The sequence below is a fragment of the Polypterus senegalus genome, chromosome 2 (genome assembly GCF_016835505.1).
Source record: "Polypterus senegalus isolate Bchr_013 chromosome 2, ASM1683550v1, whole genome shotgun sequence".
Classification (NCBI taxonomy): Eukaryota; Metazoa; Chordata; class Cladistia; order Polypteriformes; family Polypteridae; genus Polypterus; species Polypterus senegalus.
In genome coordinates, this window is record NC_053155.1 from 196,266,891 (window position 1) to 196,411,069 (window position 144,179).

The following is a 144,179-nucleotide window of genomic DNA, read 5'->3' on the forward strand; positions in this document are numbered from 1 at the left end:
CTGTAACAATATAATGGCCCAGGGAATAGCCATAGTATTCCAAATACCATAACTGCTTTAGTGTTGTAACTCTCACTGCACCTTTTTTTTCCTTCTTTCAGCTGCTCTCGTTAAGGGTTGCCATAACAGATCATCTTTTTCCATATTACTCTCACTGCACCACTCGGAGTATTTACAGTGGTGTGAAAAACTATTTGCCCCCTTCCTGCTTTCTTATTCTTTTGCATGTTTGTCACACAAAATGTTTCTGATCATCAAACACATTTAACCATTAGTCAAATATAACACAAGTAAACACAAAATGCAGTTTTAAATGATGGTTTTATTATTTAGGGTAAAAAAATCCAAACCTACATGGCCCGGTGTGAAAAAGTAATTGCCCCTGAACCTAATAACTGGTTGGGCCACCCTTAGCAGCAATAACTGCAATCAAGCGTTTGCGATAACTTGCAATGAGTCTTTTACAGCGCTCTGGAGGAATTTTGGCCCACTCATCTTTGCAGAATTGTTGTAATTCAGCTTTATTTGAGGTTTTCTAGCATGAACCGCCTTTTTAAGGTCATGCCATAGCATCTCAATTGGATTCAGGTCAGGACTTTGACTAGGCCACTCCAAAGTCTTCATTTTGTTTTCTTCAGCCATTCAGAGGTGGATTTGCTGGTGTGTTTTGGGTCATTGTCCTGTTGCAGCACCCAAGATCGCTTCAGCTTGAGTTGACGAACAGATGGCGGACATTCTCCTTCAGGATTTTTGGTAGACAGTAGAATTCATGGTTCCATCTATCACAGCAAGCCTTCCAGGTCCTGAAGAAGCAAAACAACCCCAGACCATCACACTACCACCACCATATTTTACTGTTGGTATGATGTTCTTTTCTGAAATGCTGTGTTCCTTTTACGCCAGATGTAGCGGACATTTGCCTTCCAAACAGTTCAACTTTTGTCTCATCAGTCCACAAGGTATTTTCCCAAAAGTCTTGGCAATCAATCATTGAGATGTTTCTTAGCAAAATTGAGATGAGCCCTAATGTTCTTTTTGCTTAACAGTGGTTTCGTCTTGAAATCTGCCATGCAGGCCGTTTTGCCCAGTCTCTTTCTTATGGTGGAGTCGTGAACACTGACCTTAATTGAGGCAAGTGAGGCCTGCAGTTCTTTAGACGTTGTCCTGGGGTCTTTGTGACCTCTCGGATGAGTCGTCTCTGCGCTCTTGGGGTAATTTTGGTCAGCCGGCCACTCCTGGGAAGGTTCACCACTGTTCCATGTTTTTGCCATTTGTGGATAATGGCTCTCACTGTGGTTCGCTGGAGTCCCAAAGCTTTAGAAATGGCTTTATAACCTTTACCAGACTGATAGATCTCAATTACTTCTGTTCTCATTTGTTCCTGAATTTCTTTGGATCTTGGCATGATGTCTAGCTTTTGAGGTGCTTTTGGTCTACTTCTCTGTGTCAGGCAGCTCCTATTTAAGTGATTTCTTGATTGAAATAGGTGTGGCAGTAATCAGGCCTGGGGTGGCTACGGAAGTTGAACTCAGGTGTGATACACCACAGTTAGGTTATTTTTTAACAAGGGGCAATTACTTTTTCACACAGGGCCATGTAGGTTTGGATTTTTTTTCTCCCTAAATAATAAAAACCATCATTTATAAACTGCATTTTGTGTTTACTTGTGTTATATTTGACTAATGGTTAAATGTGTTTGATGATCAGAAACATTTTGTGTGACAAACATGCAAAAGAATAAGAAATCAGGAAGGGCAAATAGTTTTCACACCACTGTATATCACTGTATCTGAGTGGAGAATCACAGCAGCAGCTGATCGGAAAGAGAATTATCGGTATGCAGTACCAAGCACACGCTGTCTCAGCCACGGCAAAACGTTTCAAAGCCTTTCCTGTATGGACCTCGCGGTTCAGAAACAATTTCATCCCAAGAACTATAACCGCACTCAATCAATTGCTCCTTGTAGAACTGTTTGTACTTATAAGTACAATTACCCCACTGTAAACTTGTATTAGAGTTATATTGCACAACCTGCGCCACTTTATAAAGCACGTATTTACATCTGATGATGATATCATTTTTAAAATGAAATGCAGCAAAATATGTTGATTATATTATACAGATACAACTTTAACTTCATTTAAATAATCTGTATTGTTAATATTTAAACATGTGAGGACACTGTGCCGCAGCGCTAGCAAGTTCATGTATTGTTCCTGCCTCGCGCTGTATATTTGCTGAGGATGGTGCCACACTGAAATGACAGACAGATAGAATAATTAAACACATACTATGAAGATATTTCAATGTTCCTTAAAAGTTTTGAAAAATCCTCGTTGTAAGCTTACAGATGGCTTAACGTCTATTACAGAGCTGATTATGTAGCGATTGGGTATTTGGAGAAAGAAAAGTAAGGACAGGAATTGGAGGATAGTACGTTTGAAAGAGACAGTACTGCTACAGTAATTTCATTGAAGGTCGCGCACAATCACGTGCCGTGTTCCCCTGTTTAATAACATGCTTTAACTCCTATCATCATGAAAAAGATATCACGTATACATCTCAGTATTTTAATTGTTCAGAGAGCTGTAATGTTACGAATGTAATGGATTCTGTGTCCTGTCGGAAGAAGAGAAAGGCTGTTTAAGAAGCACGTAGTGATTCACACACATAGAGCACACTGAAGATCAAATACAAAACAAAGCATTTAATGTGCTACTTTAGTTATGATGGGATATGAGAAACTAGTAAATTAAATGATTTTAAGATGAAGTTTATGTTCTACTTTAATGACAAAATAAACTACGCGATTAAAGAGAATATTTCAAGATTGAAGTTAACATTTCATGCTTTTTTCCTACTCTGTGCAATTTTTCTCACTGTACCCTAATAAGCTTCCATATGACACTCAGACAGTGGGCTACGTCTCGCCCTTTTCACGGCGACTTTGATATGTGACAACTAATTTTTATGTCGAGCACTGTGCGACTTTGTGAACTTGAGCTTGTTTCTCCAACACGCTAAGTCACTTGATCAACTTCCTTTTGTTGATTATACCACTGTATAAACCAACAAATAGTACATTTTTCTTTGCCTCCACTTGGTATTCGCTGAAATTCTTATATTTTCCCTCTTGCTTTTGCCATTGCCATTTCACAGAACGGTGAGCTTAAGGTCTATTTATATTGATTTGCATATTCAAAGAAGAGTAATACTGGGAGGAGACGGGGCGGGACAGAAGGCACTTGCACGTGCGTTAGTTTTCACGCTGATCGGGATTTATGGAGCGGAAGAACGTGGAAGTTGGAGTACGCACAGATTCCTGCATCTGGAATTTTCTGTGTGTAAGCACATTTCGGCTTTTGTGCTTACATCATGTTATAGTGCGAATTCTACGCACACCGTTATACATGAGGCCCCTGGTACTGACACCAAGATTTTTGTCTCCGGGTTTATGGCCTGGAAATATTTAAAGCTGCTTTGTGACAATACTAATTGTAAAATGCACAAAATAATTCAAATTTGCTTGCTTGATTAAAACAGTTATTTAGTATTGTGAGTGATTACTGTAGATACAGAATTTAAACTTGCTAAAGCCATCCACCTTTTTTGTCAATTTTATAGAAACACATAACTATTCAATTGGGAGAGTCAGTACCACTGCTGACTCAAAGCAACAGATGTTGCACCTTGTTCCATTGTCCTTTTTGTAGTAGTAATGTTTTTAAGCCCTCCAAACTGGAAAAATTAAAAAAAAAAACATTTGAAGAGTCATTTCAAGAAGGCAGTTCTCCATGAAGGTAAGTTCATTTAAGAGTTTATTTTTAATGTATGTGCAGTACTGGTACAAATACTTTTAACTCGGTATTCTACATTATAACAATTTAGACTGTTACACATTTTAGGTTTCGCCATCCACAGATGTGATTTAGACTGCAGGCCATCACAGCATTATCACTGCCCCTACTGCCAGACTACAGTATTTATGAGAAGTGACTTTGAAAATCACTGGCTTGTTTGTAAACACAAACAGAATGCTTTTTCAACCACCAAATAACCACTATAAATAAATTGCAATAAGCAGAGTGTGCACTGTACTGTATGCAAATAGATTAAATATTAATTGGAAACAATTCTTTTGTGTGCTCCATAGTATGCTCTGCATCTTGTCTTGGATGCGCCATTTGACTTCACAGCTGTAAGCTTTCACTTATGTCTCTGATTATTTTTTAATATCTGTTACTGGTTTTAATGTTCTTTGTTTTTTCCCTCTGCATGGCAGTGTGATTTACCCTTGATCAGGAGGTGGTGGTGGTGCTTTATTCTATTGGAGAATTTTGCTGTTGGAAGGTATCTCTTTCTTTCTCTCTCTCTCACTCACTCTCTCTCTCTGTGTGGCTAATGTGTGAATATTTCTTACAGGACAAAGGCGTTCACTAAAGGGGCACTGGAGAGTGCCCAAAGCAGTGAGGAGGTATATATGTAATATCTAATATTATTTAAATAGGCATGTAGAAATACATGTTTTGCTTAATTCTCTTTGTGGTCTTTATCTAAAGGAATCACTAATAAAAAAGGACCTCCACACTGCAGTAAAATGGTTGCGCCAACATAGATAGTTGTTCAGAGGTGCCGTGTCTGAGCCCCATTTTCTGGAGATGGAGGAGAAGGACCAAAGCCAAGCTCTCCAGGACATCATCGATGCAGTCGAAACTGAAGATTTAATTTTGACAAAAGAACCCTTTTTATTTATTTTTCAGTTTAGGAATGATATGGAACTTTTCACTCAGGAATGTCAGGATAAAATGAAACTTAAAGTAAACTGCATATATAATTAATCAGTATAATTATTGTCTGTTGCTACTTTGATTGTTATTTGTATTTTATTGTGCATTAATGTTCTGTTGATTTCAGTTTATAATATTTTGATTTTTCTGTTTTCCTTTGATGGTGGGTAGTTTTTGAAAATAAACAATTTAACTGCAAGTCTTTTTTTGGGTCTGCTGCTCATTTTGAAATATTGGTATTAGTTCTTCTTACTTATGTTAGTATTTTTAAAGCCCACTTAGTGCTATCTAAAGGCTCTTTTAAAATCATTTTTAAAAATATTTCATCACAGAAAAAACACGAAAATTAGTAAAAATGTCTCCTTTTGGAAATAATGTAGTGATTTTTTGAGGGTTTCCTTGGAGGACAGAACATTATTTTGGTACAGCAGTGAAAGATTTCAGGTCTTGGACATTATGAAGATGCTGCTGTTCAATAATGTAATATTGTGCTTTTATAAGTCACTACACATTACTGAAGTACACTCAATGATAGTTTTAGATAGCCTCACACTTCAGTCCTTCACAAATACAGTAGTTTACAAACATCGCATTTTAATTTCTCTTTGAGAAGCATGAAATATAATTGTGGTGAATCTCAACTTATGATTACATTTTTGCTACATACATTTTTTTTTAAAATCAGATGCTCACTTTATTTTAACAAGCAATGTAAATAACCTGTTTACTCTTTATCCTTAGATCACATTCTGTGTGTTTATTAAGCAGAACTGAATATTTTTATTTTCTACACAATACTGTAATAACTGTACAGTTCACACAGTGAGACACACAAACACACTCACTATGCATACACAGTACAGGTACCATCATTGGTTCCCCTGTGGATTGGACTGTTGAATCAATACAATGGCTGTATATGCTGGTGTCTTTGGCACATGTCGTCCCAGTAGCATGTGAGGTGTCACCAGTGGTTTACCCTGCTCCTCTCCTTCTCCCTGTTCCAGTCTCGGCTCAAAGTTCTCCAGATGACAAAAGTATTTTTTATGAGATGTTCAATATGTTGAAAAAATTGAGAATATGCATCCAGCATAATATTTTGTCTAAATTCTCCACTCCTCTTTTTGTAGCATTAGTGTCCATTATTATTTCTGGCCATGGAATCTCCTATCTCTGTGCAGATTACATTGTGCACCAAGGATGTGTCATTTGTTTAGACAAACGCTAAGGTCTTCACTGGCCTGTTCTGTGTGGCCAGCAGTTGAGATGGGAGCTCTGGCTTCTTTTTCCTTATTGTGCTAAGCATTGTTACCTTCCTCTTTAGGAGCTTCTGTCCCAGTTTGTGTAAAAGTAAACGTTATTGTATATGGCGTTGTGGCCATGCAGCTTATGTCATGTCCAGGGTAACCCTCACACCTTAATTTCTCACAGGATTTCCTCCATCTGACTTCCATTTGTTAATAAAATGGCGTCCTCTGCTCTTCTGTACCTCTGTGCTTCCCCTTGTGCAAGTTATTCATAGCTTTGGACTGGCTTGTCTTTTTGCACCAAACCAAAATATTGAGTTATTGACTGTATTTCTCATACCAGACCTGATGGGGCCAATTATTTGGTCACCAAACACACAGACAGAATTCAATTAGCATGGACTTCTCCTCTAATGCAACATAAAAGCCTTGTGCTTTAATTTTAAGTCCAGTGCCAGCTGCTTGTCTCAGTTAGCAGACTGGATTCCCTCATTTTAATTATAAAAATGGCCTGCAGTGACCTATCAGGATGAGCTCTTTATCTTGATGTGACAATAAGTAAACTACCCTTCTGTCAGACCTACCTATTTTGTTTCCTGTAAAATACAAAATGTAAGGGTCTTGTTAACAAGTTTTTCTAATTTCAGAGGTCTTCAGAGACCTATTGTGGCTGCGGATTTTCATTTATAACCAATTTCTCAACAAATTACTTCTAACTCTATCTGCAAACTTATAAATTATTAATTGTGTTGACATAAGTCCACTTAAATGAACAATTACTGAGTTGTTAAAGTAGAATTTAAAATTTTAGTTTAGTCTAAGTTCACTTCACTTAAGTTCCAATTCATAATTATTTCATGTTTCTCAATCATTTCAAAATAAATTGCCAAGCCATATATTTTGAATTTGCACCTGTGTGGTTGTTATAAAGTAGGTGCTTCAATATAGTATTTAGATGAAGAGAACAAAATAGATGTATACATACATTTCAGCTTATAAAACATTTTGTTGATTTTTCCACATAAGTTAAATATGAATAATGAGAAACTTCTAACTTGGCATAATGGAAGCAGGAACAACTTCTTACCATAGTAAAAACAGATCTCTAATTAATGGTAAACAACAGTGGCCCCGTGGTGCATTGGTAGTGCTGCTGCTTCGCAGTAAGGAGACCTGGGTTTGCTTCCCGGGTCCTCCCTGCGTGGAGTTTGCATGTTCACCCCGTGTCAGCGTGGGTTTCCTCCCACAGTCCAAAGACATGCAGGTTAGGTGCATTAACGATCCTAAATTGTCCCTAGTGTGTGTGTGTGTGCCCTGCAGTGGGCTGGTGCCCTGCCCGGGATTTGTTCTTGCCTTGCGCCCTCTGTTGGCTGGGATTGGCTCCAGCAGACCCCCGTCACCCTGTGTTAGGATATAGCAAGTTGGATAATGGATGGATGGATGGACAACCATAAAAGAAGAAAGTATTACCGCTTTGTGAGCTTCAGTTTGAGCCCTTGGACTATACACCCCTTCATAGAATTAGGAACTTTGACAATGGAAAGATTTCTTAGCTATCAGTCAAGCTAGCTCTTGTCATGCTGAAATTATTTCTTTATTAGGAAAGTCAACCAGTGCAAATGCATACCATTACCATTGCAAATCGACCACTGAAATATCAAACAAAATGATCCCTTGGGAATATTCATAAACTGTCAAAAAATACTGTAATTTTTCATCAAAATGTTACAATAACGTATTGTACCATGAATTTACAATACAGTACATAAAAGTTGTATTACAACATCACCTTGCATTTAGGAGATTTCAAGTAAATTACTGTAAATGGATTGTGAGATCAAACATTGCATTACGATGATCATCTTGCTGTGCTGAACATAGTTTTACAAGCATTGTTATGAGCTATCTACTCTATAATAAAACACAAAGATCTGAGTTTTTGTCCGGTCCCTCAGAGCAATCTGATTGGTTTTTGTTGATCTTTGTTGATGCGATCAATAATGGAAGTGCAAGTCTGAAATACACAAGACAATTAAAGCCACAGGAAGACTGCTGAGAGTCCCTTTCAAAGATGGGAAGTATAAAAGCAGACAGGATGTAAGCAAGAATGCCTCGAAATGACAGAGTCTGCGAAGCAGGCATGATGGGAACGTGATCGGGAGAATGAGCGCCCTGCCAACACACAAGGATTACAACAGGGTGGTGAAGGTATACAAGGTTCATAGATACTATTGTGTTTATTAAGAAGATTCTGTATGTGTATGGTTACATTAACTACTTAAAGATGTATTTCTTAGCCAAAACAGATAGATAGATAGATAGATAGATAGATAGATAGATAGATAGATAGATAGATACTTTATGTAGTATACTAGCTAGTTAATGTAGGTAAAATGAAACTTAGTACCTGAAATACAAATTCATGGAGGTATTTTTAATTTTTGGGACAGGTATTTATTAGCTCAAACAAAAAAATTAAATTTATATGTATACAGTGACATTTTTGTTTGTGGGGTTGTTTAGTGTACTTTAGTAGGACAAGGGATGTTCTACGGATGAACCATGTGAAATTAGACCATTTGGTGATACTTTTTTACCTTTTATATACAGTATTTGAATAAGAATTTACAACTGTAACTACAGTAAGTTACATTCCTTTAACATATAACCAACCAGTAATAATTATCAAAATTTAGATTTTTTAAAAACTTTTAAAATACTACTTTTCAGATAAAGCCAACTGCATAGGTCCACATTGGATATCTCAGCTGACAAATCAGACCCACAAAGAAATAGTTCAAGTGAGCCAGCATCCTCTTCTCTAGCTGTTTTGTCAACAGCATGCTCATAGTCACACACTTTTAAAATATCTTAGGAGAAAATGAAAGCTGATTTGAAAACTGTCATTGCCAGCAACACAAGTGATAGAAGACAGGTGGTTAGGGAGCTGGTTGATGCCATTCAAGGCTACAAAATCTCATTGTTGCTCAAAGTATTGTGAAGCAGAGTTTTGCAGATATTTTAGACAATGATAATGTCATAGGGAGTTGGGCTGCCGTCACAGATTTAATGCAGACTTGAACAATCAAAACAATAGCCTTGGACAATTCAGAAGACAGTACTTACAATCATGAGGTACATTAGCTGGTCGAACCCCTAGAGGACATCTGATCAGTATGGATGTGTAAGGTGGCAGCCAGAGATCTTACCATTCGAGGAAACAGAACAGAGCTTGGAAGATAAGCATCAGCAAATGGTTCAGCTTTATTTCGAAAAGGGAGTGTCAGGAGCAGACTGCAAGCGATTAAACAAGGAAATGGAGATCACACACTATCTACAGCAACAAATTCAGTTCCTCCTGCCTCCACATCAGACCTAAAGAAAAAATGGCCATATCTTTTCTTGTAGAAGTGGCTTTATTTTCACCTTGAAATACTGACAGACATTCCAATTCTTACAAGAATGAAACTGCTGAGGTAAAGGCAAAGTCAAGTCTTAAGTTCTCCCAGGAGAAACCAACAAATAATAATGTGGTGAAGAGTTCCTTCGAAATAGGGAGATATGAAGAAGACAGTATTGCATACTGCATTGTCCTAGTGCTGATGGCTCCCTTCAAAGAGAAGTGTTCATGTACCATTCTTATTCAACATTTATTACACGTATATTTTGTGTAGACATTAGAACCATGCAACATTACACTATGATTTGATCTTTCCATTATCCCAAGCGGTGTGTATGACACACTATTTAAGCACAGAACAGATGATTAGTAATCTATAAAACTAATAATGAGGAGTGTTTGGATTTAGTACTAGTTGAATCATGTACTGCATTTTGTTTTAACATTGCTGGATCCACCAAGGCCCACTGTTCAAGGTATATCTTTCATTTTAACTAAATGGAGAGACAGATGTTCATTAACTGTTGCATGTCCTAAAAAGCACATATACTAATAGTTTCTTGAACAAAATGTTGAATTAATTTAAATTAATTGGTGAATGGAAATTAATAAAAGCTAATTTGCTCTACTGTAAGTGAAACACCAATGACCCCGGTGAGCTGGATAGTGTCCATTGAGGTTCCAGGTTGTTGTACTGGCTTCTTCTGCAACTTCAACCTGCAGTACCAGTCTGAAGGTGCTCACACCTTGGAATTCACATAAACATAATTTCATTCTATTAATAAAAGGAATTAAAATTTAAAAATAAAAATGTTTTTCACTAAATATGTATGAAATGGTAAGCATGTGGTGAAATGTGTGATTTGGGAGGAATACTGCTCATCCACAGAAGACCTGTATTATTTAGTACATTGGTATTAACTAGCTGAAGTTTATTCAACCTTAGGGCTAGGGACTGCATAAAACAGTTTCATTTTCTTCCTACTTAAGCATGTATGATTCAGTTGATATGATATGAGTCAGATTTCATAGAATATGAAAACGTGAAACAACAGCTGGCCTCCGAGACTGGAAATATCATTTTTTGAAAGTAGGAGATGTTAATTTCATTTTTATCAGAATGCATAGATGTGAAATACATCTTTAAAAGCAAAACTGTGTTTTAAAACCTAATCAATCCACTGCATTTCTGACATGACATTATTACCTCAGACGGACTATGCAGTAATCCTTTTTATATTAAGAACTGATCAAAACACATGTATTGTATAACAGTTTAAACAGTTGCTGTCTACAGTATATTCTATGCACCTGCCGAGTTTATGCAATATGGCCTCTGTTTTGAAGTGCACAAATCTTTAGCACAGTTCTATCAATCAACATTCATGCACAAACTTTGTAAAAATGAGTGAAATTTTGAGTGACTGGTCCGTGTTGTGGACGGCAAAGCTACATATGTAATATGTCATGTTTGTGACATTTTGAGTAGTCATTACAAGTGAAACATTTTTAATTTCTCTGTTTTATTATTTAGTTGTTGTCATGCATGCACATCTAAAGGACACCTTCAGAGCTCAGCCAAGGTATGTATTACCCCACTGGGACAGAGAGAGAGAGCCTCCGCTAACAGTATTATCCTTTTTCTCTTTCTCAGCTGCAAGATAACGTCTGTTGAGGGCAATTAACTCCAACCTGATCAGCAGCTATAAAATCCTGAACACTTCCAGAGAAGGCATCTCATTTGGACCCAGACAAAGTTAAATGACAGAGCTCTGAGATACATACCTGCTCTACAGAGCCACTGTCTTGAACAGCTGTGAAGACTATTTTATGTTCAATTTTGCACCATCAATGTGAACTGAACTTCTTTTGGCTACTTGCTGATATATTGTTATTAATTTCTTGCAGAATGACAAACAATATAGGTTTGGGGTTAAAATGTCAAGAGAAATACTGACAAACAGTATACAGTGACTTTTTTTTTACCTTTTACTTTGTATGAATATGTTTGTATTATTAAGCTGTATTTGCCATTGTTTTCTATATAGAACACTGAATAACAAAAAAATATATGTAAACTGTACTGCTCTAAATTTTGTAAAAAAATGCAAATAAAATACAGAGGAAGAAAATATACAAGATTTTATCATTTGCAGAAAGTAGAATTGATTTTACATTAATTTAATGGCAACTCAAATTGCCTGCATGATATGGTAAAATGAGATCATCTAAAGCTGCTACTGTAAAGATTATCACAGAAATGTTGGGAGCATGCTCTGATACAGCACATTGTCGCACCCACCACATGACGAATAACCTGAATTTGGACCGAAGTTCCAAACCACACTAGAACCGTGTGAGACTTTTTTTACGGTGGCTGGAGTTCCAATCCTGCCACAAACTCCCACAATTTCCCTGTAAGTTGAAGGACCCACTTGCAAGGCTGGATGCAGATTAACATCATACCCAGGATGAAACAAATGCAGGTTAAGAGCCTTGCTCAAGGGCACAACAGAGTAGAGTCACTTTTGGAGTTTATGGGCTTCGAACCAGCAAGATATGGTGGATTTACAATCATCACTGTAATGACAGCAGTGTAAACTAACAGTACAGTACTGTATTTTTACAACATTGATTGTAGTTGTTAGGTTTTGTAAAATCAGTCAGTCATTTTCTAACCTACCTATTCCTGAAGAGGGTGGCAGGGGGAGCCAGAGCCTAACCCAGTTGAAAGGGCATGAGGCAGGAACAAACCCTGGACTGGGCGCCAGTCCTTAAGAGTGTGAACACACACTAACACACCCCAACCACACACTAGGGACCAATTTTATATCACCAGTCTACCTAACCAGCATGTCTTTGGACTATGGGAGGAAACCGGAGCACCTGAGTGAAACCTATTCAGGCACAGAAAGAACAGGAACTGTACAATTACAGCATTTAATGTAAGTACAGTTTTACAGGTGTATTTCATATTTTTACAGCAGCTTATTAGCAATTTAATTGTCAGTAATTTACAGTAAAATGTACAGGTTATTTTTTAAAGTGAGAAGGTTAAGGTTGAAGCTATGACACATTTAAAGTGCATTATGTTTTGTTAAAACATGCATAATGTGGTTTAAGTAAACAATTTTAAATTACCGTATATACTCGAGTATAAGCCGACCCAAATATAAGCCGAGGTACCTAATTTTACCTAGAAAAACTGGAAAAACTTATTGACTTGAGTATAAGCCTAGGGTGGGAAATGCAGCGACTACTTTCAATAATCAAAATAAATACCAATAAAATAATAATAATTGAGGCATCAGCTCATTAATTGAGCACACAGCCCGGAAAGCGTCTCACAGAGGCTGTACAGCACCACACAGAGCCAGCAGCAGTGCTTCTAACGCCCACAGACTAAACCAGGTACAGTGGAACTTTGAAGTAATTTCCCCCATAGGATTGTATGTAAATACAATTAATCTGTTCCAGACTGTACGGACTGTGTGTAAATATAAATTTTTTAAGATTTTTAAGCACAAATATAGTTAATCATACCATAGAATGTGCAGCATAATAATAAACTAAATGTAAAAACATTGAATAACACTGAGAAAACCTTGAACAACAGAGAAAACTAACACTGTAAGAGTTTGCGCTATAGCGCTACGAACTCGCTAAAAAGACTTTTTTTAATGAGTTTTAAGCACAGGGAAAAAAATGAACATTTGAAAAATCCATAATTTAATAAACCACCAAGAAATGTAACATTGCAACAATATACGCTACGAATCGATCGCTGTAAACAGAAGTGAAGTGGAGGTTAAAATCCTATAGAAAAAAGTCTTCATTAAATACAATGAGGTTTAAACAATGCCAGAATCTGTTGTCACACACATGCACATGGGAGGCAGCTAAAGGGCTTGAGTAAGGACAGTTCCGAGACATACCAGGATGTGACAGAGTGCACTGACTCTTTTTCCCCCTTGCCTGCAGACCATTCACGTGAGATTCCACCTGGTCCTCTTGACATCACTTCCGGGACCGAGCCCCTGTGATGTCACATCTGGGCTCACACCAATGGCAGAAGACCTACATGAGCCCGACCCCTTTGACTTCACTTCCTGTCTTCCCCTTTAAAAGCCTCCACCTTTTCCCTATTCCCTGAGTTCTGTTTTGGACTTGGTTTTGTGCACATCAGTGCTGTATTTATTGAAAAACCCCGGTGCATTCTTGAACTGCCTTCTCGGCCTTATGCGGCCAGCCCTCTTTCTCTCGCTCACTCTCTCTCTCGCATGTGTGTGTGTGTCTCATGTATGTGTGTGTGTCTCTCTCTCTCTCTCGTGTGTGTCTGTGTGTGTCGCTTTCTCTCTCGCCTCTCTCTCTCGCTCACTTGCTGCACAGGGAATACACAGGGACAGACTGAACACGTGCGGAAATCATTGCCACGCACAAACCGAAAGGGAAACTGGCTTGTTTGTATACCGAGTGTGTGGTCGTGAACAGATGCAAAAGTCTGGCGAACTTTTTGGTTGTAACCCGATTTGTATGTGTTCAGAAACGTTCGTGAACCGAGGTTCCACTGTACTGTACACTCCAGCTTTCTATCGGGTTGGCGGGGGCAGCGGGACCTGACTCGAATATAAGCCAAGGGTGACGTTTTTCATCACATTTTGGGAGCTGAAAAACTCGACTTCTATTCGAGTATATATGGTAAAAGCAATACAAATTGACCTTACATGCATCCAACAGTTTTTTAGTCTAACCTTAAGGTTACCAGTTTTCAAAGAAATATACATATTGTTCAATCAATAACCATTAGTATGCAAGTGAGTTGAAAAAAGCAGACCTCCTTAAATTGAGAAGAAACTTTAAATGTAATATAGAGTTATAGATGCGACCTTCAAGAAGGTTTCTGTAAGCCAAAATGTTACAAGGCTTCTGGGCATTACTCCAAGGACAAAACATGAACAGGTAAGCTTTCATAAAGATGGCATTCTTTGTTTAGAGTTTTGTTTAATTAATGCCCTGTTCTTTTGCAGCAAATGATTTATTTAAAATACATCTTATTCTAACAAGTAAGAACAGCTAGTCACAACTGTCAGGAAATTAGAAAGCCTGCCAACTGGTTATAATTTGCAAATAAAAATTCTACATTTTCATTGTTGTGAAATGATAAAACATCTGTACTGAGAATGCCTTAGCAGAGTCCCTGCTCTCTGTGTATGCATGTGAATCAAATAACAAGTGTGTTCTGAATTCACCTAAGTAAAAGTAAAAAAAAAAAGTTTATAAATCTAATCCATTATGCCTACCTTATCCTGAATGCAGGAACACACAAGTTGTACTTGTATTTCTGCTGCATGATGGCATCCTAGACATTTGATTTGAGATGGAACTGATTTACTTTGACTTTCAGAGCTGACTCAAGTTGGGCAAATGAATAAATGCATGAATCCCATTGTAATGGAAGAGATATGTTCAGTTTGAAGAACATATTTGCTGAGGCCTGTTCATTTGCCAGAACCCTCTGTAGTATTGCCTCTATGAAACTTGCCCACGTCTGCTTCGGTGTTTCTCCTACATTGTAAAGAAATAACACGTGTTAAGTTAATATTATTGAATGCTGGTGTATACATAAATGTGCCCTGCAATGGCCCACTCAATCCAGGGGTGGTTTCCACTTTATACCTAGCAGTGCCAGCACAGGACTTGGTCCCCCATGACCTTGAATAAGGATATTTTACATTTGTTCTGGAATTATCTTTCCATTGTTCTTCAGCCACCCCAGTATTTTTCTATTGCACAGTTTCAATGCTGAATGAGTTTTTGTAAAGCAGAGCAAGTAGAAATGCAAGGGGCACTCTTGGTGGAGGTGATGACTTAACTGTGCTGTAGTAAGACATACTCTACTGACTATAGATGTGGTATTACGAAGGGATTAAATGAAATTCTATAAACTCATATAATTGCACTTACCTGCTGATTATTTATGAGTTTATACACATTTCATTTTTGTAGACCATCAGTGATAATTTCATAGCAATCACAAATTGATCAAAGCTACAGAGTGGTGCACTGGGGTCAAATTTATTAAACTATAAGTCTCGAAATGTGCGTACACGCAAATGTTTGGATCTGTAAAAGAAAATTTGATGAGACAATTTGCATATATTTACGGCAATTCTGACCCATTCGCACACCACTTTTCAGGCAAACTGAGAAATGATGACACCCTTGATCAAGTAGGAAAACACAGCCACTTGACAATTCACATGTATAATAATTCATATCACTGAGCCACTATTATAATGTGCCTCGATGTGACACACTTGTTAAACATTTCAAAGGATATATATGAAGTATTAACTCAGTTTTATTTCCCTTTCAAGATGGCCAATGCTGTGTGTTTGCACTGAAGAATCTTTTTGTTTTTTGTCAGTTTATATAGGCTACCTATTGTCACTTCTAAGGATTAGAAACCAAAGAGCAGTAAAAACTAAAGTGTGATTTACTTCACAATAAAGCTATAAATATTGCACCATACAGCCTATTTATATAACCTAATGGTTTGAAACATCATGACTTGTTTGGCACTGCTTGAAGACTATGCAAATGGTCAATGAGCTTTTAGGGACCGGTTAGATTTTGATGATGACTGCCTTATGATCTAATTTAGACTTTCAAGAGTCATTCTCTTGGAGCCACGTGCTGAATTGGCCGCAGCATTAGAAAGACAGACTGCCTAAAATTAAGCTCTACCTGCTCATCTAGAGGTTTTAACCATGGTTGGATTTCTGGCAACAGGCACCTATCAGAGGGAATTATCTGATTTTCTTGACTTAGTCATGGCAATTGACAGCACGCGTGTTGCAATAACATCACCTAGCGAGAATGATGAAGCTTTGATTAAATGTAAGCAGACTACTTGCTGATGATGTAGCATGTGATGGCTAGCTCCTTGGTAAAGTAACTGGTTCAGTCTGCAGGTTTGCACATGGCCTATACTTTTCATTGTAACAGCAATCATGTCATTACATGGGCAAGGTGATAGTGGCTACCTATTCAAATGCTGTCATCTTACGCATTTTCCTGACCCTCAAAACACAAAGGAGAGGTGCTACAATGCCATGAAGAGAGTACCATAGAACTGCTCAAATGCAATTGGTGCTGACTGGATGCAGCAGGTGGGAGGCTTATGGTTAATTCAGGGTGGAACTGGGTGGGGTTTGAGGTGCATTCACGTACACATATTTGCAAGGCAATTAGGATTTATAAAGGTAAACTGAGAGAATCGAGTGTTGACCACGTTTTATATTTTTTTTTTTGGCATACCCTTTTTCCTGGTTTTTGGCATACATGTTTTTCACACTCAAATCCAAGCAAAGTTTTATAAATGAGACCCCTGAAGTTCCACTTTGTCATTTGTGATGGCAGCTCAATCCAGCTGGGATGTCCAAAGATCAAAGGGTTTGGGGGAAGGCAGCTAATTTGGGACACTGGCTCTCCCAGGACACTAGATGGCTGCTTCCCTGCAGCTTAGCAGTGTCCCGGATTCCTGCAGGGCACTATGAGCATCTGGAGTTCAGCTTCACAGGCCTGTTGGGTACCGTGGGTGCCACCAGGAGACACTGCAGGAAGACCAGGGAATTTTTACTTTCCATATAGCCCGAAACTACGCCCAAGTCACGGGGACGGAAGCCCTGAAGTACTTCCGGGCTGAAGAAAACTGAAGCCCTCCATTTGACCTGGAAGTCTCGGCAAATTGTGTGAAAGGAAGAACATAAGCACTTCTGGGTCAAGGACTATATAAAACACTGTTGGGAGCCCAACAAGCGAGCCAGAGTTGGGAGGTAGTTGACAGAGCTTGCTAGGAGGTGTGGAGGATAGAATTGTGTTATTTATTGTGTGTTTATAATTGCCTGTTTACTGTGGCTGTGGTGCTAGAGAGCACGGTTCCAAGAAGAAAAAGAATTAGAGCCTTTTTGTGCTTTTACCTGATGTCCTGGACATTTGTCTGTTGGGTTAGAGGAGTGACAGCGGCATATAGTGTCACACATTATTTGCCAATTTGTAGATGCATGTTAAAGTTGAGGATCTCACTCACAAGTACGTACTAGAAATAAATACAAGAAATTATATAGATTTCTTGGATGGTAGATGAGTGTATTTACTATAGAAAAAAATGCAAATAGATTTCATGCTCAAAATGTCAGTGCTGCATAAAGAAACAATTTACAGGAAGCACTCTCTAAAGAGAATTTAGTGGTTTACATTCATAAGGCATTCATTTCGTCTGGAATATATGTAGAAGAAACTTAAAAGACAAATAAAAACGGTTGAATATAAATATATAACTGTTAATATGCTTAGAATTGCATCATGCACATATGAACAAAGGTTTGATCACTGTGCTAAAAAAGCCTGACAGGAAGTTGTGGGAGCAATGAAACCAAGTGCACTGTAGGACCAAAGGGCTTGTCCTACTCTGATAGGCTTAGGGAATTAAACCTCTTTAGTCTTGAGCAGAGGAGACTATGTGGGGACATAATCCAAAGGCAGTGATAAAGCTGATCTATTGAATAAACAGCCAATCAAATACTCAAGAATTCTGCTGGAAATTAAAAGGAAGTGAAATACTGAAGCAAATTAACATCTCTTCACACAAAGACTGAGTCATGTACTTGAAACAGAAACCTTGACAATTTTTAAAAAGCTTCTTGATGAGATATTTGGACAACTTAGCTGTTAGCAGTCCAAATGAGACTGATGGGATGAATAGTCTGTGTTTGTCAAACTTTAGAACATTACATTATTATAGTTTTGACAAGAACAGGCCATTCTTGCCCAAAAACCTACTCAATCCTATTCACATGATTTCTCAAAAAACATTTCTGTTCTACACATTACAGTATGTTCCTGATTATCTTCCAAACAGGGGTCTCTTTGAACAGTATCCAACGAAGACAAGGGCCACTTTTTTCAAAATATTTACTGAAAGCTTATGACTTAATTATTATTGGAAATAATACCTTACCAGCATAAAATTAACTATTCTGCATTAACAGAAGAGATTGTTTGGTATGTAAAGTACCAAATATTTGTATGGCTACGAAAGTGTCTTTCTGGTAGATTGTCAATACTCTGACGATTCTGTTGTCAGCACTACATTACAAGAGTGCCTTTCATTGTCCATAAGAAGAGACAAAGTTAGAGCATCTTGATGATAAGTGACCACAATCAGGAAAGAGACCTTCATGATGCCATGTCCTCCTCACTTCAAACAGTAAATGAAGGTAGCAAAGGAGAGAATTAATACAAAACTGAGTGCCACTATGAGCAATGTTGCACATATCCTCTCTGACACACTAGCACTGATAACTTTCAGCCAACAAATTATTCAGTAGAAGTGTGCCAAGAAACACTACTTGGGCTCCTTTATATCAACAACAATATGCCTGTATAATGCCTCACTGGGACAGCCAAGTCAGAAGTCTTCTTCTCTTTCTTTTTATATTTTTCTTACATTTTAGTCATTCTGGGGTGTGTTCAGACTATAGTGTGTGCATAAATGTATTTATTCATGTATTTATTTATTTAAAGAGCTTCTGTAAAAAGTAAAATTTCCCTCTGGAGACAAATAAAGTTCAATTAATTTATCTATCTATTGTGACAGATCTTGAAGAAAAATTTGGGGCACTAACCGTGTCATTCAATTCAATAAAGCTCAAACCAAAAACAAACACTTTATGGCTTCAGGAATCTTGCCCCATGGCTTACAAAACAAACAAAAAGGGCTTGGTTTTAGCCTACGTTCAAGTCTGTTTGCTCAGGAGTTCCATTAGGCATATCACTCTTGTCAAAGATACACCTTCTTCTCTAGGGTTCTAATGCTTGTGGAACTGAAAGGGGTGGGGCTAAGTGCCCTCACTGGGTGGTTTCTTGGTACTGTGGAGAGAGGAGAAGTCAATGTTAGTGGCAGCACCCCCTCTCTTCCCTGCAGGTTATTACATACCTCGATCAAGTCTGTGAAGAGATCCTCTAACGGCCTGCGTGACACTAACAAAAACAGGGATTTGAAACCATGAAATGCACAGTTGGATTCTCTTCCCATTATCAACTAATACACCATGTTTTTTACATGTGCACTATAGTATGAATTGTGAATGAAATATGCTTTTTTATTTTATTTGTTTTGAACAGAGGTTCTGGTTTTCCATTTTGGGTAAAATGAGGCAGCTGGATGTTCTTCTGGATTTCAAAATGTGGTGTGTCCTTTCTTTGGGGTTGCAGGGACTTAAGAAGATAAATAAAAACACTTGGGCCAGTGCTACAGCATATAGCCCTGTCCTAGAAATTGTATATTAGCCCAAGGCTACTTCAACTGCAGTAACAGAGTGGTGAATCATAATGATTAAATACTATTCAAATAACAATCAATAAAAAATGTGTTTGTTTAAATACGAGCCATTGTAAAATATACATTTTAGATTACCAGTTCGCATCAAGAAGGTTACAAAAACATACAGTATAGTGTACCTAGTTTTAGATGCATTACGAAAAGCTGCATCTTTAAGAATCCAACATATCTATAAATGTGCAAACAATGCCTTCTACATGTAAATCTCACAAATATAGAACATACTGTTATTTTGAAACACAAGGTAAGATTCACTCAAACATAATTTCAGGATATGTGAAATAAAAACTGCCTGAATATTTAAAAAGAAGCAAGTTACAGGATTTGCTTCAGACAATTACCATAAGTCATGTCCACTTTTATCTTTCTGCTTTAACTTTTAAAATTTTTCATGCTGCTTAATTTCATTTAGAAAAAATTGAATTGAAAATCTCTGCATGCATCCAGCATGCAGCATCAATTCTGAGAACTAAAAAAAAGGTATCGATGTAGACTTTAGCCAAAATGCACACACATTTTAATGTGTTTGATGAAACAGGGCTTTATGCTCCAGACTATAATTTATCTGTTAACTCTACATTCTTGAAAACATTCTATTAGGTGGTAATATTAATTACTGTTTGTTTGTATTGTTTTCCAAAAATATCTAAATAAACAACTTTCACAAAATGTTGTTCTAGGTTAACCATTTTATGTTTAGCATTTTTTCACCGTAATCAACTAGTAATCCATCCATCTAACCACTTCTCATTCTACTCTTGCATATCAAGGACTATTAACAATCAAAGCCTATTCGAACAACATCTACCACTAATCACGAACATCAGCTTATTAAATGTCAGCCTAACGAAGCATACACACCACACCATAAATCATTACTTATATGTATCACTTAGACTTTAATCAAACCATTACTTATGGATGATGTTATACCTCTTGATGTGTTAGCCTAAGTTGAAGAGGTGGTGGGAGAGGAAATTCAATCCTGCTGTGTTAGTTATCAATACAGAGCACTTTTTCTTCAAATTTCCTTTAGAAAATGAATTAAAAAGTAAGTAGAAGATTTGTTCAATACTGATCAATTCATCACTCATTATTTTATGTAGTGCTTCTCATACTAAAATTATAAGGCACCATTTTATATTCCAAACACAATTTATAGTAGATACAATAATTCTAGGAGTATATGGATACAGTGTTATTTAATAAATGGTGATTATTTTGTTGCTGAGATTTATGATTTTTTTCACATATGTATAAACTGCTTTTTCTGTGCTTCAATGGTAAATAGTTATTATTTTATATTTTTACAAAATGTATTTACATTTCTGCAAATTAAACTACATTGTAATGATAAATTAATATAAAATGATATATGGGTGGGCACGGTGACGCAGTGGTAGTGTTGTTGCCTCACAGTAAGGAGACCCGGGTCCTCCCTGCATGGACTTTGCATGTTTTCCCCGTTCTCTCCGGTTTCCTCCCACAGTCCAAAAACATGCAGGTTTGGTCCATTGGTGATCCTAAATTATCCTGTGTGTGCCCTGCCTGGAATTTGTTCCTGCCTTGCGCCCTGTGTTGGCTGGGATTGGCTCCCGTGGCCCTGTGTTAGGATATAGCAGGTTGGATAATGGATGGATGGAAAATGATACATCGAGAAACTCATTGGTATTTTCACAGCAAGAATTGTCATATGGTAGCATTACAGTAAGGAGATCGTGGGTTCGCATCCCAGGTCCTCACAGTGTGGTAGCACTTTGAGTAGTGAGAAAAGTGTTATTTAATGCAATTAATTAATATTATTATTATTATTATTATTATTTGAATTTTATTGCTGCTGTTATTGTAATGTGTCACCTAAAACTTGTCAAGAGAATAATGTTAAAGCAATAACCACTGCTGTCAGAAAGAGGGAATAAGCAATTAGAAATGACAGTTGAGCTTGAACAATAAATAATAAACCAAAACAGGACACTCTCCCTATTTGTTAAACGCAGTCGACTGAAGTGAGACCAAGACTTGATCATATCTGTTAGTGCCATGCTAATCTTTTTATTTGCTTTGGTTTCCATTTACCGGTTTGCCTTTGATGCTTGTTTTGTTGCTTCATTCTGAATTCGAAAATTGCTCTTATTTTTAAGTAAATAATCCTTAACTTATATGGGCAGAAATAAAACTGATAATAGCTAATACCTCCAAATATATCAGAGAGGAGGAAACAAGAACCACATACAAATCTTTGTACATTCAGATATACATATCATTATTTAAAACAATTTAAAAGCAAAGACACTTAAAATTCTAAAAGCAGCAGTAGGAATGCAGAAAAAAAGACACATTTTTGGCAACAGAAGAGACTTACAAGGCTTTTTTTTTATAGACATCCACTTCCAGGAGAAAAAATGCTATTATGTTTCTAACAAAATAATCCATTAGGGTTAACAGAAAGAGATTTAACGAATGAAAATGATGAGACCTAAGCACCTTTAAAACCAAGCCTGCCATATTTGGATTCCTGCATTATCTGCATTTCCTCAAAAAAAACTGTGGTGTGCAACTTACCACCTAAAACAGTAAGTTACTTTTTATTAACAAACAAGGAACAGCAGCCTCTGATTTAACAATTGCAACACTTCTGTTTTTTAACCCAACATTCTATTTATGCTTTAATTCCTTGGTCTCTAGAGGCAAAGTGTGTTACTGAGGCACACTTAATTAATGGCTAAACAGTACATATCCCATGTCAAAAAGTGAAACAAACGGACTTCAGGTCAATTTTGACTGCTGCTTAGAAGGAAGTATGCATAATTTATATCTCATGCAATTTTTCTTGCATGCAAAGGACATGACTTTCTTAAACTAATTAATCTAAATCAAATCAAATTGTATTTATCACAGACAAAAATCCAGTTCAGGTTCTCATTCTATCTCATCAGCACCTGGCAAAAAAAGAGAAGCAACCCTGGATACAGGACTCTCCTTTTCCCTTGTCATGTATGTGATTGTATCAGTACTTTTATGGGGACAAGGGGAAAGATTTGACAAATGCACAGTTGTACACATAACTGTGTGTTTACTTCTGAGTCTGAAAACTGGTGATGCAGAGCAACAACCAAATCCCTGGTCATTCACTGCCTCCCACGTCTAATTTTCTACCTCCTTACATTAAGACACACCAATGTGCTGTCATTGCTTACCAGACTATCTAGAGAAAAGCCAAGCAAAATGACACCTTTTATTGGCTAACTAAAAAGATTACAATATGCAAGCTTTCGAGGCAACGCAGGCCCCTTCTTCAGGCAAGATGCAAGGTGTTTTCTAAATATATGAAGATAGTCTTCTGCTAGGGCTACCTGAAGACTTTTAGGATCTAATTCTATGTAGATGTTTGACATTGTATGCCAAGAGAAATGTGTTTGTTCCCTGTCTTGCGAAGCGTAGAAAAATGCATTGCATTAAAATAGGTTTTCATTTATTGTCTGTAAATCTGAGAGCATGTTCCCATTTATTTATGTAGCCCTCCCACCATTTAACTGGCACGTTACCTATTACCTAGGATGAAATTTCACTGCTATGATCCACATTAAACACCTCCCAATAAATTTTAATAACCAATGGGTCCAATGAAAACAATTAGTTTATTATTTATAATTGTTACACTATTTCAAAGTAATGATTTATAAACACTCACTCCTTTTTATTAATTATTTGAATGCAACCACCATGTAAGCACTTCACACAATCATGGATAGAAAACAACAAACAAACAAACAAACAAACAAACAAACAAAAAAAACATAAAACACATTTATTTAAACACACCGCTTATGGGATATTATCACAGTTCAACTTAAATTTGAGTTTCAGCACAAGTAAGGTTTACACATAGAAATCAACAATAAATATATAGGTATATATAAAAAAAAAAAACGGTGCGCTTAGTTGGAGCTCATATGCAGTACATAACTTCATGTTGTACTCACGGTGTCCTTCCAGAACTTTTCCCCAAACTTCTCATTTTCCTCCTTGGTTAAACACAGGAATCTCACAGCTCCGTCTGGGATGACGCCAGCAGCTTCGTCTTGATGTGGGATTTATTTGCGTTCCCTGATTAGTTGTTGCCTCCTGTGATATTTCTGACACTGCTTATTTGCATTTTCTCCTTCTGGGATAAATCATGTCAGACGTATTGCATGCCAGCTGTGCCCTCTGTGGAATGCGGCTGTGGCGGTCCTCCAAAAAGTCCTTATCACCGAACTCTGTATCACTTAAAAAAAAGGGAAAGCGCGCAACTGTGCAGCCATGTTTTTTTCACTTCAACAGGTGAGGTGTCAACCTCTTGGTGCGCGAGTTCCCTTCCCGCTCTCCCTTAGCATCAAATAAACACATTTACTATTATACCCAACTAGGAGGGTGCTACACTCTCCCCCCACCAAAAAAAATCGTTGTGTCCTCATAACGAAGGGAAATACATTAGTCACATTGGATAACACTTGAAACCAAATACAGTATACTATAAGCAACATTATAGAAAATTTCACAAGTTAAACAAACTGAAAACTATTTTGCAGTTAGCCCTACTAAATGATGAAACTATCATCTGTATTTAGGTGCACCTATCCCAAATGTCCAGAATCATCATGCAATGATCGTAGAACAATCTGGTGAAATTTCTGTGGCAAAAGCAATTGTTTACACTTTGGTTTGTTGGGCGACTGTGTAGCGGTACATCACTCCATCTTCCATCTTCAACCTTCCCCATTCCTTCAAAAGTAAAGAGATATATTTGTGTTTTCTCTTGTTCACCATGTGAATATCTCCCTTTCTAAATGCGTTCCACAGCTCACCCAACCAAGGGTCTTCCTGCTGTGAGGCTTAGGACAGGTTCAGTTGGGGTAGTGATGCAGTGCTTAATGTAGCTAGGTTGTAGTATGCTGCAGGTACTGCCTTAACGGAGCAGTTAAAACAGTTAACAACTCTGTTGAATGAAGGACAGTTAAGCTTATTAACCTCCAACAGCTGACACATGCCTCTCACTCCATTAGAAGAAATGCTTATCCAGTCCTCATCCTCTACTGGGGTTTCATGGGCACACCGAGACAAAGCATCCGTATCTGTGTTTTGCTTGCCAGGTCGGTATTTGAGGCTGAAATCATAGGCTGATAGAGCTGCCAACCATCGATGTCCTGCAGCATCCAATTTGACAGATGTCAGTATGTAAGTAAGAGGATTGTTGTCAGTTTGTACCTTTAAACTTGGCCCCGAACAGATAGTCATGGAGCTTTCTACCACAGCCCATTTTAATGCCAAAAATTCTAATTTGTGTACTGGGTAATTCCTCTCAGTGGGTGTTAGGCTTCTACTAATGAAAGCCACTGGCCGCAAACCCTGCCCCTGGTCTTGATATAGGACTCCTCCTAATCCCTCATAGCTTGCATCAATGTGCAACACATAAGGTAGTTGAGGATCCGCAAAAGCCAATACAGGTGCCTGAGTAAGTTGAGCTTTTAGAATGTCAAAAGCTACTTCACATCTCTCATCCCATCTATCTCCAAATGGCTCAGTAGGCTTAAAATAGACCCTTCCTGGCTCTTTCTCCTTATGTTTTTCTGCTGCCTTCTTAGGCAAGCAGCCTTGCAGTAATTGGTTCAGTGGGTAAGAAACTTGGGAAAAGTCTTTGACAAACCTCCTGTAGTAACCACAAAAACCCAGGAAGGAGCGCAGTTCTGATATAGTCTGGGGTCTGGGCCATGAAATCACTGCTTCTGTCTTGGAGGGATCAGTTGAGATTCCATTTTGAGAGACAATGTGTCCAATATAGCTGACAGATGTTTGGCAGAACTTGCATTTATCAAGTGATAATTTTAGTCCTTCACTTTTCAGGCGATCCAAAACCTTAAGGAGGCACTGTTCGTGTTCTTCCAATGTTCGCCCAAACACAATGAGGTCATCCAGATACACCAAAACCTCCAATAAATTCATGTCCCCAACTGTTCTCTCCATAACTTGTTGAAAAGAGGCTGGAGCTCCTGTTATACCCTGAGGCATCCTTTCAAACTAGAAGAACCCAACTGGGCAAATGAAAGCTGTCTTTTCTTTGTCTTTTTCACAGAAAGGAATTTGATAGTATCCGCTTCTAAGATCCACTAAACCACTTGTTTCCACTAAGGCAGGCAAGAGCGTCTTCAATTCTAGGGACAGTGTATTGATCTGGAATTGTACGTCGATTTAGGGTTCTGTAGTTTACACACATCCGTTTTTGTCCATTCTTTTTATGCACTACTACTATGGGTGATGCGTAAGGGCTCCTGGACTCAGTAATAATACCAGCATCCTTCAGTTTTCCCAAATGCTGTCTTACATCTTCAATGTCAGCAGGGGCAAGCCGGCGAGACCTCTCCCGGAAAGGTTTATCTTCAGTTAGCCTGATTTCGTGTTGAGAACTCTTAGCACAGCCCATATCAAATTCATGACAGGAGAAAACATCTTTCCTCTCCAGCAGCTTTTGAGCTAGTCTTTTCTTCCAATCTCCGGGCAGAGAAGAATCACTAAAATCAAAGGAGTCCAAGGTCAACTGATTCTCAGCAGTCATCTCGCCAGGGGAGGAAATATGTGGCACAACCTCTACTGGGAAGATGTGAGCAATTGGCATACCCCGCTTCAAAGTAACAGCCTGATCGGACATATTCCGAACAGTGACTGTGATCCTTCTTGAGTGTTCAACTGGAGTGTTCTGCACTTCTGGCCTCACCAATAATGCCTCAGGAAACCGTGGCTCTTCAGGATGATCCACTAGCAAAGTTTTATTAGAAAATTTTCCTAAATATTTTGGAATCCCCCTAACTCTTGCCGTCTCACCAGGAGACAATATGACAGGCTTTGGGTGTGAAAACCACACTGTACCTTGGCTTAAATCATCAGTCTGGTCAGCTGTTATCCTCATGACCCTTTCAAATGCATCTTTCATGACAGGATGAACCACTAAAGTGTTCAGGAAATCTTTCCCAACCTTTTGCTTGCATGCCTCAATCAGTTTTTTCACCACAGATGTATTTGTTCCTAGTAGAATGGATGCTTCACCCTTCATTACTGGATCCGGACACACCAGCACCAGTGCATCAATGGCCTCAGTTACTCCAGTTACAGATCCTGGAAACTCGAGCCTCAAAGACAAACAACCGTCATAAGGGTATTGCTGAGAACTTAAACCCCATATCTCCAAATTTCCAATTTCCATTAAAGGTAGATGCTTAAGGTACCACTCATAAAAGGATCGATAGAGAAGATTAACTTGAGACCCACTATCAAGTAAAGCTTTAGCATAAATGCCCTCTATCTGTATAGAAAGGATAGCGCTAGGCCCAACAAGCCCTTATGGGAGCACAGCTGTCTTTTGGCGCTTTTCCACTGCATAGTACGGCACGACATGGTTCAGTTCATCTCACTTTTGGGGGGTTTTCCACTGGGAACAGTACCTGGCACCTGGTCCTTTTTTTACTACCACCTCAGGCGAGGTTCCAAGCACGCCAAACCGTTACCAAAACGTGACGTGTAAACTCTGCTGGTCACTGATTGGCCGGAGAAAATCGTCATTACTGCGTCACTGAACTTGTGACACGAGACACAACAGACCCGCTAGATTTTTAGCACAGCCAGCGAAGGTTCGGACGCACCATTTTGTTTTAACCAAAAATGGCTGTTTCGTGGTTTATTGAGGAAGTACAGATGTTCCTCTCGTTGGTAGCCGAGGAGCGGATCCAGCGAGAGCTGGATGGGGCGACGCGGAATGAAAAAGTTTTTCAGGAGGTCGTCGCAACTATAACGGCATGTGAATAATCCCTCCCACTCTAAAGCGGTACTAAACTGCAGTCGAAACGCAAACCGAGCCGAACTGAGCCGAACCAAGGTGAGCTGTACTGAACCATGCTGTGCCGTACTATGCAGTGGAAAAGCGCCTTTTTTGTTTAGTTCATTGCACTGGGTGGAATGTGTCTTTTGAGGAGCTTCAGCCCATCCCTCTACTGAGCCCCGGGCTAGTTTCCCGTCACCCTTCTCATTTTAATGAGTCGTTGATTCACTTTTCTCAAGTTATCCTCATTTGCACAGTCCCGTTTAAAGTGGCCATCCTCTCCACATTTATAGCAGAAAATGTTTTTCTCCACTGTCTGCTTTGCTTAGAGAACTTCTCCCTGTAGTGGCAGCTAAGCTATGCATTTTAGGAGTGTCTGATGTCACTGGAGCAACAGCAGCAGACAGGAGACGAGCCATTTTACTTCTCAGTCCCCTAAATTCCTTCTTTAGCAGCTCAACCTCAGAGTCAGCTAAATCTGTTTTGTCAGAGGCCACGGAGGACACAGTTACACTGGCCTGAACATTACTTCTATTATGAATCATGTTCTCTTCTTCTCTTACTTCTTTTAGTTCAGTGAAAGGAGGTGGTTCACAAAACTTGTGCGTCATTCTCAGCCTAAGTGCCACCATGTCATCTGGAAGAGCTCAATACGAAGGCGATTCAATTCAGAAGACTTCAGTCCCCCTTTTCACAGAACACTGTGTAGTAGCTTATCTAGCTTGATTATATACACAGAGAGCTTTTCCCCTTTTTCTTGGAAGGTATTTCTGAACTTCACCATCAGATGCATTCTCTGTAGGACCAAATGCTGTATCTAGAGCCTTCAGGTAGTCACAAGAAGTAGCTGAAGAATTTTCAACCTTCACAAACCTCACAATATCTGCTGCGGGCCCTCTAAGGCATTCCACTAGTCTCTGTTTCTTCACATTGTCAGAACACTGCCATTCTTCGAGAATATGTGTAGTGTGTTCAGCCCATACCTCATAGTCTTCATCCCCATTTAGTGTAGGAGTCAGTCCAGAAAATGTGTGCAGTTTCCTGTAATTCTGTGTTTCTACTGGTGAGGCAGTTTGGCATTTCTGAACTAGTGAATTAATTGCGCCAACTAACTCAGTGTTAAGTGTGAGAGCTGGGGAAGCTACATTCTGTATGTCAGCTAAAGATTTTCCCTCTTGTTTCAAGAAAGACATAAGCTTAGTATGGAACTCTTCACCTTTACTACTGCCAGATGAAGGGGATGTAGCACTAAGTACTTGAGTGGACCATGGGCCTATTTCATCAGGAATTCCAATAAAAACTGGAAAAGAAATTTCAGAAACCCTTTTAGAAGTCTCTACTAAGACAAATTGCTCCCTACCTGTTTTATCACTGCATCGACCATACACTTTTGTCTTGCCATTTCCCTTAACTGTGTCTAGCACCCTATATATAACTGTGTCTGTAATGTCCAGTGGCATATTGCTTAAAACAACAGCATTCTCAAGTGCAACATTCTTCTCTTTACACCAAGCAATAATCTCATATACATCCATATTGTACAAACTTCATCAATAAACAAACAAACAAGTTTGGAAATGGAAAAAGATATATACAAAACTGCACAGTCGAGCACAAGTAACTTCAAAAAGGCAGAAAACACATAATGCTATACAGGAACAGTATTTATCACATCACATTCATATTTTAATCCCGGACGAGCCCCCACAAATCCCCTTCCCACCATTTAACTAGCACGTTACCTATGACCTAGGATGGATTTTACTGGTGGGATCCACATTAAACTCCTCCCAATAACTTTTAGTAACCAATGGGTCCAATGAAAACAATTATTATTTATAATTGTTACACTATTTCAAAGTAATGATTTATAAACACTCACTCCTTTTTATTAATTATTTGAATGCAACCACCATGTAGGCACTTCACACAATCATGGATAGAAAACAATAAACAAACAAAACATAAAACACATTTATTTAAACACACCGCTTATGGGATATTATCACAGTTCAACTTAAATTTGAGTTTCAGCACAAGTAAGGTTCACACATAGAAATCAACAATAAATATATAGGTATATATAAAAAAATCGTTGGCGCGCTTAGTTGGAGCTCATATGCAGTACATAACTTCACGTGTACTCACGGTGTCCTTCCAGAACTTTTCCCCACACTTCTCATTTTCATCCTTGGTTAAACACAGGAATCTCACAGCTCCGTCTGGGATGACGCCAGCAGCTTCGTCTTGATGTGGGATTTATTTGCGTTCCCTGATTAGTTGTTGCCTCCTGTGATATTTCTGACACTGCTTATTTGCATTTTCTCCTTCTGGGATAAATCATGTCAGACGTATTGCATCCCAGCTGTGCCCTCTGTGGAATGCGGCTGTGGCGGTCCTCCAAAAAGTCCTTATCACCGAACTCTGTATCGCTTAAAAAAAAGGGAAAGCGCGCGACTGTGCAGTTTTTTCTCTTCAACAGGTGAGGTGTCAACCTCTTGGCGCGCGAGTTCCCTTCCCGCTCTCCCGCGGCGCCGAAAGACACGCGCGCTCTTAGCATCAAATAAACACATTTACTATTATACCCAACTATGAGGGTGCTACATTTAAATGTGCTGCTATGGAGGCTTTGGTATTGTTTTGAAATAAGTCTTTTATCAGTGTAATTTTTCAGGTCCATCTCTTGGACGGAGGGTTGGAAATTGTGTTATACTGAATCTGGCATGCATGTAATTAAAAAGTGTTTTGTGAAAGATTGTAATGAGAACAGAGTTGTTCAAAATTTGCAAATATATAGTGATTTTGGATGACAAAACTAAAGAAACATTTAATAAGAATGATGTCCCAATAAAAGCTATATACAGTTTTACACAGACACCACATATTAAACTGCCTTTCACAGAGGCTAATTGCTCAGTGATGCCTTTCAGGCTCTTCTGTTTATTTTATTCCCAGGAATCTGATTTCTCATAAAATGTGACTAAATCTTCTCTTATTTTTAATGTGCTGTAAATAATGAGAGAGCTATCTATAGCATACAAAATGAATTTTGACAAACAGTTGAGTGAACCGTACACATTTTACTGGGTATGTGCCAGCACTTTAATTATATTTTTTTAACTAAGAAAGCAAATAAATATATTACAAATTCCTCCAGCTGAAATGCAAAATTTTGATTGATATGTTGATGTCTCTATTTAAAGAAAATTACAGTTGATAACAGAGGTGTAATTAAAGAAATATACACAATCTACTGAACCGTTGCTCTATACATGCTACTGGTGATTATTTTTATCTATATAGCTACAGTACTTAGCAGAAGCTTGACATAAGAAAGTTACAAAATGCATTTCTTTGTATTTCCAGACTTTCCATATGGATCACACTAACTGGCATTTAAAGTATTATTTATATAAAAAATATTTTTAATAAGAGATGCACTACATGGTACAGCGTGTCAGGAGTCCTAGTGTGTTTCAGTGCAGGGGAAGGGTTTTTTTTCAAATAGTGTGGCCCAGAAACATGAAGCTGGGTATCTGCAGGAAAGATGTGTAGTCCCGGAGCGCTAATGGTGGAGTAGATTAATTAATTATGCATGTGTGTGTGACTGATTTGTGCAGCCATCCCTCATTTGCAGTTTCGTGAGTCATTGAACACAGGACCTACAATTGCAAGGTTATATAAAGGGTCTGAATAGATCCAAAAAAAGAAAAATGATGAAGAAGAGAAACTGAGAAAAAGAAAGAAAGAAAGAATAGGATCAGATGGTAAGGCCAGTGCACAGCACTGGAGGTGAGCAATCTGTGAAGCCCTTCGGTGGAGTGAACGGTGTTCCTGGGGAGGATCGAACTTTGCTGAATGATCTGAGCAAGAGATATAATGTTGTCCAAAAGCCTCATGAGCCCCTCAGGACCAAATAAGTACCATATTTTTCACTCCATAAGATGCACTTTTTTCCCCAAAAGTGGGCAGAAATGTCTGTGCGTCTTATGGAGCAAATATTGCATCATAGACCATGATGTGTATTACCTGACCTGTCAGCGGTAGTGACAGCAGTTAGAAGAGGAAGTGGTAGGCCCATGAGAAACCCCTGGGAACACTTAAATGTCCCACTTTACTGCTGAATCTCAGGGCGTCTGGTCAGTTGCCATCCACCTTTGCCCTGGGAAATTGCTGAAACACTCCCAGCTACAACCGCTGACTTGGATGGGCGATCTTTCCAAAGAAAATCAAATCACGAACCTTTTAACACAAAATCACGATCCACAATTTGAATTGCAATCTGTCTTTTCAATGTGACATACACTTAAGGGAATATCATCAAACTCATCAAGACCTAAGTAACACTTTATTTTAAATATCAGACACATTTGAAATCAATTGTTCTCTTGTTCACTTGATAAGCAGAGTTAATGAACACACCACAAAGCTGGCGAGTGAGTGAGGAAGGCCCCTCCCCTTGGCTCGGATTCGCACAAATAAATCGGTACTGCAAGCGAACTATGATACATTGCGAAATGAGAGAACTCGCAAAATCAACCAGAATGTTGAAGCAAGTTATAGAAAAAAAAACAGATCTAAATCCGTTAAGTAGTTCTCTCGTGAACATGCAGCGGACAGACATACAGACTTTGGATTTTATATATTACTAGACAGTAACGGCGCACTGCACGAATACACTTTACTTAAGCATTCCTAGTTTTCCTACTCTTTCTCTGTATGTTTAGCATTTGTTTGCTCAGAGGTTGATTTGCTTGCTGAGTGACCTGCTTCTTCTCTTCATTCATCGCCATATTTTCGCGTTAAAACTGATTAAGTCAGTGTTTGTGTTGCAATTACTTAGTACGTTTTCCTGAATTTTTCACTTAAGCTGGTGCGTAAGTCTTCAATCTGCCTCAAGAATGATTTAAGATTTGTTAATGACAGTGATGATGGTTCTTAATACCGCTGTTGACTTTACATGGTTGAAATATTATTCTGCTATATTTTATTAAATATATTAGTACACCATTTGGTTCAGAATATTTTTTTTTCTTGTTTTCCTCCTCTAAACCTAGGTGTGTCTTATGGTCAGGTGCATCTTATGGAGCGAAAAATACGGTATTTGTTTGCTTACTTTGTAGACATTAGTGAGAAGCCTGAAGAAGGGGCCTGAGTTGCCTCGAAAGCTTGCATATTGTAATCTTTATAGTTAGCCAATAAAAGTTTTCATTTTGCTTGACATCTTATTGCATTCATAATGTCTAACACGGTACAACACTCTAGTTTGTAGACATTATAAAGGATAGAATGAAAAAACTAAAGTTATACAAAAAGTCATAGTAATAGTTACCATGTAGGTCTCGACTATGGGTAAAATATGTCAAGGGTATCTGTCAACAAATAGGAAATAACCGGAGACTTGTGCTGCCCGGCAATAAAGCTAAAAGCATTCGTTACCCCATCTGCTTCTCTGATCTTGGTGTACCCTTTTCCATACACAGTAAACTCACTTACCACACCAAAAATCTCAAAGTCTCAATGGTGAGGGTAATAATTTGTTATGGTTATTTTTTGAGTCCAGGGTATTTTATCTCAGTGTAGTCTGTATATTCTTCCTGTCTATATGGACAATTTCTCTTTTTTTCTCAATCATATCCCAAAGATGTGCTGATTCTGACCTGGGCCCTCTCTGAGTGCAGATGTTTGTGTAAATGCATTTTGCAATGGACTAGTGCCTTGTGCAGGGCTGGTTCCTGCTTTGTGTTTGGTGAAGCCAGGAAAGGGTCAACAGCACCATGTCTCTATACGGTATATGATTTGACTTGAGTATGCTATGTTATAAATTAATTTGGGTATGTAGGTGAGTGTGCCCTGTGATTAACTAGTGCCGAAAGCAAGACTGGTTCCTTAACTGGACATAGTGCTGCTAGGATAAACTCTCCTGTGTTGTTTCTCTGTCATTATTACAGAAAACTGTCTTTTCTTTCTAAGTGAATTAAAAATTAATACTGCACTTTCAACTACCCATTTTTTTCTATTATGGATGTTCCCTTATGAGTTTTTGCCAATAATGACTTGAAACCTTAATGTAGGTAAAATGTCATCTTAAGGCTGTCTAACAGACAGCAAAGCAAACAAAGATTGATTTCCAGATTACTTTTTGGTTACTAGCATGGACTTGTTTGTAACTTTTTCCAAAAAGTTACCCTTAACTGTTCTCTCTGTGCTCTTGTACAATAACAGATTTTCAAAGTAATTCTTCAGTTTTGTGCCATACAATCCTAGAGGTAGTCTAGACGGTCTTCCTTGAACTTTTTCTCTTTGTAATATGTAGAGCCTAACTATCCATACTAATCCACATGTTATCCCTTACATACAGTTTGCATTGCCACGGTGAAAAAAAAAATATGGACACAGCGAAGAAAAAAAAAAGCCTAAATGTCGAGATTAAAGTCGACATGCTGACTTTATTCTCGACATTTCCCCTTTATTCTCGCCATTTATGTCGAGATTAAAGTCGACATGTTGAGTTTATTAGCTAAGTTTCCATCCAGTTTTTTGCGACGTTTTGTTATCGACAAGCAGAATATACGTAAAAAAAATGTGCGAAATTTGCTGTCTCCAGCCTGTTTCCATCCAACTGGCTTTTTATCGATAAAATGGTGTGCGTGATGACGTCATCCCCTCCAAAACGAACTGTCGCATAAGTTTTGTTGTATCGCGAAAAAAAATCTGCCCTTGAGCCGTTTCCATACATAATTTTGTGTATGTCGCAAATTATCTACCTTTTGTTTTCCACGTTACACCCCCTCCACTAAACAAAGAAATTGAGAGATTATTCAGACAGGTCATAAACTCTAATTAGAAATCTTGGACTTCCAAATCTTTCTCATAAGACAGACTACTTCACACTCCTCTCTGCAATTTGATTAAGTATAAATATACACAATTATGATCACATAATATTATAGTTTTGAGGAGAATAGGCCACACATTCCAACAAACTCACCATTGCTATCCAACTAATTTCTTAAAATTAACATCAAGTTGAATTTTAACAGTCACCAAAATACTAGTATCTACCACACTACTTGGTAACTTTTTCCAAATGTCTATGATTCTCTTTGTGAATAAAATTATACTTCATTTGCCCTGTGCTGGGCGGAGTGGTAGCTCTGGAGCTAGGGATCTATACTGGCAATAGAAAGGTTGCCGGTTTGAAACCTATAAACGCCAAAAGTGACTCTATTTCTTTGGACCCTTGAGCAAGGCCTTTAACCTGCAATTGTTCAATCCTGGGTGTGACATTAACACTAGAATTACTAGAGCATACGAAAAAACACGTAGATCCATCCCACCTTAAATCGCTTTGCAGCTCTCTATCAGTGTCTTTTGTCCTGTAAATGTGTCGATAAGCAGCAAGCAGTCTACTATCATATCCCCCCACCACCACGCAGTTTTCTCAGCTCAGGTCTGTTTCCCTGCATGTCAGTTGTATAGAGTGAGAAGTCAAGCAAAATAACACCTTTTATAAATACTATATATTATTTGGAAGATATGCATTTCATGTGTGTTCTGTGTCTGCAACAATCTGTGTAAACACATCATTAAAACAGAAACGTTTTTCATGTTTTAGTAATAATTGACAAAATGTAGACATGAAATGTATGATGTGTGAAGCCTGAATTCCAAATATCAAATACTGTAAACACTTTCACAAAAGGTACAAATATAACAGAACAAGTGCACTTCTATTCAAGAATATAACTGCAGAAAAAGAACCCGCATTAGGGTGCGACATTGACAGGCATTTGCTACAACTGCTTTGGTGGCACAACAGTATCAACTGTTGACTGGTAATCAAGTCTTCACGAGTTTGATTCTGTTTTGAGAAGTGATCTGCTCTTATTCTTACTATCTTAGAATAAATACATACATTTGATTTCAGTCTGTAACAGCCGGTGTAAATTTATGATACTTGTTTTTTTTTTATTCAGTTTTATTCTCCCAGTCACGTTGACGATTACCCCCCCCCCACCCCCATCTGACACTGCTGCTTACACATAAAGATGCGCTATAACAGAGGTGAACTCAGATGATAACGACGGTTCTACATCGGAGAAAGAATGCACGTCGCCGCATGGATTTTGCCATTGCTGTACTTTGTTTATGTACACAGAAGCTCTGCAGTTCACTTGTAACTTTACGCTGAAGGAAGTAAGTAAATAAATAAAGTTAAATAAGTAAATAACATTAGATATGGCTCTTACAGTTAGGTCCATAAATATTTGGACAGAGACAACTTTTTTCTAATTTTGGTTCTGTTCATTACCACAATGAATTTTAAATGAAACAACAGATGCAGTTGTAGTGCAGACTTTCAGCTTTAATTCAGTGGGTTGAAGAAAAAGATTACATAAAAATGTGAGGCAACTAAAGCATTTTTTAACACAATCCCTTCATTTCAGGGGCTCAAAAGTAATTGGACAAATTAAATAACTGGAAATAAAATGTTCATTACTAATACTTGGTTGAAAACCCTTTGCTGGCAATGACAGCCTGAAGACTTGAACTCATGGGCATCACCAGATGCTGGTTTTCCTCCTTTTTAATGTTCTGCCAGGCCTTTACTGCAGCGGCTTTCAGTTGCTGTTTGTTTGTGGGCCTTTCTGTCCGACGTTTAGTCTTCAACAAGTGAAATGCATGCTCAATTGGGTTAACATCAGGTGACTAACTTGGCCATTCAAGAATTTTCCACTTCTTTGCTTTAATAAACTCCTGGGTTGCTTTGGCTGTATGTTTTGGGTCATTGGCCATCTGTATCATGAAACGCCGCCCAATCAATTTAACTGCATTTAGCTGGATTTGAGCAGACAGTATGTCTCTGAACACCTCAGAATTCATTCTTCAGAATTCTTGCTTCTGTCTTGTGTCACCTCATCAATAAACACTAGTGTCCCAGTGCCACTGGCAGCCATGCATGCCCAAGCCATCACACTGCCTCCACCGTGTTTTACAGATGATGTGGTATGCTTTGGATAATGAGCTGTTCCACGCCTTCTCCATACTTTTTTCTTGCCATTGTTCTGGTAGAGGTTGATCTTGGTTTCATCTGTCCAAAGAATGTTTTTCCAGAACTGTGCTGGCTTTTTTAGCTTTTTTTTTTTTTTTTGGCTCGTTGGTGCCATAATAAACATGAATCTCCTTTATGGATGAAAAGAAGAAAAATCTTAGTTGTCATAAATTAGGGAGCTGTGTGTTGTCTGAGATTTGGGTCCAAATGAGAAGCTGACATTCAGGGGCATCTCCCTTTAATAGCGGTCCATCCATCAAGGGTGTCTGTGTGAGGAAGAAAAATGAGACAAGCAGCAGTGCCCCCTCTCACCCTATCAGGGTATTGCAGACCTTGGATGAGACCTTGAGGTGTACCACGGATGCACATGTGTGACATTAGTTATAAATTAAAACAATTGTCAGACTTATTTCTAAATTATAATTATAATTAAATACTAACATTTTCACAGAAATTTGCAAATTTGATGGAAGTAGTTTTGAAAATTATTCTTCAGATTTCAAGATTATTTCACTGTATTTTATAATTTTACCAAAGGTAAGCCTTTTTCTTTATATACACTGGGTTATCATTTTTAAAAATACTGGGAGATGTGCAGAGAAGCACAATAAATTAATTATTTTTTCTGTGCTAAAAGGCTAAGAGAATTAATCCTTTTTAGCTTTGAACAAAGAGGACTATGAAGTGACTTATTCAGGTCTTATAATATTTTCAAAGGGAACAAATATTACAAATGTAACAAGATTATTTAGTTACATATTAATGCACATACTGAAGAAAAAATTAGGGTATTAAGGGGAAGTGCATGAAAATTTGAAATATTTCTTCATATAAGGGGTCACTTGAATTAAAATGCATTTTTGAGACAACTTAATTATTAGCTCACCAAAGAAGCTAAGTGAAATGAATGGTCTTTTACCATTTTTCCAAATTTCAAATGCACTTATGTACAGTACATGTACAACTTTTACTGGAATGCTTTAGAATAAAAAAAACATAAAAATGGATTATAAATAATCCATTCATTCATATATTTTCAAAGGAAGGGGGTTATAGCAGTTAAATCAAGAAGCCTGCATTAATGATGCTTTAAGTAGCTATGCAGATTTTAGGTAGGGTCTGCTATGTGTCAGTAATGAAAAATTAGAGAAACAAATGAATAAGATGAGCTAAGAGATTGTAAATACACACATTATATTCTGAAATTAGAGAAATGACCTTCAAAAAACAGCTTAAAAAATCAACTATACAGAAGCTTAATAGGTTTTTAATACCTATTAATTTAATAAATCAAATACACAAAAAATTATTGTATATTTATACAATAAAATTGAAGGCTATTTTATTTACACAGCTACAGTATGTGTGTATTACATTAACGTGAAAATTTTAATATATGGTACATACTTATATTTGAAAATCAAGCATACAACCTCTTCTTCTGCACCCATAAGATATTACTGTAACTATTTTTTCCAGTTGGAGAGCTTACTAAAATAATAAACAAATAAAAAACAATCCATTAGTTCAGTAAACTCAAGTATGTAAGCTTTAAAACAGAAAATACGAACAACCAAAATACATTAGCATATTAATGTAGTTCAGAAGAAGGGTGATGCAGAAAGATGACTGAGACTGTGGAAGGACTGTGTAATTTCTTTTAAATAAAAATCATAAGCTAAAGCAAAACACTCTGCACTGAATTGGCTGTGGACTGTGACTAAACACCTCCTGAATGTGTTTTATTATTTCAGATATCGTTTACTAACATATACCTAACTAATCTACATCATTATTCACTAATAAAAGTATCATGTTCATTTTATATATATATATATATATATATATATATATATATATATATATATATATATATATATATATACATACATAAATATATATCACTCCATCGCGGATTTTAAATGTAAGCATATCTAAATATATATCTTCGCTAGATTTTTCGCTGGTTCGCGGATTTCTGCGGACAATGGGTCTTTTAATTTATGGTACATGCTTCCTCAGTTTGTCTGCCCAGTTGATTTCATACAAGGGAAGCTATTGGCGGATGGCTTAGAAGCTACCCAATCGGAGCATGTATTTCATATTAAATAAAACTCCTCAATGATATAAGATATGCTTCCTGTGCTGTGATTGATTATTTTGCTTTTCTCTGTCTCTCTCACTCTCTCACTCTCTCTGCCTGATGGAGGGGGTGTGAGCAGAGGGGCTGTTTGCATGGAGGCTGTTTGCCTAGAGGATACGGACGCTCCTCTAAAAAATGGCGCTTTATCGCGTTGCTTTGGCATACTTAAAAGCCCAAGAGCACGTATTGATTTTTTGATTGTTTGCTTTTCTCTCGCTCTGATTCTTTGAAGAGGAAGATATGTTTGCATTCTTTTAATTGTGAGAAAGAACTGTCATCTCGGTCTTGTCATGGAGCACGGTTTAAACTTTTGACTAAAGGGTGTTATTTCATGTCTAGAGGGCTCTAATAATGTTAAAAGTGTGGGGGAGTTTATAAGGGCTTAAAATATATAAAAACAACATTACAATCATATTGTTTCTACTTCACGGATTTTCATCTATTGCGGGGGGTTCTGGAACGCAACCCCCGCAATCAAGGAGGGATTACTGTACTGTATATATATATAAATACAGTACATACCGAGGTGGCCAAAAAATTTGTTAACAGCTGTTATCTCTGGACTTTACCAAAGTTGAATCAAATTATAACAAACAATGTGTAGTATGGCATTATCTCAGAAGATGTCATTACTCGCATGAATGAAACCAGCTACAGTACACTGGCCATGCTTCGAGAAGAAATTAAAACAACTTGTGCATCAGAGTTGTTCAAGCAGTAGTTTGCTGTAATCAGAAGTGTCTGGATGCTCATGGTAACCATTTTGACCACCTGTTGTAAATGTAGAAGTCAAAAGTGACTTAAATTCATTCCTTGATATCTGTATGAATTTAAAATCACAACTTTAATACAGGTTTTTCTTTTGTTGAAGTGTGTATACCTTTTTTTTGCCCCATTTGTATGTATATATAATATATATATGTATATAAATATAAAGTATATATGTTCTGTCTATACACAGGTTTCTCACAACAAGAAACTTTCAGAAAGAACTTGAAGGAATTTGCAGACAGATCAGGAGTATCTCAATCCATTCTCAGCCAAAACATGTCTCCATATCTCATTAGTTTTCCCTTATGATGAAAGAGCTCAAGGCCTGATTAAGAAGGGATCAATCATAATCAGTGCAATAGATTGCACCCATGGAACAATACAAAAGCAGTTTTAGTAAAGGGAAACAGTTTAAGTGAGTGAATAACTCTGATCTATATAAATAAAAATCATAATCTGTTTGTTTTCCAATCACGCAAAAATGACAAATGATTTTCCCAAAATTCTGCCATTGGCTATATAGTAAATTGCGGAGAGGAACTGTAATGGGTGGGAGGACCCAAAAACCAGTGTGTGACATGGGGACTACAGTTTCTATCTGGCAGCAGGAGAGCATTGGGGCTGTTGGAATGAAACCGTTATCAGTGTGCACAGTTTTTAAATCAACCAAAGCGGGATGTCATCTAAAACTGCAGATTATTTTCTTCTAACTTATTTGAATAACAATTTTATTGCCTTGCTGGATCACTATTTTGTCTAACAGGACATCATTTTGTCTCATCATGGGATGTAGACCCTAGACCCTTTTCTAAGAAACATACGGGCCCAAGAAGGGGGTGCTGTGTTGCCAAACTGTTAAGGAGTAGCATTACTTTCATTTTAGTCTGTCCCCCCCCGCCAAACTTTTAAAACTCCAGAACACCCATTCTAGTGAATTTTGCGCATTGTGAAACCATATCTGAAAGGAAACATAGCTGTTTCTCTCACCACTTCTTATGATTTTGCGATGTATTATTATACAGTATATAATGAATAGAGCAAGATTTGGGCTGCTGGTTGAGGGCAGTTTTGGTTTTCTCTGTGTTGGTCAAACATTTCACTGTATTGTGTACACATGACAATAACCCTGATATAAACTGAAAACACTACATTTTTAACAAAGTAAAATATAAAATTTTTGAAAAAGCCAATGCTATAAATACACCTACTGTACATGCTGTTACTAATTGTGATGGAAACAAGTCACAATGAAACACAATTTTACTTAGCACATGCCAAGTCGCTGTTCAGAATATGTTGAAAGAGAACAACTGAAGAAGGCAATAGTAGTTTTTACTGTTTCTTGATGGTAGACTTTTATCCAAGTCTGTTTTTTTATGAGGCACATATCATTTTAGGATTTGATGCCAATGCAGCATCATGATTTGTATCAATTTAAACTGAATGAATGAACTTTGAAACTTTTTTGAAACACTACTGAATACAACCACTTGTGCTGTCTCCTTTAATAATAGAGAGACGTTTATTAACTCCATTAACCACAAGCCCAAGCCACTGTAGTTGCTTTTTATAGTCAATGGATTGAATTATTAAACAAACCAAGTTATTAATGTGGGATTACATAGCATATTCAAAAACCACACTAAATCAGGTAATACAAAGAGTAGCATTGATGGTTTCCACCCAGCAAGGAGTTATGGCAATTATGGGATCCCATCATATACAAAAAGAACAAATTCTAACCTCATGACAGCAGAGTAATTGATATTTACTGTTTTAGAGAGGTAGTGTAGATGTTGGATATTTCTGCCAGCAACTTCAAAAGGATCATCTTTTAAAAAATACATAAATATTATCTTTACCCATTATATTAACATTAGTCTATTATGCAAATATATCCAGGCAATGGGTATACTTGAGTTACCAAGAGGAATTGTTCCTGGAAGCCATGTAGTTACCCTGGAATACAGCTACTTTGAATTTAGCACCTGAAGAGCAAATGTCTTAGAAGGTAGAAAGTCTATGTAACTGCAGATGTGTTTTTGTTATACTTTGCTTTCAGGCAAAGCAAAGTCACTAGTATTGTGACATTGACAGTGACTTTACAGTATATATTAAAACAGACCACAGACCCTCTCAAAGTTTTGTTTCTCCAGGGCTAGTGTTAACTGAGGTTTTTGGTGTCTTGTCCTTCATTGTCATCTAGTAACCAGGGGCCTCATGTATAAATGGTGCGCACACACAGAAATATTGCGTAAAAACATTTTCATGTTCAAATCGCGATGTATAAAACCTACACTTGGCGTAAAGCCACACACTTTTCTACAGTACCTCATACCTTGTTGTACGCAAGTTCTCCGGTCGATTTTGCAGACTGGCGGCACCCAGCATTAAAGCAGTGCTACTGTTCCTGTGTGGTTACTCATTATTTTCCTGACGCGGCTTTATAAGTACTGTACACTAAAACTAACCGCATATTGTTTATTAGTGTAATGCATCTGATTGTAATTAAATTGTAACAATATAATGGTCCAGGGAATAGCCAAAGTATTCCAAATACCATAACTGCTTTAGCGTTGTTACTCTCACTGCACCTTCTTCTTCTTCTTCTTTCAGCTCCTCCCGTTAGGGTTGCCACAGCGGATCATCTTTTTCCATATTACTCTCACTGCACCACTCAGAGTATTTATATCACTGTATCTGAGTGTGAATCACAGCAGCAGCTCATTGGAAAGAGAATTATCAGGATACAGAATCAAGCACATGCTGCCTCAGCCACAGCAAAACGTTTCAAAGCCTTTCCTGTACGAACCTCGCGGTTCAGAAACAGTTTCATCCCAAGAACTATAAACGCACTCAATCAATTGCTCCTTGTAGAACTGTTTGTACTTATGAGTACAATTACCTCACTGTAAACTTGCACTACAGTTATAATATTGCACAACCTGCGCCACTTTATAAAAGGCGTATTTACATATGATGACGATATCATTTTTAAGATGAAACGCAGCAAAATATGTTTATTATATTATACAGGTAAAACTTTAACTTCATTTCAATAATCCATATTCTTCACTGGGACTGGCGTGAAGGATAGAATAATTAAACATGTACTACGAAGATAGTTCAATGTTCCTACGTTTTGAAGAATCGGCGCTCTAAGCTTACAGATGGCTTAACATCTATTACAGAGCTGATTGTGTGGCGATCGGTTACTTGGAGAAAGAAAAGCAAGGACTGCAGGGCGGCCACGCCAATATATATTGAATATAAAACAGAAAGAGAAAATAACGACACAGCTAAAAACACAGCAGCAAATTTCGACAAAAGTTAAACGCTTGTGTCATGAGCACAAGGCAGCTATGCAGTGTCCGCAACGGACATAGCCATCCACTATGCATAAGATACCATATTGACATTGGCGGGCGAAGGGGCCACCGATTCTTTCTCTGCCTAGAGCCGCCCATGAGTACTGCTGCAATAAATAATTTCATCGAAGGTCGCACACAATCACTGCACCGTGAAACCCATGTTTAATAACGTGCTTTAACTCGTATCATCATGAAAATGATATCACGTATACATCTTAGTATTTTAGTTATTCAGAGAGCTGTAATACAACGAATGAAATGGATTCTGTGTCCAGTCGGCGGAAGAGAGCCGGTTTAAGAAGCAAGTAGTGATTCACATACATAGAGCACATAGAAGATCACATACAAAACAAAGCATTTAACGTGCTACTTTAATTACGATGTGATTTGAGAAACTGGTTAATTAAATGATTTTAAGATGACGTTTATGATGTTCTACTTTAATGACAAAATAAACTACATGATTAAAGTGGAAATTTTGAGATTGAAGTTGACATTTCGTGCTTTTTTCCCAATGTGTACCTATTTTTTTTTGTCTGTACCCTAATAAGCTTTCATATGACACTCACCACATTAGACAGTGGGCTACGACTCGACTTTCACGGTGACTTTGATATGTGACTTCTTTTTTATTTTGGCATTGTGTGACTTTGTGAACTTGAGCTTTCAAGTTTCTCCAACACGCTATGTCACTCGATCAACTTCCTTTTGTTAATTATACCACGGTTTATTTGAACAAATAGTATGTTTTTCCTTTGCCTCCACTTGGTATTCGCTGAAATTCTTATATTTCCCCCCTTGATTTTCCCATTGTCTTTTCACAGAAGGCTGAGCTAAAGGGCGATTTATATTGATTTGCATATTCAAAGAGGCGTAATTCTGGGAGGAGTTGGGGCAGAACAGAAGGTGCGTGCACGTGCATTAGTTTTCACGCTGACCGAGATTTATGTAACGGAAGAATGTGGAAGCTGGAGTACACACAGATTCCTGCATCTGGATTTTTCTGTGCGTAAGCACATTTTGGCTTTTGTGCTTACGCCATGTTATAGTGAGAATTCTACGCACGGCATTATACATGAGGCCCCAGGCGAGATGTAACCAGGCAGGCAGGACTCTAAAAAGCTAGGGAAGGTCGGGGTACCACCCTGATAGCCCCATTTAATAATAACTGAAAAGACAGCTGTAAATGGTGTAAACAAAATTGTATTATATTGTAAATTACTCAGGTAGTGGTTCAAAGTCCTCTTGGAAAGTCAGTTTAACATCTGATGCCACCTTCTGGGAGAGAGTCGGCCTTATATTCTGGAGACAGAAAGGGGCGGAATTTCCTTTTTGGTGGGTGGAGCAATTGGTCCCTCTTGGGCGCTTTTTCTTGAACATGAAGGAGGAAGATGAAGATAGGATGTTAATGCCCTTTCTCATTATGGTGTGGTATTGTTTACCTCATCAGAACCAGGAAGATGATTCCCAGATGCACATGTGTGAAACTAGTCTTATTTCATGATTTTACCTTAATCATATTAAAATGTCTCTGTTTAATGTGTGTTCATCGCTGTGTTTGTGTATGTGAATGATGTATGGTTTAATTTTTTTTCTTTTGTTATTGCTTTATATCTGGAAATTCACACAATCATTCAGAGCCTGTTCTCTGCATGAATAAAATTAATTTGTTTATTCACAAACTTCTATAGATTCATGGGTTAAATACATTCAGCTAACCTCTTTGTGACAAGGAGGTAAAGTATGTCAATCCTAAATAAGGTATGTTTGCATTGTAATAATAATAATTCAAAAGGCCAACAGACTGTACCAAGACCTTTTCTAGAAACAATTTCCTTTTCAAATTTTCTGATGCTGTGATGAAAGGGAAAGTATTTTGTCATCTGTACTGAATTTGTTCAGCTAACCTCAGTTTACTATGATTGTCCTGAGACACTTTAGAGTTTTTGCAGCATGACAAACAAACTGTTAATGTAAAATAATTGACTATATGTTCATGTAAGCTTTATCACTACAGTTATTTCATTGTTTGTTTCCTACTTCTATTTCATACATTAAATTAATTCACATATTCAGGAATGCTCAATATAATAAACAGCCCATCACTTAAAACAAAATCCATATTTCACAGCAGATATTAAATAACATGATTTATCCAGTGGATTTTATTTACAGAATTTATTGGTTTTCTGTCAACATAAAAAATATCCAAGCAGCTTTGTGAATGTTGTTATTGTTATGGTTATTGACAGTCGTCTTTCCTTTAAATGAAGCCGAGGTAATCACATCTGACTCTGCAGCAATCAACCCATTGGTAAATGTTTACAGAAGTTGTGTCCAAGACTGATTGTTCCAAGGTATCCATTGTGATGCTGTTGGCGGTTTTGCAATCATGTATCGATCTATCTCTTGATTCTTAAAGGAAACACAGTGGGCTGCAGATCAAAAAATAGCTGTACTGGAGATACTCAATCATCTCAACTTTATACTCTTGAGCATTGTGGTGTGTTTTATAATATAAAAGTTATCAGGTACTGTACACTGTACTGCAGAGGAACAGCACAGCATACTAAAGAGTTTACAAGATTTAAGAGTATGTATTGTCATTTTATCCATATACAGTAGTACAGCTTACAATGAAATGAAACAACATTCCTCCAGTACAACACAGGACAACGAAGAATCCATGACACATAACATAAAGACACATAATAATAATGATAACAGCAATGTTACGTTAAAAAACATGGTTGAGATTTACAAATTATACAGTTTTGTGACTAATGAATCAGATATTGATTGACCTGTTTATATTTGTCTGCTAACGGAAGGGGTGGGGCTTCCAATTATTGACGGCGTCTTCTGGCAATGTCTGTATACTGCGGAGAAAACCAGAGACATAGTTAGCGGCAGCGCCCCCTTCTGCCCGGCAGTGGTAATGTTGGTATTATCCGAGCCCTTTAGGAGATTATTACAAAAAGAGGTTATTACAAGAATTTAAGCTATAATGCATTACACTACATTGTTACAGGGAAAATAGTTTGCAGGAACATGTTGCTTAGTGTTACATTACCTCCACCTCTGTCTATGCCCAGGAGTAATCACTGAAATATTTTTGAAAGTGAGTGAGTGCAATCTTAAAAATATCAGTGCTGTACAGGTCTCTAAAATCTTGTTGACAAAATGTATAAAAATGGTGAAATTATTGCTCAAAAACATGAGGGAAGAATACACAAAAGAAAAACAAAGTAAAAGAACTGGTTATTCAGTGGAAGGCCTGCCAGCTCTAGTCATGAAGAACTACCTTTCTCACCTTCAGTCACTCTCTTGTTCTCTCCACCCAACTCTAGACTCAGGTATCACTCTTCCATGAGCTGTATTCACACTCTGTTTCACTGTCACAGCCAAACTCTGGAACCTATTCTGGTGTCAGGGGCAGCTCAATGTTGCTCAAAGGGCAGCAGATGAGAACTTCCTCTTGTAGCTTCTGATCTTCCTGAATCCTCCTGTCCTTTGTATCCTGTAAAGGGCTGGGTTAGTAGAGAAGCCTCCAAACCCATTTTTTACCAAGACTATAATGGCCTTCTGCTATTAGGACAACTCCTATGAGAGATGGAATAATCATAGATATTAAATTGTTAAAGAAATAGCAGTGGACATTATACACTGGTATATTATACCGTATTAATCCCCAAGGGGAAACTGTCAAATGTGAGCAACAGTTAAACACCAGAAATAGAGGAATTCAAAAGGGCTAGAAAACAGGCAAGGATTAAATGAAAAGTAACAAACAATACCATGTCAAAAGATTTGTTGCAAAAATGTACTTTATTTCCCCCAAACCAACAGTAATGTTCTTCCTTTAGCAACAGTTAAATGTACATATTGCAAGCTGTCGTATGCTGCCTTGTTATATGGGCAGAAGCATAGCAACTGTAAACCAAATAGCTGACCCCGTGAATGTACCACGTAAGACTTTTAACAAGCAATCATTGGTTGCATCTGCTGAATCACCTGCCCCATAGCAAACATTTCGACTGAGACTGGAACTCTATCTTTCTTTCTTTCATTGTCTCTTTTCAGGACTAGTACCCCTACTTGTTGACCTTTTAGCTGTTCCAATACATAGCCAGTCCTTAAGTTAGCATCTCTTTGCTTCTCTGTTTCTCTTCCTCTCTCTCTCTCTAACTCTGGAATGTCAGATGACCTTTTCTGCCCCGGAGGTTCCTTTGCTCTAGCAATATCTTGCCAGCTGGAAACTCCTTCATGTATGCAAGTGAGTTTTATCAAGCTATTTTTAGTTATTATAATAAATTCATCTCTTTTTCTGTATTGGTTATAAAAAATATTTTTAATGATTTACTGCATTATGAAATGTTCAGATACAAAATAGGTATCATGCTTGTCAGGATATCAATTGAACTATGAGAACATTTGGGTAATACTTGCTGCTGTAAGCCTACCATGAGAACCATGTGGGATTTTTCCATTTTTGGACATATATAGTAAATGTCCCCTCTTAGTGTCTAATAGACATCATGAGGTTCATCCCATTCTAACAATACTCTTGTATTATTCATGGTGGCTTCAAAATCCGTACTAACCCTACTTTCTCTTCTGTTCTTTTTCTGGTTTTCTGTGGTGGTGATCTGCGCCACCACCAACCGATCAAAGCACTGTGCTGTCCCTACATTGATGTATTAAAGGCCAGAAGTCCACATTATTGTCATCATCAAGCTCTTCCATGAGGACCCTGAATACCATAAATTCTGATTGAGGTAATTTATGTTAGCGAGGAAGCTGGGCGGTCTCGTGGCCTGGAACCCCTGCAGATTTTTTTTTTCTGTCCTCCCTGGCCATCAGACCTTATTTTTAGTCTATTTTAATTAGTGTTCCCTTATTTTAGTTCTTATTTATTTTGTCTTTTTTTCTCTTTCTTCATCATGTAAAGCACTTTGAGCCACATCATTTGTATGAAAATATGCTATATAAATAAATGTTGTTGTTGTTTTGCACCAGAGAAGATGCTATGGAAAGGATACTTCTCAGTAGTGCTCTCAGTTTTGACACAGACTTCTCAACATCACTTTGATTATCAAAGAGATCTGTCAGGACATCACTGGTAGCAAATCTACTACTGACTTTAAACACCAACAGCAGTGCCACTATGTGCAAATCTTTTAACATGCTGGCCACTGTTTTTAACAGCATAAAATATGAGAACACCTTTAGGAAACATTAGTGATGTCACATATTACCCAAAAAAAACAAGCGACAAATCTATGTTTGGGCCTTAAGGCATGGCCTTTTTGACATATAAAAAAGCAAAGAAAGATCCAAAAGGATAAAAAGTACAAATAAAAAGTTTTTTGGGTAAATTTTTCAAATTTTGTAATAATTATATACAGAGTGTCATGTCACAGTGGCTTAAAGTGACACTTTTCTTTACAAAGTACTCACAGGATTTTTCAGCATACAATATCAATATGCTTATTCTTTGTTTACCTGTATATCTGATCAAATAAAAATCATTTGATGTCAAGATGTAAAAGGAAGGCTATGTAGTTTTTTTGAATGGCATAATATTGCAGAGATAGTTTGTTGTCCTAAATATATAATATTGTTGTAGCAAAAACATTCATGCACTTAAAAGAGTTGTTTTGTCCTCAGAAAAAAATATTCCTTGCTACAACCTTGCAAAAACTTTCTATAACTTCTTTTTATTTACCAACTGTGACATGCGTTTTGGGGTCAGCTGAAGGGCTCGGATGGTTGTAATTCTCTTCTGGACCAGGGGTTGGCGCTGTTGCCTAATACATTTTCTTCTTCTCCCTCTGCAGGATGGAAGATTGACACCTGTTCCACCTCTGACGTCACTTCCATCGTAGGCTCTCCTCGACTCGCCTCTTCATGCCTGGATTCAATATAAATCCCCTCCTACACCACATCTTGACCAGTGTGGCCAGGTCTACAGTTTTCTCGCCCAATTGGGCTATTTTTGATTGGTGTCTGCAGGAAAAAAATGGGTTCCTGCTGGTTGTGGTTTTTTTTGAGCTTCTTTTTAAAAATCATTGCAGTATTTTGGGCTATTTTTTTAATGTAAAAAATACTATCGCTATGATTGTGTGGTTCAATTTGCACAATAATTGTGGGAAAGGAATACCACTTACTACAAAGCTCCACCTCAGTCTTTGAAGTTGGGGGTGGCAGACTTGGGTCCTTAACCTAATTAGGCACGTCATGGATATCTAAACCTCCTGTGAGATGAGTCGATGTGACGGCAAGAGGTGTAGTGTTTCAGCCTGTTTGTAAGTGCACAGGTTAAAGTTAGTGAACTCGAAAGAAAGGAATTTTAAAGTAATAAAACTCTTTAAGGGCACAACTAACTGTGAAAGTAGAAAAACAATTGTGAATACAACAGAAGATATTTGTGAAAATGCTGTTAAACAAATGGGCCAAGTATACAGTTACATGATTGGATTAGAGGCGTGCCAGGCGATAATACAAAAGCAGCATGTAGGTACAGTAATGTGATTTTCAAGCTCACCATAGCAACCTCATAGCCCACAGCAAGACAGGGAAAGATATTAAAAATCCTGCACCATGTTCCTGTGCAAGAATCCTTTTTGAATCAAGACTAAAAAAACTGTAAGTTAATAATTCTGTAAAGATGTGTGAATTGAAGCTAGCAGCTCATAGTGCTTGCCATTCAAGTGTTACTACAATTGACCACCTAGGAAGTACAGGTGATGTGTTTCAGAAAGACATTAACCTGCACAGAACAAAACGTACAGATCTAATTAAATCAATTCTATGGCCTGCAGTTCAGAAGGAGCAGCTTGAAGACATTGGAAAAATGACATATATTTTAATTGTTGATGAAAGTACAGATATTATCACAGACAAACAGCTCTGTATTATTATAAAATACTTTAGCAAAAATCTTGATCACATTGTCACAACATTTGCTAGTATTGTTAAACTACCTGCTGGAGATGCTCATAACATTGCTACTTATTAGTTCAGTTTTTGGCAGAGAAAAAACAAGCTGAATGTAAAATATTGCAAGGCAATGTACATGATATCACAGACACACCCATGGTTTTCACACAGTACTTTAAGCAGCAATAAATGTAGGGGAAACTCCTCTCAAGATTTTACAGCTTTATGATACATGATGGATTGCAATAAGCCAGTGTGTTGTTATGAGTTTTCTCCCAGTATGAAGAGCTAAAGTTACATTTTTGTATTTCAAAGGATGCTGAAATAAGCCATGCCACTAAACTACAGTACCAAATGTATTCAGACCCTGTCAAAAATAGATCTGATTCTTCTACAGTCAATTGTCAATGAGGTCTACAGGATAATCAAGCTCTTTCCTTGTGAAAATCCTAATATAGGAAAATTGCTTGCTGACTTAAAGTCCTTTTACCAAAGTGGGATCTAGCATGTAACAAAACCACATGAATTTTCATTGTGATCAAATTTATTGTGCTACAACAGAAGTAGCAATAATTGTTTGCCATTTTCAGCCATTGATCTTGGGATTAAGTTTCAGTTAGTATTAGCAGAATTTAAATTGACTCTAAACTGGCAGAGGAGATCCTGTGATTATTTGCTTGAGTTAATAAAAGAAGTAAAGCAAAGATTGCCCTTAAACATCCAGCAAATTGAGTCACTCTCTATCACCAGCAATTGTACTTAATTCTAAAAAGCCTCGGTTGTCAAGTTTATCATTTTTGTCAATGTTCACTGGAGATCTAGGAAAACTAAAACAGCAGTGGTGATTACAGAAGACACCCAAGTTGAGGAATTCTGGGGTGAAGTTGCTAAACATAATGATGCAGCTGGTGATAAGGACTTTGCAGAACTTGGCAGTTGTATCCTATCACTTTTAACCCTGCCATTCAGTAATGCAGTTGTGGAAAGTTCATTTTTAGAAATGTCCCTTATCAAAAACAAAGTAAGAAAAAGAATGAAGGAGCAATTACTTGAAAATATACTAAGGGTGAGGGCATACTGTAAATGCAATGCAATGGAATATGTAGCCATACATTCCTGTCATCAAAGGCAATGCTGTCATTGTTCACAGCAGATATATATATATGTCAGAAATGATAAACAGGATGATTTAGATGATTTATTTTCATCATACAATTCTGTAATAAAGAGCATTCTGTTTAACTAAATTGATTTTTGGTTAATATTCCTCTGTTTTTGCATTTAAAATTCCTCTGGTCTTCCATTTAAAATAAAAGTTTAGTGCAACATGTGAAAATTCAACATGGGTGATTTTATTTTTTCTTATTTAAAAACACTACTTTAAAGGACTTTCTGAACTCTTTACTTTCTTGAAAACTCTGTATTTTCAAGAAAGTATGTTACTAACTAACGTCCGTTCGCTTGTAACCAAGATGGATGAGCTGAGAACCAGAGTAACCACCCAGTGAGAGATAAGGGATTGTTGTGCTCTTATGTTCATGGAAACCTGGCCCTCGGACTGTACACTGGACTCGGCACTGCAGCTGCACACGTATTCCTTACCATACATCAAACTCGGTGGGGAAAAACAGAGGATGAGGATTTTTCTTGTACATTAACAGCAGATGGTGTGTGGATGTACAGGAAGTCAAAAAATTCTTTTTCGCCGACATTGAACTGTTAATGGCACAATGCAGACCTTTTTACCTACCAAGGGAGTTCAGCGCTGTTTATCTGCTGTCTGTTCACATTCCACTGCGGGCGGTTTGCGTAATTGCACTGGGGGCACTGTATGATGTCATCACCAGACATGAGTCGCTGCACCCTGATGCTGTTTTCATTGTGGTCGGAGATTTTAATCACTGCAACCTGAGGAACATCCTAACCAAATCTCACCAGTATGTATCATCTCCAACAAGGGAGTATAACATTCTTGACCAAATTTACAGCAACGTGAAGGATTCCTGCAGAGCAGTGCCACACCCCCATTTCGGTCAGTCAGACCATCTGTCAGTGTTCCTGTATCCAGCCTACAGACAACTCTTCAAGAGAGCTCCACCAGGAAATAAAACAATCAGGATATGGAATGAAGATATTGAGCAAACTCTTTAGGACTGCTTTGAGAGTACTAACTGGGGTGTTTTTAGAACTGCCTCTCTGAGGGGAGACTCCACAGTTGACTTGGAGGAGTATGCTGCTGCTGTAACTGGGTATATCAGCACATGTACTGACATCATCGTTCCCACAAAACGCTGTAGGCTCTATCCTAATAATAAGCCATGGATTAATGGGGAGGTGCGGTCTATGCTGTGTGCCCACTCTGCTGCATTTGTCTCTGGTGATTGAGATAACTATGAAAGGACCAGATACGACTTGCGTATATCTATCAAACAAGCCAAGAGACAGTACAGACTGAAGCTGGAGGATTATTACATCACCTCGGATTCCTGGCACATGTGGCAAGGATTGCAGCATATTACTGACTATAAACAGAGGACACTGCGGGCTACAGCAAGCCAGGCCACACTGCCAGATGAGCTTAACAAGTTCTATGCTTGTTTCGAGGAGCTCAACACCCATTGCCATGGGGGACTGCGAGTCACTGGAGGCACGTATGATGCACTGTTGTCAGTAATGCCAGCGGAGGTGTGTCAGGTCCTGAGTCGACTCAATCCATGTAAGGCAGCAGGCCTTGACTTCATCCCGCAGTGTACACTCAGGGAATGCTCATCGGAGTTGACCGGGGTTCTCACGGACATATTCAATCTGTCCCTTGCACAGGCATTCGTGTCCTCCTGCTTCAAGACCACTACCATCGTGCCCCTTCCAAAGAAATCCCTGGTGAGCTGTCTAAATGACTATCATCCCATTGCACTCACCCCTATTGTGATGAAATGCTTTTAGAAACTAGTCATGGCACACATTCAGAAGTCAATTACAGAAACCCTCAACCCCCTACAGCATACTTACCACTGAAATTGGTCCACTGATAATGCAGTCACTGCTGCCATCCACACAATCCTCACACACCTGCAGAAAAGGGACACATATGTAAGAATTCAGTTTATTAACTATAGCTTAGTGTTCAATACAGTTGTCCCATGGAAACAGTGCACTAAACTTGTCTCCCTTGGACTGACTTTGTCCCTTGGTAGCTGAGTGTTGAATTTCCTTACAGACAGACCCCAGTCAGTCAGAGTGGGAAACCAAACATCAGGCATAAGAACAATCAGCACCGGCTTTCCCCAAGGCTGTATGCTGAGTCTGCTGCTCTACACCCTGTTTACCTATGACTGTGTGGCCTCTCAGAACAACACCAGCATCATTAATTTTGCTGATGACACTACAGTCACAGGGTTGATTTCTGGGGGTATGGAGGTAGAATATAGGACAGAGGTGGCAGGACCCGTGGCCTGGTGTCAGGAAAATAACCTCTCCTTGAATACAGATAAAACCAAGGATATGATTATCAACCCAAGGAAGAGGAAGCTGCAGCACACTCCCATTTACATTTGTGAGGCTGAGGAGGAGAGAGTAATAATCTTCAAATTCCTTGGAACCCACATCAGCTAGGACCTAACTTGGTCTTACAATACCCAGCAACTCATTAACCAAGCACACAAAAGACTGCCTACCAAAATTCTCACCAATTTCTACAGGGGTACAATAGAGAGTGTTATCACCTGTTCTATTATTGTATGGCACAATAACTGCTCCTTCCAGGAAAATAAGGCACTCCAGCGTGTAATTAAAACTGCCCATCTCTGGAGTAACCTTCTCCTCCCTACAGGACATCTACACTAGTAGAGTCATCAGGAGAGCACGCAACATAATTAAAGACAATACTCATCCTCAACACACGCTTTTCAAGATGCTTCCCTCAGGGAGGCACTACAGGAATGTGAAATCATGCACCACAAGACTGACACATAGCTTTTTTCCACAAGCAATCAAACTCCTCAACAATGCTAAAAGTTAAAGTCAATCCAAATCACAACTCAAAGCCTCATAAATGGTACTGACTGCTGTGGTATGTTATCAGGCACTGTGCACCTTATTCTGTATTCTTATAATTGTAATTGCTATTTGTTTTTATACTTATTTTGTCTTTCTGTCTTTCTATATGAAGGTGAGCAAGCAATATAAGAATTTCATTACATGGTTTTAACATGTGTTTTTACTGTGTATATGACAATAAATTTCTTGTATATTGTTAATTTTTCTTTACTCACTTGAACATTTTGACAAACAACATAATTATTTTTGTGTAATAATCTCCTTGAAGAGTAAAACTATCAGCGTGTTTAAAATATTTTAAATCTTAAGGATTTTAGTATACAATATTTTTAGCTGACTTTTGTATGAAAACTGTAACTGTAACAAAGATAAGTAGTATCCAGTATTTTGTTTTATGTGTACCGCACTCAGATCCGGCACGATTATAATACACACTGCCCTCCTTGAGAGGCAGCAAAGGAAAAAGAAAATAAATAATTCAGAGCGCGAGTAACCAACACTACTTTCCTATTACACCACTTTAAGTATAAAATGATTATTATAAGACAATACAAATGCTCACTGTAACAAAAAAAAAAACCCTTATATACATAATATCACACTGCAGTGCTACAAACCCCCAAATCACGGCACTAAACATTTGACAACATACATTACTAATGGAGATTTGAGCAAGGGAAACAAAACAAAAAAAACAATGGATTTTATAGTCCTTTAAAGTTTATCTGTACGTAATAGTTGAGCTCAGTTTGAAGTGGGGAATGAGGTGCCAACCATACCTCCTATTCCGGGAAACATACAGTTTAACCGTTCCCTGTGCAGGTCCATCAGGTCCTCTCCCGAATACCTTTTGCTTGAAAGTAAAAATAATTTATCTGGAAATGAACCCGGGTTCACCTGACGATATTCATGAAGGGTCAATCCTTTCCCTCATGCCCCTTTCTGTGCTGGCATCTTCCTTTCTCTTAGCTCTGTTCTTTTCTTTTTTCCTGCCACGCTCCTCTGCGTACAGTCTGTTGGTCCTCCAAGCCAGGTGCTCCCCTCCTCCTGTACAAAGGGGCAGCCTTACAAATTGAGGCATTCCACTAGAAACAGGAATGGGATAAGGCATAAACTTACAGGGACACACACATATTCCAGACGACCGTTACATATGTAAGGAGAATTGTATTGTAAACCTCTTTGAATGAGAAATCTTGTTTTTGGAAATGGTCTGGTCATAAACAATGTTGAATTTTAATTCCATATACTTATAAAATTATGTGACATTCCTGTCCATTTTAATTGGGCCACTTTTGGGCTATTTTTAGACAAATTTTAAGCTATAATTCCAAGGAAAATCTGGCAACACTGATCTTGACAACCTGATCTTGGATTCCCGTCTGGAAAGAGGTTTAAATATTGTTAAATTGTTTTTTGCCCCAACCGTTTATGCTTTGTCTTTGTATTTCTTATATAACCTAGAGTTTAATATACAATTTATTAGTATATGGTTTATATAGAGACAGATAGATAGAATTTTATTGGTCCCCAGGGGAAATTTTGGCTTTTTAGAGAAGCACTTTAAATAAATAAATACATAAATAGGTAGATGAGTGATGTAAGAAAGTTAAGGTCATACCCTCAACTAGAAGTGGTTGCCTGATCATGAGAGACTTTTCTTGGTTTACCTATACCATGTTTGTTTATTGTTTTCAGTTATTTGTTAAGGTAAATGAGATATAAAATACTGGAATTCAATAGCCTTTTATCTCCAGTCATCTGACCGTGACTCCTGAACTCGAATTTCTGTTAGTAAAACCCTGCAAATTTATGCATTTCCAGACGTCCTCTTCTGCAAGTGAGGTAAGGCCGTCTTAACAGCATCATAGGCCGCTGGGTAAAGTTGTGTGCTGGAGCCCTTGTTTTCATAGCAAAACAGAAACATACTGTACATAGGCATCAGTAACATCATGTAACAATCAGATGCCTTAAACTAATAAACAATATCCGGTTAATTTCAGTGTATATGATAAGGCCGCTTCAGGAATGTGGATCTGAAAAAGAAAGGGAAACCACACTGGAAGAAAAGCACTGCTTTGATGCTAGGTGCCACCTGTTTGCAAAACCGAGCGCAGAACTTGCGTACGCCAAGGATTTAGCTGGTATGAAAATGTGTGTGGCTTTACACCAAGTTTATATTTTATACATCGCGATTTGAACATGGAAACAAGAGAACAGAACATTTTTGCGCGTGTGCACTGTTTATAAATGAGGCTCCAGGACTTCATGAAGCTTGGCCTCGCCTTATGTGGAGAGGAAAAAAATCGGGGGTGGGGAAAGCAAACTATTTCTAATCTATCCTTTTTACCCCTAAAATTGTAAGTACCAACACAATAATACAGGGCAGAGTGGTGGCTCTTAGGCTAAGGATCTGCGCTGGTATCCCAAAGGTTTCCAGTTCGAATCCCTGTCACTGCCAAAAGGAATCCTACTCTGCTGGGCCCTTGAGCAAGGCACTTAACCTTCAATTGCTCCAGGGGCATTGTACATTGGCTGACCCTGTGCTCTGATCCCAAGGGGTATGCGAAAACTAACAAATTCCTAATATGAGAAATTATATAACACAAAATAAAGAACAAAAAAAAAAAAATAGGCTTCATAGCCATAACTCCTGGTTAAAGCTATATTATGTAATAATATACTACATTAATTTAAGACTACAAAATGTGAACAAAAGTTCTGAAGCAATGTCTCTTTACAAAACAGTGAACTTTGTGAACTGGAATGTCAAAGGCCTCAATCACAAATTAAAGAGAAAGAAAGTATTCTCTCACATAAAAGCTCTATATGCCAAGGTAGTGTTTTTACAGGAGACTCATGTATTAAGCAAGGATCAGTTTTGGTTGCAAAGAGATTGCACTGGCGAAATATCCCACTCTAGGTATACAAAAAAAAAACTATAGGTTTGGGAATCTTAATACATAGAACAATTTCATTTGTTGTATCAGATGTAGCATCTGATTCTGAAGGGCGACATGTGAGCGTTATGTGTAATTTTATGTAATTGTAAAGTGATTTTGATAAATATCTACACACCCAATGTGAATGATAGAGACTTAATCCAAAAAATATTTGCATCCTTTCCTAATGTGAAGACTCATAAAATTATAATGGCTGGAGACTTCAACTGTGTTTTAAATCCAGACCTTTATCAGGAGTGATAACATCTAACATTGCAAAAACAATTACACGGTTTGTAACTGATCATAACATCTCATATATGGAGATTTCTAAATCCAAACATAAGATCATATTCCAAAGATAGGCTCTGCAATCAGAACTCAACCTCATGACAACAAAAGAAACAGAATAACTAATTTTTAAATAGTGAAATCATTATTATGAACACGGAGAGAAGGCTAACACCATAATACAGCTTGAAACCACTCTGTTTGTTATCTGTTTAAATAAATATGTGTCTTTGTGTGTACTCCTTATGTAATTGGAAAATTGTGAAGTTTGTAATTGCATTTACTTGTGAACTTGTCACAGCACAGTGAGCCTGCACTCAGTGAAGAACACTATACAAACTAGACTTAACTGATAAACTAAACTGATTTGCTGCAGTATTGGCAGAGACCATCCAAAACAGCAAGTTGTAGTTTAATATCGATGTTTAAGATTAATTCTTCAAGTGAAAAAACAAACTTTCTGATTATTTTAATCCTGCATCTTATTCCTCAAGCTCCTACACAAGCTCTTTGTTTTGCAAAGAATTAAAGTAGATTTCACATGGACATACACTCAGAAGTAGCCCTCAGAAACATGAGTCGTTTCAACATTGTGCAATCAGAAAACCCACAGCCAAACAAGTGAAGAGCTGATACGTTGTATGTGGTTGTGTTACATAAAGAGCAAAAGTGATGGCTAAGTGAATTAACATACTGGGTAGTTAAAGGGCAATAAATTCTTATTAGGGCATTTTTGCACAGTGACCCAGATGGAAAATAGTGGGAAAAGGCAGTATAATGTAAAAAAAAAAAAATGTAAATATAATGGTGCTATATAGCTATGTTTCACCAAACTGCATGTAATCTATTCTCAGAAAATGTTTTGTTATTCATAAACATATGAATATCATAACACACTTTTTGTTTGTTCATAATTAATATTAGTTTATTTGATTAGTATAAAATAAACACCTTTGTGGATCATTTGTGCATTCTTTTGGATTATATTTTAATTGCAAAGTCATTTTTCTATAGTATACATAACACATTAGCTCATAATAACACGGAGTAGCTCTCATGTTAACTATTTTTGATTATACTGTCCACTCCAGTGGAAGCTCCACAAATCATTCTTTCGCAAAGTGTCTCTCTCAGCCAAACAGTGTGCATCCCTGCCACCAGCTCCCACTCAAACGGTGTTTTCAGCACAGGTTGCAACATTTTATTGTGTGAAACTGTAGAAATCAAACAGCGTAGTAATTTCAGCTAAAAGCTGGAAAATGTAAAAGCAGACAGATGGAAACTAAAGAAACAGAGTTCAGAAATCCTGAACCCCAGCCTTTGTTTTCAGGTAAGAGACAAAATTTGATTTGCCATTATGTTTGAACCCAATTATTTCATTTTAGAGTCATGTGGTGCCTATATATGATAATGAAATCTATTTTTATATTCTGTCTTTATAGAAGTTGTATGTATTAACTATTTTAGTAAAATACTTTAAGACAAAGAGCAAGATACTGTATGAAGCACCATGTAATTTTGATTGATGTAACATTTGTGGTTTTCTGTAGTTTTTTCATTATAACACATTAATATTTTTCATTTCAAAAGAAAGGCATAGTATGATCTTCATCAGAACAGTAGCCAAACTGTAAATGATGAACTGAGTCTGGTGAGAGTAGGGATATTGTGTGAAAAAAATGCTGACAGATAATTTTGACAGAAGAAGCTACACTCTTGCTATGATTTATGATCTATTAACTTCAACAAAGAAATGTATATTTAAACACCTATACAATTTTGGAGGCAAAGGTCATAGTACAGGATTTATAGCTTTAAACTTCGTTCTTGGCATTTCTATAGTAAATGCATTTTTCCATTTACCAGTGTATGATTGTAGCCTTCAACCTTAACCCATACACTTGTTTGACAGCAGACACAAGACCATATTAATAAATCAGAAGTCTACACAAACAAGAAATGAAATGTGCTTTAGAGAAGGATTTGTGAACTGCAGTGTGCTTAGTCATTATGCAACATAATAATATTATTATATGTTGTAGTAGTAAAAAGGATGCAGAATTTCACTTAAAGGATGGCAATAACTCTCTGAATGTCTATTTTTCATAAACCTGAAAACCTATAATATGATAAATGGGAATATTGCTGCACTTTTAATTAGTATAAGTGTACTATACTGGATGAAGCTTTTCATTAATGTCATTTATACACAGTAATTTCAGAGAAGTGACAGATGACAGGCTTGGTTTTATGAAAGATGGATGCAAATTGTCTGGAAAGAGGGACAGAAGCAATTTCGTGAAGAATAAAGGTAGATTTTTGATTCATTCTCTTTTCCTGCAATTCATTAGGCAGTTTACATTAGAAGCTATTTTGACAGCATTATACAAATTCTTATCAAAGATTAATCTTGTTGGGTTTTTTTTCACATGTTACAACATGCTTTTAATCTATGGATAATTTTATTTTCTCTTATCCTTTCATTTATCATCAGTATTTCCTGTTAAAATGCCTTCATGATACAATGTTTAGAATCTACAGGAGAAAATGTATAATTTTATAGGAGCAGGTTGACAAAAAACAGAAAATAGTAATATATATAACAATTTCATTCTACTCTATCAATAAATAAAAATCAAATAATATAAAATGTAGTTTTTTGTACAGAAGAAAATATAAATAATTCACTGACAGAAAACACACTATGTCAATTACAGTACAAAATTAGTGCCCAAATGTATGCACCTTTACCTCATGCAACAACAGTTAAATATACAGACCCCTTTTATGTTGCAGCCTTGTGCTAAAATCTTTTCAATTAATTTGTTCCCCACACCAAGAAACACTGACTATCCCAGATTGGCAAAGGGAAAGCAGGATTTTAGAAACTCTTGCAAATATATTAAAAATAAAAATCAAAATGTCACAAGTATTCAGATCCTTTACTTAGTAATTATTTAAAGCACCTTTGTCAGCGATTACAGCTTGGAGTCTTCCTGGGGCTGACAGTACAAACTTTGCACAAATGGATTTGGGAATTTTCTGCCCTTCTTCTCTCCAGATCTTTACAATCTTTGTCAGACTGGATGGAGACAGTCAGTGGACAGCTACTTTCAGATCTTGACAAAGATGTTCATTAGCCCACTCGAGAACATTCACAGAGTTGACCCTAAACCTCTCCTGTTTTGTCTTTGCATTGTACTTGGGGTCATTGCCCTTTTGGAAGTTCAACCAGTCTGAGGTCCAGAACACTCTGGAACAGATTTACATTAAGGAGTCTATGTAGTATGCTCCATTCTACTTTCCCACAACACTGACAATTCTTCTAGTCACGACCACTGGAATACAACACCACAGTATAATGCTGCCTGCACCATACTTCACTATTGGAATGGTATTGCACACGTGATGAGCAGTGCCTGTTTTTCTTCACAGTCTGAGAATCCTTTAGGTGCCTGTTTGCAAACTCCAAGTGGACTTCCATGTGTCTTTTACAGAGGAGAGTTTTCTATCTGGCCACTCTCTCATTAAGCCTAGACAAATGGAATGCTTCAGTAGTGTTTCTCTCATCTCCACACAGGTTCTCTGGGGCTCAGCCAAAGTGACCATCAGATTCTTGGTCACCTCTCTTGCCATGGCCATTCTCCCCTGATTGCTCAGTTATTCTGAGTGGGAAGCTTTAGGAAAGCTGTGGTTGTTCCAACCTTCTTCCATTTAAAAATTATGAAGTCAAATGTGATCTTGGAAACCGTCAATGCTTCAGCCTCCCTCCTATTTATGCCTCAACACAGTCCTTTTTCTAAGCTCTGCAGACAATTACCTCAACCTCATGGTTTGGTTTTACTCTGATACATGTTGTCAACTGTAGGAGCTTATATAGACAGGTGTGTGTCTTTCTTAATCATATCCCCTTAATTGATTTGACTACAGATAGACTAAGGTGTAGGAAACATCTCAATGGTGATCAATAGAATGGGATGCACCTGAGCCAAGTCAAATGCCACAGCAAAGCATCAAAATACTTGTATTAATTTGATATTTTAGTTTTTTTTATTTTTAATACATCTGCAAAAATTTCTAAAATCATATTTTTGCTTTGTCATTCTGTAGTATTAAGTGGTTGATATGGGGAAATGAATCATTTAAACGATTGTAGTACAAGGTTACAAAATACCAGAAAATGACACTAAAAATAGTTTATTGAAATTTAAAGAACAAAATATTTACATAGAAAAATGACTCAAAATAAGTTCAAGTAAATTAACATATACAAAATTCTTACTAATCAAAGATTACTTAAATAGAAAGGTGCCCATACAGCATTCAACTGTACATATAAAAATGAATACATTGAACAAACCCACAAATATTATTGCAAAAACAAAATGCTTTTATTCTTTTTTTAATTTTACAATTTCTTAGCAGGCAGCTAATAAAATGCTAAAGCAGATGCTTTATATCATGTGATCATATAATGTGTTGAACCAGAGAATCAATCTGAACCAGAACCCATTATTCCTTGTGAAAGATTTGTTTATGCCAGAACACTTACTGTCCCTTTCAACCTTCTCCAAGAGGAGGAGGAAACCATAACCAAAATAATCAGATAACGCCACACAGGTCACTTGGTGATTTTTTATTTGAGACATGATTCTCAGAAACCTGTGTAAAGATTTTTCTGGTGTCCCTCACTAAGAAAAGGTACATACAGGTGTGTAATGTGTGTAACTGATCTAAATCTATAATTGGAATTATTAAACAATATTATCAGCTTCTTGGATTTCATTCAAGTTTGTGATCTGGATCTTTAGTTTATCTCTTTATTTTGGAAGACCTTTTGCACCAAAGTGGCCAAGTCAAGTAAACATTAAACATCTGGCGCTCATTTCTAGAACAATGGTCAGACCAAAAGGGTAAATACAGGCTTAGAAAAATATCTTAGGTGTAGTATCTGTCTGAAAGTGCAGAGAAAATTAGTCACGTGTTTTATTGTTATGTTACAGCCAGTTTTGTTCATTATGTATTGTCTCTTTTAAGTGATGCCCATTCATTGTTGTTTGTAGTGGGGGAAATGATGAGGCAATGCAAAATCCAAAAGCTTGAAAATCCAACCGGTCGCCCCTGGATGGTTCATAAGCCATTGTAAGCAGCACTTCCGCCACACCAGGAAGTGCTGCAGGGTCATCAGGGAGCACCTGGAGCACAATCAGGTGCATGATAACAGGAGTCATCTCACTCTATTCAGGGAGCCAGAGTCAGGAGGAGGTGGACGAAGCTTGCTGAGGAGAAGTGGAGGAGAAAGATGGACTGAGAGATGAAAGAAAGAAAAGAGAGTGAGAGACAAAGATAAAGAGTAAAGAAAGTGCATGTTTGGGCTGTTGGGGGCACTGTAAATAAAAATCACATGTGCTTTAGTACTGGTGTCATTTGCGTCTGTCTGTGATCTGGGCTAGAATGTTCACACATGGCATTAGAGTAGTTCCCATCTAACCTCATTTGGCATACTCTTTTAAAGAGGAACAATAGGTTATGGGATGTGTAGAAAACAAAATGGCCCTGAACATTTAAGATATCTGAAAGTTATCTCTATCTGAACTAAAAAAGTTGTTGCTATCTATACAATTTAATGTTCTTTATATTAGACTTGTTAAATATACATTTATTATGAATATACCAAAGCAGGTTTTTACTGTATTGAGCAAATTCAAATGAGCCTCTCAACATAACATCACCTTTAAGTGAATCATAAGACAGTAGCTATGTAACCCAAAGCGCAGATGCCATTGCTTTAAGGACATTCTTACTGTATATTGAGATAAACAACATAATGCATTTATATGTAGTAGTTCACAGCAATGCAGTGTACTGACAGCTGTAGAAAATATTCCAAATGAATCCATAATTGACATTGTCACTTGCATTGAGTACAGCTTCTAAAACGTCTCATAAAAAATTTAAGTATTAATATGGCATCTGTTAAACTGCTGTGAGTCTGAAGGACTAGGACAGTCGTAGGGTATATTTGAAATGACTAAATAAGTGATTTGTAATGGAAACAGTATCCATAAATTATAGTGTTTGAAATACATAGACCAAGAAAAAGGATAAATAGGAGGCAACTTTAGTCTGAGAAGTACCTTCTTTAATAAAGTGGTGACAAAAGGCACAGCAGGCAGTTACTTTGGTAGTATTTAAGTGTGGTGAAGTGTGAAATTAAGCAATGTAGGAATAGGCCAACTAATTAATAAAAACTGCCCTTCTGGCAGATACATCAGTGTAGATATTACGGACATGAATTATAGGTAAATGAGGTTTGTAATGTACCAGCAAAAAGAAATCTGATTTACTCCGGAATGACAACCACATTAACACGCAAATGAGAGCAGATAAAACCTTTTAAATATTGATTAATTTCTGAAATGCAGAACTAGAAATAAAATATTCTTAGCTGGCATTTTAACATGATAAGGTGACTAAATTCAATATGCTTTCATTATTCCCTTTAAGTTAACAATGACTCAGAACAGACCAAAAGGTAGTTCTGTTTGTACAACTACAGTAGAGGAGGCACCATTAATTAGGCTCACCTTGCAGGATGGTTATGAAATGAGTAAATCATTGACAAAATATCAAGCTTGACTGTTGTCTTAAATGAAATACAATAAAATACAAAGGAGACTTTAATCTGTTAAAATGCTGACATTCTCAGGGTGGTTCTACACACAGGAAAGGTTAAACAATTTCTGATTAAAGAACAAGTGTAAAGTTCATATTTCATAGATAATATATCAGTGGCATAGGTGATTTAAAAATAGACAGCAATGATGCTGAGGCAAAACCTTTCAAAAAACGATTACTTACTAAAATCAAGCACTTAAACATTGCCTAAGTTTCTCTTAATGTGTCTGTCATATGGCAAAACTGCAATGTTTCCGTTGTCGATTCATGGAAGCATCCAGTTGTAAGTTAGAAACATAGAACTGCCTCATCAAAAGTCACAGTGCTGACAAAGACCATTTTTTTATAGGAGTGTACTCCAAATACTAATAAAGGTAAAGTGGAGCTCACATTTGAGAGTATAGTCTCTGTGAGTACACACAGTATTCTAGAACAGGGTTCTCAAAGTTTTGTCTTGCTGTAGCATAAATTGAAAGGTTCTGAAGAACCACCATTTTTTTTTGGTTTGAATTGTTAACTACTGTTTGCAATAATCACAATGAATTAATTGAGCTGATAAGAACAAATAAATATTATTGCAATAATATCAATATAATAATATAATACATCTTAGTTAGCCATTAAAAATGATTAACAAATAATAAATAAAGGAAATATCTTAACTAATGCATTATATATTGTGGTCAGGGAAAGTGCTGAAAGTTCCAAGAAGAAATGTTGGGGTGCTAAAAAAGTCACTCCCATTTAATTCCACACAAAATAGTAACAAAAAGAGCCATACATCGAAACATGACAGCCATCAGGCTAGGCAAATGCTTGGCTCTGGTCACTGAGAAAGGATCTCCATCTTGTGGTACATTCTGTACAAGACTGAACACCTCCTTCCAGCAGTTGCAGGCTTTCTAGGTGAGGGATTAGAAGGGGCAGAGTCAGTTGCCCTCACTGGGTGTCTTCTCTGTACTACGGAAAGAGCAAGCGAGGAGAAGGTTAGTGACAACGGCCCCACTTGTGGTAGTGCCTACCTACAGCTTGCCCTTCAAAGACAATTCAATTAGAACACTAAGTAATGGATGAGCTAGTGAGGTTTAATTCAGCCTCAAATATGCCCAGGTCAGCTATACTGATTCAAGCAGTCCAGGTGACATACACTGGTTCTGTTTACTAATATTAGTAAAAATAACATTGTTGATTTTTAACAGCCAGTCTTAGGGTAACAGTGGAGATTTATCAATTTTAGTAAATATCATCCTACAAGCCAAAAATGCTAATATATATAAATGTGTTTGTGTTAAGCTGGATTTTGATTGTTTCTGGAGAATGTTGATTTCTGTGATCTGTATGTTGCAGTTGTGTGAGTTTAACCACTCTAAAGCCCATATATGGTATTATTATAGCAATAAAATAGTTAGTAGTATAGTCAGGTACACACATCTGCCTGTGATAAATGGTAAAAAAAACTCTTTAATAACATTTAAGAATAGCGACAAAGATTGTGGAGAAAAAAAATATCTGCCACTTTACTGTATATCTGAAGATTTGGGAGACCAGGGGCCGCATGTATAAACGGTGCGTACGCACAGAAATGTTGTGTAAGAACTTTTCCACGTTCAAATCGATATGTATAAAACCTATATTTGGCGTAAAGCCACGCACTTTTCCACGGTACCTTATACCTTGTCATAACAAGTTCTCCACTCAATTTTGCAGACTGGTGGCACCCAGCGTCAAAGCAGTGCTACTGTTCCTGTGTGGTTACTCTTTTATTTTCCTGACGCGGCTTTATAAATACACTGAAACTTTACCGCATATTGTTTATTAGTGTAATGCATCTGATTGTAATTAACTTGTAACAATATAATGGTCTACGGAATGGCCAAACTATTCCAAATACCATATCTACTTTAGTGTTTTTACTCTCACTGCAGCTTTTTCTTGTTCTTTCAGCTGCTCCCATTAGAAGTTGCCACAGCAGATCGTCTTTTTCCATATTACTCTTACTGCACCACTTGAGTGTGAATCACAGTAGCAGTTGATCGGAAAGAGAATTATCGGTATACAGCTTCAAGCACACGCTACCTCAGCCATGGCAAAACGTTTCAAAGCCTTTACTTTACGGACCTCGCGGTTCAGAAACAGTTTCATCCCAAGAACTTTAAATGCACTCAATCAAGTGCTCCTTGTAGAACTGTTTGTACTTATAAGTACAATCACCCCACTGTAAACTTGCACTACTGTTATAATATTACACAACCTGCGCCACTTTATAAAGCGCATATTTACATATGATGACAATATCATTTTTAAGATGAAATGCAGTAAAATATGTCTATTATATTATACAGATAAAACTTTAACTTAATTTAAATAATCTATATTCTTTACTGGGAGTGTCGTGAAGGATAGAATAATTAAACATGTACTACAAAGATATTTCAATGTTCCTTAAACGTTTTGAAGAATCGGCGCTCTAAGCTTACAGATGGCTTAACATCTATTACAGAGCTGATTGTGTGGCAATTGGTTGCTTGGAGAAAGAAAAGCAAGGACAGCAGGGGCGGCCACGCCAATATATATTGAATATAAAACAGAAAGAGAAAATAACGACACAGCTAAAAACGCATTGGCAAATTTCAACAAAAGTTAAATGCTTGTGTCATGAGCATGAGGCGGCTATGCAGAGTCTGCAACGGACGTGGCCATCTACCTTGCATAAGATACCATATTGACATTGGTGGGCGAAGGGGCCACCGATTCTTTCTCTGCCTAGGGCCTCCACAAGCCTAGAGCCGCCCATGAGTACTGCTGCAATAAATAATTTCATCGAAGGTCGCGCACAATCACTGCGCTGTGAAACCCATGTTTAATAACATGCTTTAACTCCTATCTCATGAAAATGATATTACGTATACATCTCAGTATTTTAGTTATTCAGAGAGCTGTAATATCACGAATATAATGGATTCTGCATCCTGTCGGAGGAAGAGAGCTGGTTTAAGAAGCAAGTAGTGATTCACACACACAGAGCACATAGAAGATCACATACAAAACAAAGCATTTAACGTGCTATACTTTAATTACGATGCAATTTGAGAAACCGGTTAATTAAACGATTTTAAGATACAGTTTATGATGTTCTACTTTAATGACAAAATAAACTACGTGATTAAAGTGGAAATTTCGAGATTAAAGTTGACATTTCGTGCTTTTTCCCCATTGTGTGCCTTTTTTTTCTCTGTACCCTAATAAGCTTTCATATGACGCTCAGACAGTGGGCTACAACTCGACTTTTCACGGCGACTTTGATATGTGATTTCTTTTTTATTTCCGGCACTGTGCGACTTTGTGAACGTGAGCTTTCAAGTTTCTCCAACACGCAATGTCACTGGATCAACTTCCTTTGTTGATTATACCACAGTTTAATTAAACAAATACAGTGATCCCTCGCTATATCACGCTTCAACTTTCGCAGCTTCACTCTATCGCGGATTTTAAATGTAAGCATATCTAAATATATATCACAGATTTTTTGCTGGTTCGCGGATTTCTGCAGACAATGGGTCTTTTAATTTATGGTACATGCTTCTTCAGCTGCTTTGCCCAGTTGATTTCATACAAGAAACGCTATTGGCGGATGGCTGAGAAGCTACCCAATCAGAGCACGTATTACATATTAAATAAAACTCCTCAATGACATACGATATGCTTCCCGTGTGGCGCTTAGCATACTTGAAAGCCCAAACAGCACATATTGATTTTTGATTGCGTGCTTGTCTCTGCCTCTCTCTCTGACATTCTCTGCTCCTGACGCACACTTTGAAGAGGAAGATATGTTTGCATTCTTTTAATTGTGAGACGGAACTGTCATCTCTGTCTTGTCATGGAGCACAGTTTAAACATTTGACTAAAGGGTGTTATTTCATGTCTAGAGGGCTCTAATGATGTTAGAAAATGTATTTAAAAGGTCGTATGCTCTAACTGCGAAAATATTCGATTTATAAATAAAGAATCCTACTTCGCGGAAATTCATTTATCGCGACAGAGTCTGGAACGGATTTACCGCGATAAACAAGGGTTGACTGTAGTATGTTTTTCCTTTGCCTCCACTTGGTATTCCCTGAAATTCTTATATTTTCCCACATGCTTTTCCCATTGTCTTTTCACAGAATTCTGATCTTAAGGGCGATTTATATTGATTTGCATATTCAAAGAGGCATAATTCTGGGAGGAGTTGGGGCGCTAAATGAAGCTCGTGCACGAGCGTTACTTTTCACACTGAGCAGGATTTATGTAGCGGAAGAACGTGAAAGTTGGAGTACGCACAGATTCCTGCATCTGGATTTTTCTGTGTGTAAGCACATTTCGGCTTTGTGCTTACGCCATGTTATAGTGCGAATTCTACGCATGGCGTTATACATGAGGCCCCAGAACAATAAATCATTCAATCAATTAGTCTTATGTTTTTGCATTGATATTCAATAGATTGAACTATCATACCTAAAATATAATTATTGACTATAATACATTTCTCTCTATATATGTCGTGGGGTAGAGCAATTTGATTAGCATCACTTTTCTTCATTTAGTTCAATTATTAATACCTGACTGTTGCCATGGCCTTTTCCATTTTATACAACTATCCAGTCATTTCTAGCCAAGAGAAAAAAAGTCACATGTTTTGATTTTTCTGTAAAGTTACTCACAATAATTATTAAAATCTCTGACACTGAACCTTTTGAGCGAGAAACAATAGGTACTAAATAGTCAATACTGGTACTGTGAAATCATTCAGTGACTATATTAATTCACATTGAAAGAAACACTTTCTGTGGTTTAACATATGAATTCTTTTTGTATGTATTGTAATGTACAAGAGTCCAGAGTTGGTTCCTGTCTTGCACCTCAGGCCTAAGCCCTATGACTTTAAAATGGAGAAAGACGGCATCCGTCCTTCTGTTTTCTAAACACACTTATCCAGAGCAGGGTTGCAGGGAGTTGGAAATTGCTCCAGCAATATTGGTTACATGAACACATAGACCTTCATAAAATAGGTTTAATCCTAACAACATATTTTCATTGACTCACTTTTGTGTTTTTACATTCCAGTTGTTTCACTCACTGATGGCCATTGTTTTACAAAATTATGGGTAACACAGCTAGTTAAGTAATATGCATTTCTGTGTAGAAGCTAACTACTTTTATACTGTATGTAATCATGAATGTAAGCTAAACCTTTATTGATATGTAAACATGCAAATATGTGTGTGGTAAAGCTTAAATCATAGTGATATGCCAAGTACAGCACACAACAGAAGGGATTTAATGTCCAATACTCTTATGATTAGCTTAGTACTTTTAGGAATACTTTTTCCTTCATGTTGTCACGCGAAGGCACTATTATATTTGTTTATGCTGAATGTATATTCAGTTTTCTTTGAAAATTTGTAGAAAAAATACAGTTTACGTACATATTTTTGTGTTTGCTTGTGTGTTCTATATGTATCAAATGAATGCTGTCCTACGTACTGTAGCTCTTGATGTGACACTCTCAGACATTTTAATGTCATAAATTGCTTGTCCATTGTTGCTATTGTGATTTACTTCACAGTATTGGAGCTATCCATGCAGTAACCTTTAATTTATTTGATTATATTTTTCTTTTTCCACAAAGTTGGCTCAATTAAGCAGACAAGAGTACCAAATAACAGTTTTACACTTTTACAGTCTGAGTTGACTTGGCATTGAGGCCAGGGTTTCTTAGTTTGATCTTCCTAATTGGCATGCATCTGTAAATCCTTTTAGCTCTGCCATTACATTTGAACAGTAACAAGTTCACCTCACTGTGACATTTGGCACCTTTGACAGCAGGCTGCTGTAATATTAATTATGACCCTTGCTGGACTTTAAAGTAAATTGGACTAATCAGTTTTACCACCCTCATGTAGATGGCATCTCTTTAAAAGAAATCAATGAAAATTTTGACATTGGTAACCAAATCAGTCTGTAGTTTCTGAGACTACATTTGTGAAAAAGTTTAATCATACATTTTTTTCTCTTTTTGTTTTCAATAAATCTTCTCCTGATTTAAAATAAACACATACAAAATGGACTTTAAAAAGCAAGAATATCTCATCAAAATTGAGCATTACAGGCATGCTGTGCAATTTATTTGATTTTTTGATTAAGTATCTTTATACTGTATAGGAATGAGGGTTGTTACTTTATAACATTTTTGTTCCAAGTATGAATTTGTATTTGAGATGAGCTGCCTTCTTTTTCAACTCCTGAGTGTGCATGTTTAACTTGTAAATGAATTGATTTCTGGCAAAGACAGCAATTTTTTCCCCATAGTCACCAGAAAAATGATCTTATTGATTGTGACAAGTTGAATGTGACAATGTTTTCTAAATGTGTTTTTATACCCTGCAGGACTTTACCTTTAAGAAAGGCTGCTACGGTATTTTGAATGTGGGAAAGTCTGGTGCTACAAACAGTAAAAATAAAGGTAGAAATAACGCACATGGTGTGTGATGTTATAACATGGCACATGTACAACCATAAATATCTTGAATATAGATTCATTCATTGCTACTAGTTTTGCTTTTTTTGTCAATATTTTGCATAGAAGTTCACTAATCCAGATTAGCTTTATTATAATCTATCCCTCATCTGGTCTCAAGGAAACTGCATTAATGACAATAGGAATGGAACCACCAAAGATATCACTACCATTATCAAAATGGTATCTTTGTTCAACACCATACAGGAAATACCAGAAGAAAAACATGTTGTTACTTTAAAAAGTGATTTGAGTAGTGTATTGGGAAATCTGCTGCTTGTTCTGATTTTTGTGTTATTGCAAAAAGGGCAGGCTCAGCAGAAAGAACACATTTAAGGGAAAAAAGGCATTCAGCTTAAGCTACTTCAATAATGGAATCTCGTCAGAAATCAATAGGAAGGGAAATTGAGAAAACAAAACAATTCAGCATGCATAAATGACTACAAAAGTCTGCGTTTACTTCACACATTTACAGGGTATATGCTGTGATGGACATTATTAGAACCTGAATCGAGCATGAGACAGGAAATAAATAAATTCTCAATATTTTGCGAAATTACTTCAATATACTGTATGCTGCTCAAAAAATTAAAGGAACACTTTTTAATCAGAGTATAGCATCAAGTCAATGAGACTTCTGGGATATTGATCTGGTCAGTTAAGTCGCAAAGGGGATTGTTAATCAGTTTCAGCTGCTGTGGTGTTAATGAAATGAACAACAGATGCACTAGAGGGGCAACAATGAGACGACCCCCAAAACAGGAATGGTTTAACAGGAGGAGGCCACTGACATTTTTCCCTCCTCATCTTTCCTGAATGATTTTTCACTAGTTTTCCATTTGGCTACGGTCAGTGTACAGGTAGTCCAATTTGTCCAGGATGGCACATCAATACATGCCATTGCCAGAAGGTTTGCTGTGTCTCTCAGCACAGTCTCAAGGACATAGAAGAGATTCCAGGAGACAGGCTGTTACTCTTGGAGAGCTGGGCAGGGCCATAGAACGTCCTTAACCCATCAGCAGGACCAGTATCTGCTCCTTTGGGCAAGGAGGAACAAGATGAGCACTGCCAGAGCCCTACAAAATGATCTCTAGCAGGACACTGTTATGAATGTCTCTAACCAAACAATCAGAAACAGACTTCATTAGGGTGGCCTGATGGCCCAGCATCCTCTAGTGGGCCCTGTGTTTACTGCCTGGCACCGTGGACCTCGATTGGCATTTGCCATAGAATACCAGAACTGGCAGATGGGGCCCTGTGCTTTTCACAGATGAGAGCAGGTTCACCCTGAGCACATGTGACAGACGTGAAAGGGTCTGAAGAAGCTGTGAAGAACTTTATGCTGCCTGTAACATCGTTCAGCATGACCAGTTTGGTGGTGGAGCAGTGATGGTCTGGGGATACATATCCATGGAGGGACACACAGACCTCTACAGGTTAGACAACCGCACCTTGACTGCCATTAGGTTTCGGTATGAAATCCTTGGACCAATTGTCAGACCCTATGCTGGTGCAGTGGGTCCTGGGTTCTTTTTGGTGCACAACAATGTCCGTCCCCATGTGGCGAGAGTATGCAGGCAGTTCCTGGAGGATGACGGAATTGGTACCATTGACTAGTCCTCACACTCGCCTGACCTAAATCCAATAGAACACCTGTGAGACATTATGTTTTGGTCCATCCGACACCACCAGGTTGTACCTCAGACTGTCCAGGTGCTCAGTGATGCCCTGTTCCATAACTGGGAAGAGATCCCCCAGAAAACCATCCGTCGTTTCATTAGGAACATGTCCCAACATTGTCAGGCATGCATACAAGCACATGGAAGCCATACAAACTACTGAGTACAATTTGGAGTTGCTGCAATGAAATTTCTGCAAAATGGACTAGTCTGCCACATAATTTTTTCACTTTGATTTTCGGGGTGTCTGAATTAAGCCCTCTGTAGGTTGATAATTTTCATTTCTATCAAATGATGTGGCATCCCTTTGTTCCTAACACATTACCCAGTCCATATCAGTATCATTATAGATATCCATCAAGATTTTTTTTCCCATTGAGATCAGATGTGTTTTCAAAGTGTTCCTATAATTTTTTGAGCAGTTTATAATGCATCCACTTACATTTGCTGTGTCAGAACTGTTTTGATATTTCCACAAAAATTGAGTCTGAAATGTTAAAAGAATAAGAGTGAGGCTGAGGTACTTTAAGGGAAAAGCAGAGTAGTTGGGACGAGTCAAGGTCAAAAACTGATTAGCAAACAAATTAAAAGGAACAGGCAATCAAAGTCAGGACAAAATTTCGTCAAAAAAGGCACAATTAATCAAATAAATAAATATTCTATAACTAGAATAAAAGATAAAAAAAAACACAATTATTGAGCGCATGTCTTTCCTTTAAACAGAGTAGCCGTCAAATGCACATGAGCACGGTAGAAAGAAGAGAAATGGGAAGTGAGAAAGGGTTGGGCTCCCAACGGGGAAACCCCCATTTACTGTGGATTTGAGGGTTAAATGGAAAAAGTGACTCGCATTCAATGACTTTTGCACACCGGTCAAAAAGACAAAAGGCAAGGGAGCAGAGGTGGGCTCTTTTTACTGCTTGAGCTAATGTTATGATAGGGGGAAAAGAAGTAGGCCGAGTTAACTTACAAACTTTGGAAGTAACATGCAAATCAATGATTTTCTTCCAACCATTTCTAGACTGAATTGTCATCTTGACACTTGTGACGTCACATGCATGCATAAACGTAAGAGATATCGACACATGGTGTCATACTGTAGCAACCAAAATCCCAAAATAGCAAAGCAAAAATGTCATGAGGGTAAAACCGTAAAAAATAATAAATAAATGATAAAAATAGAAGTAAAAAGAAAAATTCCAAAAATAATTTTACTTACACCATAATGTGAAATATAGACACTTCAGTGAAAAGAATTTGCCAAGACTTTTTAAAAAGTTGGGCTGCAAGTGTTGTATTTACCTGCAGCGCATTCTGGATGAAAGAGTATGAAATGAGGAGTTGTAGTCAGATGTGCATTATGATTTAAATCAAAAGGCAGATGATGCTGAGAGAGGCAGGCCATCCACACAGTTCCTGGTAAGCTGTGAGCCCATTAGTAAAACAAGGTAAGGAAACTAGATTGCAGCCACCTTGATTCATTGATGGCTAGCATGTTGTGTTACAGTAACCATCCAAGCGCAGCACAGACTGGGGTAGAAACACTAACTACAATACAGAAAATATGTAATTATTTTGGGGAAACAGCCAGACAATACCAAATTAGATTCTGTATAACTGATCAGTTGGGCCTGAACAACCAGACACCCCTTTGATGTGGCTGTGAACAGTGAAAGACAGACTTTCCGTGAAAAAAAACTAGCCAAGAGTCCAAAAACTAAAAGATCGTTTTTTGCCCTGAAGACACTACTCAATCCAGGATTAAGTTTTCAAATTTAAGACGAAAAATAAATAAATAAAATGAACACTGTGCTTTAAAAATAAAATTCATAAGATGTAGCAAGAGGGATCATAAATTGTTCATCTGTATCAGTACCCTTAGAGTGGAAGCATTGCCATGAGCCATCATTAAAAGCTTAAAAAAACGTTTACTGCTTTCTTGTGAAAGTGTAAGAACAGAGCCAGAAAGAGCATGAATGAAGCAGATAACAAAGCATAAATAGCTTCTATTCATTGGCCAAGGAATAATTTTTCATACAGTGCTGTGTGATCTGTCTTCTTTAGCTTAGTAATGAAAAAAGACAAGCAAAGTGACTATTTATAATTGTTCAAATAGATAATAGGGTGGAGCTTTTCATTCTTATCTCTTTAAAATGCTATTGGTCCTCCTTGAATAAAACTAATAATCAGTAAATGCTGCCATGAATAATAAATCAGCTGACAGCTTCTTGTAAAGACTGTAATTTCCAGGAATTTCATGCTGCATCATAAAACAGGACAAGAAGACACAACTGCAAAAGCTAGATTACATTAGACACTCCATGTGCATAAAATATTACATGAACACACAATACGTATTTCACAATAGTATATTCACGTCAAGATTTCAGAATTGTGACATGTGACATTGACATTAAAGAATGGCAACATGTATTTATGATGAACACATTGGGAATGGCTTTTTAGTTTATGATACAGGATAGAAGAAAACATCAGGAAATATTTTTGTTATGCAAAGTCTTCTTCTCAGAACATTTTAGGCATGACATCATCATACTACTTATATTAAAGATGCAATGTGCTACAACTATTGAGAATTGTTTTCGCCTGTAGTTTGTTGTATTAAATATTATCGTGTTTCACCACTATTGAATATATCGCACTGAGGTTTTAAATAGTGCAGAATTTATCTATGTCGGTGGTAATCATGAGTTTGTAAGTGATTTTGTACCGTCTTTTATGCCATATTTATTTTTCATGGATGATGCTATTAGTTGTTCTGTTGCCTTGGTAATGATGCAGGTTTTCGCTGATGTCAATTAAGTGACAGGATAAAAGGTTACCCTTAAATTTTGTCAGTATGCAAAACTGAAAATAACCTAAGATTTTACTTGTGTTTATTTTTCTATTCATTGCTTTGGTTAAAGACTTGCCTACTGTAGTATATTTGTAATACAGTACACTTACTTATAGAGTAATGAGGATTGTGGAAGAGAGGTGAAAAAGAGAGTGCAGGCGGGGTGGAATGGGTGGAGAAGAGTGTCAGGGGTAATTTGTGACAGACAGATATCAGCAAGAGAAAAAGGGAAGGTCTACAGGATGGCAGTGAGACCAGCTATGTTATATGGGTTGGAGACGGTGGCACTGACCAGAAAGCAGGAGACAGAGCTGGAGGTGGCAGAGTTAAAGATGTTAAGATTGGCAATGGGTGTTACAAGGATGGAAAGGATTAGAAATGAGTATATTAGAGGATCAGTTCAAGTTGGAAGGTTGGGAGACAAAGTCAGAGAGGCGAGATTATGTTGGCTTGGACATGTGCAGAGGAGAGATGCTGAGTATATTGGGAGAAGGATGCTAAGGATAGAGCTGCCAGGCAAAAGAAAAAGAGGAAGGCCTAAGAGAAGGTTTATGGATGTGGTGAAAACAAATGCACAGGACAGAAAGATATGGAAGAAGATGATCCACTGTGGCGACCCCTAACAGGAGCAGCTAAAAGAAGAAGAAGAAGACACTGTTGTACTTGTTGATAAAAATAGATAAGCAGACAGTGTGTACGCTCTGGCTCTTTACTGAACATCAACAACTAATAAATGTTCAAGGTATTATCAATCATATCACTGTGCATCAACCTTCAATCAGGCATCCATAGCTGATCTGAAATGCACTCATATAATGATATTCAACTAATATGTTATTTCTGAAATTGATTTCTGGTTAATGTGTTGGGTCTAGACAACAGTTGTTTCAGTGAAAATATTTGCTTTGATTAATGACTCCTGTGCTAATTCCTTTATTCAGCATAAAAACAACAGGCGTTCAGTTTCCTGGATCTAACCTCCACTGAAATGTGCACTTATAATAATACATAACAATTCCTCTCTTCTAAAATTAGAAGTGGTTATATATTTTTTTCTTATGAAGAAAACAAAACATTGAATTCTATGTCTCAGTTAGTCTATGAGGGTGCTTATGTATACATCTCTCTTCACCAGGGTTGATTCTCTTGAATTGTTGCTGCAGTGTTAGCCTCTGCAGAAGGAGATGGAAATGATGCACACAGACTCTGTAATTGTGCAGTCTGAGGTGACGGTAAGTGCTCCAGACAAATGGTATGAGCAATAGCACAGGAATCAACAGGCAACATGGGTAACTCATCAGTTCTAACCAACTCTGATTTTCTCACCTTACAGTATTAACATGACGTCACCAAAAGCCCAGTTTGACCCTTGACTAGTGCAGAAACCCATTTCCGGTTGGTCCTCGTAAAAACTGATTGTCCAGTGGCAAAGCTGTGTGTAACCTTGTCAGCTGCTTTCTGAACGTGTTTGATTTGTCTGTCTTGTACAGTCTTTTTAAGGTTTGGTTGCAGCAGATCTAATCTAGAGCCAAGAGGATGCACCAAGAACAGCATAGCTCGAGTCTGGTTAGATTTTCAATATGCAAACCAGAATTTGGCCAATTTTTGCTGAGGAGGTGGCTTCTCATTTTTTATATCTCAAAGGGCATGTTTTAAGCTTTTTGCAAACCTCTTTATCAGGCCATTTGTGGATTGGTGCCATGGGACAGATGTGATATGCCAGATGCCATTTCTGCAGAAGAATAATTGGAAATCTGCTGTTGTGATTTGGGGTCCGTTCTGGCTCAGTAATTGTTGTGGGACACAGGGTATTTACTTCAATGGTGTAAGCCAAAATGGTGGAGCTCATAGTGATGACCTCTGGCCTTTTAGAGCAGGCATTGATTACCACCAGAAAGGCTGCCCCCAGGAATGGTCCTAGAAAGTTGAAAAGCACTGTCATGGTGATGTAGGCCATTCCTATGAGTGATGTGGTGTACGTTCTGGCTCATTCTTAATCATTTGGCAGCCACTGCATTACAGCAGTAGTTTCTCAATGTCTTCATCAATACCTGGCCACCACACAAAACTTCTGGCCAGTGCCTTCATTTTCACTACACTTTAGTTAGTTGGCCCTTATAAGGCAAGTTCATCACATCTCAGGGAGTATACGGCCAGCAGGGATTTGTGCTTGACTGTCCAGTCAGTGTAGCAGAATACATCTGAGACAGGATCTTGTCATGTTTCGTTTCTGTTTTTATCATGTCCACCATGATAGGCAGGCTTTCATTCTGGCTGATGGAGAGCATATTTATCACTTTCGCATCTCCAACCTTGTCTTTTTCAGCTTCCAGTGGCAGTCGTCACAATCTATCTGCATTTGCATGGTACACTGTATGTTTTTACTCAATCTTGTATCTATGTCCACCTAAGAACAAAGCCCAAGTGCTATAAGCAGCTGTGGCAGGGATTCCTTTCTGAAGACCGAAAATTGAGGTTAGTGGCAAGGTAAATTCCCTACCAAACAAATACTGGTTAAACCTTTTGACACCCCCTAATAGACTCAGTGACTCCCTATCAATTTGGGCATAATTCTTATCAGCAGCAGACAATGAGCATCTCTGCCATCTTCTATTACATGAGATACCATTGTTCTGATGCTGTATGGAGAAACATCACAAGCCGGTTTGAATGGAAGGGATGGATTAAATTACATGAGGACTGTGTCAGATGTGGCCAGCTTCTTTGCCTCTTGAAATTAATGCTCACATTTTTCAGTCCATTTACACTGTTTCCTAGCTTGCAGTAGCTCTTTGAATGACAAACTGCCAGGATTGGCAAACACGTATTATAATAATTCACAAACCTCAGAAAGAATCTTAACTGTGAAACATTTTGTGGTTGTGGGGCCTTCAACACAACCTGAAACTTGTCCTGACATTTGTGCAACACTTGGACATCTATAGTGTACCTACAATAACTGACACTCCACTTCAGAAACTCACATTTGTCCCGCCTGGTTGTTAGTCTGCACTCTTCTAACCTTCTTGGGATTCTTTTGTGGTTTTCCAAATGCTCTTCATCTGTCACTTCAGTTACAATAATGTCATCTAGGTAACTTCTGGCACCTGGCAAATAGCTGAGGGAGAGGCTTCCCCAAACACCAGCCTGTTATAACGATAAAGGCCTTTTATTGCATTGATGGTTAGGGTCATTTTAGAGTTTTCTTTGACTTTCACCTGAAGGTCCACATTCATACAACAACAACATTTATTTATATAGCACATTTTCATACAAACAGTAGCTCAAAGTGCTTTACATAATAAAAAATAAAAAAATAAAAGACACAATAAGAAAACAAAATAAATCAACATTAATTAACATCGAATAAGAGTAAGGTTCAATGGCCAGGGGGGACAGAAAAACAAAAACTCCAGACGGCTGGAGAAAAATAAAATCTGTAGGGATTCCAGACCATGAGACCGCCCAGTCCCCTCTGGGCATTCTACCTAACATAAATGAAACAGTCCTCTTTGGATTTAGGGTTCTCACGGAAGGGCTTGATGAAGATGGTCATGTAGAATTCTGCCTTTTAATCCATCCATCATTGTTGGAGCATCATGAAGCTTTGAGTAGGTGGAGGTGGCGCAGGCCACCACCACAAAGAAACCGGAAAAAGAAACAGAAGAGAGAGTAGGGGTCAGTACGGATTTTAGAGCCACCATGAATAGTTGTTATGAGGAAATTGAACATATAGAGTATCAGGATTAAGTTAAATTAAGTTAAACTGAAGTTATAGAAAGGCCATGTTAAAGTAATATGTTTTCAGCAGTGTTTTAAATTGCTCTACTGTATCAGCCTGGCGAATTCCTATTGGCAGGCTATTCCAGATTTTAGGTGCATAGCAGCAGAAGGCCGCCTCACCACTTCTTTTAAGCTTTGTTCTTGGAATTCTAAGGAGAAACTCATTTGAGGATCTGAGGTTACGATTTGGAATATAAGGTGTCAGACATTCCGATATATAAGATGGGGCGAGATTATTTAAGGCTTTATAAACCATAAGCAGAATTTTAAAGTCAATCCTGAATGACACAGGTAACCAGTGTAGTGACATTAAAACTGGAGAAATGTGTTCGGATTTTCTTTTCCTAGTTAGGATTCTAGCAGCTGCATTCTGCACTAGTTGCAAACGATTTATGTCTTTTTTGGGTAGTCCTGAGAGGAGTGCGTTACAGTAATCTAGTCGACTGAAAACAAATGCGTGAACTAATTTTTCAGCATCTTTCAGTGATATAAGAGGTCTAACTTTACTTATGTTTCTTAAGTGAAAAAACGCCGTCCTAATGATCTGATTAATATGCGATTTAAAATTCAGATTACAGTCAACAATTACCCCTAAGCTTTTTACCTCCGTCGACTTTTAATCCTAATGTATCCAGTTTATTTCTAATAGCCTTATTGTATCCATTATTGCTAATCACTAAGATTTCAGTTTTCTCTTTATTTAACTTGAGAAAGTTACTATTCATCCATTCTGAGATACAAGTCAGACATTCTGTTAGTGAATCAAGAGAATCGGGGTCATCAGGTGCTATTGATAAGTATAGCTGTGTGTCATCAGCATAGCTGTGGTAGCTTACGTTGTGCCCTGAGATAATCTGACCTAACAGAAGCATGTAGATTGTAGATATAGATAAAATATATCTTTGAAAAACATTGTGCCTCTGAAAAACTAGCAAAAATGTTGCCAATTCTTGGTACAGGATACTGTTCAGCCTGTAGCACAAGATTATTGGAGACCTTGAATGTCCCCAAGGAGCCTGACGGTGGCAATTTTATCTATTATAGGGATAACCAGGGGCTTGTATGGAAACTGGGACTGGATGCTTCTTGTGAAATTGTGGGGTTGCACTATCCTTATGTACAACTTTAGCCTTAATGTACTGGATGGTCTCAGTGCCACTCTTAAATACAGGAGCAGCACTTCTTAGCACCGGCTCCAATTTCTGCACAACAGGCAGAAATGCTTTTAATCTCTATGCCATTGACTCTCAGCTTTCCTAACCACTCCTGGACCCAGCTCATTCTCTATTAAATGTAAATATAATGTCATCCTACTCTTCTGTCAGAGGCAGCACTCCAATAGGCATGACCATTTCATTAGTAATTGTACTGAGAAGAATAGAAGAGGGGTTCAGCTTCTCTTTCTTAAAAAGCACCTTGAAATAATTCACTGGCATTATGGAGAGAGCTGTGCCTGTGTACAATTCCAATTTTACCATTTGACCATTTATCTTTGGTATGAGCCTGAATACCTGCTTGTCTTTTCCACTTAGTCTAAGTAACTCCAGACTGGTTAATGAATTTTCATTGTTGATGTTAGAGATTTTTGTTGTCGCTTTTTTTTTTTTTGGGAGTTTTTTCTTGTCTTCTTAGAGAGTCGAGGCCTTGGGAGGCTGTCAAAAGACAGGGCCAGTTAAAGCCCATTGCAGCATTCCTGTGTGATTTTGGGCTATACAAAAATAAATTCAATTGTATTGATGCCTTTAGTTTTTAATTCTCTACTTTGCCTTTCCACTGCGAGAAACTCTTTGAAAATTGTGCGTTTTGCGGAACTGTCTGTATTCTTCATTTTTAAATTTCCACTGTGAGGGAAGATGGGACTCATCACCACAGAGATAGCATGGCCTTTTATTTATTTTATTTATCTTGGCGGCTGACATTTTATTCATGCCACTAGTCTTCACACTGCTTTGAGGCTCAAGTGCATCTTTAGCTGCAGTTTCCATTGCAATGGCAACCTCCACTTCCCATTTAAATGTCAAATCTGCTTCAGTTATTCACTCTTAAAGGATTCCACATACCAAACTTTTTCAGTTCTGCCACATAAGCCCCAATTATCTCTCCCTTGTTCTGATTACGCTTATAGAATCTAAAACATTCTGCAATCAGTAATGGCTTTGGTGACAAATGATCCTGTATCATACAGACTAAGTCGTTAAAACTTTTCTAAGCGGGTCTGTCTGAGACAGTTAATCTACAGAGTAGGCTCTATGCAATCCCTCCAGCATCTGCCTGCTTGGACTTGCCTCTTCCTGCCAGGAGTCCATAAGACCAGAAGCTCCGCCATCTTGAGCAGTCTGATATGGAGACTCGCTTCTATACAATGTTTTCTTTTGCTTTTTAACACATTCTGAACCTGCATTTTGATTTCATTATATGGGGTTATCATTCGGGTGTTCCAAAGATTTAAGATCTCTTTGTCTCTTTCATTACACTGGTCTAGCTAAATTAAAAATCTTCTGCCATGTTCCTTCCATTAACTGTGGCAGCATACTTCCTGATTTGAAAAAAGATTGTACATGTGGTCTGTCACCTTTTCAGCAGTCAGTTATTTGGGTGAGGAAGATATTCCTAATAAAGGCAACAATTCAGTACATACAGTACACTTTGACATATAAGCTTTTAAGTAGCAAAACATATATAGACATTTCAATTGAATTTGCTTATTTAAGTAATACTTATTTGTAAAACAACTTGAATATTAAGAAATATTACATTAGGAATATTAAATTTTACTTAATTCATACATTCATATCAGGGTCATGCACAGATCTCACATATTTAAAGTAATAGTGAGCTTAAATAATGAAGCAGGCTTGCATTCTAATTTCTGTTCTCTAAACTACCAACTTTAGTGCTGAGCAGTAATAGAATTGTGAAAATAGCAATGAATGTTGGGGAGATGAATAAGCAGAGCTGAGCTGATGGTAAGTGCCAGTTTCATTCAGGTCAATTAAATGCTGATAAGTGAATAAATGCTGTTTCGGTGCAATATTTTTGCTGTGAAATAAAAATAAACATTTTTCTTAAAACCAGTCTTCATTTGAAATTACTCTAAATTCTTATATGGAAAATAGAGTTTTCCTCTATTTGCAACCAGGAGAAATCCAGAGTCACCCATTACTGGTTTTAATCTTCAAAGGCTCTTAGAAGCAGTGTAGAAAAAGTTTCTCATTCCTTTTATCTGAATAATCATCATTTTTTTAAGATACCCATATTTCTTTCAATATCTGAGGTTTTCTTTTCAACATTTTAATAAGTAACACACATTCTAACATTGTTAAATTCATATCTCTTCAGTTGTTAATGCTTTAACAATAGATATGCGCATCTCACACAGTTACAGTAGATCAAAGTCTCACCCATATAAGTGCTTGCAATACTGTGGGATTCCTCCTTCTCTGTTTCTGTGGATGATGTAAAGAAAATTTTCGAAAAGGACAACACCATCAAAGCATCCCATCCAGGTTGAACTTAAACATTTTATATTAGCTAGCATTTTCACTAGTATTTTTAATCCCTCAGTGACAACAATTATCATTGTGCCAAAGAAAATAAAAGAGGACCATCTCATTGGCTGCAGAGCAGAGAACTCACTTTTACTATGATGAGATTGGTGCTGGAACATGTCAACAGTAATAGCCCAGATAGTTTGGACCACATCCCATTTGCATTGCAACTGCTTCATAGAAGATACCATAACCCTTATATTTCACACAATTCTGCTCTACTAGGGAAATTAAAACCTGCCTTGTCAAAATACTGTTTATAGACTATACCTCAACATTTAACACAGTACCTTCAATACTGATCATCAAACCCCTTGACTTTAGACTTAGTGTCACCCTCTGCAGTATGTGCATCATTTCAGCTACATTGATCCTCGGCACTGGCTCACCCATCCCACACACCCCAAGTAATTCTTGACCACTTATGACTTTTTGGCTAGACAGAGCTCCGAGTCCAATTTATGGAGGTGGCTTTAGGGTTTGTTTTGTTTTTTTTTTTGCACCACGGTGCCATGTTAACAATGTATCTCTTAAAGTCAGCCAAAATAAGCTGGTCTCAAAGGGAGCAGGCACACTTCCATTTACATCTGAGAGGATGTTGAGATTGTCAGTAGCTCTAAATTACTTGAAGGTACCATCATGTAAATAACACACATAACTGTGCAAGGGCTAACTGCATTTCAAAAGATATTAGTCATCCAGCATAGGTACTTTTTTCCTTCATCCATTCCAGGCTGATGATAAAGCATCACCAGATTTTGGGACCATCTGCATATTGTAAAGGACTAAAGGAATTGAGCAGTCTTAAAGAATATTTGGGGGGTTAACCAGGTCACAATGTTTAATGTGGTGCACGAAAAAACACAACAAAAATAAGCAATTAATGGTGCATCAGAAAATAGGTGCTCCCATTGCCTTTTTAGCCAACTTGACTTCTCTTTGAAATATTGGCTTTCTCATGCGGGTTATGGTTAGTGTTAGGGTTATGGAGCTCTGGGTCATATGCAGACTTAGACACCTTCTTTTGAGGATTTCTGTATATAGAAGTGGGGATGATGTGGGAGGGGCTCAGCTGTCCTCATTGGCTGTCTTCTCAACACTGTGAAGGGAAAAATAGATGATATCATTAGTTACAGCAAAACCATGTGTGACAATATATTTATATTGTATATACAACTTGTTTATTGCATGTAATATACAGCATGTATTAATTATCTGTGTTCTGTTACTTTTCTTTTATTGATAGTGTACTAATGTCATTAGTCTGTAGAAGTCAGACACATAAGAATTTCACTGTTCTATTTATGCATGATAATAAAATTGAACTTGAACTTATCTTGTAAAACCATCATCCAAGAGTTGTGACTCTTCGACTACCTATGACTATCAATCAATAAAAAAATCAGTTCCTGTTTAAAGTTTCAGCTGTTTCGTATTGCTTTATAATAATGGCCAGATGAAGAATATTACATTTTCTAATCATAATGGTTCATTTAATTTAATTGTGTGCATTTTCCCAGGTGTAATTTCTCCATTTTTTTAAATATTTCTATTAGTTTTCTGTTCTATGAAGGCTGTGATTTTATGACTATTATTGCAACACCACAGCCATGTTTTTCATAGTCAGTAAGCCCATATCTGGTTATTTAACACTGAGATCACATGTACATGCCATGTTATCAAATTCTTCTATACAGCATACAGGTACTTGTTATTCACGCACTGGGTCAACATTGCTAAAACAATTCTAAACAAAATACTTGATGAGTGTAGGAATTTTGCTTCTTTTCTTTGACTATGATTCTGGTTTGCACTGTAGCTTTGGTACTCTAGTACTGTACTTTAGACCTCAGCCTGATTATTAGACTTTGCTTTTACTTGTGTCCTTTGATCCTGTCATCTCCTTCAAAAGTAAAAGAAAAATATCCCATGTACCTACTCACCTAGGTGTTAAGTGCTGGCCATTCCTTAAGGTATGCTGTTTTCTTTTCATGAATGCAATAATTCTTTGTATTTGCTCAATATTTCCCAGCTTGAGGACATCTTTACTCTCTTGAAGCTTTCATTAAATGTAATATTTGGCTAATCTTTTAAGAAAAGTTTTGTTTTATGAAAGATTTACAATGCAATTACAATGAAACAAGCTATAAATTTAAAAACATAAGTAAGTAAAGATTCCTGGAGTATTTTCATTATGTTAATATAAATTGGACAGAAAAACACTCACTTGCAAAGAGGATGTGTAGCCTTCTTTTATAGTAGCTGATATTATACAGCAGAAGGTTCTGTGTTCTCGGGCATTTTTCAGTGTGTCACTCAATTAGTCAGATGCTGAGGATGTGACAAGTAGAGATAATTATTCAGTGAGCAGACGTACGTTAGACTCCATTCTACAGCTCTGTCAGCAAATTTCTTTTTTTACCCAGGTTTTGTGCTAAAAAGAATCAACGTTGAGTGATGTGGTGAGGTGAGCTTATGGTTTTGTCTGAAGCAGCTTGATAAATTTAAATAACATCTCAAGGTTATCAGTGATTATAGACAATGAAAAAATGGTTATTCAGTGACTCAAGGAAAGAAATGCATAATATGTATGGTTTTATATATATATTTTGTTTTTCTCAACACTATTTAGGAACTTTTAAGTAATTCTATTACTTATACAACCGTTTGATGCATTGTTTTACAAAATGTTGCTTTATTATTTGAACACCATTTCAAAATTTGGAAAATAGGTTGGAGTACCTGTTGTGGTTAGTATTACATTTTAAGTCTGAATAATAATTAGACAATTAAAAAGGTATGAAAATTACACTTTGGTATCTCAAGTGATTTTTCACTCACTAATCTCGGCATCACAGAGTGGTGATGTGGTGCTTGTTGATTAGTACATGCAAGTAAGAATTGCATTGCACTCTGTACATGTGACAATACTGACCATTTCCACCTTAATAAAAGGATGTGTCTGTGTGTCTGGCTGTGTGTCTATATGGTTGCTATGTCTCTATTATTCCAAAAGATTGCACATATCAAACACTTTAAGTAATAAAATACATTGCATTTGTCATTCCAATAGATAACGCATCACAAACATTAACAGTGCTTTTACAATTACTATACACAATGGCACATAAAACAGACATGCACATTCCATGGTGCACTTTAAATTTTAATAATGGCGTCTATGTTGATTACATAGATTTCAGCCCATATTAGATTGGTAGCACAGCCTGTATATCTATAAATTGGAAAAGTTAGGAACTGAGTAAATGTTAAGATGATTATTGAAAAAACAAAACTAATAAAGGAAAATGAAAAAGGAAAGGAAATGTGCTTTATTTGTGGACCTCCCAGTAGTGATCTTAATCCCCGTCACTCTACTTAGAAGGACAGTCCATTGTTGCTGCACTTGCAACTGCCACTGAAGCTGCTCAGTGACAGAATGGCAGTTTATACTGTTGGTGACTCAGTGCTAATGTCATTCCCAGGCTGATGCAACTTTGTAGTGCCATTACAGTGCTTGTTCCTAATTCATTTTATTGTATCAATGATGTCAATTTACTCAGACATTCAGGAGAGAGTAACACATTATATGTGCATTAACATAAATTGCATGATTTATACTTAAAGATGAAATCTCAGTAATATCTTTTATTAGAGATCAGAATTTAGTCTATAGTACAACTGGTTTATTTAAAAAAAGACATTTCAATCAGTTTTATTTCACAACAAGGTCTTCACTGTTAAAATAACAGATACAAAGTATAAATTGGGGTGGCCAGCTCCGATCCTGGAGAACCACAGTAGCCACAGGTTTTCACTCTAAGCATTTTCTTAATTAGTGACTAATATTTTTTACTAATTAACTTAATTTAATTAATTTGTCATTTAGGACTCAGACCCTTTAAATCAGGGTATCCTTCAATAAGGGCGTGAAAATAAAGGTGAGCTTCAAAAGAGCGACCACAATTGGGAGCAGCGAATAAAGGCAAACGCAACAAAATTATTACAGAAAATTTATTATTATTGCTCTTCACATATTCCAGAGTCATTTGAACTAAATTTTCTACGAACGCCTTTATTCGCCATGCTCAATTGAGGTCGCCCTTTTGAAGCTTGCCTTTTTGTGCGCGCCCTTATTGAATAGAGCCTTAAATCAGAGCTGAGCAATGTCAGTCCTGGAGGGCTGCAGTGGCTTCAGGTTTTTGTTTCAACCCAATTGCTTCATGACAAATCATTTATTGCTGATGAAGCACTTATTGCTCAAGTGACATTTTTCTGCTTCATTTTAGTTGTCTCACTTGTTAAGATTTTGAACTCCTTAATTGCTTATTTTAGTCTCAAAAAGATGTATTCATTGTTTTAACTGCTCCTTATTAGCAATTAGATGTACAAAGTAAATGACAAAGGAACCAGCAGTTCTACATCTAGCTTTTCTCCATTTCCACCCATGTGTATTCATCATTCACTGTGTGGTTTAATTAAGAAGGAAACTAAAGAGAAAGTGAAGAACTGCAAATTATTCATGTGTTTTAGGCTTCATATCACTTGGATGATACATGTATCGTTAGAAAGGAAAAACATGGTAGACATGGTAGAGTTAAAACACTAACAAGCCATGAAATTAAATAAGATCTGTTATTGGTGAGGACTGGCTTCAAATTAAGCAACTGGGTTGAAACAAAAATGTCATATTATAACATTGTCAGTCCTGCTTGAAGCAATTCAAGGCCATTAAATGTAAGGCAAGCATTAGCCCTAGACAAGGGAGCCCTCCATCACTGGTTCCACCTACACATCCTTTCACAATGAGCCTGTGTAGAAACAACAACATAAATTTATTTCTTGTATAGCCCAAAATCATCATGTCAAAAAAATGAGGTGAATACTTGCTATATTCTTTCAGTAATATACTGAGTTGCTCTTTCCCTGCCGATGTGTGTTTCTGTCTTTACTGCATTGTTTCCAGGGACCTTTTCTCTGCTAATGGAAAACCCTTTTCCTAGCAGCCTGTGGAAAGGCAAGCAACACTTTACAGTTTCTTTAAAATAAAGCTTCACAATGAAAGAAACATAAATCCACCTAAACATATAGGTTGAACTTCAACAAACTAAAAGTAGTGCACTACCAGGAGATCAACATGTGGTTAATAATTAGCTACAGAGAGCTTTGAAACTGGGCTTAGTCTACAGCACCATACTAAACCTGGGGACAATAGTAATAAATTCAAAGTGTCACCTGCTGCTGTCTAGATGTGACAAAAATGGTAGTCTGATCTTTCTTGTTTCTCCCTTAGTACATCTGGAATGTATTAGAAGACTCCCAAGCATACAGGAAATAATATTGGTACATATTTAATGCATGCCTCAGTCATACATATGCAGTAAGTGTCATCTGAATGCATTTGTTATACTGTATATTTTATTGTGGTGGGTCTCTATATTATTAGAGATAACCAGGTATAATGGTGTAATAGGATTATAGAAAATCATATGTGTAGGCAAATTCAATCATACATTAAAGAACATAGCACCTTAAAAGTGATTATTTAGGATTGCTTTTTAAAACAGTGTTCCTTCTTTCTCCTGGAGCACACACTAGGGACAATTTAGAATCACCAATGCACCTAACCTGCATGTCTTTGGACCGTGGAAGGAAACTGGAGCACCTGGAGGAAACCCACGCAGACACGGGGAGAACATGCAAACTGCACGCAGGGAAGACCCGGTGTGGTGATCGTACTAGCACAAAAAGTCTACTGTCACATCCTACAGGTGGAGGATATACATTGGTGCTGGTTAAAGTGACTCCCAACTCTCTATGTTAAGTGCTTTGAATAGCGAGAAAAGCACTATATAAAAGTAATGCCTTCTTCTCTTTCTAAAAAAAAGAAATTTTTAGATGGTAGAAGGAATGAAACTTTTCCTTCACCTTGGTTTACAAGTTTAATTTCTAACTCTGCTTAAAATGAAATGAATAACTTTACTGGTCATTAATTGGTTTCTTTTGTAGCAATTTAGCAATAATGATATGTTATCTTGTTCATCTGGAGTATATTGTTTAACATAAATAAATAAATAAATAAATAAATGGCCAACAATATGGTAGCATTGCATTTCAAACCCACAACTGCAGTTCCTGTTTGTTTCATAAGTAACTGCAGTTTCATTAGTTTCATTAGTTAATACTAGTCAATATTACAGCCTAGCAATTGCTAATATTACTTTGTCAGGACAATTATGTTAAATATAAACAAGAAACACTTAAAGCTACTTTTATTTATTAATGTTGTCCCTATTTAAACTTAGTAATCAGATGAATTTAAAATTTTAATAAATAGTCTCCTGCAGTTTGTGGTAATTAGTGCAATTCAGGGACATTGGAACCAAACTAAGCATAAGTTTAGCTGAACCCCAGCCTTGTTCCACATGTTATTATACTCCAAGTCAGCTCAGAGCTGGAGATGACCTCTGGAAATTACTATACTAACTGATCCACAATTTAGTATGCAGCTACAAACCAACTCATGACATTAATTGTAATTGGCCTATTATGCTTAAATCAGTGTTGGAAGTATGTAGGAACTGATGGAAATGCAGTTATTGCAATACTTCCCAAGCTCAGTCCTGGGGACCCAATGTGGCTGCAGATTTTTTTTCCATCTAACTTCTGTTTTTAATTGGACTCCTAGCCCAATTAAGTGAGCTGCTATTTCCCAGTTTCTCTGTTCTGGAGTCAATGGAGAAATAACAAAAATAAGTTTGGTAAATTTTTATTAGAATGTACTAATGAATGCACTTATAAGGGGATAGTGTTTTTTTTTTAACTTTTAACAATTTCAGCCTGGTTTTCATTCTGCTTTTCCAGGTGTTCTTATTTAATTTACTATCCACTAATTAGTGGGTCTGACGCTAAAGTTATTGCAGCCTTTCATCATTCAGTGTTGTTTACCTGGCTGTCAGCTCAGTTTTTCTTAAATTATTATTAGGATACAATAAAGGGTGCAAACTGCACAAACAAATAACAAAACAATAGGACAACAACAAAAGAGAGGTAAGCATTTAAAGCATATTACAAATATTTCTAAATGCCTTATAAATGTAAAAATCATACTGCTGTGCTTGTCTAAAGGCAGAATAAGAGAAGGGGAAAAAAGACCCCCAAAATAAATTAGATCAATTATTATCACTAATTGTGAATTTGGCTGGGATAAAAACCTGCAGCCACACTGGGTCCTCAGGACTGAGTCTGGGAACCACTGAGTTACTTCTAAAATTTTAATCTCATCATTCCCTCACTTCTTATACTGTCTCTGAACTTTCTAATCCTTGATTATACAGCGAGTGCTGGACATACACCTTGCAGTTTTAATGTTAGCAGCTCCTTCTTACATGTCAGGAACAGTATGTAAATCAAATGTTAAGTACCATCAAGGGTGGGAATTGATTTGTTTTCAATCCTATTTTTTTTGGAAAAATGTATCTACTTGTATGGAATAATTACAATAAAATCAATAAAATTTAAACAAAAAAAAAATGTTAAGTACCACAATAATTCAGAGATTGGTGGATTTTGATAACATGGAATCCTAATTGGTCGATTTAGTATATGGGAGATTTCAGTTTGTATGTAGCAGTACAAACATGCTTGTGTGGCTGGAAAAAATGAGAGAGTGGAAGAAGCAGAGCCAAAATGATCACACACCCCAGAGTTCCCTTATCACGTCTTCTCTCTGTTCATCATGGTGTGAACAAAGTAAATTCTGAAAGCAACTATAACCACATCTGTGCTAGGGGATCACCCAGAATGCTGGACAAAGGAATATTCTGATGCCAAGAAAGCATCTTTAAGTTATTTTGATCTCTATTAGATGAGACGATTAAGCTTCTTCTTGCTCTGAATGCTATTGATTAACTTTCTAGTTGTGCACTACTAGAGCATGTGGTCCACTTGGATTGTCCAGTTGTACATGAGTATTTATGTTTTGTCAATTATTATATTATACGTGGCATGTATTACTGTTCTATTAAGCACAAAAAGAAAGATTCTTTATTTAAAAGTTGTTGTATAGCTTTCAAGAGTGTAAGAAAAAACACAGACAACTGTGAAGTGTTGGGGCACCTGTATGCAAACCGCAAATAACGGAAAGAAAATGAGAGTTATAAACACATTGAATATGAAAAGAAAATGTCTTAACAGATGTGAGTCTCAAAATTGATTAATCCAAAATAGTGGAACATCTGGAGAAAAATACTACAGGTAGGAAGAGGCAAATTCAGGTGGACGGACACAGGAAATGACATCAAGGTTGGTAAAGCCATCAATCTTCCAGAATGAGAAAGAGATAAAGTGTTAGTAAACAGTGCCATCCTTTGTTCCAGTGGGAAATTACCTTCACCCAAGCCTTTAAGCTTTCCCCAATGCAAGAGATTATATCAGACAGAGTTATTGTGAATGTAGGCCAGTATCAATCCTGCTGAGTTTAGAAATTGCATTGCAAATTACAAAAAATGTAAGTCTGGGATTCAATAGTTGATTGCAGAATGTGGTGATTTTTTTTTTCTTTTTATCATATTATTATTGAATCTGTTTTTTTATATATATATGATGCCGTATTATAATGGCTACTGTGTGGTAGCTTTTAAAGTTGCATCAAAAGGCTCAGTATAATGTCTGCGTTTTTTTCAAATTGCAGTTTCCAATAGCAACTAATTGATAGCAGCAAATACAGAGAATGTTCTTAAGTAATAAATATCTAAATCACTTTTCAATCTGTATAGATGATTGAGCTGGCAATTTCAAATAAAATGACATCACTTCAGACCAATTTAGCTCACCTGATATGAATCTGATCAGATTCTGTGTGCTTTTTGCATGAATTTGATGTAATCTACATGATTGTTCACGTTTCCTTAGTGGTTTTGGTTTAAAAATAAACTGAGGGATTGTGCCAATAATTTTCAGTATCTCCTTTTTTTCCATTTCATACAGACCTAAATATATCCTTTAGGGTGTCACTGTGGCACAGAGGTGAGTGCTACTGCCTCAAAGCTTAGGCATTCTAGGTTTGAATTGAGTGTGTGTGGAGTTTTCACATTTCCGCCATGTCTATGTCATTGTTATATCCCAGAGTAATCTTGTGTTAGATTTCTTATCTACTCTAAACTGGACTAAATGTGTGTGTCCTGTGACTGACTGTGGTATCATGTTCATATCTGTCCAGTTCTGCAAGGATATGCCCTGAGAGATAACTCCATTAGCTCAAGTTGGTTAAGTAAGGGGATTTTCTGCATTCTATATCCAGCTTCATCATTCCATCTATAGAAGCAGTCCATTCATTTGGATAATGGCTCTCTGTCTAAAATAATCTCTACCAAGTTTGGTTATTCTCTTCACTTATTATTTTCAATTTAGAACTAAATAAAATTCTTCAGAAGTATTTCACTTCCTTTTTTTCCTTTGTTGGCATATTATTAGAAATGGCATTTTGTTTGTTTTCATTCAATATACCATCTGTCAAACTTGCATTCCCCATTTGCTAAAATATTATTCATTAAGCAAAGATTTTTCCCTGATGAGATAAGATGACAGTTATTTTTAGGCAATTTTCCTATTGCACAATTTGAGCTCTTGGGTCTTATGGTTTGCATTTTTTTTCTTAAGCCAGCTGTTGAAAAATAACACTTTTTTCCATACCTTGAACACCTGTTTCTGTACAGTGTTCAGATGTTCCAAACAAGGTCATGTATCTTGTTTTTAAAGTGATATTTCATTAGGCAGATATATTTGTAAACAAAAAAAGCAGTTTAAAAATACAACATTTAATAAACTGCTATGACTAATTAACAGACTTATTGGTTATTCATAAGATTAAAGACACTGCCAGTGATGTGAAATTCTTATTAGTGAGTACCCATCTGCCACCAAGCTGGAATGGTAATAAAGTGACAAAGTTGCACAAAATGCTGCATTGTTAACAAAAAATGTTCACCTACTTTTTTTTTTTAATTTAATATGAAGAAAAGGCCATTATAATCACAAACGCATGGTCTTAGTCATTTCAAAAAGAAAAAAGATTAATATGACATAAAATAATGCTGCATGCAAAAAAAAAAAAAAAAGGAAATAGTATTAAACTCCGATCATAACTTTAAAAGGTATATGGTCAGTATTAGTTTCCATTTCTGAATCCATCATTTTCCATTCAATCTATAGATTTGCAAACTAGGGAAAGTGATTTAGCATCATTATTGCAATTCACTTTTCTTTTAAATAAGCCTTAATTTTATACTCCTAAGCTTTGGTTGAGTGTGTTTTTTCACTGACTCTGAGTTTTTTGGGAAGGGTGTGTGAATAGACAAGCGCCTTGTGCCCAGTACTGCGATTATAGATCCTGGCCCTCTAAACCTTAAACTAAATGAAACAGGTAATGATATATATATAGGGTGGCATGGTGGTGCAGTGTGTAGTGCTGCTGCTTTGCAGTTAGGAGACCCAGGTTCGCTTCCCGGGTCCTCCTGTGTAGAGTTTGCATGTTCTCTGCGTGGGTTTCCTCCGGATGCTCTGGTTTCCTCCCACAGTCCAAAGACATGCAGGTTAGGTGCATTGGCGATTCTAAATTGTCCCTAGTGTGTTCTTGGTATATACAGTGCATCCGAAAATTATTCACAGCGCATCACTTGAGGTTTTTGCAAATTTATTAAAAATAAAAAAACTGAGAAATTACATGTACATAAGTATTCACAGCCTTTGCTCAATACTTTGTCGATGCACCTTTACAGCCTCAAGTCTTTTTGAATATGATGCCACAAGCTTGGCACACCTATCCTTGGCCAGTTTGGCACATTCCTCTTTGCAGCACCTCTCAAGATCCATCAGGTTGGATGGGAAGCATCGGTGCACAGCCATTTTAAGATCTCCCAAGAGATGTTCAATCGGATTCAAGTCTGGGCTCTGGCTGGGCCACTCAAGGACATTCACAGAGTTGTCCTGAAGCCACTCCTTTGATATCTTGGCTGTGTGCTTAGGGTCGTTGTCCTGCTGAAACATGAACTGTCACCCCACTCTGAGGTCAAGAGCGTTCTGGAGCAGGTTTTCATCCAAGATGTCTCTGTACATTGCTGCAGTCATCTTTCCCTTTATCCTGACTAGTCTCCCAGTTCCTGCCGCTGAAAAACATCCCCACAGCATGATGCTGCCACCACCATGCTTCACTGTAGGGATGGTATTGGCCTGATGATGAGCGGTGCCTGGTTTCCTCAAAGCGTGACACCTGGCATTCACACCAAAGAGTTCAATCTTTGTCTCATCAGACCAGAGAATTTTGTTTCTCATGGTCTGAGAGTCCTTCAGGTGCCTTTTGGCAAACTCCAGATGGGCTGCCATGTGCCTTTTACTAAGGAGTGGCTTCCGTCTGGCTACTCTACCATACAGGCCTGATTGGTCGATTGCTGCAGAGATGGTTGTACTTCTGGAAGGTTCTCCTCTCTCCACAGAGGACATGAACTGTCAACTGTGTGACCTTATATAGACAGGTGTGTGCCTTTCCAAATCATGTCCAATCAACTGAATTTACCACAGGTGGACTCCAATTAAGCTGCAGAAACATCTCAAGGATGATCAGGGGAAACAGGATGCACCTGAGCTCAATTTTGAGCTTCATGGCAAAGGCTGTGAATACTTATGTACATGTGATTTCTCAATTTTTTTATTTTTAATAAATTTGAAAAACCTCAAGTAAACTTTTTCACATTGTCATTATGGGGTTTTGTGTGTAGAATTCTGAGGAAAAAAATGAATTTAATCCATTAATAAGGCTGTAACATAACACAATGTGGAAAAAGTGATGCGCTGTGAATACTTTCCGGATGCACTGTATATAGATATATATACGCCCCAGTGCCTAATTATTCCGGGAGCCCGGCACTTCCGCCACACCAGGAAGTGCCGGGGGGAAGACTTTATGTGGCGCCTGGAGAGCTGCCAGGAAGACAGCCGACACTTCCGCCATGCTGGGGCGTGGCTAAGGAGGGAATGCCGGGAACACCTGGGGCTCGTCCGGGAGCGTTATTTAAGGGGCCGCCTCCCTCCAGTCGGTGGTGGACGTCGGGAGGCAGTGTTGGCGAAGCTTGAGAGAGGACAGGAGGCGGCCAGGAAGGCACAAGAGACTGTGGGCCTGGACATTGGGGAAATCGGTGCAAGAAGGCACTGGGGGTGCACGTGAGCAAAACTGTAAATAGTATTGTAAATAAACAGTGTGTGGGTTCACAATATATATGTGTGTATATATGGATGTTATACACAAACACACACACTGATCAGCCACAATATTAAAACCATCTTCATAATATTGTGTAGGTCTCCCTTCATGCCTGAAAGTACTCAAAACAAGTCTGAAATGAACTCTACATATTGCATATTTTCTGTGTTAATTATTTGTTTATTTATTTATTTGTTAACTATATTCAATGTTCTGATCTTTTTAAAAGGCTCAATGATTTACTGAAAATTAGTTGAATTTAACAGGGAAGCAGATAAAAATAAGAGCGTTCTAAAACATTATCCATCTCCCTACCCATCCATTGATTTTTTAACCTGCTTAATTCAGGGTCAAGTGGGCCTCAGGCCTATCCCAGCAGAAACACTGGAATTAAATATGGAGATGACAGAAATCCATCAGTAGACATTGTAAATAAAAAGGGGGATTCCCCAAAGCTTTGAACTGAAAAACAGGAGTGTATATCTGTACATGGATATCTGCAACAGCAAAGTGCCACTATTTAAGTACTGAAGGCAGAATGTGGTCAGGGATACTCAGACACGGCAATACTAATAATGTTTCTTGAGTTGCATGGCCACAACTAATTATCACTGACAGCAAGCAGGGACAGAAGATCTAGCTCTGAGACCCTTTTTGTGCTTTTCATAACAATTTTAATTGCTAAGTTATGCCCACCAAAAAAAACGTTGTGAATTTCCTTCACAGATATATTCAGCAGTTAAAATGGATCAGTAATGTTGCTTCTACTTATTTCATAATAAACACAATTTCTTTCAAGAATGTGTTTTCACTTTAAATGGCCTTTTCTTCTAGGTATTCTAATTACATTCACAATTTTCAGGCTTGTATAAAATATAGGTAAAACAAGTCCAACTTGTACCAAAGAATAATCAAGTTAAAATAAAATCTTTGAACAACTAAGGGTTTCATGTAGTAATATTAATGTTTTAAGATCAGTGAATTTAAACTACATTTCTGTCTCTTGAATGTTAATGTTAAAAGCCATTTTACTTCAGTTCAATACTTTATATAATTAAAGGCACACACATGACTGTAGCATAGTCCTTTATTATTCTGATTTATAGTATCATGTAGCATTCATTTAAATGTCTTTCCTAAAAAGAGGATATAATCCTTTTGAGACTTGTACTTGTAAATGATTTCTAGTAGCAAATGTTATTGAAAAGAACTCCACAAGAAAGATTCAAGCCATCAGCCTGACTAAAGGAATTACACCTGTAGTTTTGTTAAGACAAACCTGTAATTGCATAAAAAGGACAAAGAAGATGATTTTGTGGATTCCATTTAAAGATTTACAAGCCTAGTCTTTTTTCAGTTTGTCATTTAATTTCATTTGATGGTAAATTCAATAAATGTTCTTTTTCATATGTCAGAGACTGTCTATAAAAATAAGGTGCATGCATTTGAATATTGCTGGATGGGATACATCTTTTGCGTTCCCTGGAAAATCATTCTTTCTAAAGAATGATTCTGACAACGAAGAGAGCTTCCCATACTTTACGTCAGATCAAGTATTCTATGCCATTGGCAAGTACCATTAGATTGTCATCTCCTGAGATATCTTTTTACAAACTTCTGACTGCAAAATACAGTTTAGTTTTTTATTACCGTATATACTCGCGTATAAGTTGGTTCTTGAAACCCGGGAAAAATCGATCATAAAATCAGACCCTGACTTATACTCCCATTCAAAAATACATACGACACTTACATTTTTTTTTTTTACATCTTCTTGCTTCCTCCAATCTCACACCAGGTTCTCAGACACATCAAATTTTGTTGCAGCAACGCAGTTACCAATTGCTTTCACCACTTCAACAACTTTTAATTTAAAACAAGTTTCATATTTTCTTCTGATCAAACGCTCCATCGCAGATGAGGGATGCTCTTATGATAAAGGTGTTTAAGGGTGTGAGATTAAAAAAACACAAAACAGTACAAACATCACTTTGTAATAGGTCGGGTATTATCGTGTGGTCACGTAGGCACAATACATAGAAAAAAAAGGGCAGTGTGCTCTGTGGTTAATCTCTCAGTTGGGCGTTAGCATATCATAATCTCTTGGACCAATAGCGTGAGTTTTCCGCAATCGGCTTATACGACCAACATTATAAAATACCAGAAATTATACGGTAAAATCAAGCTCCGACTTATACGCGGGATAACTTAAATGTGAGTATTTATGGTAATCTTCTTTTACCTCAGTGATGTAATAGCTTGTAAATTCTCCAGCTAAATAATGGATTCTATGGATTTCTATTTGCTGGCAATTATCATTTAAGCTGTTATGTTATATAAAAAAAGATTTGATATTACTGTCTTTCTTTCCCATCCAAACTGGAAAATAATTTGCCATTTGCCTTTTAACACTGTGTAATGATCACATGGACAGACACCAGAAAAAGTTTCTCAAAGTTGAAAAAATACTAAGGTATTTTGCAAGTGCTTATTAATTTTCTTATTGTCTTTTCCCCTGAGGAATCTGTTTGTAATTCCTCGTGGGTAATAACAGTACTGCAGGGCGGTCCCTTTTGACTTTTAACAATTGTTAAAGATTCAGACCTTTACTAGAAATGGTGAGTATTCTGTCACTATTTTCAGGAGGTGGTGGACTGCAACAAGTACTTGGTGGACATCATCAATGGACTAGTCTTGTAAAAGAAAGAAACTATATAAGGAAGGGCAAAACTCTTTTTTTTCCTTACCTTAACTCCGAATATCAACAGTCTTTATATGATCTGTAACTTAACTATGGCCTGTGTGATTTTCTAAGCTTTAATGTGCTTGACTGGTAACATTACTTCAAGGAAAGTCCACTGAATAAAGAGAAAAATTATGAAAACAGGCTGAATTATGAGACATACTCTATACCTGCTGGAGGTTGTCACAAAGAAGAAAATTAAAGCAAAATGGAGTACCATTATAAACAATTCTGCACATCCTCTCTCTGACACATTAACACTGAGGACTTTCAGCAAATAATTTATTCTTTAGAAGTGTGTCAGGAAATACAACAAGGTCCTCTTGATTCCAATGGAAATACACTTTTATAATGCTTCACTCTTTTCAGTGATTCTTGTGTGTTTTAGAGCTGTCAGTTTGAATATCACTATTCAAATTCAGTTCTAATCCATTTAAAATAGGTTTTATTCAAAGGGAAAAGCTGACATTTGATTGCAAAAGAATTGTTGTTTGATTTACCTGCACTGAATTTGGCATTGAGTTACTTCAGGCCTGTTATGCAAAGCTGCAGTATTTTATAGATCTGTTTTTGCACATCACTTCCATGATCTGAACCTTTCAAAATTTGGAATGGTTATCTTGTTATTTTCATTAGTAAAACATACAGTGGAACCCCTCCAAAATGTAATTTGGGACAGTTTTTTCCACTACTCAGCACTTTGATCAACAAGTGTACTTAGAACAGTTTTCTCAATGCTTCTCTTGTGCCTTAAAATTATCATTCTGCTTTTGATCTTCTTTGAATTTACTTACAAACCTGAGATCCATAACTCTTGTTTAAAGCTAAGACCTCATTAAGCAAAATTGTGAATAATCGTCCTAATTCTAATTTGCCTTTTAGAACAGTGCTTTAAAATCTGTTCTTTACAGAGTTTCATCAGTATCAGCCAACACACCATGTCCCACAATTAGTCTTCATTTCACATGGCTTCTGGTTTGTTCTGAAAGGCGTAAACATTGAGGTGTAAATAAAAATATTTAAGTCACCTTTATCAAAATACTGCTGCATTTCCAAACGAGAAAAGAAGTAAACAGATTGTGTGGACCCTGACTTGATACTATGACAATCCTGCTTTTCCAGGTGTGTCCATGGGTGCCAACAGGCTTTTTGTTCTTAATGCCGCTATATAAAGGGTACCCTGCCGCTTGCCCATTGGACACTTTCAAAGTAATAAAACAAGTCTGTCTTCGACCTGCCTGCTTCTTGCCTGCTCTTTTACTTTTCTTGCAATTCTCACTGCTACTTATCCCTCACCATTGACACTCAATTCAAGGAAGTGTCCAAAAAGTGCTTCCCCAATCCTGCTTTCCATTACCCACAGTCTCCATGCAACAGCAAGACATGTCACAAATATGTTTGTAGTGCAAGACACCAGCTGAGTACTATCAATGGAATCCAAGTAACATTGTTATAAGTGCTTCATGCTTTGCAGTAAAAGCAGTAAGAGTAAGTAAAATAAAAGTAAAAACATTAATAATAAGGAATGTGGTTCATAAAGATTTAATCTCTTTTGCATGGCTGATTTTATGGGTTACTGTCCTTACTAGCACTTGCACCGAGTAGTCATCTCAAATAAGTAAGTGCATCTTACTAGACTAAAGACAAGAGGGCAGTGCTGAGAGCATCTTCTTTGGATTTCGATGGCTCTTATAGTTGAATACTGTAACAGTACGTCCAGGATGTTGTTTTATTTTTTTCTTCTTGCTATGGTTGCAGCTGCGGCTGTTACCACAATAATCTATAAATACTGTAAATATCAAATCCAATGTCCGTCTGCATGGATGTCTCTCCACTTTCACGAGACTTAATGGATTAAGATCAGGTTTTTTTCCATAATTAGCTTGAACATTACAGTTGATTTTGCGACTTCTTTCATCGCGCTAAGTATCATAGTTCGCTTTTATTTGCGCAAATCCGAGAGAGCAGCTGCGGGCCAAGGGGAGGGGGAGGCAGGACCTCAGGAGTGGGGAGCAGGGTAGGGCCCTCCTAAACTCATGTGCCACCCTACATTCGAGCTGGTCTGATGTGACATTGGCAAGAGGGTTTTCATGCCTCGCATTCCTCTAATCGCGATGGATATGCCCTTTCAATTAAAGAGATTACAGTTCCTAATGAAGCTTTGCTTTGCAAAGTCAATTAACAAGGCCCAGGGACAGACACTCAAGTTGACAAGGGTTCATCTTAACTCACCATGCTTCTTGCATAGCCAGCTTTAAATCGCTTTCTCCCGGGTTACTTCCCCAAGAAACCAATATGTCCTCACCTCTGAAAGCAAAACCACAAATATTGTATATCAAGAGGCCCCAGGATACAAAAGCTATCAATATAAATTCTTCTCAATACAAATTACATTTTTTGTTAAACTTTGCCTTGTTTCACTCCTATGTGGGTAGAGCCGCAGGGGACAGCTAGTAAAATATAAAAAAGAGCACGTACAAACGGACATTTAACACCCAGAATCGTTAACCTAAGTTAAAATATTTTTAGATATTCGATTCATTTTTGACTAATTTGACATCCCTAGTATGCATTTGTTTGTTATAATATTTATTTATTAAGCCACTATAAAAAGCCAAATTTCCTCCTTGGGATAAATAAAGTTTTATCTATCTATCTATGATTAGACACTCCTTATCTATCTATCCATCTATCTATCTTATAACTGAAAGAGAGGAGACATGCTAGGCTTCTTGTATAAGATTTTGCTTTTTACTTTGCAGACTTAGACATATTTAAGATTAGAAAATCATGAATAAAATCACCTAATTCTCTGGCTTTTCAATGTTCTCCCTCACTTAGCAATGGCCATCTGGCATATGACATCCATTTTTCTTATACAAGCCTCATTTAAAATGAAACCATATTAGCAGTGTTCACTGCATAAATTTAAGATCTCTTTCGAGCTTAGTTCTGGTTTATATCGTAATTCAACAGAATGAGCAAAATAAAAATAAAAAGATTTTTATCTCTAGATCAATTAGTAAGTCTGCAGCAGATTTTCAGCAGTTTCTTTATGTTTGCAACAGTCTAAAACAGTCACATTTTCGTATTGTACATATACAATTAAAAAGTGGAAAGCATATCAAGGGCTTTAGTTGTGATATTGAGAAAATAAAATAAAGAAATCAACCACAACTGGTATAAATATTTTTGCTTAGTGCATACTTGAATTATATAGGCTGGATTCTCCATTAATTGTTATCTTAAAATAAAAACTATTGGTGGCATTCAGGTTTGGGGTAGGCTATTGTATGAAATAAATATGCATGTTGTAGAGCTGTAAGCTCGCTGCATTGAGGGCAAGTGGGGCACTCTTTCTAGCAGCAGATAGAGCTGTTCTGCAAAAATAAATTAAGTATTAAACTTCCCTCAATAGTTTAACATATTTTGAAAGTGTTTATAGCAAACTCAACTTAGTCATTAAAGTAATGGCATTTCTTATCTAGAAAAAAACATATTTCTTTTTGGAGTATGTGAAATTTCCTTTGTGTTTCTTGGGCAGGTCTTTGACACTGCAGTGTTCTTTGGATAACTTTGCTCATGTGTGTGGAAATGAAATTTTAGTGCTTAAAGGCAACTGTTCTTTTAAAGAAACATATTTTTTTTCTTACACAATTTAAAGGTATGTACATTTTTGTTATTATGGAGTGAGTGTCATCATTATAATGAATAATCATGTTTTTAAATTATGAATAATACAATTTCGTATTGTGCCCTTAAATTGGAAATTTACAATAATGTGTTGATAGATTTTCATTTTGTGTAATTTATTTTATAGTTTTATTTGACTGATATTTTATCGTCACTGGTGCTGGTACAGTATTCTAATACACAGTGTCTCTCCCTTGCTCCCTCAAGTGAATTTGCATTTCAGTACCACTACCACAACACAGATCTTCCAAGGCATGTTCCATGCAGCATCAAATGGTATTTTATTTCTACCAAATTCATACATAGTCATGCTGTCAGCTCCCCATCACATCACTACCTTAGGTTCAGAAGCAACACAATCAGCTCTCACTTTCCTGAGCTCCATCAGCTAATCCAAGCCAGGTTCATTTGCAACCACATACCCAAATCAAGTAATCTGCACAGCATTGTAGGTCTTGTAAGTTCTGCTCTTCTTGATCTTCTTTCTCTTTCAATCACAGACATATAGTACATCCCTTCTGCATTGCTTCTCAGGAAGGCTCTGCCCCTTCTGAATGCAACTCTTTCCCAGGTCTGCATGTAACCACTACAAATATCTGTCCAGAAAATGAACTATTTTAAAGTATTGACAATGTATTTGGGGGAGACCTATGCAAAAAAAAAACTAAAACCATTACTTAAGTAGTGACACATGTAGTAGAAGACATAAAATGTCACCTAAATTTGACAGATGCTAAACCAGGGTGGAAAAAGCTTTTCTCAAGGTCGGTGGAATTGTCAAGTGGGTTGTAAAAAACTTAGGTATCTGTATGAACCCAAATAGTCAAGCATATGTGTTAATGAGAAACATAAAGGAGACAGTTTGATTAAAAAAAACTTATTTAGAGCATTGCTCAAACACCAATAACAGAGAAAGTTTATAAAAAATTATTATGACATTGTTCTAGCCATAAACTTGAAGTTGTTCTTGACTAGAACTGTTAATATCATCTGAGATGCTAGACACTGTTGCAATTAATTCATAGCAAAAATATGCAACTGTTAGTCTGCATCTATACTTGCTTTTAGTGATTTAAGTTGTGAAAAGACTTTCTTGAGAAATGTCGAAAAAAAATAAATGTACAGTGATATACCAGAAATTAAATTGAGCTCAAATGGGGGGGCTATAAAAATCCTTCTTTTGTGCTGTGACGATAAAGCATTTGAAAAACACCAATATTGCTCAAAAGCACAGTTGTGATGCTGACACTGGAATTTACATGTTTTACTAAAAACAAAGATTCAGGTAATAATCTGTTTTAGTCAAACCACTGTTAAAAAACCTTTCGATATTAAAATAACTTCCTTCTTACATATTTGTAAGTGGCTTTCTTTTTGTTGATGTGTGCACAAAGCTTGTGTCACGCTGAAAGTTCTGCCTTTAGCGGTGCCTCTGCTAATCAGATCCATTGCTAATAAAATCAGCATTCCACATGTATATATTCTTCATAAACACACTTTGGACAAAGGTAAGAACGAATCTGAAAATATATGCATTTTCCCTTCAATATGGCAGCACTATAGCCAGTATATACGTGTATATTTATTTATTTTTTTGGATGTCACATCATAGCACCCTGCTAACTAGGCTCATATCAGCCAACTGTAGCATCATGGTGGCTCTAAAATCCGTACTGACCCCTACTCTCTTTTTCTGTTTCTTTTTCCGGTTTCTTTGTGGTGGTGGCCTGCGCCACCACCACCTACTCAAAGCTTCATAATGCTCCAACAATGATGGATGGATTAAAAGGCAGAAGTCTACGTGACCATCATCATCAAGCCCTTCCGTGAAAACCCTAAATCCAAAGAGGACTGTTTCATTTATGTTAGGTAGAATGCCCAGAGTGGACTGGGCGGTCTCATGGTCTGGAATCCCTACAGATTTTATTTTATTTTTTTTTTGTTTTTTCTGTCCCCCCTGGCCATTGGACCTTACTCTTATTCGATGTTAATTAATGTTGATTTATTTTGCTTTCTTATTGTGTCTTTTATTTTTCTATTATTTATTATGTAAAGCACTTTGAGCTGATGTTTGTATGAAAATGTGCTATGTAAATAAATGTTGTTGTTGTTGTTATCAGCTTATATAAACCGCCACATAGGCAAAATATTATATATTTTTATGAGTAACTCACAGGCCAGTCACCTGTGTGCTGTAATCTGTCCATCCCTTGGCTGAACTGATACACCATGAGCAATAAATCTGTAGAAACAGTTACCAGAAAGTAGGCAGAATGAGAAGGCAAATATATATATAGATCAAAAGAACAGAAATAAAACTAATAAAGAACAAATCCTTAATGAACACCTCTTGAGTAAGCAACCTCGAAAACACCAATTAGTAAAACTGAACAAGAAAGAAAAGATATGACAACAAGAGAGAAAGAGACTCTGTTTAAAGAAAGCAATAAGTGTTAACTAAGAACTCTTCCTTGGTAGAAGGTGACTGTCTAAGTCCCTGCATTAAGCATATGGCTTTACAGTTTATAAAGCTGTACATTTCAAAAATGGACAAGGCAATACTGTAATTCAACAAAGTGTTTTACAAACTGAGATAGATAATCTACAAATACAATATTGCAACATAGTGGATAGTGTAATGTTTGACCAAATTCTGGATATGATAAAAGAATTGCTTCTTTTGAGTCATGGCACACAAACACTAGAGACCAACTTTGGGTTTTCGGTTCCTGCAAAGCATACAGCATGAATATCAGAGTTCTACCTTGTGTTTGTCATTCTTTTTGCGTGTGTGTCTTGATTCTGAACCCCCAGAAGTAGTTAGTTAAGGGGAACTGTGGGGTATTCCATAAAAGGAGATAATGAAATTGAGACATAGCTCAATAAGCCTCACTTGATTAAGATCCCAGGCTCAGCCAGTTGCACAATTTCAAAGTGTTTCTTTTTAACTCAAGACAGACTTAGGCAATCCATGATTATGCATGCACTAGTGAGATTTAAAAAGATCATTAATAACATAAATTATAGTTCACAACACTGAACTATGAAGAGTGAGTACCTGTGACTTTAGCAAACCGATGAGATACATGATATATTAAGAAGTAGCATGTAAAGGTTTATAGTTTTAGATGTCATAAAATAGAGCATGTAACAGAGACAGTGGTGGTCTTTTCAGCAGTTGATCAAGAAATAGTAGTTAATCTACAAAAAAGTAAAACGTCAACTATGAAGAAAGCGAGAGAGGCTGTATGGCAATCCATAGCAGCCCAATATCAAAGTACAATATGGCTCTTAATTTGTTTATTGCATGATTAGATATTAATGGAGTTATTCAAATTAAAAAAAGGTTTTATGACCAGTTAGGTTGTAAACATACTGGGGTGAGTTTCCGAAAATGTTCTTACTTATTGAGTAACAAATGACTTAAAGAAGTACACGTGTAACGAATGAGTTTCATTTACACTAGTTCCCAAAAGGCTTCTTAAGATGGCGATCTTACAAACAAAAGTAAAGTACAACGTTGGTAACCGCACCTGCAATAAACCTTCGATTGAAAATAATCGATTAAGTACATTTTCAATGCCAAGTGCCATCAATTGTCCTATAACAAGATAATATAACAGTGCCAAAAAAAGGCGAATTGAAAACCCCATCACATTAAAGTACCAACTAAGCAAAACCCCGTGTATAAGCACCTAAGCAGACACCTTTGCTGTATTCCGGTGGTGTGATTCAATTTAACACTTCATTACTGTACTCTGTTTAGAGACAGACAATCACAAACCACTCAGGAAAGAGACAATACTTAACAACATGCAGTACAGTTTTTTTAATGTAAACAGATATGCACAATTTAACACAAGCATTTACCCACACCTTCAGTGTATTCATGCCCACATAAACAATATAAATAATAACACATCTGCCTTTTATGTGATCAAAGGTAAACCAAGCAAAATATTCATCCGGACCCAGTTTGGATGACAGCCTGCCTTGCATTTACACCAGTCTGGTGGGCATCCTGTCAAGTAATATGTAGCATTTGGCACCGCCATCTCTTCCACATCCACACCTGCATTTACAGTAATTTTGTGCAGCATAACACAGCACTGCTTTGACAAGTGTTTGATGCTGCCCAAAGATTTGTGGAAACATCTGAAGTGCAATTTCCACATTCCTATTGTGCATTCAACCCTGCTGTGTATCCACTGATGGGCAGTATTATACTGCTCTTCAGCTACGGTCTGTGGAGTACATACAGTTGCCAGTAGATATGGGTGAAAAGGATTGGCACTGTCACCCAATAGTCAGCCACCCCCCAAATTCACCGTCCATTGCCATGTGTATTAGCTCTGGTAAGTGCATTGTGGGTAATTCCAGGGCCCTTTATCTTGAATAGTCTTTGGTGACTACATGTTACTGGTACATTAACTGCTGAAATCCCTTTACAGCGGTTGTACATAGGCTGCATAAGGCTAGTCATATAAATTGATATGAATGCCAGATCCACCACACTAACAATGCATGGGATGTTGGTGTTGGTGAAATTCAATGTGACTTTCACACAAGGTTGTAATGAATGGCATAATTTAATATTGTTTTTTTTCAACTGATAGCTAAAATTACAATGCTTTTCCATTTTGTAAAGAAGTAAGAATAATTTAAATGTGAATTCAGTAATATTAGATATGATAAAAAAAAGAAATCCAAGGAAACCTTTCTCTGAGATTTTGCTTCTGTTCAAGCAAGAATTTAATGAACTCTGAATCCACAACACTTCACTACGCTTCATCTTTAGCCTGGTATGGAGCAGGCTGAAACATGAGGCTTAGGTGCTTTGGTTACCAAGTGTGACTTGCCCTAATCTTCCCTGGCAGAAACTGGCTTAGATAAAACCGGCATCTCAATTTAAAAGGGCTTACTGTGCACTTTGTGGATTTTGAAGAGGAGCACAAGTGAAAAACAAACAATTTATTAGAACCCCCACCCCAATCTGCTAAAGAATAGCAACCAGTTAGTCATTATCCAACCCGCTATATCAAAACACAGGGTCACGGGGGTCTGCTGGAGTCAATCCCAGCCAACACTGGGCGCAAGGCAGGAACAACCAACTGGTGATTATTGAGGAGGGCTTACAGGAGAGCTGTAGCTTAGTGTTGCATGAGCACCTCGAGCCACTAGAGGGGGTTGCAGCACTGCCCCCGGGCTTATACAGAACAGACAACAACAACAACAACATTTATTTATATAGCACATTTTCATACAAAAAGTAGCTCAAAGTGCTTTACTTAATGAAGAAAAGAAAAATAAAAGACAAAATAAGAAATTAAAATAAGACATTAGTTAACATAGAAAAGGAGTAAGGTCCGATTGCCAGGGTGGACAGAAAAAAAAAAAACTTTAGACGGCTGGAGAAAAAAGTAAAATCTGCAGGGGTTCCAGGCCACGGGACCGCCCAGTCGCCTCTGGGCATTCTACCTAACATAAATGAAATAGTCCTCTTTGTAGTTAGGGTTTTCACGGAGCCACTTGATGTTTATGGTCATACAGACTTCTGGCTTTTAATCCATCCATCATTGTTGGAACATCACGGTGCTTTGAGTAGATGGTGGTGGCACAAGCAAAGGAAACAGAAGAGAGAGTAGGGGTTAGTACAGAAGTACGTCATCCTAGAAGTAGGTAAGATGATTCCAAACAGGACAGGCTAGAAAGCCACCTCATCACCAGAATATCAGATACATGCCAGCTCACCATCTAACCTCTTGTACATAAATAATAATGTAGATTCAGGTTAGACTACACTGCAACAGTCATGACAATGAAGTTACAAATGAGCTATAAGTTCAATGTTCCAAAAGTTTTATATTCAGGTGAAGGAGTCGGTCCCAGCAGTGGTTCATTGAGAAACTGTGGTGTATTGTTCATTGTATAAGTCTTGGATTTTTCTGGTTTTTGATTATTTTTGTCTTTGGATTTAGTTATTGGATCTTCATTTGGACTTGTTAGCCTTTTTGCCTCATTTTTACCCACCTTCCCTGCTTTACCTGATTTTTCTTATTTGTTATTGTTATTTAAATAAATTCTTTATTTTACTGTATAAAGTTTCTTTATTTGCCAAAATTCAGGTTCAAGTACTTTCTTACTCCAAATGTATTCCTGGCTATAGCCCTGGCCGCGCACACATTGAGATGGAAGGATTGAGGTACACAGTGAATAATGGTTCAAGTGAGTAATGATCTTGTTTATAATAAGCAACAACACTGTACTCTAAGAGCAAATCAAGACTGTTGCTATTGACCACAGGAAACACCTCCAAAGCCACAACTACTAACCAGGAAGAAAACATAGCTATCCTCACTCTGTTCCCCTACAACGTGAACACAGATGGTATCTCAGTATTGGCACTCACTGTCAGTTACTATGGTCCACCATTACAAAATTAGGTATCATTGAGACTAAGGCAAGCACAAATACCCGCAAGGTAATCCTGTTTGTTTTTTGGCTATTAAGGCATCTGCCCTCTATCTCCAGTTCTCACGAATCTTGTAAAAGAATACAACCCCTTTCTTTGATGATGTACTGCTCCCATTGAAGCATCTAACACCTCCCAGACAATGCAGAGGTGCATTCCCACATTGCTTGTGAAAAGTTGTTTGTCAGCCATTTCAATCTTTTCTTGCAAACCCAGTCATGACCAGTGAGGTGATTTGTAACACCATAATTTATTTTTATATTTTAATTTCAGGGTCTCAAAAAGGAATTTGAATTTGAAGGATTTCCATGGTCCAGAGGATTAATACCCCTCCTAGGTCCTACTCATTTTTCGTACTTTGCTTATTATTCTAATCAAAGTTGCTATGCAAAAAAGAATAGAATCTGACATTGACGGCTTTTGTCCTTTGATTGTAGGTTTTTCTTTTTCTTCCTATTGCAGCTCTAAAACAATGCACTTTTCTCTGCTGTCTTAGCTAGGTGAAACAGCTAGCTAAATAAATGACAAAATAAAAAGTTAAGACTTTTTTTATACCTGTCACTAACAAGATATTATTATTACTGTTTGGCCTGAAGTCAGCAGTTTGTACGTACTGACTGAGTAATAGTAGACTTGCAGAATTTCAAAAGATTTTGAAGAGGCAGTCTCTGCAAATTGCTTTCTGATGGTATGCTCTGTGAAACACACAATGTAAAATATGGATGAATATTTGAATTAATGTCAAAGCTATAACATTTTTTTCTTTTCATTTTTTTTCTACCTACTGCAATAGTAAAGCTGCAGATCAAATACACAACCTATTCGCACACTAAAACACTATTCTTTCAGTCTTCTTCAAAATGCTTTTACCTTCTGTGTGTAGATCCTCTTCAATGAGGATCTGCCAAAAATAATGGATAATAAATAGCATTTATCGCTTAGTTTAACGTGTTGGGAACTTAGGACTTCAAAATAACATGTAAAATAAAAAAAAATTGTTTTGATACTCCTAGATAACTTCATGTGTCATTAATATTGCTTGAAATTCAAGATTTTTTCATTTTGTAATTTAATTCCACTGCTGACAAATTGCATCTTTCTTTACATCATGCCAATGCCAGAAATAATGCTTAATATGTTTATGTGTCTCATTATTCAGATCTTTTGCCGAATACCTGTGTATTCTAGTTGGACCCTACTCATGTACACTGTATACTGTATTCCTGAAGCAATATTTGACATAATTTGGAGCATGCAAAACCAGAATAGGATAGTTAGCAAATGCTCTAAATGAGTCCCTTTACAAGAACTTGGGAACTCGGATGCTAATGTACAGATTTCTTTACAAAGAAAACCACTGACACATGGAATAGATAGATAGATAGATAGATAGATAGATAGATAGATAGATAGATAGATAGATAGATAGATAGATACTTTAATAATGTATATATTAGGGTGGTAGACAATAGTATAGGGTGGCCCAGATCTAATTATGCAATTTTCATTACGCTATAACTTATTAAGTTTATTAAATATAGAATTCACAAAAAATTCTTTTTGTTGCAGATAGATGGCAGCACCAGCCCTGCAGTCCAAAATGGCGGGAAGACAGTTGTCAGTTGAACAGCAGCTGCGATTTGTTTGCCTTTTCATAATTGCATAATTAGATTTGGACCACCCTGTACTTTGAAATGAAAGGTCAACGTGATATCATTTTGGAGAAATTAGACGAATAGGACTGAAAAGCTGTGTTGGGCTGAATGGCCTGTTCTTGTCAATTTTTTTTACAATATTCTAATAACCTATAAAACGAGAAGTGTTGAAGTACTTTATGTACTGAATAGCATTTCGATGTGGGGTGTGAATGTATTAATTGACACCAGATGAGTTGAGGGCTGTTACTCCACCTAAACATCTTGGCAAATTTAAAGCCTTCCTATATATACTCACTAGCAAAATACCCGCGCTTCGCAGCGGCAAAGTACTGCCTTAAAATTTATATTAAGAAGAAAATTAAACCTTTTTAAACTGAGAGAAAATATACCAATAATTATTTGTTAAGGATCTCTTTGTATACCACATTGTCAGTTCGGCCCTCTGGTTGTAATATGACCAAGCTGTGCGCTGAGCTTACTCTTGAGCATGCAACATACAGTTGGCCATGTGAAAAGTAATCTTGTCTCAAATCTCACAGCTTGGATTGCTGCTGTTATAATTGGTTTGAATTTCATGGTTTGTTTCAATTACGACCGTATTTGCAGGACTTGCGTTGAAGTGACATTCGTCATCTGTCAAACGTTGTAAGCATACAACCGGTTTCATTGATAACTTCACATCCAGCTTTTGAGAGTTTAAACATTCATAAACATCAAATTGTCCACTACTGAAATCGTCACCTGTCAATCTAAGATGTTTAAGAGCCATTGGCGGGTCTCCAAAGGTGTAAAATATTTGGCTATTTCGGTACACTTGAAAGCGACAACCGAGCAATTCAGCGGCAGCCATCAACTCACATTCAGAACCATAGGTGAAGGGCTTAAGCATTTCACTTTTATAGTGCTCCTGTGTAGTATAATTATCTCCTGTACTGTCATCAGTCCACACCTTGAACCTGTCCCAGTCATTCAATACATAAGACACAGATATCAAGAGTGAGCCTGATATGGCCATGCAATATGTAACAAAGAGAATGGAAAAGGCAGGTGTCATCTCTGGGCATGGAAACCACTCGGTAAGTGACAGTTCTTTGATCAATGGTGATCACCTCAATAGACATGTTAATGGGGGTACGGCTGGAACAATAAAGGAAATGGGTATCTGAACAATGTAAAGTAAGTCTAAAATACCTACACAATAACTATAATCATAATAAACGAACAATAAAACAGCGGAGAAGCCGTGGATTAAATAAAAATGCTGCAGTTATCAGCAGGGAGACGTGAATTCCGTGGCGAAGCAAGGAAGGGAATGTAGAGACCGGAGCGACAGACAGCCTTATATAGGCAGGCAGCCAACAATGTGGGAGGCGTTGGGATTGGGGACGTGACCGAGCTGCAGGCTATGGACGTATATATGTACGTAAGAAGGATTCAGTTATCGTTGGGAACCCACGTACCAGATTTCTTGAAGATGGGACCATAAGTAACAAAGACTGTTGGAAAGTTCAATATGGCGGCCGACAGTGGCATCATACCATGCAAATAAGTAGTGTCACATGGGAAGACATTCGCCGGCAGGGAATGGCGGGGTACTAACTTTCTCCCTCTGCTTTCTTGTAGGAAAAAAGACGCTCCGCCACCATAAGCCGGGTTTGCCCGCAGTATGTTACTTCCGCCCTTCCTCCTCCATCTTTTCCTGACGTTATCGATCCCATCCTCCCTCACCGTTCCTTCCCAGCCTTCCTCCACTCCTGGCTCCTCCCTCATAAAATGGCCGCCGACGCCATGTTTCGGCGTCGCGCATATGAACTGTTTGGTTTATGTTTTGACCTGCTTTTTCTTTTGAAATTATTGTGGATCGTCTGCAACATACGAGGCCGAAAAACCCCAAACCTTTATGTTGTGTCCTTCTCCATCTTTTACAGTACGTACATTGGTTTCGGTTAGCGCAGGGAAGCCGCCCACCAAATTTCGTGAAGATGGGGCCATAAATAAGAAAGTTCAACATGGCGGACGTTGTCGACCGTTATGACAGTTATGCATAGAATTTCGAAATGAAACCTGCTTAACTTTTGTAAGTAAGCTGTAAGGAATGAGCCTGCCAAATTTCAGCCTTCTACCTACACGGGAAGTTGGGGAATTAGTGACGTTGGAAAGTTCAATATGGCGGCCGACAGTGTCGTCATACCACCGAAATAAGTACGTACATTAGTTTTGGTTAGCGCAGGGAAGCTACCTACCAAATTTCGTGAAGATGGAGCCATAAAACAGAAAGTTCAACATGGCGGACATTGTTGACTGTTATGACTGTTATGCACAGAATTTCGAAATGAAACCTGCTTAACTTTTGTAACTAAGCTATAAGGAATGAGCCTGCCAAATTTCAGCCTTCTACCTACACGGGAAGTTGGAGAATTAGTGACGTTGGAAAGTTTAATACGGTGGCTGACAGTGGCGTCATATTACCGAAATAAGTATGTACATCGGTTTCGGTTAACGCAGGGAAGAGGCCTATCAAATTTCGTGAAGATGGGGTCAGCCCTCTACCTACACGGGAAGTTGGAGAATTAGTGACGCTGGAAAGTTCAATATGGCGGCAGACAGTGGCATCATACCACCAAAATTATAATGTACATCGGTTTCTGTTAGCACAGGGAAGCTGCCTACCAAATTTCGTGAAGCTGGGGCCATAAATAAGAAAGTTCAACATGGCGGACGTGGTCGACCGTTATGACCGTTACGTGTAGAATTTCGAAATGAAACCTACTTAACTTTTGTAAGTAAGCTGTAAGAAATAAGCCTGCCAAATTTCAGCCTTCTACCTACACGGGAAGATGGAGAATTAGTGATGAGTGAGTCAGTGAGTGAGTGAGTCAATCAGTCAGTCAGTCAAACAGTGAGGGCTTTGCCTTTTATTAGTATAGATAATCATTTGATGATTCAAAAGACCAGGCTTTCCAGAATCTATGGTAAGTACTACAACCTTTTAACATCAACTTGGGCTGCTAAATAGTGGGTGTTGGAGATAGCTGGGGTGGCGACCTGGCCGGGACGCCTAGGAAGACCGGAGGAGGGCTTACGCCTTCCCCAGACCAAGTGGGGACGACCACCCTGGTTCCTTTGGGGGCCACGGATACAGAGCTTTGAAGCTCCAACCTGTAGGGGCCCGTGGTCACCGCCAGGGGGTGCCTCCATGCCTTTGGAGCCCTGAACCTCAGCACTTCCACCACACCTGTAAGTGCTGGGGGAAGAAGAGAGGGGACACCCGGAGGCGTGTCCGTGGAAGATTGCTGGAACCCACCTGGAGCACATCCGGGTGCTATAAAAGAGGCCGCCTCCCTTCAGACAATGGCAAGAATCGGGAGCGGAGTGGACTGAGCTGGAGAGGAGAGAAGGAGGCGGTCTGAAGAAAGGCATTGTGTGGCCAGGACATTGGGGACTTGTGGGGTTCGTGGAACACTTTGGACATTGCATATAGTGTAAATAAACGTGTGGTGGGAAAAATGAATGTGTCTGCCTGTCTGTGTCCGGGCCAGTCTCCACATGGGATGAAATGTAACTTGATACTTTATTTAGCACAGACAAGGTCTGCATGGCAAATAGTATACATGCTCTCATATAGTTTCATCTTGGCTTCTATCAGCTGGTATATGTTATAGATTAGGCATATCCAGTATATGACTGGTTAGGTAGTAGGGGTTTTGGATTTGAACCATCTAGAAATATATATATACTGATTTATCAAAGGTGAATGTATGATTCATGTCCCTTAACATATCCCCTAGACTTAGTTCTTGACTATAGTCCTGATGCTGCCTAACTCATTCAGCACACTTCTCTTCACTTTCCAGTCAGAAATGACATCATTATAACTTTTTCTCACCAAGACTGTCTGAGCACTTTCACTAGTACTTTGGTGTGGCCTGTGGGAATGACTGGTATACCGGTGTAAAATGTAGTCAAGCATGCCTGCTGTTGCCTGCACATACTCATTAGGATAACATGCAGAGCATTTAGGCGGAATACCCCATATTATACTGTTGTAGAAAAAAAGGTTTCAAATTTTACAAATTTGAAGTAAGTTTCTGTTGGAGGCCCATTTTACATTATGAGGCTTAAGCCTGTCACCCAGCTAAGACACATATGCTTTGTGATTAATAGTGATGAGCAAAACCCAAGCATTGGCTTTGTGGTAAGTTTAGTGAAATCACAGAAATGTTTGGAAACTTTGCTGAATACCATAAAATACTTTGAAGTCAATGAGGAAGGAGGAACTAAACTAGTTCAGAGAGGATTATAATGGTGACTTAGTCTTTTCAAAGTCTCTGAGGGATAGAGAAACATTTGCCAAACGTGCTGGACCAATTATTGTAGCCATAAATAAGATCTGAGCTGTGAGACAACAGTGTTAACCACTGTGCCACTGGGGCTTAAACAACAAAAACCACAGACAGAATGAATTCCACAAAAAAACATAAAACAAAGGGCCACAAACTAGCAACAATTAAATAAAGTATAGGTTATTGTGCTCATTCAGTGCCAATCTTGGGGCACAAACTGAAGCAGCAGCATGGGGCTGGCTTGTTCTATTGTATGTGACTCCAGGCTCAGCTTCCCATGTATCTGTGCAGATGCTTCATACTTTTTTCTTTCAACAAAAAGAATGAAATTCCTTGTAAACAGTAATAAAACTTTCATCATAATTATTTAATGGGGTTCAATTCTGACATGATAAGGGAATCCTTTAAGGGTTGTTTTGAGATCATAGCTTGGTACATGGCTGATCATGAATGCAAATTAGCCATGTGGTGCAGAGGGATCCGTGTTATACAGCCAGTGGCAGTACTTATAATATTTTCTTTGTGGTCAGCAATGTTCTCAGCAATATTGCAATGTTCTCAATCTCTATGGTCCTGCAACCCAGTTTTTCCTTTTTAAATTTATTGACAACTCACTAGCAGCCAATGCAAACAAACCCCTGGGGCAAATGAGAGCAAATTGGACCCGGTGGGGAAAGGGGCCCACCTTCTTGAGACGAGTTCACTTAGAAATGAGGAAACATCATGCAGCGCAGTCAATTGCTGAGTCAATCCACTTGCGACTCAATGCTGTTTTTGTGAACCAGTGGCGCCAACTCACAACCCAAAAGTGGGTTATGACCTAGTGTTTGAGGAACACTGAGCTAATGGGCCCCTCAAATGAAAATATTACAAGTTTTTTTTTTATTTAACACAGACAGAACAAAAATATGACTGGAGTGCTGATCGAGTCATGACAACAATATTACAATAGGCCTGTGTAAAAGTTCTATGCATGGCCACTACAGCTCTGTGATGTCATGTTAGCCTCGGAAAGCATGTTGGGTTAATTCACCTGCCCAAGTTGAATTACCTGGAAAATATTTGGCGAACACAGCATATTTTCTGCAGTAAAAACATTTTGGTGAAATTCATAGATTAACACTGGTGATTACAGCAAGAGTGACTTCTATTATGCTAGAGACATTTTAAACTGAGCTAAAAATTTGTACTGTATACTCAATATTTTCCTAGAATTTAAGAAAAACTAGGAATCAAATTATTTAGTAGTTTCCAGTGCTGCAGTTTTATTATTTCACAACAGGCAAATATTTTAGCTTTTTCGAAGCACATACACTTTGCAGCTAATGAAAGACCGTCTTATATGAACTCTCCTGTAGCTCTTCATAAACAATGCTGCTAATGTATATAATTATCTTGTGTATGTGAACTTTTAAGATACATACTTTGTTGAATTTGTAGCTTACCTTTTGATTTGGGAGGCTGTGGTTGGGTGGCTTATAGTGATTTATATGAACATTTTTTTCATGTTTCCAAATTTTCTGGTATAATGGGGATATTTTAAATGTTAGTGCTGCTTACATACAGTATGTGAATTCTGTACAGAGTGAAAAGCACTGCCGCTGTATCATCACCACTCAAATTGTATTTTTCACATTATCAAAGTTCCACAATCGACCTTTGTTGTGGTGTGAACTTTTGTATATAAGGTGATAACTATTTTGTATATCTTTATTTGTAAATCAGACAAAGCAAATGTAATATTAGTGCTTCAGGATTTCAATGATGAGAAGAGCAATGCTTTCTTGTCTAACTAACTAACCACAACCCCCCGAGTCTTTAGGACTGACTCCGGATGTGTATTTTATTGCATGGTTTAGTGGGTGGGGGGCCTCAAACTGGTTTGGTATCCTCCACAGGAAAGCCAAACTTCATAGGTGTCAAGCTACAGATCAGCAAATGGTATCCGCTACTTGAAGGCTGGTGTGAAAAGGCAGCATGGGGGATACAGCATCAGACCAACTTAGCAAGAGTGACTGTGTTTGGACTTCCTAGAGCCTTTAAGAGAGTAATTGGGGGATGAGCTGTACTGGTCAAAAGGTGGCTGTTTGGGATTGGTTTTAAATCAGAGGCCATTCTGTACCTCAACTCCCTGTTTGTGTAAGGATTTAGACATAGAATCTGCAAGTTTGGTCGCTTTACCCCTCTGTGTCTCCCTCTTACACCATGACCATAAAGATAACCCACTGAGGAGCACAGCTCGGCAGCCATATTGAGACAGGCATGCGGCCTATCATGAAGAAAGCTGACTAGAAATGATGACTTACTAGACACATTTAAGTAATTACAAGTCTGTGTGCCGCCTGAAACTACGCATCTAGCATTTATCTGGTTGTATGGTTGCCAGTATTCACATGTACTTTGCTTATTGTTATTATTTTATGAATATTCTCAATAATACCTTATTTAAATTTATGTAACTTAACTCCTACCATCCTTTAATTTTATGTAATTGACTGAAGTTATAGATGTAGAAGGGAAGGTGGGGAGAAATTATTAGAAAGAAATTATAGAAAGTACCATATCTTGTAAACAGTGGTAAGTCTATGGGATTTGAGGCATTATGATAAAGCCTACACAATAAAGAACACAAAAGGGGAAAGTAGAGTAATACAGAACTCTACCAAGACAAAACATGTTATGCACATTATAGCAATGACAAAAGTAAGCAGATCACCTGAAAGAATTAAAAACACTAACCATAAATTCTAAAATTATATAACAAGACCTGTCACCGTTATTACAGAGGGATATGATATAAATTACAAAATCTTAATTGAAAATGTTCTTTCATTGCTGGAAGTGTTATGCTGTGTGCTTTCTGTCTAATGACTGTAATTTTCGCCTTTAGAAGAACACACTTTAAACATAGCCAGACATTACAATCAAGGAACATCTAGTAGGTTAAATGTTATTGATGATTAAACATTGTGCACCGATGTACTGATGTACCGATGTACCTAGCCAGGTCCACTCCTGCCAAGGCAGAGTCTGCAGAGACCAATGAGAGACACAAGAGAAGAGAAGAGAAAAATGAATTCTACTAACTGCTTTCCTAGCCTGGAGGATCATTGCTGGGGAGTGAACTAACTACACTGAGATTTGGTTTATTTGCCAGAAAAGACACTGATGTTTTCAAAGAATGATTCTCTTTTCAATTTTCCTGAGCTCCTTTTAAAAAACAAATAAACAAAGCTCAGTCTGAAGTGTTTCAAGTTCCACAGAGCCAACAGTCAATCATCATGGAAACAAACAAAATGAAATCTTGTTATGAGAGCAACACAGAACAAGTCATCAAACTGGCCTGTATGCCAAATATATGAATCAGTAAAACAGTGTATAAATTGTGTAAATGCTTTAAAAGTTTTATTAAGAAAGGAGCTATATGCTTAATATGAAAACAACTTAAGAAATACTGAACATGTTGTATAATTTGCTGGTTTGCCTTGTGTCAAATATTTCTCCTCCAAACACAGTGCTTAATACTGTACTTTCAGTTGCCATGATGCTCATATTTTAAGACATAGAAGTGAAATCCGTAATTATGAAACAACGCATTTCCCTTTAGGAGAGAAGCTTACATAGTAAAACCAGTATTTCTGTCAGCATGATATGATAAGCATCTCCCTTGGGTTCTTTGTATTTTTGTACTTTGGCTTAATCCAGTGATAAAATAAGGGCAGTATGTTCATTTGTAAAGACTTTGGTTTTTCATAAAATATTCATTAAGCTAAAGAACAATTTACATGACAAGTACCACTCTAGACAGATAACAAATAAAGTATTGCATTTGATGAACTACCAGTTTTTTGAAGATGCTCTAGTAAACTTGCAGTCAAAATGTTTAAAAGGGTAGTAGTAAAAAGAAGTAATAAAACAACTCTTTTTAAATACCGTTTACCGTTTGGTCCTGAATTGCTCTGTTGTGAGTTTGCATAATTTTTTCATGACTATGGATTTTTCTATAGATACCTATATTTTCCTCTTCCATCCCAAAAATGTGTTAGACTAACTCTTAATTGGTGCTGAATGAGCGAGTTGAGTGTAGAAGAGGCTGGTGACATTTAGGGTTTGTCCTAGAGTTTTGGTCCCCCATAACTCTGAATTGGATTAAGCAGATATGAAAATGGATGGATGGATGGATAGAACATTATAGTATAATAACACATTTGATGAACATCAGTTGCTCGAAACTGACTTGAAGATTTGTAGATAAATTCTAATGATTTCATCCCTACATTCTTATCAGCATTTCATATTTTATCCCATTAAGAACCTTTACTTTTATCTTTGATCTGCATCCAGCCCTGCATGTAGGCCTTCCGACCTGCAGGGAAAAGCTGGGGGTTGGTGGCAGAATTGGCACTCCAGCCACCATAAAAAATAAACCTCACACTGTTCCACTCCATCTTAACTAGTGTGGTGTTGAGGTGTCACCCGTTGCATGGCTGCACTCGGGTCCTAATCTGGGATCCTGAGGGGGTTTGTCATGTGGTGGGTGCAGCAATGTGCTGTATCAGCATGTGCTCCTAACCTCTCCTCTCCTCATACAGTAAGATAATAAACCATTCTACGGTTGCAAGTGTATTTTTTTCTCTTCTTTATTTGTTAAACACTAGCTGTGGTAATTGTCTAAGACAGGTTGAAATCTAAGCAACTAACACAGACCTCAGTGTTAGCGTTTGAAAGTGCACTGTCTATTAGAATGTATTGTGTAATGCATATCTATACTAATAAAAGGCAAAGCCCTCACTGACTGACTTGACTGACTCATCACTAATTCTCGAACTTCCCGTGTAGGTAGAAGGCTGAAGTTTGGCAGGCTCATTCCATACAGATTCCTTACAAAAGTTGATCAGGTTTCAGTTCGAAATTCTACATGTAACGGTCAACAACGTCCGCCATGTTGAACTTTCTTATTTATGGCCCCATCTTCACGAAATTTGGTAGGCGGCTTCCCTGCGCTAACCGAAACCAATGTGCATACTAATTTCGGTGGTATGATGCCACTGTTGGCCGGCATATTGAACTTTCCAACGTCACTAATTCTCCAACTTCCCATGTAGGTAGAAGGCTAACGTTTGGCAGGCTCATTCCTTACAGCTTACTTACAAAAGTTAAGCAGGTTTAATTTTGAAATTCTACGCGTAACGGTCTTAACGGTCGACAACGTCCACCATGTTGAACTTTCTTATTTAAGGCCCCATTTTCACAAAATGTGGTAGATGGCTTCCTTGCCCTAACCAAAACCGATGTACGTACTTATTTCGGTGGTATGACGCCACTGTTGGCCGCCATATTGAACTTTCCAATGGTCTTTGTTACTTATGGGCCCATCTTCAAAAAAATTTGGTACACGGGTTCCCAATGCTAACTGAATGCTACTTACATATATACATCCATAGCCTGCAGCTCGGTCACCGTGTAAGGCACCTTTTGGTTCCCTATCTCAGCGCCTCCCACGTTGTTGGCTGCCTGCTTATATAAGGTTGTCCGTCGCTCCGGTCTCTTCATTCTCTTCCTTGCTTTGCCACAGGATTCACGTGTCCCTGCTGATAACTGCAGCCTTTTTATTTAATCCACGGCTTCTCTGCTGTTTTATTGTTCGTTTATTTAGATTATAGTTATTGTGTAGGTATTTTAGACTTACTTTACATTGTTCAGATACCCATTTCCTTTATTGTTCCAGCCGTACCCCCATAAACATGTCTATTAAGGTGATCACCATCGATCAAAGAACTGTCACAGAGTTGTTTCTATGCCCGGAGATGGCACCTGCCTTTTTCATTCTCTGTGTTACATATTGCACAGCCATATCAGGCTCACTTTTGATTTTCGGGAGTCGATGGCTGCCGCTGAATTGTTCGGTTGTCGCTTTCAAGTGTACCGAAATGGCCAAATATTTTACACCTTTGGACAACCGCCAATGCCTCTTAAACATCTTAGATTCACAGGTGACAATTTCAGTGGACACTTTGATATTTATTAATGTTTAAACTCTCAAAAGCTGGATGCGAAGTTATCGATGAAACTGGTTGTATGCTTACAACGCTTGACAGATGCCGAATGTCTCTTCAACACAAGTCCTGCAAGTACTGTCGTGATTGAAACAAACCATGAAACTCAAACCGATTATGACAGCAGCAATTCAAGGTGTGAGATTTGAGGCAAGATTGCTTTTCACATGTCCAACTGTACGTTGCATGCTCAAGAGTAAGTTCAGCACACAGCTTGGACAAACTGACAACGTGGTATAAAAAGAGATTCTCAACAAATAATTATTGGTATATTTTCCCTCATTTTAAAAGGTTTACTTTTCTTCTTAATAAAAATTTTAAGGCAGTACTTCGCCGCTGCGAAGCGCGGGTATTTTGCTAGTAAGTAATAAAATGCATTGCATTTTTCTTTCCAACAGATGGTGCATCACAAACATTTTATGATGTCACCCCAACATTCTTATAAGCATTTAAGAAACCACTTTAATCTTTTTTTTTTTTACTTAACTTTATTTGTGAAACAATTGCAGCTTTATTGAAATTCTATCTGTGCTACCTGTCTAAGTATAAGAGAGTGTTTTCAAGACTGTTTCTCCTCTGGACTGGCAGAGGACAGCCCCCTTGGTTTGCAGTGGGGAAACAGGTTGTGAGTATGGAAGCTCAATCCTGTGACCACCACCAGTGGGCGCATGGACGTTTTCAGGGCTCTATTTGGCTGCACTTCCGCCACGCCCGGAAGTGTGGCCAGAAGAAGCTCTCTGAGCTCCTGGAGTCCTTCTGGGTGCCTTATAATAAGAGGCTAGTTGCCAGAAGTCAATGGGCCAGAGTTGGGAGGAAGCGGACAAAGCCTGAGGAGGACTGGAGGCGGAAAGACTGGTGGCACAAGGGACTGTGCTGTGTTGTTGGTTTGTGCACTGTGCTGAGCTGTTAATTAACTGTGTGCTGGGTGCTAAGCTCGTCTCTGTGCCTGTCTGTGTCAGTTTAGGGTGCCTGTACACACCCTGAGACTTCACAATTTTTAATGTCATTTCTTGACAAGAAATGGTTTTGATCTTTATGTGGGTTGCAACAAAAATACCCAGGAAATTACAAATAAAGAATTAACAGGTGGGAGTATTCAAAAGTCCACAGAGAATGACAATATGCTGAATGACTGGGTGTGATGCTCAATGTTGTTTTCCTTTCATCTCCTTCCCCTAGGCTTATTTTCTTATATGTGCGTCATACTGATAAAGATGGACTGTTTCACTTTCTCCAGCTTGCAAGAGAGAACAAGGAAGGCATTGATCATTTTTAGAATGATTTAGCTTACGGCTGTTTAATTCATGAATGAAGGTTTAGCCATGTTTGACAGCATTAAACTGGACACCCACTGTACAAGATGAAACAGTTCATTATTTTTTAAATGAATAAATTCATCCACCACATTGATTTGATTTACCACATATCATGTAAAAGTGATGCAAAGTCAGCTTTTAGGTAAGGGAACTATAGGAGGCAAATCATTTAAGAAATCGTTAACCATCTCCTGGAGTATTACTTTTTTTATGACTGTTTGGGTATGCTAGTTCAAACTGCATGTTTCACTGAAAGGAAGTTAACACCACCTCTGCAAAGTGCATACTTATGTACTGTAAGAGAAAAACGCAAAGAAGCTCAGGAAGGGTCTGGAGCACCTGAAGGCAAACCCTGTATATTGAAGGGGGTGCAATAGAAAACACATGGTAAAGCGCTTAAACTGAGGCTAGTTCAATGTGGAGATCAAGTCTGCTCCAAGTGGTGTCTTCAGATATGATGATTTCTGGGAGAAAGAGGCGGGTACCCAAAAGTGACATCATGAATGGTGGCTCATCAGATATCCTCTACATAGATGGGAAAGAAGAAGATATACCGTTATTGCACAGTACCCCTCAGGAGCCCCGGGGTAATATTGTCATCAACTAAGCCTGTAAGTTGTTCCCCAAGCGTATGTGTGTGACAGTACATAACATTACATTTTCCAACCTGCTTAATCCAGTTTATGGATGCAGAAGACCTGGGGTCTCATATATAAAAGGTGCGTACGCACAGAAATGTTGTGTACGAACATTTCCACATTCAAATCACGATGTATAAAGCCTAAACTTGGTGTAAAGTCATGTACATGTCCACAGTAGCTCATACCCTGCCATACGCAAGTTCTCCGCTCAGTTTTGCAGACTGGTGGAACCCAGCGTCAAAGCAATGGTACTGTTCCTGTGTGGTTTATCTTTCATTTTCAGATCCACATACCTGACGCAGCTTTATAAATACACTGAAATTAACCGCATATTGTTTATTAGTTTAATGCATCTGATTGTAATTAACCTGTAGCAATATAATAGTCCACAGAATGGTCAAACTATTCTAAATACCATAGCTGCTTTAGCGTTGTTACTCTCACTGCACCTTCTTCTTCTTCTTTCAGCTGCTCCTGTTAGGGGTTGCCACAGCGGATCATCTTTTTCCATATTACTCTCACTGCACCACTCGGAGCAGCTGATTGGAAAGAGAATTATCGGTATTATCAGCCATGCTTCCTATTTGAACTGCTTCTCACACGACAAATGTTTCAAAACCTTTCCTGTACGGACCTCGTGGTTCAGAAAGAGTTTCATCCCAAGAGCTCTAAATGCTCTAACTGCTCTTTGTAGAACTGCTTGTACTTATAAGTATAATCACCTCAGTATAAACGTGCAATACAGTTGTAATATTGCACAACCTGAGCCACTTTATAAAGAGTGTATTTACATATGATGATGATATCATTTTTAAGATGAAATACAGCAAAATATGTTTATTATATTATACAGATAAAACTTTAACTTCATTTAAATAATCTATATTGTTAATAATTAAAGGACACAATGTCGCTACGCGAGCAAGGAACTGGCGCTCCGTTCACGGATTCTTCCTGCCTCGCACTGTATGCTTCACTGGGACTGGCGTGAAGGATAGAATAATTAAACATGTACTACGAAGATATTTCAATGTTCCTTAAAAGATTTGCCAAAGTTCCTTCCAGTTTCACTCGATCAGCTTCCTTTTCTTGTTTATACCACTGTTTAAAGCAAAAATAGTATGTTTTTCCTTGCCTCCACTTGGTATTCGCTGAATTTGTTCTATTTTTCCTCATGGTTTTGCCATTGTCTTTTCACAGAATGCTGAGCTTAAGGGCTATTTATATTGATTTACATATTCAAAGAGGCATAATTCTGGAAGGAGTTGGGGTGGGACAGCAGGCGCATACAAGCTTGGCACACCTATCCTTGGCCAGTTTCGTCCATTCCTCTTTGCAGCACCTCTCAAGCTCCATCAGGTTGGATGGGAAGCATCGGTACACAACCATTTTAAGATCTCTCCAGAGATGTTCAATCGAATACAAGTCTGGGCTCTGGCTGGGCCACTCAAGGACATTCACAGAGATGCCCTGAAGCCACTCCTTTGATATCTTGGCTGTGTGCTTAGGGTCGTTGTCCTGTTGAAAGATGAACCGTCAACCCAGTCTGAGGTCAAGAGCGCTCTGGAGCAGGTTTTCATCCTGGATGTCTCTGTACATTGCTGCAGTCATCTTTCCCTTTATCCTGATTAGTCTCCCAGTTCCTGCCACTGAAAAACATACCCACAGCATGATGCTGCCACCACCATGCTTCACTGTAGGGATGGTATTGGCCTGGTGATGAGCAGTGCCTGGTTTCCTCCTTTGGTGGCATTCACACCAAAGAGTTCAATCTTTGTCTCATCAGACCAGAGAATTTTGTTTCTCATGGTCTGAGAGTCCTTCAGGTGCCTTTTGGCAAACTCCAGACGGGCTGCCATGTGCCTTTTACTAAGGAGTGGCTTTATCTAGCCACTCCACCATACAGGCCTGATTGGTGGATTGCTGCAGAGATGGTTGTCCTTCTGGAAGGTTCTCCTCTCTCCACAGAGGACCTCTGGAGCTCTGACAGAGTGACCATCGGGTTCTTGGTCACCTCCCTGACTAAGGCCCTTCTCCCCTGATCACTCAGTTTAGATGGCTGGCCAGCTCTAGGAAGAGTCCTGGTGGTTTCGAACTTCTTCCACTTACGGATGATGGAGGCCATTGTGCTCATTGGGACCTTCAAAGAAGTAGAATTTTTTCTGTAACCTTCCCCAGATTTGTGCCTCGAGACAATGCTGTCTCGGAGGTCTACAGATAATTCCTTTGACTTCTAGCTTGGTTTGTGCTCTGACATGAACTGTCAACTGTGGGACCTTATATAGACAGGTGTGTGCCTTTCCAAATCATGTCCAATAAACTGAATTTACCACAGGTGGACTCCAATTAAGCTGCAGAAACATCTCAAGGATGATCAGGGGAAACAGGATGCACCTGAGCTCAATTTTGAGCTTCATTGGAAAGGCTGTGAATACTTATGTACATGTGATTTCTCAATTTTTTTATTTTTAATAAACTTGAAAAACCTCAAGTAAACTTTTTTCACATTGTCATTATGGGGTGTCGTGTGTAGAATTCTGAGGGAAAAAATGACTTTAATCAATTTTGGAATAAGGCTGTAACATAACAAAATGTGGAAAAAGTGATGCGCTGTGAATACTTTCCGGATGCACTGTACATGAGGCCCCTGACCTGGTCCAAACCTCAACATGACAGAGTTCTTCAAATCTCAGACTTAAAGTACTATACATTTGCAAAATTTGTTATGAATTTTTTGAAGAAGGCTGATGGCTGTTCCATTCTGTAATAAACCTTCAAACAGCCAATCCTGTTACCTGGCAAAATATGCAAACAATTTTATTTTTCTTTATTGGAAAATAAAGTATGTTGCTATTAAGAATGTTCTGTGAAAGTCGTCTTGGACAGGTTAAAAATGTAGCAGACTCTTTTTGTTAGTCTTAATTAGTTTAAGAAGAATTGTGAGGATGTTGCTGTGGTCCATACACTAAATGCTAACACAATCTCAATTTCCTCATTTCATTTTAGTTCACAAGAGTATTTTCTCGAAGTGATTTACTGGACAACATGTGAGTAATAATATGAGTGTTTGGGATGTTGTTAGCATACAACGGGATGAATTGACACCTGGATTATGCAACATGAGGAACGTGAGATTTTTCTTGGACGATTTGAAATTGTTTGCTGTTGTCCAACATTGGTCACCATAGACCTCTGCTCTAGCAGAATTTTTTTTAAAATTTCTATTCTGCATGAAAACAGTAGATTACATTTTTTCTCAGGCATCACTGCAAACTACATGGGGTAAGTAACATAAAAAATGTAATTTTTGGGTGTATTCCTTTAACACTAAACTAAAAACAATCTGACCCTAAAATATATTTTCCCATGAGCAGAAGACTTTCATAAAGTCTTCACTTTCTCTTAACGAAATTTGCACTCTAAGCATGCTGCAATATGATGTCCTGGGTCATATGGGACAGGCATATAAACCTGCATAGCAATCACGTATCATTGTGATCAGACACATAAGATATTAGCGACCAAAAACACAAAATGACGACACCCATAAATGAAAACATCCAAAATGTTGGTAGCCATTAAAATATAATCTCGCAAAGATTCTTCCAGGGATGACATTCTAAAAATTATGAACAAATGATGAAACAAAAATGAAATATTATCTAGGGATGCCTCACTACTACAGCTCCAAAACCACATTTGCTGCTTTGAATGCTGAAAAGACTGATCTACTACTACTGAGGCTTGTTTCAAATTTTCCATTAATGATGCCCTGTTAAATGTGAGCTGTAATGGCGGTATGCAAAGGCTTCATCTCTGAAGAGCATTTTATTGACTAGTTTGGAAGTCTGAGTCATTTCACCCAGAAAACCTATAATAATGCACCTTTCCACCTTGAGTGTTGCTGTACTTAGATAATCCGCAGGAGTCATTTTCATGCAGTGTTCATATACTACACTCCTTAGAAGAAGATTTTGCTGAAAGGCATTTTTACTGAGAGAATTCATTTGTGCTTGCAGAAGCATGAGATTGAAACTAATATCAAAGTGGAAGATTCCAGGTTCATGCAAAATCAAGCTAAACAAACAGAGCAAAGAGCTGGAGCTCAAGAACTTAATTAATACTCTTCAGAATTTAACAAATTATTTGCCCAGATGAAGGTGACAGTGAACAGTTACTTCTGATGTTAGCAGTCATCCTAGAAGCATCCTTCAGTTTCCTAACCAATGTCACACAGCCAGAAGTTTAAGTGTGAATGATTTGCCAAAATTCATCTGGACTAAAGATGTGGGCTTGAAAGCTTAGAATGAATGTTGCCTTTCAAACAACACAATGGCTGTGCAAATGATATAAATCAGAATTTGAAGATTAAAATAATGTTAACAAAATGTGGACCACTTGTTTTTAAAACCAAAGATAGAATTCTGTCTATTACTGCTAATGGTTAGCTTTATGGTCTTTATAAGCTGACTTTATTCATAAGATGAATCAATGGAGTTGGAATAAATGCTGCATTTTTACTTGCCCTGAGCTAGAAAGTCATATATTTTTATAAGAAAAACATACACAGTATTTCAGAGCTGTCATTTTTTGCAAATTTTTAAGATCAAAAAAACATCAAAACAGACACCAAGCCATTTGTAAAAGGTTTTCCAGCACATATATTCAACTCATTAATAATAATAATATTATTATAATAAATAGCAATAATATTTTAATCTTGATTATTGTTTCTTTAAATGTATACAAGCTGTGTTACCTGTCAAAGACAGGCTGAAACCTAAATAATCAAAGCAAACCTCCACTCTAATGTTTGCAGTGCATCATGCAATGCACATATCTCTGTTATGTGCCACTTGATATGGGATTTGTAAAAGCAGTTTTATTTGTTATGCACCATCTGTTAGAATGAAAAATTGCAGTGCATTTTATTACTAAAAATGTTTTTGATGTGCTTTCTTTTGGAATTACAGAGATATAGCAAAAGGACAAACATACAGTTAGACACACAAATGTCATGAACCTGGGGAGTCCCAAAAGCTCAGGTACAAAAACACTTTCCAAAGTTACCCACTACAGGGGGGAAAACACTGCCAAAACCCCTGACTAGAAACCCAAAGGGCCAAGAACAGTCAGTCAGTCAGTCAGTCATTTTCTAACCTGCTATATCCCAACACAGGTCACAGGGGTCTGCTGGAGCCAATCCCAGCCAGCACAGGAAGGAACAAACCCTGGGCAGGGTGCCAGCCCACCCCAGGGGCCAAGAACAAACCTTTATGAAAATAAAATGTTTATTTTAACAAAGGTTCTGCAATACATAAAACTCTGCAGAGCATAAGGAATTTCCTGAATAGGCAAAGTGATGTGCAATGAACGTCCCAATACAATACCCAAACAGAATAAAACAGAGTACAGTACATAAAACAGAGCAGAGGTTCAAGATTTCCATAAACACAGTCCCAATACAGAAACCAAAATTGCAGTCGAAAAACATAGAGAATACAAAAACAATACCAAATGCCAGGTTTAGAAATCACAAGAAAAACTCCACTTCTTAGCACATTTGTAATGAACTGTCAGGAGCCATGAGAGAAATTTCCTTAAATAAGGTGGAGGGCAATCCCTGCCGGTGATTGGCAGATGGCCCCACCCCTTGGGGAGCCACCCACAAAACACAAGGGTCATAACCTAGGCCATGTCCATTCCCAACACAAACATAAAAAGTGTACATTATAAACAAAAGGAACATTAATAAAAAAATAAATGATACAAAATTAAACAAAACATACAAGAAACACAACTGTGAATAACAACAAGGGGGAAAATGCTGGCTGAAACTGACAACAAACACTTTTATCGAGGTGAAAATGTGTATATACTGCATATACAGTATATATATATATCTTTAAATTAGTAATAATTTATCAATCTATCAGTTTCATTTATAAAGTACATGGTTTAATAAAGCTGTGAAACTGACTATAAAGCTGGGGAATAACTGAATGTTAAGTAGACTCAAATTTATAAACACGATTGTCCTATGCAAGGCTTAGAAAGATTTTGAATTCCCTCTTAACAAAAGAAAACATGCATAAATGTCATCATAGTGAATTATATAGAAGGTGAAATGTCACCTTGGCACAAATGATGTATGAAGTAAACTTACACTGCACTAATGATAAACAAAGGACTAGAGCATGCTAAAAGGTATACATCTGCACTTTCCATTGAGTATAGTTTAAACAGTTATGATGTACTGACTAAAAGATGTAGAACTGCATGAAACACCTCTGAATTTAAAAATGTGTAAAACAATTCTTTGCTATGTAGAACACTTTAATGTGATTTTTTTTCCTTCAGCAGTACCAAAAAGGATTGTTTAAATAAGATCATAAGCTTATGTGATATTTTTCCAAAGATAATTTAACTGTCACAGTCGTGTGGAGATGATGGGAGAAATCCATGTTTTCAAGTAACTATCTGAGTGTCTAAGAAAAAAAATATATTTTTTAGGATTAGGCCTTTTAGTCAGGAAATGGAGAAGGAGCTGATACACAAAACATCAAACTAAATATCAAGTGTGAAAGCAAAATTATTTCAAAGTCTGAAACAAATCAAGTGCAAACCAGCATTGTGTCCTAAAGAATGTTATCTTTTTGCAGAGTTCTGTCTTTGTGAGGTGTGTGCTACCATCTTTTTTATCTTAGCCACCTCCTGACATGATCATGTGGCATCACAATGAATGATATGGTATGAATGGTAAAATGAAATAATCTGTTAAGTATATAATGTTTGTATAACTTTATAATAACTTTCTTTAAAAAATCTTTACAATTCTTTACAATATCTTACGTCAGATTTTTCAGTTTTAAATGTAAAACCCTGATTATTATATTGTGATGATCTTGAGGGGTCTGATCTGGAAATAAATGCATTCTTTATTTCTTCCCACACTGTGTGTTGTGTGTGAAATTTTGTATATAAGTTGATAAATATTTTGTATGTCTTTATTTGTAAGTCAGACAAAGCACATGTAATATTAGTATTTTATTCAGGAGAACAGAAATACTTCGATGTTTAAAGAACTGCAAAACAGGAGTCAAGATGTGAAATTTTATGGCACAGCTGGGGGAAGTACCTCATACTGGTTTGGCAAGTGGTTCTCTGCAGGACAGGAAGGCCACCTAGTTAGCCTTATTCTTAAGCCTAAGCCTTAAGTCAGCTTATCAAATGGACTTGAGTACGGATGTCAAAAGGTAGTGTGTGGAATGGAGCATCAGAAAAGCTTTGGCAAAAGTAAACGTGTTTGGAATGATAATCTAAAAGCCATAAACAAAGAAACTACCAACCCCCTGGCATGGAGGCCAAACTACCTAGTTGGCAAGCATCAGCTCAACCAATGGCTTTGGGGGAAGGTGTGAAAGGTATTGTGTGCCCCCACAAGTATGGCTGTTTCATATTGGTTTTGAATCAGAGGCTATTCATTACTGTGACACCGTATTGGTGTAAGGGTTTGGACAGGGAATGTATACATTTGCTTGTGTGGAACGTGGCCCGGACACAGACAGACGGACATCGTTTTGTCACCCAACACACACATTTTATTTATAATATTTACAAATCAAGTCCGTGGACAACCCAGTGCCTCCAGCACCAATCCCCCAAAGTCCAGGCCTCTCTTCCCAGTGTCTTCCTTCCAGCCTCCTCCACTCCTCTCTCTCCAGTCTCCCGTCTCCTTCCACCCGACTCTTGACTCCGAATGTAGGGAGGCGGCCCCTTTTATAGCAGCCCGGATGGGCCCCAGCTGCTCCCCGACACTCCTCCGCGGGCACTCCCCTGTGTGGCGGAAGTGCCAGCTGCTCACCCGGAAGCCCTCTGGGTGTCCCCAGTCTTCTTCCCCCCAGCACTTCCTAGTGTGGCGGAAGTGCTGAGGTCCAGGGCTCTTCAGGCACCGGGGCGCCCCCTGGCGGTGACCACGGGCCCCTACAGGGTTGAGCTTCCAAGCTCTGCACCCGTGGCCCCCAGTGCAACCAGGGCGGTCGCCCCCTCGTGGTCTGGAGGAGGCGCAAGCCCTCCTCCGGTCCTCCTGGGTGTCCCGGCTGGGTACCACCCCCAGCCGTCCGCCACACTTGCTTTACCCCTCCCTCCCTCTCTCTCTCTCTCTCTCTCACAGACTATTACCATGAAAAGGACAACACAATGAAGAGCACAGCTCAGCAGCCATATTGAGAAAGACATGCGGCCTGTCCTGAAGAAAGCTAGAAATGATAACTAAAGACATTTAAAGTAACTAACAAGTCTGTATGTCGCCTGAAACTACACATCAGCATTTATCAGGTCGTATGGTTGCCAGTGTTCACTTGTACTTGCTTATTGTTATTATTTTATGAATATTATTAATAATATATTATTTAAAGTTGTAGCTTGACTCCTGTTTGTCTTTTACTCTATGTAATTGTGTGAAGATAAGGTGGGGAGAAGTTATAAATTACAATACCTTATAAAGAGTGGAAAGTCTGTGGGATTTGAGGCATTCTGACAAAAGACTACACAATAAAGAATACAAAAGGGGAAAGTAGAGTAATATATTACTCTACCGAGACAAAACACTGTGATGAACAGATCAGGACTAGAACACTTACGAATTTCCATCCTGTTTTGGTGCATCTAGAAGATGGGCTTAACCCTCAGCTCTAATTGTGATTCATTTTAATAAATATCAATCAGATCCCCTTTGATGACAACCTTGCTTGGCAGTTATACAGTCTTCATGTTGGCGCTATCTGTGACAGAAGAAAGGCTAGCAAATTTTTGAGAGCTTAGACTTAATTTACTTTCACCTTGACTCTCTAATTCAATCAAGCTGTCTTAGCTCCTGTTGTGTGTGACCCAAGGATTCATTTTTTTTCTTTTTGGCATTATTGCTGTCCAAGAGTAGCAAATATGTACTAAATGTGAAAGTTCTAAAACTTCTAAACTAAATTAATTATTTAAAAAATGCCTAAAACAGCCAGAATAGTGAAAATACAACATTGAAACAATTTTTAATCTCCAAATAGTGAATGAAGCAATGTGACACAGAGCATTCACTAAATTGAAAAGAGCTAAACTAAACTACTTTTAAAACCTTGATGAGAATTTTTTGAAAAGCAAACAGCTACAACTACTGAACACAATTGTTCTCACAATGGTGATTGAAAAAAAATGTTCCCTAACTAATTGTAAAACACCAATGAAAAGTTTCTGTGAAAAGTCAAAATACAGCTATTGCAAAACAGCAAATATTCCAAATGCAACCATTGAGAACAATTATTTTCATAAGAATGAATAAAACAACAACAACAACAACAACATGTATTTATATAGCACATTTTCATACAAACAGTAGTTCAAAGTGCTTTACATAATAAAGAATAGAAAAATAAAAGACACAATAAGAAACTGTAATATACTGTATATATCTTTCTAAAACAAAATATGACTTGACTTATTGCAACTTATTTATTATTATTATTATTATTATTATTCAGTGTTTGTTTCCTCTCGTGATGTCTTTGCAGTTTTTGCTGGTAAATCCAGCCTATAACAAGAAGCCAAAGTGATTTACCCTAACACCTTTCTAAGGATGTGTGCAGTGCCCATAAGTGCGATCTTTGGCACTTCACTAGCTGATGGATGGCCTGGAAGCATCTTCAAGTTTTCATCATGATCTTTCTTTAATGTGCCTAATGCTCCAACTATAACTGGCACAGTTCTAGTTTTACAGTTTCACATCCTGCTAATCTCGATTGCCAAATCCTTGTATTTACTCATCTTTTCAATTTCTTTTAATATGATGTTCAAGTCATCTGGGATGGCTATATCGATCAGCAGGCAGGTTCTCTCTTTCTTATTATGCAGCACAATATCAGGACGATTCGCTAGGTTTGTTCTATCTGTTATTGTTGGAATATCCCACATGATGGTGATATTGTTGATGTTCACAACCTTTTTTGGCTGGTGTTCATAATACTTGTCTGGCACTTGTACCCCTAGATTCTTGCACATCGTCCAGTGTACATAACTGGCTACTTTATTATGTCTCTGTGTATATTCAGTAGGTGCAAGTGTTATACAGCCAGCAACAATATGATTATTATTATTATTAGTTAATGAAGCAGAGGATACAAAATACAAACTCACAATTTTGTAAGTACTCTGAAATCTAAAATATGAAAATTTTTTAAAAGTTCATGTAAACTATTGTGAGTGCCACAGAGGACTGACAGGCTTCCTGGTTGAAGGAGAGCATGACTGCTGGACAAAATGGATGGTGCCAAGGGATGGATAAGCAGAAGCTGGAGGCCAGGAGCAGTTCCATCCACCGTACATTAGGTGGCAGTGGTCCGCTTGAGGGGTCCCAGCTGGACACCCGCAGGAAGTCCAGAAGTATAGCCCTGTCAGGGTCTTTGGGTGCTACAAAGGGGTGCTGTCAGGGAAGGACTACCCTGGTTCCCAAATAGTACTCCCCAAAAGTCATGCCAGGTCACCAGAAACTGTTCTGAATCCAGCATAACAGCAGCCGGCTGCCTCCCGACTCCTTGAGATAAGGTAACTTTCAACTGGAGGCGGAAGGAGTGGAAAAAGGTTCATTGTAAAAAAAGTGCTTGGTGGATTAAAAATCTATTATTTGAACCCACTGATTTTGTTGGGTATTATTGGGTCTGGGGTTTGGGATTTGGGGCATTCCCTACTGGTTACTCTGTATAACAAGCCACTGAACTGTCTGGCAAAAGCAAATTAATCACAATGAAGATGTTTTATATCATACTGGGACCATTTACAAATTACTGTTACCAGGAAGAACTGAGAGAGTTAACTTCAGTTTTAATTAAAAAATTATACAATGTAGGACTTGGTCTCGTCCGATGTGAGAGATAGACGTCTGAAATGGAGCTCCGCTAGCAGCGGTGTTATTTTTCATATTATCTGCTTATTATCCTGAGATATCTTGTATTTATTCAAACCGTGAGGAACTGCTACAGTATATGTAAGCACATATAAACATGGCCAACAAGAAGGGGGGTCCGAAAGAATCGAAAACTAAAGCTACACCCAAGCTACGATCAGCAAGCCCTAGTTCAAGATACGGCCTTTCAGAGACAGACCTGGATCAGATGGGCGAAAATATAGACTCCTCGGGACCACGGTCCGCTACATCGTCGCCGGCTGAGAGCGAAAAGGGGAGCGAAGGTGCAATCGTGAGTGCAGATCAGGATAGCTCGCGGATCGGAGAAGATCAACTGAAAATAGAAAGGGCCTTGAAGTCCGCGGCTTCAATTACGTAGAGTCTGCTGCTTCATCTACGGTACAAGAAAGCACAATTGAAATGTCTTAACTGGATGTGATGCTTGCTGAGCTCATGCAAGATATAAAGAAAAGCGAGAAGGCTAATGAGAAAGCAAGGGCAAAGGCACATGAGAGACTGAAACAGGAATTGAAACAGGAGATGAAACAGGCCAATGAATGGCTGCGACAGGAATTCCAACAGGCAAATGAAAGGCGGCGTCAAGAGGTGCAACTTGAGCTTCGACAGGTGCTGGGTAAAATTGAAGAGCGCATTCAGGAAAACTTGGTTAAACTGAGCACGCTTACTGATCAATTGGAGGATCTTAAGGAGACATTCACGAATCGGATTGAAATGGCCGAACATTTAGCTGCCAGTGCCGAGGAAAAAGCAGTAAACGTCAGCTCCGAATGCAAAAACTCGGAGAAAACCTCGGAGACAGACTGGCTGCTTTGGAAGATGGGAGTAGAAGGTATAAAGTCAGAATTGAAGGTCTGCCTGAGAATCAAGAAAGTTCAAACCCTGTGAAATTCGCAGCTGAACTTTTTTCTAAAATAATCGGGGAGGACTTTAAAGCAGAATCTGAGATAGCAGCGGCTTACCACGTACGCGGATCAAACACCGTTAGACCCCGACCAAGATCTTTTATAGTTCGTTTTGAACGATTATCATTTCAGCTAAAAGGTGATGGCACTCCTCAGAAACAAGAAAGATATTATATATGAAAATAACCACATTCGTATCTTCCCTGACTTCTCTCCAGCAACAGCTACTAAACGCGCAGCCTTCTATAACATTAAACAGCGGTTACGGCAAGCCAGCGTCAAATACAGCCTCTGTATCCGCAAAACTGAAAGTGGAATGGCAGGGTCAATTCTATGTCTTCGCTAGCAAGGAAGAAGCAGAAAAGGAATTAAGAAAGCTGATCCCGGGACTATTCTGATACATAATAGTGAGTCATGGCGGTTAATGATAAAGCAAGGATTAATAATCTACTGTCTGATCTATTCGTTTTAAAATATTTTTATCAGCATATATTCTCATATATTCTATTATTACTTAGTATTACTAGGGCTATCTGTTTATGTTTTATTGTGTTTAATTACTTTTTCTTTTTTTTTTCTTTCTTTTTCTTTTCTAATTATTTCATCTCTACCCTAAACAGACTGTTCAATATCATACCCTTGGTTTATTGTTATTGCTATTACTGCATTAAGACTTGTTATGCTTATTCTGGACACATTTTTAACACCATCCCCAGGGTTTATTATCTGGGTGTATCATCTTAATGCACTAAAATTGCTGTAATGCAAAACTCTTTTTTTTATTTTTTTAAGACTATATTGATAAGAGATATCTCTGTCGATTAACCCTAAAACGCCGCTGCATGGGGCTTGTTGTGCTTTGGACGTGCTCTGTCTCTGGGTATGTCAGAGGACTGGGACTGTGAAGTGGGTTTTAGCCTCACTTGGGGAGGCAAAAATGGGGGGTTAAGGGGGGGAGAGAAAGAGAGCAGGCTTGATCTATACCTAATCTATCCTCTCAATCTTTATAATTATAACTATCAACGTAATAATAAGCTGCATGGCAACAACTCTGGGGAAATAGGAAATTAAGACTTAAACTGTCTCACTTCCAGTTAAGACTATAAAATGACATCAAAAACTCAGAATCAGTGTCTCCATGATGGGACAGTTAACTTCGTAAGCTGGAATGTTAAAGGCCTGAATCACGAATTAAAGAGAAAGAAAGTACTTTCTCACCTAACAGGTCTAAATGCTAAAATAGTATTTTTACAGGAAACCCACTTACTAAGCAAGGATCAGTTCCGCTGCAAAAGACTGGACTGGCAAATGTTCCATTCTAGTTTTACGAAGAAAACTAGAGGTGTGGGAATTCTCATACATAGAACAGTACCATTTGTAGCATCAGATGTAGTATTGGATCCTGAAGGGAGATATGTAATGGTCATGGGAGACTTATCTAACTGTAAAATGATTTTGATAAATGTTTATGCACCTAATGTTGATGATAAGGAATTTATACAAAATTTATTTGCATCCATTCCCAATCTGAACACTCATAAAGTTATAATGGCTGGGGACTTTAATTGTGTTTAAATCCACTTTTAGATAGGACTTCCTCCACAGGGGAACGCATCTAACACTGCAAAGATAATTACAAAGTTTATAACTGATCACAACTTATCAGATCCCTGGAGGTTTTTAAACCCAAATTCAAGAACATATTCTTTCTACTCACCAGTACATCATTGCTACTCAAGGATTGATTACTTCTTTATAGACAATAACTTCTTGCCTAAGATTAAATCTTGGAAATACGATGCTATTGTTAATTTGGACCATGCACCTATGATCTTGGAGCTGAAATTACTAAGCCCCATACACTCACCCGCAGATGGCCTCAACCCGCTTCTATTAGCTGACGAGAATTGTACTGAATTTATATCCAAACAAATCAAATTCTTTCTAGAGACAAATACATCCCTGAGATCTCTGCAGGAATACTCTGGGAAACTCTTAAGGCCTTCTTAAGAGGACAGATTATCTCATATCTTTCCCACAGAAATAAATCCAAGCAAGAAAGTAGCAGAGATAAAAAGCGAAATTACTAAAATAGATGAAGAACATGCCAGACTACCAAGCGAGACTCTACATAGGAGGAGGCAGGCTCTACATTCAGAATTAAACCTCTTGACAACTAAAGAAACTGAACAACTAATTTACAAATCCAGACATCATTACTATGAACATGGAGAGAAAGCTAATAAGCTTTTAGCTCAACAAATTCACAAGCAAGAAGTGCACGCAATCTCGTAATCACTAACATAACGGAGATAAAATCATTGAACCCAAAAATATAATGCACACTTTCAGAGACTACTATAAATGCCCTATATACTCCTGAGTTTAAAGAAGACAATACACAATCTAATGCATTTCTGGATACATTACAGATACCACAAATAGACGCTTTTAGTGTGGAGGAACTTGATAAACCTCTGGCATTATCAGAATTACTAGATGCTATAAAGTCACTCCAAGGTGGAAAAGCAGCAGGCCCTGATGGCTACCCTGCAGAGTTTTACAAGAAATTCTCCGCTCAGCTAGCTCCCTCCTATTAGCAACATTTACAGAAGCCAGAGATAACCAATTCTTCCACAAACCTTTCGCCAAGCACTAATTACTGTCTTTCCAAAACAAAATAAGGACTTATTACAATGTGCATCATACAGACCAATTTCACTTCTGAATAACGACGTTAAAATACTCTCTAAAATCATAGCTAGAAGGATGGAGAAAGTGCTCCCTCGTAATATCACAAGACCAAACTGGATTTATTAGGGGCCGACACTTATCTTCAAATCTTCGCCTGTTTAATGTAATATACTCACCAACTAAATCAAACACCCCAGAAATATTATTATCATTGGATGCAGAAAAAGCATTCGACATGATTGAATGGAAATACCTTTTTACTACATTGGAGAAGTTTGGGTTTGGCCCAACATTTGTGCATGGATTAAATTACTGTATACTAACCCAGAAGCTTCAGTTTGCATCAATAACATTTGCTCAGACTACTTTAAACTAGAACGTGGCACTAGACAAGGATGCCCTTGTCACCGCTGCTGTTTGCATTGCCATTGAACCACTGGCAATACATTGTCGAAATACTGATCAGATAAAGGGGATTAGCAGAGAAGGACTGGAACAGAAAATCTCATTATATGCAGATGATATGGTACTGTATATATCGGACCCAGAAAATTCTGTGCCTGCAGTCTTAGCAGCACTCACAGAATTTCAAAAGATCTCTGGTCTCAGAATTAATCTGAATAAAAGTGTACTCTTTCCAGTGAATTCTCAAGCATATAATATTAGATTAGATACCCTACCTTTTATCATTGCAGAATAGTTTAATTACCTAGGGGTAAACATCACAAGTAAACATAAAGCTCTTTATCAACAAAATTTCGCCGTCTGCATGGAAAAATTAAACAAGACTTGCATAGATGGTCAACCCTTCATCTCACACTAGCTGGAAGAATTAACACTGTTAAGATGAATATTCTTCCTAAGCTCCTTTTTTTATTTCAAAACATCCCAATATACATTAATAAATCATTCTTTAAGCAATTAGATTCAACAATAACCTCATTTGTTTGTAATTCAAAACATCCACGCATCAAAAGTGCGACCCTACAAAGACAAAAGGCAGAAGGTGGCATGGCTCTACCTAACTTCCAGTTTTATTACTGGGCAGCAAATATACAGGCGATAAGAACCTGGACACAAATAGAAGAACATATACAGGCTTGGACCGCAATAGAAGTAAAATCCTGCAGTACTTCTTTGTATTCCTTGCTCTGTGCTCAAATAAACACACGTTATTGACAATACACTAATAACCCAATTGTGCTCCACTCACTTAGAATCTGGAACCAATGTAGAAAGCATTTTAAGATGGAGAAGCTTCTATCTGTGGCACCTCTGCAAGAGAACGACCTCTTTCAACCTTCAGAAACATATGCAGTTTTTAATATCTGGAAACAATTTGGAATTAACATGCTAGAGATCTTTATATAGACAACACATTTCTTTCACTATCTTCAAATCAGGAACTTTGTTAAACAGAACCTTCCAGATTTTCCTCATCTTGCACCCTCAACCATGCTGGAAAAATTATTGCTCAATCTCAAGGACTTAGACTCCATCTCTACAATATATAAAATCATTTTACAATCTCTCCCTTTCAAAGATCCAAGAGGACACTGGGAAAAAGATCTCTCAATTAATATATCACAAAAGGGGTGGAAAGTAGCAATGCAGAGAATTCACTCGAGCTCCATATGCGCAAAGCATATAATTATACAACTCAAAATTATATATCGAGCACATCTGTCTCAACTATAACTCTCCAAAATGTTTCCAGGGCATGATACACCCTGCGAACGTTGCAACCAAGCCCCAGCCTCACTATGTCACATGTTCTGGGCCTGCACCAAATTAACATTATTCTGGACAAAAATTTTTACTTACCTTTCAGATAGCCTTGGACTCACAATCCCTCCTAACCCATTAACAGCTGTGTTTGGTGTTCTTCCAGAGGGGTTTAAAGTGGAGAAAGACAAACAAATTGTGATTGCATTCACTACACTTTTGGCACGCAGACTCATTCTGATAAACTGGAAGAATCCAAACTCTCCTCTTTTAAGTCAGTGGGAAACCGATGTGTTATATTATTTGAAATTGGAAAAAATCAAATACTCAGTTAAAGGATCCGTACAGACTTTTTTTAAAACATGGCAGGATCTAATCAGTAATTTATTAAAAGTAGTTCAAAAAGCACAGAGAATTTATTAATTTAGGTATGTTTACAAGCCTTAAATTTAATGCGGCTTGGCTTGCTCTCTCTCTCTCAGGGGTGGGGATCGATCTGTTCTTAACTCAGTTTTTCTTTTTGTAAAAACTTGATTGCTTTGTATGGATAGTAATAAAATTTAAAAAAAATATATACAATGTATACCATTGAGATAATTGTATTTTCATTTTAAAAAAACATTTTAATTGACAGCTGTTAGAGGATACAGTATATCTGTGTGTAGGTCGAGAATTAGTTCTGTTTTTGTATGAGTGCATTTCATAATTGCGGTAACTGCTTGCTGGTTTGAATGATCATGAATGATACCCTCTTTGTATCTCCTGGTTGAGGTGGTTTCACAAATAGATGTTTAATCCCACATTAATGAATTGGATGTCTTGCTGAATATGTAAGTCTTTGATACAGCATGTAAACTGGACAACACTACCATTTTATATTTTGTTCCTTGTGTTGAGCCCCCAATTCATGATGAAACTTGTGAAACTCTATAGTCTAAAATGGGTTAGCTGTAATATACAGGTGACATTTCGTGAATATACATTCAGCTGTTTTGGATTAATGTGTGATTTTTGTGGTCTTATTACAACTCTACATTGCATGAGCAATAAAGTAAATACAAAATTTCATGAAAGCAGACATAGCCATTTTTGAATGATGTGAAAGTTACCCTTTTAATTTGCTCCCCCATCACACCACTAGCACCCCATCGTCATTTCCACTGAATAACTTACATGTAATGTAGCCTTCACTGTCAGTACGGTCAAACCGAAATAATATGCCAAATCCTTTAAAAGGGGCTGAATCTTTTTAGCATAACACAACTTTGGTTTTGCACTCTCCCTCCATTACAACCCCATCTCTCGAGGTAACTTTTGAAAGATAAACAAGTCTTAGTCTTAGGTTGTATGCAAGCAAAATTTCATGAACTTGGACTCTGTAGTTTTAGAAGGATGCAATTTTTGCCTCCCATTACAATCACCCACCCGGATGAGTGCCTGGATAAGAAGCTCATTTAGTTTTATTGTACATGCAAAGTTTCGAGTTTGTTCAGTTTTATTTATAAATGCAACATTTTATTTTTTGCAATTTTTGAGTTTCACTCCCACTCCCCATTACAACCCCTTCCAGGCTTAACCTTTTAAAAAGCTGCTTTTCTGGCACAAAGTCTCCACAGCTCTATGCTCACCTGTGCTGCTGTAATTGTGGGTGGGGATGTTTCTCCTATGCTGGTATCAGCAGAAGGATGGTTGGAGGATGCAGTACTCCGAAGTGAGAGTGGGTTAGGGTGGTCAAGCCTGTTAAAGAAGTTGTTCATTGGTTTGCTCTCTCCACATCTCTCTCAATGGTGGCACCCCGCTTCGAGCTGCAGCCAGTGATGATCTTCATCCCATCCCACAATTCCTTCATGCTATTATTCTGCAACTTCTGCTCCAGCTTTCTTCTGTACTGCTTTTTCGCCGTCCTGAGCTGGACTTGGAGTTCCTTCTGCACGCGCTTGAGCTCATGCTGATCACCACCTTTAAAAGCCCTTTTCTTCTGGATCAAAAGGCCATTGATGTCACTTGTAATCCATGGCTTGTTGTTAGCATAGCAGTGTACTGTTCTTACTGGAACTACAATGTCCATACAGAAATTGATGTAATCAGTTGTGCAGTCAACAACCTCTTCAATGTTCTCACTATGTGATCCCAGCAGGATATCCCAGTCCGTAGTTCCAAAGCAGTCTCTCATAGCCTGCTCTGCCTCAGGGGACCACTTCCTGAATGACAATGTGGTTATAGGTAGCGCCCTCACTCTCGGTTTGTAGTGAGGCTAAAGCAGAACCAGGTTATGATCTGCTTTCCCAAGCGCAGGCAGCGGGGTGGCACTGTATGCGTCTTTAACGTTTGCATACAGTAGGTCGATAGTCCTATTTCCCTGGGTGTTACAGTCCACATACTGGGAGAAGACAGGTAATGTTTTGTCCAGCATTACATGGTTAAAGTCTCCAGCGATTAGCACAAGCACCTCGGGGTGCTACGTTTGTAATTTAGCAACCGCGGAATGGATGACGTCACTCGCTATCTCCGCGTTCACTCAAGGGGGGATGTAAACAATAACAACAATGACGTGTCCAAACTCTCTGGCCAAGTAATAGGGACACAAATGTACGGCCAACAGTTCGATGTCCCTGCAGCAAGTGGAGATTTTAACGTTTACATGTCCAGAGTTGCACCATCTTGTATTGACATAGACAGCGACACCCCCTCCTTTTTTTCTTCCCGCAGGTATTTGCGTCTCTGTCCGTTCTAACTTTGCTAAATCTGGGTAGCTCCACGTTAGCATCTGGGATGTTAGTTGATAACTACATTTCACTAAAACACAGCAAACTGCATTCTCTGTAGATCCTGACATTTTTCACCAGTGCAGCCAGTTCGTCGATCTTATTTGGTAGTGAGTTCACATTTCCCAGGATCACAGAAGGCACCGAAGGTTTATAGCGCCACTTTCTTGCTAGATGCGTGACTTTTATCTTAGCACCGGCTCTGCTGCCCCGATACCGCCTTCTTACATTGTCAGGTAAATAGGGAACCACACCGTCGCGCGCATTTGTTTGAAATTGACTACTTGAATAGACGAGTCTCGGTGTGTAAAAATCCATCTCCAAGTAGTAAAAAGTGACCATGTCCACATAAAAGAAAGTGGTAGGAGTTAACAGTGAAATAAAGAAAAATAGAGAAAAAGGTAGATAGATAAAGACTTTAAAGATAAAGTCAGACACAGAGCTGCTGGAAAGACTGCCACTTACGCGGGTGCCTGAGTCATTTAAATTTTCACCTTGAAACTTTTTCCAAAAAGAAAAAAAATCGTTTTTCTAATGTTTTGTCTGACTTTAATCTGATGTTTAATAACAACATACATTTTTTTTAAAAGATTACAGTTTATGACCTTGCCTGCCTATTAGTGAGTGATGTCTCTGACACTCACAAAGACTTGGTTATGGTTGTTCATACAATAAATGGTACTTTTTGTACCTTAAATTCAGACACAGCCATTTAAAGACTGACCTTCCAAGTTGCTGTTCTGTAATCAAATCAAAATGTATTATTGTTGGGCGACAGAGTAATTCCTTATGCATACTACATTAGTAAATCTGAATTAATGACAGAATGAGGAAATTCTGCATCTGACATCCAATTTGTAATAGGGAGAGCCAAGTAAAGTAAGTCTAATGGTATTACATGTATTTATGTATTTTATTATTGTTTCTGAGTTATGTGTGTTATTTTTATGTATCTTTTGTTGTGTTTAGAATTGCATGCTGTCCCTATAAATGTAGTTGTTATGTTTAAGCCAGGGTTCCTTTCTTGGCTTGTGTTCAAAGTGTTTTTTATGTCTTTTCTGTTCATGTTTGATTCCTTTGTTTATGCTAATATTGTTATTTATACCTATTGTTTGCATTATGTTGTATTTTCATTAATTTTGTGTATTGTATCCATGCTTGTTCTACCATGCTCCTTGTATTTTGTCCTAGTAGTGCATTGTATATGCTGGGTGTTGATAAGCTCTCTCCTGATTATTGTTGTGTTTTTGCTGTTTACTGGATATTGACCTATTTTCTGTGGGGTTTTTTTTTTACCTCTCTTTGGAATTGTGCATTTAGGACTTATTTGCGACCCGGGTTCGCTTCCCGGTTCCTCTCTGCGTGGAGTTTGCATGCTCTCCCCGTGTCTGCGTGGGTTTCCTCCGGGCGCTCCGGTTTCCTCCCACAGTCCAAAGACATGCTGGTTAGGTGGATTGGCGATTCTAAATTGGCCCTAATGTGTGCTTGGTGTGTGGGTTTGTTTGTGTGTGTCCTGCGGTGGGTTGGCACCCTGCCTAGGATTGGTTCTTGCCTTGTGCCCTTTGTTGGCTGGGATTGGCTCCAGCAGACCCCCGTAACCCTGTGTTCAGATTCAGCAGGTTGGAAAATGGATGGATGGATGGATGGACTTGTTTGCAACTGGATTGCCTATTTTTGAAGGTTTCTTTTGTGCTTTTTGGAGCTTCTGTTTCTATAGAGCATTTTTGTGTAATACATCTTTTATTTCTTAAAGATTCTTCATTTGCCCTTTTTGATACAAGGCTGATGGACCCTCCCTGTTTTTGGCCATTTTGGGACTTCATAATTTATTGGCCAGTTACGTATTTAGAGGGCTTCATCCCAGACTACTTTGGAAGCTTCATTTTTGAGATTTTGTTTGAAGAAACTCCCAAGTTCAAAAAAGTAGTTCTGTTCCATGTTCTTTGCATGTTGAACCCCAAGATGTAGAACCACTCTGACATCACAACTCCTGGGTCCTCCCATAGGCTATTTAAAAGGACTGCAGAGGCTTAGAAATGGGAACCATCCATTGCTTAAGGAGTTTGTGTACTGTATATACTCACAGATAAGTTCTCTCGCGGATAAGTCGGGACTTGATTTTACTGTATAATTTCTGGTATTTTATAATGTCGGCCGTATAAGTCGAATGCGGAAAACTCACATTATTGGTCCAAAAGATTATGATATGCTAATGCCCACCTGAGAGAGTAACCATGGAGCACAATGCCTTTATTTTCTATGTGGGTGTAGCAATGCACTGTATCAGCGCATGCTCCTTACCTCCCTTTCTCTCTCTTATGCCTATGAGACCACACGGTAATACCCGAACTATTCTGAAGCAACGTTTGCACTGACTTGTGTTTTTTGTATCTCACACCCTTATACACCTTTATCGTAAGAACATCCTTAATCTACGATGGAGTGTTTGATCAGAAGAAAATATGAAACTGGTTTTAAATTAAACGTCATTGAAGTGGTGAAAGAAATTGGTAACTGCGCTGCTGCAACAAAGTTCAATGCGTCTGAGAAACTGGTACGAGATTGGAGGAGGCAAGAAGATGTAAAAAAAAATAAATGTCGCATTTTTGAATTGGCAAATAAGTCGGGGTGTGATTTTATGATGAATTTTATGGGTTTCAAGGCCCGATTTATATGTGAGTATATATGGTAAGTATTGTTGACTTTGGTGTTGGATTTTTAGTTTTTTGATAATTTTTGCTTTGCATTAAGGATTCTGATTACTGTGATTTGGACTTTGTTTGCTGTGGATTGCCATTTAGGCAACTCTTTTGTGCTTAATTTCTTTTTTTAGAGTTTTCCTAGTATTTTTATATTTGTTATGATTAAATTGTTTCTTGATGCAGATTCTTTGTTTGTCTTTTAAATACAAGCTTAAGGTTGAAGGTTGCCATTCCTGGTGTGATCATATATTGAGAGACATTTACTCTAAGCTTATTTTGAAGCTAACAACTCTTTTATTCCTGCAAAGTCTGAGGCCGTAGTTGATCAGTCAGTACCATACATTCGTTGAGCAGCCAGCTCAAGACTACTGCCGTCCCCTGCAGCACTGCATCATCACTGTCCCTGGGATTCAGCCGCTGCACTAGACTAGCCTGCAAGAAACAGCATTGGCCTCTGTGTGTTTGCGTGCAGCCTGTTCAAGCGCAGTTGGCTCCATGATTTACTGAATTTCATCAATGGCGTCAGTTGCACGTTGCACATATAATAATAGTTTGTTGTAGTAGTTTTTTTATAGCTTTAACAGTTCATTGGCAGTGTGTAAAATGATCAATGTTGCAGTAATTGTGATGCTCTTTGAATGAAAAAAATGTGTTCCATTAAAATTTCACATTTTCTTTGTGAATTTTGACATTTACTTAAAAGGTGCAACAAAAAAGTATCTGGCATCCAGGGGTGCATTAGCAACCCCCCCCGGTATGTGTCAGTTTAAGGGTTAAAGCCTTTTGCAAATCTTTTGGAGGAAACTCCAGATCCAAATGAAATCATTCTCCGATCAAACAAAAACTGTACAATTAAATGCTAGTCCATGCAAAGGGAGCTAAA

The 144,179-nt window shown here is 37.8% G+C and overlaps 1 protein-coding gene across 1 annotated transcript; it reads right to left on the minus strand.

Moving 5' to 3' along the window:
• Positions 1-28,402: 28,402 nt before the first annotated feature.
• Positions 28,403-29,224, minus strand: LOC120524450 (paraneoplastic antigen Ma1 homolog). Its single transcript, XM_039746302.1, has one exon. The coding sequence runs from the start codon at positions 29,222-29,224 to the stop codon at positions 28,403-28,405; it is 822 nt and encodes a 273-aa protein (XP_039602236.1).
• Between the last annotated feature and the right edge of the window lie 114,955 nt (positions 29,225-144,179).

Bases quoted from the DNA above. Each gene is read 5' to 3' on its own strand.
- LOC120524450 (XM_039746302.1), bottom strand. From the start codon at position 29,224: ATGGATGTATATGAGATTATTGCTTGGTGTAAAGAGAAGAATGTTGCA.